The following is a 122,409-nucleotide window of genomic DNA, read 5'->3' as shown; positions in this document are numbered from 1 at the left end:
ATTGCTTGACATAGTGTAAGCCGCCCTGAGTCTTCGGAGAAGGGCGGGGTATAAATGCAAATAAATAAATAAATAAATATTTATAGCTCATGCTGGCTGAGGAATTCTGGGAGTTGAAGTCCACCCCTCTTCAAGGGGCCAGGTTTGGGCACCTCTGAGGTAGGGCAAAAGATGGGCATCACAGTTCAGGTTTGGCCAACTCTTAAGTAACTTAACTGTCCATTCACAAGATAGGGGAATATGGTTTGACAATCAACTTACTTTAGCCTCAGTTTTAATTATTTAATTTACTCTTCATCGATGACTGAGCAGGGATTTTCTGTCAGCATAATACAGATACTCCTCAACTTCCAAGCATTCATTTAGTGACCATTCAGAGTTATGGCACTGAAAGAGAGACTTGCAAATCAACACGGCATCCCCATGGTCATTTGATTCAGGCATGTGTTTATAGTGATCGTTGCGTCCCAGGTCATGTGATCTCCATTTGCGACCTTTTCCAGCCAGCTTCTGACAAGTTAATGGGGGAAGCTGGATTTGCTTAAAAATCTCATGATTCACTTAACTGCAGTACAGATAGACCTCAACTTACAACCATTTGTTTATTGACACTGAAGTTACAACGGCACTAAAGAAAATGACTTCTGACTGTTTTTCACAGTTACAACTGTTGCAGCATCCCCATTATCACATGAGCAATTGACTCATATTTATGATGTGTGACAGTGTCCTGGAGTCGTGTGATCATTTTTTGCAATCTTCCAACAAGCAAGATCAACGGGGAAGCCAGATTCACTTAACAATCGTGTTACTAACTTAACAACTGTAATGATTCGCTTAACTATTGCAAGAAAGTTGTAAAATGGGGCAAAACTCACTTAAGTTTCACATAAATGTTGGGCCCAGTTGTGGTCGTAACTGGAGGACTACCTATAACTGGCAAAAATATTGTAAAATTGGGCATATTTCACTCAACAACCTTGTTGAATTCTGGTCCCGATTTTTATAAAATGAGTATTAACTGTAAATTTTCAAAGCAACTTTACTTTCAAACCACAGCTGTAGTATGTCAAAATTCAGTTCAATATTGCATTCAGTTTTGGTCGCCACAGTGTAAAAAAGATGTTGAAACTCTAGAAAGAGTGCAGAGAAGAGCAACAAAGATGATGAGGGGACTGGAGGCTAAAACATATGAAGAACGGTTGCAGGAATTGGGTATGTCTAGTTTGATGAAAAGAAGGACTAGGGGAGACATGTTAGCAGTGTTCCAATATCTCAGGGGTTGCCACAAAGAAGAGGGAGTCAAACTATTCTCCAAAGCACCTGAGGGTAGAACAAGAAGCAATGCGTGGAAATTAATCAAGGAGAGAAGCAACTTAGAACTAAGGAGAAATTTCCTGACAGTTAGAACAATTAATCAGTGGAACAACTTGCCTCTAGAAGTTGTGAATGCTCCAACACTGGATGTTTTTAAGAAAATGTTGGATAACCATTTGTCTGAAATGGTATAGGGTTTCCTGCCTGGGCAGGGGGTTGGACTAGAAGACCTCCAAGGTCCCTTCCAACTCTGTTGTTGTTGTTGTTGTTGTTGTTATTAAAATTGACTCGCAAAACACACCTTCCTGCTCTCAGCTTGCCAAAAGGAGGGAGGGTATGATGGGAATGTGTGGGAAGCTGGGAGGGAGAGAAGGAATTCAAGTGAATTCCGTTTGCAGCTTGAGAAAATCTTACAGGAGAAAGAAGATTTTTGAAAGGTGCAAATTGTTTTCCCAAAATAAAATGCTTGACCTGGATTGGACGACAATGGACACTGGGGTGGGGGGAGGAAAGTGGGTTTCATTATACTTGCGCTTCGTGCCAAATCCTCAGAACTGGTTTTTCTTCTTCTGTACCTGTATGGATCTCTCAGTAAAAGTTTTACTCTTGGTTAATAAAAATGTTTTGCTGCGCAGACCAAGGGGACGGTTGACATTGTAGCTCTTTTCCCTGAGCTCCCCTGCCCTGCTTCTTTCATTACTTTGGATCGGTTTTGAAGTGATTTCTTAATGCCTTCAGGGGAAAAGAGCCAAGGTCCACTTGCTCCAAATAAAGGTGACTGCCAATGAACGTCACTAAATGCCGGGTTATGCAAGAACAGCCAGCAAAATAGACTTGTCGGGTTGGAATCCATTCCAGCTGGAAGATCAAGAGACAAAATTGATGTCATTGCTCTCAACCCACCTTATGGGATCTGTGCAACCCGAGACTACTGTAGATCGGTTCAATTCAGAGCATTGGCAAATGGGGCTTGCTTGGCATGGAATGCCCCTTGCATCACAGTGAAGAGCCACGGTGTTGACACGTGCTTTGTGTACAAATGAAGGATGTGGCCTTGGCAACGAAGCACAATTATTGTTGAACCCTGGGAGAGAGAATAGGGATACGCTCCTCTTCATTTTACCAGATGGAAGGGAGCATGGCTTGCAAGAGCCAAAACAAACAGTGGGTCTGTTTCCAAACCATCGTCTCTTGTTGATTTAATGGTATAAATGTGCTTAGGACACTTCTCCAGGTCTACAGCACAAGCTACACCTCTGCATCAGCAGGAAGCACCAGAGTGCCAAATGGGGCCTTTACGAAGAGGAAGCTTGATAGGGCAGGTATGTGATTTATTTATATATTTTTTGCCCCAAATACCAAAACGAGAGTAGAATTATCTGTAGCAGGTATAATGCAACAAAGAAAGATGGTACGGTTCTTAGATTTCAGCTACTATCATGTGCATGCTAGCATAAGGATAATCCCCATGGGATTCAGTGGGAGATTTCTGTGCCTAGAATCAGGTTCTAAGAGGTTTGGTTTCACCAGAAATGTTCCAAGCAAAACAGAATTTACAATTGCAAAGGTTTATGAATGGTGTTATTTAAATTCAACTATATAAAAAGATACGACACAATGGAAGTCCATCTTGGATTCAAGTAAGACTTTTAAATCAATGATATAACCTTTTAATCCAATATCAACCTTGACTCCTGATGATTACATGGATACTTCATGTAGTTTTCTTGGCAACATTTCAGTTTTCATTTGAGAGTGTATGGACTGACACCCCACCAAATCAGCCAGCTGTTTTTTGTGCCTAAGGGAGGTCTAAAACTCTTTGTCTTTCCTAGATTAGTGCATTTAACCATAATACCAAACCACAGTTCTGTACAATTTCCCCATTTAGGCACTTTCCATATATGTGAACTTTCAATTCCTAGAGTTCCTTACCAGACAGGTTTAATCCAGTATAGCTGTTTAAGGATCTGCAAATGTGGCTGGGCCGTGTATGTAATTAAACCTCAAATACAGTTATTCAAAACTTAGTTCCCAAGGGTAATGATTACAATATGCTTATGACTGAAACTTCATTTAAGGGGAATAGAAATAGGTAGGCTGAGAAGGTGTTTCCTGGCAAAGGTTCATTTTAAGAGGTGACAGAGGTAGCATAATATATTTAAGAGGGATGATCACCGTCCTATAGGAATACTAGGTGGGCTGGAAGAACAGGTAACAGAGGACACCTGCTTTGCATCGAGGAAATCCCAGGTTTGATGCTGAAGAAACTCCTCCCCCAAATCCTGGAGAGCTGGAGATAATGTAAATACTGGAATTGGCAGTTTCCTCTGTTGGAAGATAAGCAGGCAATTCAATTCATAGTGGCAGAAAAATCCATACCAGTACGGTGCTGTTGTAAAGGAACAGAAATCAGAGCAGAGTAGCTGTCAGGTTGGAGGATAGAAGGTTTCAGCAGAGAGCAAGAAAGGAGTGAACCACACAAAAGTAGAAAGGTTGGGTTAAGGTCTGGAGTAAAAGCACCTTAAGAGCTCCATGAGCGTTTTTTATCCAATGCTTAACCTGGTTCCTAAATTAATCCATTTCCTGGGTCTGCCCCATAAAGAATAGAATAGAATAGAATAGAATAGAATAGAATAGAATAGAATAGAATAGAATAGAATAGAATAGAATTTTTTATTGGTCAAGTGTGATTGGATACACAAGGAATTTGTCTTAGGTGTATATGCTCTCAGTGTACATAAGGAGAATAAAATACATTCATCAAGAATAAAAAAAAAGATACATTTAGTGATAGTCAAGGTTACTAATAAACTATCAAATCGTACTAGGAAACAAACACAATATAGTTGAAAGATACAAGCAACATGGTTATAGTAATAAGTGGGAAGAGCTAGATACTAGTAAGGAAGAGAAGAATAATAGTAATACAGTCTTAGTAAATCATTTGACAGTATTTATTTAATATTCAATAGTAATTATTTAAAGTAGCGCAGGGAGCCGAGTCGGCTCAACAAACTAAGCCATAACAACTCGCGAGATTGCCACTGCTAGATTTGCAACTGCCCGATTAAGGATGCTGCTGCGTCCACACACCACTAACACTTGTTATTCTTGCCAAGTCCTTGAGCGCTTCCAGTTGCTTTCCAGAGCTTGGGGAGAGTTTGTCTTCCTCTCTCTCATCTCCCCCACAAAAAAATAAAAAAATAAATCCCGTTTTCAAACCTGTCCCCTCTCATCTCAGGCTCCGTGGGGCTCCCATAGGTGCGCTTTGCCCACTCTCAGAGGGACACCTGCCTATTGCACATGCTGCAGCTGAACCTGCATCCGCTGCTTGCCATTTCCCTTCTCCTCTTTGTAACAGGCAGGTGTCAGGTAGGTGAAGCTCGCCCGTCTCCATTGCACAGAGGGAAGCCCGGGTGACTTGGCAGCTTTAAGACTTGTGGACTTCAACCCCCAGAATTCCTCACGCTGCTACAGGTAGCCCTTGATGTGTGACCATTCATTTAATGATCGTTTAATGGCCATTTGTGAACTTTCCAGCCAACTTCCAACAAAAAAAAATTGGGGGGAAGCCAGATTCACTTAACAAAGATTCACTTAATGACAAAAATCCTGGTCCCAGTTTTAGTCGTCAGTTGAGGGCTGTCTGTACATAAGTCTTAAAAAAGCCATGACTCTAGAAAGCGCCTGCAGTAATGTCTGGGAAATTCAAATTGTCTTGATTAAATTTTAACAGGAAGACCCTTTAAATCATTAAGTGTTGTATCATTAAGTGTTAAATTTGTACCCCATGACTATCATTAAGTGTTGTGTTGTACCTTGATGAAGGTATCTTTTCTTTTATGTACCCTGAGAGCATATGCACCAAGACAAATTCCTTGTGTGTCCAATCACACTTGGCCAATAAAAAATTCAATTCAATTCTATTCTATTCTATTTTATTTATTTTATTTATTTATTTTATTTTGTCACAACAATATATGTAGGTATCATACAAAAAGATTATATAGTATATAAACACATGTATGAGTAAATATAGGAGGTATAAGCATATATATATAGGAAGAAGAAAAGAAAAACAATAGGACAGGAACGGTAGGCACGTTTGTGCTCTTATGCACGCCCCTTATGGTCCTCTTAGGAATGGGGTGAGGTCAATAGTAGAAAGTTTTTGGTTAAAGCTTTTAGGATTATTATTCTATTCTATTCTATTCTGTGACTATCATTAAGTGTTGTACCTTATGATTCTTGAGGAAGTATCTTTTCTTTTATGTACACTGAGAGCATCTGCACCCAGACAAATTCCTTGTGTGTCCAATCACACTTGGCCAATAAAAAAAAAATTCTACTCTATTCTAAAAGATCAGCCAGGCTCTCAGAACTGAACCGCGGCCACGTGACCCAGGGACGGTCACGTGACGCGGCGAAGGCCTATCACGTGACCCTCTCCTCCTCCTTCCCCGAGGGAGACGGAGCGCGCCGAGATGGTGGCGCTGAAGCGGGGGCTGCCGCGGCTGGTGGCTTCCCTGCGGCCGGTGAGCGAGCAAGGCCAGCGGGCGGCTCTCCCTGGGCCTTCTGCAAGAGTGGCCTCGGGCGCTGCTGTGGCTGGGAAGGCGACGTGGGGTTGGGGTTCCATGCGGGGCTGCTGGACCTTCGGGCGCCTTCCCGCGCGCTTGGGACTACAGCTTCCAGCAACTCTGGCGTAGAGGGTGAATGGCAGAGGATTCTGGGAGTTGCAGTCCCCCCCCCCAAAAAAAATCGAGCTTAGCCAGGGGGCTTTGCAAACCCGTGGCTGCATTCGCTTTAGAGCAGGGGTCTCCAACCTTGGTCCCTTTAAGACTTGTGGACTTCAACTCCCAGAGTTCCTCAGGCAGCTTTGCTTGGCTTTGCTAACTGAGGGACTCTGGGAGTTGAAGTCCACAAGTCTTAAAGGGACCAAGGTTGGAGACCCTTGCTTTAGAGCGGGGGGGGGGGGGTGTCTCCAACCTTGGCAACTTTTAAGACTTGTGGACTTCAACTCCCAGAGTTCCTCAAGCAGCTTTGCTTGGCTTTGCTGGCTGAGGAATTCTGGGAGTTGAAGTCCACAAGTCTTAAAGTTGCCAAGGTTGGACATCCCTGCTCTAGGCATATTGGATGTTGACTCCCTTCATTACTTTGGCTGTGCTGGCTTGGAATGAAGGGAATGGAAGTCCCACAGGTCTAGAAGGCACCAGGTCTTGTATGGGTGGTAGAAATCAGCTCTTGATGAATAGCTGTGCGGCCTTTGGAATAATTGGCAACCCCGTCCAGCTTGCCAAGTTGACTTGGGCATATTCCAGGTAGTTCTCTGTTCCTTTAACTCAGAGGATGGTGAAGGTTCCAGGGAATGTTTAGGGAGATTCTCAGTCATCGAGGTCATGATTGTCCCAAAGATGCTTCCAAAAGGCAACTGGACTTCCTTGGGGGGTTTTTTTCTCCTTGGCTTTGCTTGGCTTTGTTGGCTGAGGAATTCTGGGAGTTGAAGTCCACAAGTCTTAAAAAGTTGCCAAGGTTGGAGACCTCTCCTGCTTTAGATACCGGGCTTGGATTAAGGTTAAGGTAAGGTCGCCTGTTGGTTTGTTGGCTGCGATTTATTTGTGTTGGGAGAACTCCCATCTGCTTGGTTCCTTTGCCAACGCAAAATATTTGAAAAACTCCCAATCATCGTCTGAGCCTGAGGGTGTGTGTGTGTGTGTGTGTGTGTGTGTGTGGTTGTGTTATTTGCACTCTGGGATCAGAACAAGCGGGTCGTGACGTGGGTTCCGCGAGTCCCGAAGTGTTCTGAGATGTTCGTGATAAAGTCGGTCTGCTCAATAACAACATGGGTGGTAGTACGTATGCGCCTCTCCTTAGGACATGGGCGTGCGTGCGCAAGGTAGGTCTGGAGCAGGGAGCCGCCGTTGTGTGTCTTTGAGCCTTCGACTCTGGCTGGGAGCACTGGGGAGAGGTGAATTCCACATGCTCAACTGTGATATGTGGCTGCAACACGGGCGGGATAAGAATACTATCTTTTAACTTTTGCAAGGATTTATGATGCACTCCATGGTGGGATTCAGCTAGTTCGCACCACTTCGGGAGAACCGGTTGTTAACTTTCTGAGCAGTTTGGCGAACTGGTTGTTGGAAGAAATCATTAGGGCAGAGAACCGGTTGTTAAATTATTTGAATCCCACCACTGGATGCACTCCAGTTTGTTTGGTGGCTGGTCTTTTGGGTTGGGGGTGTTCATTCTTATCCTAAGTTAAGCATGGCCCGTTTTTTACTATGTGGAGCTGTGCTTTTGTTTGTTTTTTTTGGAAAGGGCAAGGAAAGAAATAGACCAGAGCAGAGGTCTCCAACCTTGGCAACTTTAAGACTTGTGGACTTCAACTCCCAGAGTTCCTCAACCACCAAAGATCTGGGAGTTGAAGTCCACAAGTCTTAAAGTTGCCAAGGTTGGAGACTCCTGGACCAGACGATGTAGCATATGCATCCTTGACATGACCATAACTGAGCCCAAAACTTCTGTTGCTAAGCAAGACAGCTGAGTTTTGCCCTGCTTTATGACCTTTGCCACAGATGTTCGGTGAATCATTGCAGTTGTTAATAACATATTTGTTAAGTGAATCTGGCTTCCGTACTGACTTTGCTTGCCGGAAGGTTGCCAGAGGTGACCGTATGACCCTGGGATACTGCAACCGCCATAAATATGAGCCAGTTGCCAAGTGTCTGGATTTTCATCACGTGGCCATCGGGATGCTGCAATAATTGTAGGTGTGAAAAATGATTGGAAGTCACTTTTTTTAGTGCTGTTTTAATTTTCAACAGTCACTAAATGAATTGTTGTAAGTCGAGAACTACCTGTATATGCAAGGTTAGGACTTTCTGCTAGGACTTTTATGTGGGTGGAGATGATGATCATTTAAATATTCATGCTTCAGTAGCACTCAAACCTTTGCGCTTCGTTCTCTGAATCACTAATACTGCTTCAAGGGCATTCCCAGGTTGCCTATCCAATGCCTATTTACATTCATGAACAAACAACCTGGGAAAGGCCTTGGAAGCTTTCTGGCAGACATGGCTGCCTCAGTGCTTTGTAGAGGTCTGCACTCATTGTGCCCATATGCTTCATGACGTTTTTTGCATGCTTTGTACAGCCCTAAATCTCATGTCTTTCACATCTGAAAATGTGCAGAAACATACCTAGTTTTTAAGTCGTTTGGGGAAAGGTTCAAAGGCCACTAAAACAAGGCTTAGGAGCCAAAGGTAGCCATGGAGCCTCAGATCACCCGCTCCGATCTTAAATGAAGAAAATATCCTGGAACAGGGGTCTCCAACCTTGGCAACTTTACCACAAGTCTTAAAGTTGCCAAGGTTGGAGACCCCTGTCCTAGAATATATTTATGAACTATCTAAAACTGCACATCAGAAGATGTGAGGTAGCCAGAAAGGACAGCTGATAAAAGTTGACATCTGAGCAGATTGGTTAACTACCAACAATTTTACAGTGAACATTTAACTTTGAGGTTTCCTGCAGCGTAGAGTTAGTTCCCTGGAACACAGTGGTTTTCAAAATCCGATGTTTGAAAACAACACCCATATTCTGCACTGAAGAAGTGTATATAATATCTGCATGCAGGAATGCCTTACGACAGTGGTGAATTTACACCCCAAATGAAGCAATATAAAAGGAGAAACCAAGTCAAATCACAGTACTAGAAAGCAAGGCAGGAGTTTCTTGCTGAGCCATCCTAAGGGCGATAGAAAGCTACCTGATTTGGGATCCTCTAGTTTAGCATTGCCTGAAATCTGGGGCAGGGATGGTCCATGGTTTCTAAAAGGTCTTTCCCAGCCCTGTCTGGATGTGCCCAGACAGCCTCAGGGACCTTGTGCTGCAGAATGGATTCTCTATTGCTGTGCCAAGGCACTTCTTATTTTCTAAAGGTGAGCCTCGAGGCTGGCCAGTGCTACTCATTGAAGCATCTGTAATTGGATGCCAACTCTGTGCAGTTGTTTTGCAAACAAAATTAGTTGGAATGGAAGCAGTATTCCGAAAGGTTAGTCATGAAATAGCTGCTTTGGACTTGGTTGGGAGGGCAAGGTAATTTTTTTTAATACTACAAGAATAAAAGTAAATTGAAAAAAAGAAGTTTGAAATTATAAGTGCCAGCCTTGTGCTAATCAGATCTTCCTGGACCTAAAGACAAACTGCAGTCCTATGATTCTCAAGGAGTTATAACCCGACATATCTGGAGACTGAAAGGTTAAAGAATATTAACGTATCTATCGCTAACAAAATTGTATCTTTTGCAGAATCGCAAAATGATTTTTCTTCTTACATTTGACGCACTCGGGATGCTAGATGGTCTACTGAATTGGCATTCTTTTCTTTCCCTTGTTTTACAGCTCAGTTTATCAGCCCCTGGAACATTTCCCAAGCATGTGAAAATAGTCGAGGTCGGTCCACGGGATGGCTTGCAGAATGAAAAGGCAAGTGACCTCTGCTAAGCTGCATTTGGCTTGTGGCTGAAATCTGAAATAAGTGGCTTTGGTGGTTTCATGCTTGTAAAATGAATGTTTTGACATCAGTGCTGTTTTGATTTTTTCTCCTAGGTAAAATGTTGGCATAGCTTAAAAATTCAATCCTCAATCTATGTTCCCAGAATTCCTATCAGTTTAATTACTTGAAATATGAAATACCGGAATGTACCAGTAATCAGTGTTTACCAAAAATGCCCATTTGGGAGAGTGAGTTTGAACTTATGACCATGTGATTTGCTTAATGACCACCCTAAAAATGGTCAAAAATTATGCCCAGCCACACAGTGACCTGACTTACAACTGCAATGACTGAAATTCCAGCTCCAATTGTGATTGTAAGTTGAACACTAGTTGTAAGCAATGAGGTTGTTAAGGGAGTTTACACATGACTATGCCTGATTTTACAACCGCTTTTGTTGTGTTTGTTAATCAAATCTGGCTTCGCCCATTGCTTTGTTTTTGGAAGCCAACTGGGAAGTGAATGGCGATCACATGATCTGGGACACTGCAGCCTTTGTAAATACATGCCGGTTGCCAAGCACCCAAATTGCAATCATGGGGAGGCTGCAATGGTTATAAATACAAAGACTAGTCATAAGTCCCTAATTTCAGCACTGTTCTAACTTTGCACAGTTGCTAAATGTGTGGTCATGTGTCGAGGACTTACCTGTATGCAGAATCACAAGTAGGGAGTTTGTTTGCAATGGGTAAACATTTGAGTCAGTCTCAGAGTCTGGCTGGCTTTGGCAAACCTGAGAAAAGGAAGTGTTTTCAAATCTGATTGATGTCACAAAGTCAACAAAATTAAATCCGGCAAATGTGTTTCTGTTTATTATAATAGGTATGTTGTTTCTGTGTGTCTGTTCGTTTGTGGGCTCCACTTTAAAACGTTAGGGAACGATATAAAGGAGCAAAAAATGGAAAACGTTATAGAATGTAGTAATTCCACCACCAACTAAATATCAAGACATTTACAATTATAGAATTGCTGTTAAAGGGGAATTCTCTCTCTCTCTCTTTCCAGAATATTGTTCCCACCCAGGTGAAAATCGACTTAATCAACATGCTGTCAGAGACGGGTCTCTCCGTTATAGAAGCCACTAGTTTTGTCTCTCCAAAATGGGTACCACAGGTCAGTATGGAAAAGGACGTAAAGGAGTTGGCTACACAAACTACAGTTTGCTTTTTTGCAAGGTTTAGTTCAACTTATTCAGCATCTCTTAATTAAAGCAAATTTTAGCTTAGTCTTTGGTATAAATGAATGTCTCATCTTGGTTTCTTTCATAACGAGAGGCACAATTTATGTTTTTCCAGCTAATCGCAGTAAATGCTGACTCGAAGGGCTTGGAGGTGTTCTACACCGGGGGTCTCCAACCTTAGCAACTTTAAGACTGGTGGACTTCAACTCCCAGAATTCTGGGAATTGAAATCCATGAGTCTTAAAAGTTGCCAGGGTTGAACATTCCTGTTCTACACTTACAAAAAGGGTGACTAGTCATCTCGATTTAGTACAGCATGTGGCGGGATTATTTCTGAGGGATTTAAACCTGCTTTTTGTTCTTCATTTTGGTACCTAGATGGCCGACCACACAGAAGTTATGCAAGGCATCAGGAAGGTCTCTGGGGTCAGCTATCCTGTTCTGACGCCCAACCTCAAGGGATTTGAAGCAGCGGTAAGAGTCCAAAAGCTCCTTGCCCTAGTAGGGAAGGTACTAATGAGTAGAGCTATAAAATCCATTGCACCATTCTCTCACAGTGCTCTTTGATATGTACAGGAAGTCCTCAAGTAATGACCATAATGGAGCCTGCCCATTACGGTCATAAGTTGTGGCAATCTTGCCATCTTTTTTTCTGGTGGTTGTTAAGCAAATCCACAGTTTGCTACGGGCCAGATTAACTGAAAATCGGAAGTAAAACTGTCTTAAATTGAGATCATGTGATCACAGAGTCCTGCAAATAGCTGTAAATATGGCCTGGTTGCCAAGCAGCCAAAGTGTGGTTATGTGACCATGGGGGACCCCAGTCCCCCACTCCCCACCCCAACTATCAGAACTTTGAATCCAGGTCACAAGTACCTCCCAGTGAGATCCATCAGAAGTTCAAATGGCCAGCAAGCAACCAGTTGTAAGTCGAGGAATACCTATCTAATCTTCTCTGCCTGAATTGAAAAAGCAGATCCGTATCTTAAGCCAGGCAGATCACTACCTATCAGTCCACAAGTCTTAAAAGAACCAAGTTTGCAGACCCCGGCCTAGGCCGAACTGAAGAGCTACAGCTGACTCTCCCATTCGTTGCTTTGGCACTGCCTTCCTGGTTTCTCATCCAGAGTATTTGCCTTGAGGAAGTGGTTGTCTGTTGTGTCTTGAGGAAGTGGTTGTCTGGAAGAGCCTGTGTCCCAGCAAGTTGGCTTGGTGACCTTGGCCAGTTACACTCCCAGCCTCACTCGCTCATAGGGTTGTTGCTTTGGGAAAAACAGGAGGAGGGGAGTATTAGGTGTGTTTGTCATCATGTGGTGGAATCTCCAGCTAGCATGGGGGCGGGAGGAGGAGTGAAGAGGGGGCTGAGCTTAGAATCCTTGCATTGCAGGAAGCGGTGCAGGTCTTACACCTCCGGAATCTCTGAAGCCTTAGCTGACTAAGCCCAAGAGAATCTGGTGAGATTCTTGTAAATAGACATTGCAGCAATAAAGAAGTAACTTCGATCAGGTCACGGAGTCGTTCTGATTCCTTGTGCCCGATACTTGTAAAAACAATAAAGGTGGGATGAAAAAAAAATTAATAAGTACCGTATTTTTCGGAGTATAAGATGCACCTTTTTCCCCCAAAGAAGAGGGTGAAAATCTGGGTGCGTCTTATACTCCGAATATAGCCCCGCCCAGCTTCTCAAACGGAGGTTTCAGAAGCTGAAAAAAGCATCAGAAACGGAGCTTCAGGAAAAAAGCCCCAAACGGAGCTTCAGAAAAGAAGTTCCCAGACAGAACTTCAGAGGCTTTTTTTCCTGAAGTTCTGTTTTGGAGGCTTTCAGAGGCACAAAAAAGTTTTTTCTGAAACTGAGTTTCAGAGGCAGAAAAAAAAAAGGAAAAAAAAGCAAGGCACAGAGCTCACAACCAAGAAACCTGTTGCTAAAATTCACCTCTGATTGGGGGTATTCCGGGAGGCCGATCCACCTGCCAATCAGTTTTTTTCTTATTTTCCTCCCCAAAAACTAAGGTGCATCTTATACTCTGGTGTGTCTTACACTCTGAAAAATACGGTAAATAATAGGTAAACTCATCATGAGGGAAGGAACAAGTGGTCGGCTTTTCTGAGCAGAGAAATGTATAATAGCTAAGCTCTTTTTTATTTTGTGGGTAGGTGGCAGCCGGAGCCAAGGAGGTGTCAATCTTTGGAGCAGCCTCCGAGCTCTTCACAAAAAAGAACATCAACTGTTCCATAGAGGAGAGTCTGCAAAGATTTAGCGATGTTCTTCAGGCATCAAAAGAAGCCAGTATTCCAGTCCGAGGGTAAATATTAGCACCGCATGCTGATTTGGGTGATGAACAAGCATCCTTAGGCGTAGCCCGTGAGGAGGAGGAAGGAAGGCTGAGACGTGGAAGAAAGAGGGATCTAAGCAGGAGACTATCCAGCATCCTTTCCAGAAAACACAAAAATGTTCCTCTTAGCTCGGTCTTCCCCAATCTGGCACTCTTCAAATGTGTTCAGCCTGCAACTCCCAATTGAAAGTTCTGTGTAGCAGCTAGTCCTCATGATAATAAAAAGTCTCCTCCTCATGTCAATTCTGGACCAGGATTGGTGTCCATTAGAATAGTATGTATATTGATTCCTTCCCTGGAATCTCTCCAAATATCCTTTACATTTAGCTCCTCTGCCATTTTAAAAAACCTAGGTAGAATTGTTCTAGGTCCCTTTTTTACTTTGTTGCTTTTGTAATCTAATTTTTTTACCTATTATTGCGTTGAAGTCTCCTAAAATGCAGAGATTATCACACTCTATACCAGTGGTTCTCAATCTTTATAGTGCTGCGACCCCTTTAATGCAATTCCCCACGATGTGATGACCCCAACCATAAAATTATTTTCGTTTTGAATTTATCGCGCCTGAAGCAGTATTGGCTAGCGATCTGAACTGCTTGCGATTGCCTTGAGGACGGAGGCATTAAAGCGGAGACTCCTCCCCTATTAAGTTTATTTGGCCTGAAGCCAGATTAGGCTAGCGTTTGGGAGTGATTGCAGCTGGCTTGAGAGGGAGACATCAGAGCAAAGATTTCTCTCTTTTTTAATTCATCGCGCCTGAAGTCAAATTCGACTAGCGATTTGAAGAGCCTGCAGCTGGCTTGTGGAATCAACCATTGGAGCGCGATTCTTCGACTCACAAGTATACTTCCCATATTTCCGATGGTCTTAGGCAACCCCTGGCAAATCGTCAATCGGCCCCCAACAGGGTCCAGACCCTCAGGTTGAGAACCGCTGCTCTATACCATGGATAACATTATGTAATTTTTTGTAAAAGTGTTCTTGTCTCCCATTTGGAGCATAAATTTCTACTAATAAAACCCATTTTCGATTTAATACTATTTCCACAATCAGAATCCATCCCTCCTCATCCTTATAAACTTGCTATAAATTTGGCTCATGATAATAAAAAGCCTTCTCCTCCTCCTCTGTAGATGTTTTTAAAAACCCTACACAACCTAGTAACTTCCCTTTGTAATACTAATTGTGGGAAAAGGTTGCATTGCATCTGTTTCCCCCTCTCCCCGCCCATCAAAAGATAATTAGGTTATGGATAAATTTCCCTTGAATGAAGCAAAGGGAGGCAGGGGCTGCTAATTTTCATTGACCGATCTCCATGATTTTACGTGACAGCGTTGCATTTCCTTCCCTTCTCCATGCAGCTACGTTTCCTGTGTTCTTGGCTGCCCTTATGAAGGAAAGATTTCTCCTACTAAAGTGGCAGAGGTGAGTTTGTGTCGTAGTCCTGTTTAGAAGAGCTGTTGTTGTTTTTTTGTAAACGAAACCCTACCTTTTACAAAAAACAAAGGCCAGCCTTTGAGAAGAGAGTTAAATCTCGCTACACGTGTATTGTGTGTCACAATACGCCATCGGGCAGAAGACATTGAAGCACAGCCAGCCGAACAAACAGGGTTAAAAATAGTTTCTATCCTTGGGCTGCTAAACCAGTGATGGGTTTCATATTTTTTTACTACCGGTTCTGTGGGTGTGGTTTGGTGGGCGTGGCAGGGAAAGGATACTGTAAAATCTCCATTCCCTTCTGATCAGTTGGGACTTGGGAGGCAGAGAATAGATGGGACAGTCAGAATTTTTACTACTGGTTCTCCGAACTACTCAAAATTTCTGCTACTGGTTCTCCAGAACTGGTCAGAACCTGCTGAAACCCACCTCTGTGTCAGACTCTTAAACGCAACCACAACCACTCCACGCACATACAGAAACGTATGACTAGGTTTTTTTCCTCCTAATTACTTGCATAGGGATTATTCTTTTTATGTTGTTTGTATTTTTTGTCATGGATTGCACCAGTGAGATTAAAACCAATTTCGTTGTATACATGATGTACAATGACAATAAGGGCTAGACTATATTGTCCTACTGACTGAGTAGGATTTGCCTTCTCTTCCGATTTCATTGCAAGGACAGGAGAGACCATAGATTAGAGCAGGGGTCTCCAACCTTGGCAACTTTAAGCCTGGTGAACTTCAACTTAAAGTTGAAGTCCGCCAGGCTTAATGTTGCCAAGGCTGGAGACCCCTGATCTAAGCAGCACTGAATTAGATGTGACTAAACCTTCTGGTTTGGAATGAGGCTCATAAATATCCAGCCCTCTGACCAGCAGCTGTCAGTGAACGAGGAAAAACACACATCACCCACCTTTGCATGGGATGAATTGAGCTCACTCCCTCTTCCACATCCTGTTGCTTTTCAGATAGATTGGAAGATATTTAGCTTAAAGGATGCAAATTCAACCCAGAGAAAAACAGATAAGTCTTGCAAGGAGAGGATAAAGACGGGAGACTTGATTTGGATGGCATAGGTACTACAGCAGCTTTTATGATTTGGAATCTTCATGATCTAAATCGGGGGTAGTCAACCTTTTTATACCTACTGCCCACTTCTGTATCTCTGTTAGTAGTAAAATTTTCTAACTGCCCACCGACTCGACAGTAATGCGCCGTATATCGTCATTTGCGCATGCCTCTTGCGCATCGTGGATTGCGTTTGGGGGGGCACCAGCTACCAGCTCTGCTTGTCTGTTACAGCTGGGTGGTGTGGGGAGAGATGCGCAAGCTATTCTGGGACGAGGTTCTTTTGTTTGCGGTCGCATTATAGCACCATTTAGTTTCACTTACATAACATGAACTAAGCTTATGCAGGGGCGATACAAATAGTATATTTTCAGAAATTTAAATTGTCATGGGGAATTTTATGAAAACCTAATGAAAATGTTTTTAAATGATGCTATGAATTTTTTTTAAAAAGTCAAATTAAAAAAAAAATTAAGTGCTTCAGTATTGGACAAAACCCTTACAGCCCACTATGAAAGCTGGAACACCCACTAGTGGGCGGTAGGGACCAGGTTGGCCACCCCTGATCTAAATCGTAGTTTTGCTATGGATTCCGCAAGCAAGATTTCGCAGATTTTGTTGTCTGCCTCACTTGAAAGGCTCAACCTGGGAGCCTCTATGGAGATTCTCAATCATCCAGGTCATGGTTGTCCCGAAGGTGTTTTTTCCCCAAAAAGGCAACTGGACTTTCTTGGTGTTTTCTTGGAAAACATTTCACTTCTCATCCAAGAACTGAAGAAGCTTTTTGCACGAGCAGCAAAATATTTTCAAAGAAAGCACCAAGGAAGACCAGTTGCCTTTTTGGGGAAAAAACAAACAAACCTTTGGCTCAACCTGAAGTTCTAATATTTACCTGCCGTTTGCAGCTATGGCAAGATAGTGAGATGCTAATGGGATGCTTTGCGAGTTGACAGGCAAACTGGATTGAGCATCCAAAGCAGAGCATTAGCGGCAGGGAAAAATTAACAGAGGACGGGATGCAACAAATTCTGTTGTAGTCCGCCAGCAGCCTGTGGAGCTGGCAACAGAGTCAGACAGTGATGAGGCTGAGGAAGAGCATGGGCCAGTCCTGGAGGCTGGGGAAGGCCCGGATAAGGGCTCTGCGTTAGAGGCAGAGTTGGGGCCAGGGCCATCAGGGAGTGATGTGCGGACTCCGGAGCCTCCAGAGACCGACAGTAGTGAGGCAGAGAAACAGGAGGAGCCTGTTCCTACTAAACGCATGAGAAGAGCTGCCAGAAGCAGCTAAAGCAAAGAGGACAACTCGGGAGTAGGGCCAAGAGATGATTGGCCCCTCCCATAAGGCTTAAAAAGACCAGCAACAGTGTTTGTGCTCTTTGATAGAAAACAACGTTGATAGCTTTGTCTTGTTGCATTTGTTTCGTATCGGCTTCTTCTGAACTTTTGCCAAGAAAGGCCTTTGCCAGTTTGCCTAATTGGACCAAGGTTGGTGATAGGACTGAGGAATTTGTGTTGGGAGGAATTTGCTTTAATCTAGTTGAACTACGCTGAGAATGAGTTAATTCTCAGCTGTTCTAATAAAGTTTGTTTGTTTTTACACTGACTGAGTTTCCTCCTACCTACTTGGACCTGGGTCACAACAGATTCCTTCTACCTTTTCCAGGGAAAGAAAATCCTGGAGATGACTCTGTCTTGACTAATTACTATAATGGTGTGTTGAATTTGCAACAGAAGAAAAACAATTAAGAAGCTACAATTTTTTAAAAAACAACAACAAAAAACTGTTCTTTGTGACAGGTGTCAAAGAAAATGTATGCGATGGGATGCTATGAGATTTCCCTCGGCGACACCATTGGTGTGGGGACCCCAGGTAACATGAAGGAGATGCTGTCTGCAGTCCTGAAAGAGGTACCCGTTGAAGCCCTTGCTGTTCACTGCCACGACACTTACGGACAAGCTCTTGCCAATACGCTAGTAGCACTGCAGGTGAGTTTTTTCTCAGTCTTCGAAGAAACCTTTAGACCACAGCTGTCAAACTTGATTACGTCATGTGACGTATCGCAAGGTTTTTTGCCTTTGTAGAGCCGGGGTGGGCGTGTCCAGTGCGTAACGCATGCGGCCCATGGGCCGCCAGCTTAACGCCCCTGCTTCAGATGTAGTCCTTGACTTATGACTGACACAAAAAAATGACGTCAGGGGTGGAAAACCAGAAGTCCAGGCAGTTCAAGATTTATTGCAAGCTTATGCTCGCTACAAGAATCTGAACTACTAACCGTCAAGGGAAATTAGCGGGAGATAATAGAAAGGAATTCAAGGAGGGCTGGACTTAGATGTCTTGTGGGCATGAAGGGACTCAAAATGATGTCGCATTTGACCCCTCCCTTGGGCTCAGCTGGGTCATCTACAAACGTGGATTCAAAATTCCAGCAGCCCCCTCTGCAATCATGTGCTCGACCTTCAGATGCTCAGCAACGAAGTTCCATTTGCAGCATACCGTAGTCATGAGGCTGCATTTTATGACTGTTAATATCTAAGCATTACAGTCATATGTCAAGGACCATCTAAAATGAAACCGGTTTTCTCACCACCTACCTTCTCTAAATCAAATCTGAGCATTAGGCAGGTCCTGTGAATGAGAATATCGGTGAAGGAGGCATACATACAAAAGAGAATGCAGCACTGTGGGCAAACCTGCCCACAGCCTTGAGTTCGATCCTGACTGGCTCATGGTTGACTCAGCTTTCCATCCTTTTGAGGACAGTAAAATGAGGACCCAGATTGTGGGGGCAACGTGCTGATGTTGTAAACCACCCAGAGAGTGCTTTATAGCCGGGGTCTCCAACCTTGGCAACTTTAAGACTTGTGGACTTCAACTCCCAGAGTTCCTCAGCCAGGAATTCTGGGAGTTGAAGTCCTCAAGTCTTAAAGTTGCCAAGGTTGGAGACCCCTGATATAAAGCACTTTAGGGCGGTATAAAAGTCTATGTACTAAATAATATATATTTTTCAAAAAAAAAGAAAGAAAGAAAGAAAAGAGAAACTTTATTTGGATCTTTAAAGGCTTGCTCGGTTCCTAAGGTGTAATTTCTCGCGATAGATTACAACGATTGCAAACCATTCTTAAAAGGGTTCTCTTTCTGTTTGCAGATGGGTGTGAATGTAGTCGATTCATCGGTTGCTGGTCTTGGAGGCTGTCCTTATGCTCAGGGAGCCTCAGGAAACGTGGCAACAGAAGATATGGTATACATGCTGCACGGCCTGGGGATTCACACAGTAAGTGAGACGCTGCTTTAGTTCTCTCTCCTTTTAACTGGCCATCAGAGGTAGCCGTCAGCAGATAAACTAAATCTATACATTACCAAGCTTTCAATGGATCTTCTTGAAATGCTAAACATGTGAAACATTAATTAGCAGGGTAGTTTAGCGGCCTTTTTCTTTATATCCCACCTTTATCATTTTTTTTATAAGCCACAAAAGATGGTGAGCATAGCCAGTACTTCCTCCTCTTCCTGCCTGCTGCCTTAAATATTTACAGACCCCTCACATCCTGGACTTAAACTGTTTCAACTTCTACCCTCAAAACGATGCTATAGAGGAGGGGTCTCCAACCTTGGCTGTTTTAAGACTTGTGGACTTCAACTCCCAGAGTTCCTCAGCCAGGGTTTGCTGGCTGAGGAACTCTGGGAGTTGAAGTCCACAAGTCTTAAAAGAGTCAAATTTGCAGACCCCTGCTATAGAGCACTGCACACCGGAACAACTAGACACAAGAACAGTTTTTCCCCCAAAGGCCATCACTCTGCTAAACAAATAATTCCCTCAACACTGTCAAATTATTTACTAAGTCTGCACTACTATTACTATTAATCTTCTCATCGTTCCCATCACCCATCTCCTTCCACTTTGACTGTAACTTTGTTGCTTGTATCCTTAACAATTTATGTTGATATTGATTGTTTCCTGATTGCTTATTTGTACCCTATGACTATCATTAAGTGTTGTACCTTATGATTCTTGATGAACGTATCTTTTCTTTTATGTACACTGAGAGCATATGCACCAAAGACAAATTCCTTGTGTGTCCAATCACACTTGGCCAATTAAAAAAAAAATTCTAACTACTACACCAAACTGGCTTTAGCCTAATTTCTCCACTATTGTGCAAAAAGTCAGTTGCTCTTAATTCATACAAGACACAGAACAAAAAATGCTACCCAAAATTAATATTAAGCACGCTTAAGAGGTGTGAATGTAGCTGTAGGTTTATAGCTAAATTTAGGGAAGTAGCCAGTGGCTACTCCTGTTCACTTTTGTTCTGGTTACATCCATTGCATAAGATAAGCATCAATTACTTGTGCAAGAAGATGGTCCATAAGACAAAAATATCTGTCTGCTCCTGCATTTAATAAAGTCGCTGCTCCTTTGTAAAGTAAAAACACAATTTACTATTCCCCTTGTTTGACTTTATTATTATTATTTTTAAAAAATAATATTTATTAAATTTCCAAACATTAAAATACACAGTACTAAAAAAAACCCTGCAACACACAAAGAAAACAAACAAACAAAAACAAATACATCAAAATTTAAACATTAGTAACAGCTTTTCTACATCGGTATCTCTATCCCAATTAACCTTTTTACAAAAACTCTACTTCTATATATCTCTATCTTAACTTACATCCTTATTTAAATTATATTAACTTCTATTCACAATTCAATTTCATAACAAAATATCCCCTAAGTTTTAAACTTACTCTCAAGCCAGGAATACCATCTGTTCCAAATTAAATAGTACTCTGTGTCTTCCCTCTCCTTCATTTCCTATAGATAGTCTGTCCATTTCTGCACATTCGTATGTTTTTTAATTATAATTTATTATTTTTAATTTATTATTAAATTAAAACTTTATTATGTTTAATTCTGTAAGATAAGATTTCTGCGATGTAAAAAAGATGTTGAGACTCTAGAAAGAGTGCAGAGAAGAGCAACAAAGATGATTAGGGGACTGGAGGCTAAAACATATGATGAACGGTTGCAGGAACTGGATATGCCTAGTCTGATGAAAAGAAGGACTGGGGGTGACATGATAGCAAGTGTTCTGATATCTCAGGGGCTGCCACAAAGAAGTGGGAGTCAAGCTATTCTCCAAAGCACCTGAGGGTAGAACAAGAAGTAATGGGTAGAAACTAATCAATGAGAGAAGCAACTTAGAACTAAGGAGAAATTTCCTAACAGTTAGAACAATTAATAAGTGGAACGACTTGCCTGCAGAAGTTGTGAATGCTCCAACACTGGAAATTTTTAGGAAAATGTTGGATAACCATCTGTCTGAGATGGTGTAGGGTTTCCTGCCTGGGCAGGGGGTTGGATTAGAAGACCTCCAAGGTCCCTTCCAACTCTGTTGTTGTTATTATTATAAGATCAGAACTAGAATAATCCATAGAGCAGTGATGTCGAAACCGGAATGCATGTGCATGTGTGCGCACACCGGAGCCCTGGAAACTTGAAGTGCGTGCATGCGCACGGGCTAGCTAGTCTGTGCGCCATAAACGAGAAGAGCACCTGGCGACAGCACATGTGCCCCAAGAGATGGCTCTGTGTGTTACCTTGGACACATGTGCCATTGGTTCTCCATGACGGCCCTAGAGTTTAGAAATTTAATGTTTGTTTAAAATGCTATATAGGATAGAATAGAATAGAATAGAATAGAATAGAATAGAATAGAATAGAATAGAATAGAATAGAATAGAATAGAATAGAATTTTTTATTGGCCAGGTGTGATTGGACACACAAGGAATTTGTCTTTGGTGCATATGCTCTCAGTGTACATAAAAGAAAAGATACGTTCATCAGGAATCATAAGGTACAACACTTAATGACAGTCATAGGGTACAAATAAGCAATCAAATCATATTAGGAGACAGTCAATATAAATCGTAAGGATACAAGCAACAAAGTTAAGTCATAAATGGGAGGAGATGGGTGATGGGAACGATGAGAAGATTAATAATAGTGCAGACTTAGTGAATAGTTTGACAGTGTTGAGGGAATTATTTGTTTAGCAGAGTGATGGCGTTCGGGGAAAAATTGTTCTTGTGTCTAGTTGTTCTGGTGTGCAGTGCTCTGTAGCATTGTTTTGAGGGTAGAAGGTGAAACAGTTTATGTCCAGGATGTGAGGGAACTGTAAATATTTTCACAGCCCTCTTTTTGACTCGTGCAGTATATGTTAGTTAATCAATTACAGCTACACTTAAAAAAAAGTCAGTAAATAAATCTCCCAATTGAAGCTTGCTGCTCTTGTGTTCCCCAGCATATCTTAACCAAGTGTTGTTGTTGTTTCACTTGTGGAAGGCTTCTATTCCACATCTGCTCTTTAAAGAGAATGAAGAGAAATTTTTAGACTACTGTCTTCAAAAGGTTTCTCATTTGAGTCTTTTGGATGCTTCTGTAAATAGTTCTAAACCACACGAAACAGAAGCCAGGCAGAATATTATACAGATAGTCCTTGACTTACAACAGTTCATTTAGTGACTATTGAAAGTGACAGAGGCACTGGAAAAGTGACTTATGACCATTTTTCGCACTTAACAACTGTTGCAGCCTCTCTGTGGTCAGATGATCAAAATTTGGACACTTGGCAAGTGGTTCATATGTATGATGGTTGCAGTGTCCCAGGGTCACGTGATCACCTTTTGTGACATTCTGGCAAAGTGAATGGGGAAGCCAACCAGATTCACTTAACAGCTGCAGAGATTCACTTAACAGCTGTGGCAAGAAAGGTCATAAAATGGGGCTAGAATAGAATAGAATAGAATAGAATAGAATAGAATAGAATAGAATAGAATAGAATAGAATAGAATAGAATAGAATAACAGAGTTGGAAGGTGCCTTAAAGGTCTTCTAGTCCAACCCTCTGCGCAGGCAGGAAACCCTACACCACTTCAGACAAATGGTTATCCAACATATTCTTAAAAACATCCAGTGATGGAGTGCTCACGATTTCTGAAGGCAAAGCTGTTCCTCTGGTTATTTGTCCTCACTGTTAGGAAGTTTGTCCTTAGTTCTAAGTTGCTTCTCTCCTTGATTAGTTTCCACCCATTGCTTCTTGTCCTACCCTCAAGTGCTTTGCAGAATAGCTTGACTCCCTCTTCTTTGTGGCAACCCCTGAGATATTGGAAGACTGCTATCATGTCTCCCCTAGTCCTTCTTTTCATTAAACTAGACATACCAATTCCTGCAACCGTTCTTCATATGTTTTAGCCTCCAGTCCCCTAATTTGTTGCTCTTCTCTGCACTCTTTCTAGAGTCTCAGCATCTTTTCACTTAATTGTCTTGCTTAGCAACATAAATTTTGAGTTCAATAGTGGTTGGAAGTTGAGGACTACCTGTATAGCTTTTGTATGGCTACAAAATAAACAGCTGTCCTTTTTTTTTTCTCTTTTTACCTATAAAGGGAGTGGATCTATCAAAGGTCCTTGAAGCAGGCACTTTCATCTGCAAGATACTGAACCGGAAGACCAGTTCAAAAGTCGCACAGGCCACTTGCAAACTGTGAAGTAGACTGGTGCCTTTCCTGGACTTGCTGGGATCAAAACTGCATGGCAGTCTGGAAACTGACCATGTTAGTATTTGTTCCCTTAACTTTATTTAAGCACTATCCAATGACTCAGAATTAAAAGACAAGAAGATGAAATTGCTGGATTTTACACTAAGAGGAAGAAGACATTAAAAGAATGTAGAACACCGTCTCTCCCTCTCAAACATGTTGGATGTATTTGAAGATGGATGCTGCAATTGTTTTAAGGAGCAAATGTATTGTTCCTGCCCTTATTTCTGACCTAGGCCTCTTGTGTCTGAAATCTTCTTTTGTACCTAGGGCCATCACGCTGCCCAGCACCTCCGCTGTTTCTTCAGTGCTGGGCTTTTCTAAAGGTTTTAATTGTCAGGACAAGCTTCCCTTTTAATAAGCTCTTGGATCATTATGATCCTTTTTAGGTCCCGGGGAATTCTGGGAGTTGAAGTCCACACATCTTAAAAAATGGCCAAAGTTGAGAAACACTGGTCTAGTGGTCTATAGGATTTGCCTTGTCAAAAACTGAAGCAAGAAAACGTACACTGGGATTTCTCTCCAAATAAAAAAAATATATTTTTACTCTGGATTTGAACGTTGTTTGTGCCATTTGATTTTCCTCCCAGGTTCTGCCCAAAGGAATCAAGGAGTCGTCAGAGGCAATCATACAGGTAGTCCTCAACTTAGAACCATTCATTTAATGACCAAAGTTAGAACGGCACTGAAAAAAGTGACTTATGACCGTTTTTCACATTTATGGCCGTTACAGCATCCCCCATGGACATGTGGTCAAAATTCAGACGCTTGGCAACTGGCATGAATTCATGACGATTGCAGTCTCCCAAGGTCATGTGACCACATTTTGCATCCTTCTGACAAACACAGTCAATGGGGAAGCCAGATTCAATTTACAATTAGGTTACTAAATTAACAACTGCAGTGATTCACTTAACAACTGTGGTTCAGAGTTTCTGAGTGACAGGACTGATGTTTGCAAATGTTTCTAGCAATCTTGCAAGTGGTCTGTTCACTTATGACCGACTGACCAAGCGCATCCTGGAATATGCTTGGCACTGATTAACTTGTTGCTGGACTTCCAACCTTGCAGTTTGGAGCTGCTCCTCTTGCTGAGCTTTGCACTTTAGCACTACTTCTTTGTGGATCGGTCTTGAGGCCCAGCCCAGGTCCCACACATGAAAATAAATTAGATCCCAGACTGAAGCTCTATGCGTAGGTGTCTGGGGTGCTTCTGGATGGTTGACCCCCATTTCCTTGTCTGAGCTGGATGTTACTTAGCTCAAGGATGTCCAACCTTGGCCATGCTGGCTGGGGAATTCTGGGAGTTGAAGTCCACAGGTCTTAAAGTGGTCAAGGTTGGATAACCCTGACTTAGCCACTGGTGATACCACCTTTGCCAACAACCTAAGCAAGAATAAAGTGTTTTCCTTTCTTCTTCAATATTTTTCTGCCCCAACTATTCTAAATTCCCTTTTCATTTTATTTGTTGATAGCCAACTGGGAAAGTTACAAATGGTGCTCATATATTACTGGGTCACTGCAACTCAGGGATGAAATCCGACAGGTTCTGGAGAACCAGTAGCGAAAATTTTGAGCAGTTCAGAGAAGCGGAAAATAAAACCTCTGGCTGGCCCCAGAGTGGGGAGGGAATGGAGATTTTGCAGTATCCTTCCCCTGCCACACCCACCAAGCCACGCCCACAGAACCAGTAGTAAAAAAAATTGGATTTCACCACTGTTGCAACTGTCATAAATGCATGCCAATTGCCAAGAACCCAAATTTTGATCACCTGATTATAGGGAAGCTACAACAATCGTAAATCAATCATAAGTAACTTTTTTCAGTGCCTCTGTAACTTCCAATGGTCACTAAACAAACGGTTGTAAGTCAAGAACTACCTGTCAAAAATACAGAGGTGATAATTAAAGACATGGCCACTAGAAGGCAGTATACTCCAAAGGTTCATTGCTGATTCGAATCTATCCAAATGATGGATTAGGCGATTTAAATAGCAAAACATTTAAATTGGGGAATGTTATTTCTAAAAAATAATTATACTTAATTCATTTGTGAAGATAAAATAATTATCATTGTATTGCTCTCAAATACTGGCCATACCTCCATCTTAGGGAAGGTTTGCCTAAAAAGGCTAAGATATTAAAGAAGGGGACAACAGAGAACGAGGTGGTTGGATGGAGTCACTGAAGCAGTAGGTGTGAGCTTAAATGGACTCCAGAGGATGGTAGAGGACAGGAAGGCCTGGAGGAACATTGTCCATGGGGTCGCGATGGGTCGGACACAACTGTGCAACTAACAACAACAATATTAAAAGGTGTGATAAAGAACAACAGTTCTAGAGCAGAAATAAAGGCAGGTTTTGCATCCTGGCTTGTTTTAAACAGCCTTTCAGAGCCCGATTTGTAGACATGTAGGGTTAAGGAGAAAACATGCTTCTACAAATCCGAACAACATAACAGAAACAGCAATTAACTGTAAATAAGACTTCTCTGGAGAAGGAACTTTCCAAGTCAAGCAGTCTAAAGTCAAGTCAAAGATTTGCGATTGATTACAATGTCAAATAAGGGAGTGAAAAGGTTGTGGTTATTAAGAAACCAGGATTGTAAAAAACTAGATTCTAAGTGTCACAATACACAAGCCAAATTCTGGAATTGTTTCTAGCAAGACAGTAACAATAGCAATAGCTTTACAGCCCTCTTAAGTGATTTACAGCAGTGGTTCTCAACCTTTATAGTGCTGCGACCCCTTTAATACAATTCCCCATGATGTGGCGACCCCAACCGTAAAATTATTTTCTTTTTGAATTTATCGCGCCTGAAGCCGTATTGGCTAGCGATCTGAACTGCTTGTGATTGCCTTGAGGACGGAGGCATTAAAGCGGAGACTCCTCCCCTATTAAGTTTATTTGGCCTGAAGCCAGATTAGGCTAGCGTTTGGGAGTGATTGCAGCTGGCTTGAGAGGGAGACATCAGAGCAAAGATTTCTCTCTTTTTAATTCATCACGTCTGAAGCCAAATTCAGCTAGCGATTTGAGGAGCCTGCAGCTGGCTTGTAGAGTCAACCATTGGAGCGCGATTCTTTGACTCACAAGTATACTTCCCATATTTCCGATGTCTTAGGCAACTCCTGGCAAATTGTCATTCAACCCCCAACAGGGTCCCGACCCACAGGTTGAGAACCGCTGGTTTACAGAGTCAACATATTTCCCCCAACAATCTGGGTCCTCATTTTACAGACTTTGGAAGGGAAAATAGAACAGAGCAGAGCAGAGCAGAATAGAATAGAATAGAATAGAATAGAATTTTATTGGCCAAGTGCGATTGGACACACAAGGAATTTGTCTTGGTGCATATGCTCTCAGTGTACATAAAAGAAAAGATACGTTCATCAAGGTACAACATTTACAACACAATTGATGGTCAATATATCAATATAAATCATAAGGATTGCCAGCAACAAGTTATAGTCATACAGTCATAAATGGAAAGAGATTGGTGATGGGAACTATGAGACGATTAATAGTAGTGCAGATTCAGTAAATAGTCTGACAGTGTTGATGGAATTATTTGTTTAGCAGAGTGATGGCCTTCGGGAAAAAACTGTTCTTGTGTCTAGTTGTTCTGATGTGCAGTGCTCTATAGCGTCGTTTTGAGGGTAGGAGTTGAAACAGTTTATGTCCAGGATGCGAGGGGTCTGTAAATATTTTCACGGCCCTCTTCTTGATTCGTGCAGTATACAGGTCCTCAATGGAAGGCAGGTTGGTAGCAATTATTTTTTCTGCAGTTCTAATTATCCTCTGAAGTCTGTGTTTTTCTTGTTGGGTTGCAGAACCGAACCAGACAGTTGTAGAGGTGCAAATGACAGACTCAATAATTCCTCTGTAGAACTGAATCAGCAGCTCCTTGGGCAGTTTGAGCTTACTGAATTGTCGCAGAAAGAACATTCTTTCTTGTATCCTTATGATTTATGTTTACTGTTTCCTAATATGATTTGATTGCTTATTTGTACCCTATGAGCATCATTAAGGGTTGTACCTTATGATTCATGACGAATGGCTCTTGTCTTTTTATGTACTCTGAGAGCATATGCACCAAAGACAAATTCCTTGTGTGTCCAATCACACTTGGCCAAAAAAAAAAAAAAATCTAACTACTACACCAAACTGGCTTTAGCCTAATTTCTCCACTATTGTGCAAAAAGTCAGTTGCTCTTAATTCATACAAGACACAGAACAAAAAATGCTACCCAAAAAAGAATTGTTCTGTTCTATTCTATTTTATTTAATTCTATTCTATTGTTTCTTATTTTATTCTATTCTATTCTATTCTATTCTATTCTATTCTATTCTATTATTTCTAATTCTATTCTATTCTAATTCTATTCTATTCTTTCTAATTCTATTCTATTCTTTCTAATTCTATTCTAATTCTATTCTATTCTTTCTAATTCTAATTCTATTCTATTCTTTCTAATTTTATTTATTTATTTATTTATTAAATTTATTTATTTATTTATTTAATTCTAATTCTTTCTAATTCTATTCCTATTCTATTTATTCTATATTGTATTGTATTGTATTACTCTGTCTTGTGAAGACAGTAATAGATAACTTTCCTCTTTCCCATTCATGCACGGTTTCTCAAGGGTGTTGTTATGGGAACCGGAATGCCTGGAACTATAAAACCACATACAGCAGCTCAGAACTTTTGCTGTTTTTGTTCCAGGCTGAGAATCCCCATTTGCAGCCTCCGGCGGGAAAGACTCCGGTTAAGCTGCTTTCCTAAAACAGGAGACCAAGACGCGAAGGGCAGTTTGCAGCTCATTTCCAATCCGTCCATCCAAAAGGATGCGTGGCATCGGGACACCTTTTTGGCCCTCGCCACGTTCCGTACCAGGAAAGTGGGAGGGGGGGTTTGGAACGAGGGCGGGACAAAAAAAAGTGACACGTTACCATGGGGAAGCGGCGGCGGCGGCGGCGGCGCGCGCAATCCGCGGAGGCGTGGCCTAAAAGTGGGCGGGGGGAGAGAAGGGAGCGGGTCCTGGGAGAAGCCCTTAAAGGGGCGGCGACCTCGCGGCTTCGGAAGGAGTCGGCGGAGCTGCTGCAGGTGAGGATGGAGGCGGCGGGAGCGCGGCTGCACGTGTGAATGGCTGAATGCATGGTGAGAAATGGGAGTGCGATGGGGGGCGGAGGGGGGGACTCCCATATCCCCGGTTGGGGGCGTTACGGTGAGGTTTCGCCGCTCGACTATGAAAGGAGACAGTCGCGGGGAGAGGCGGTGCGGGTCTCCGCCTTGGTGGGTCGGAAAACGGGCAAGAACGCTGCCCCGTTGCCCTTTTAAACCAGGGATCTCCAACCTTGGGAACTTTAAGCCTGGTGGACTTCAACTCCCAGAATTCCCCCAGCCAGCTTAGCTGGCTGGGGGATTCTGGGAGTTGAAGTCCACCAGGCTTAAAGTTCCCAAGGTTGGAGATCCCTGGTCTAGACGGCTCTTCAGCCCCTGGGATGATCTGTCTGGCTCTTCTTTTCTTTTCTTTTTTTTTTGGTAAAGTTTTTATTTGTGTTTCTCATCAACCTATTTAAATGCACAGTCTCTTCTCCATCATTGATCGTACATATTATCCTTTTGACTTTTCATTTTCGGTTGTTCGTCATCTTAAAAAAAAAAATTAAGTATATTAAGATATATTCGGGGTTGCTTTTCAACCATTTCCTCGCCTTTATTTTACCACAACCTTTCCTCCTCGTCTTCTTCTCTTCCTTCTTCTATCCCTTTCTTCTTTCCTCCTCTCCTTCCCCTACTCTTCTCTTCCTCCTCCCTTTCTAACCCTCTCTCAGAGGTGAGATTCAAGTAATTTAACCACCGGTTCTCTGCCCTAGTGATTTCTTCCAACAACCAGTTTGCCAAACTGCTCAGAAAGTTAACAACCGGTTCTCCTGAAGTGGTGCGAACTGGCTGAATCCCACCACTGCCTCTCTCCTACTCTTCTTACCCAGAGCCGCTCCCCACCCCTCAGCACCCACAGCCCTGCCTTGGCTGAGAGGCAGGTATTTTAGCCGGAAGGGCTGAGGGTGGGAGTTCGGGTTTCTTTGGTTTTTGGAAAAACTCTCCTGTATTCCTTAAAACAGTGTTTCTCCATCTTGACAGCTTGAACCTGGATGGACTTCAACTCCCAGAATTACCCAGCGTACCACAGCATAGCAGACGTACTCTAGGGAATTCTGGGAGTTGAAGATCCTTCCCTGTGTTCATCTGCAAAGGTGGAGAAACACTGCTCTAAGAAGGAACGTCAGAAGAAGGAAATGCAGCATTTTTGTTCTGGGAGGCAGGCAGAAACCACTGCGGCTAGGTGATGTTTGAGGATGTGCAAGTTGCCTGTTCAAGCTCATAAAAAGCAAAGTTTAAAAAAACTGTATATATTTTTGAGATCAACTGCTGGGGATTAGGAGGGTCTATGCTTTTCTTGGCAATAATGCCTAAGAGTTTCACTATGGATGCCTTTGGTTTGTTTTTGTTTTTTTTAAAAACTTCCCAGTCCAGGAATGGACCATACCTGAAATAGTTTCAAACACACACAAAAAAACAGTTTCTTGTTGAAAACAGGACTTTCCACATTTCACATGTAGCACTTTGAGATGGGCTGTTTTGCACGCTCTTATAAGTTGGTAACCTATCTATTGGACCTACAATAAAAAGTTCTATTCCCTTTCACACAACTTGGAGTGTCCAAGCAGAAGCCCAGGCAGGGCAGAGCTTATGGTGCGAAGCTGCTTCTGTCATTTTAACCTTCCTATGGACAATCTTGGCAGTTCTATGAATTCAAGCTAATACATGTCTACTACTTGCCTGAAATCTGTTCCAAGTCTGAGCAATCAGGCTATCCGGTGTCCCAAAGGTGTCTTTTTCTTTTTCCCAAAAGGCAACTGGACTTTGTTTTTCCTTGAAGATGTTTCGTTTCTCATCCAAGAAGCTTCTTCAGTTCAGAACTGAAGAAGCTTCTTGGATGAGAAGCAAAACATCTTCAAGGAAAAAGAGAGTCCAGTTGCCTTTTGGAGAGGGAAAAAAACACCTTTGGGACAACTATGACCTGGATCAGGGATCTCCAACCTTGGTCCCTTTAAGACTTGTGGACTTCAACTCCCAGAGTCCCTCAGCCAGCAAAGCTGGCTGAGTAACTCTGGGAGTTGAAGTCCACAACTCTTAAAGGGACCAAGGTTGGAGACCCCTGACTGGATGACTGAGGATCTCCATAGACAGTCTATCCAATATTGGAGGAAGAGGACATATAGTGATCCCAACAGTAATTGGTTTTTCTCTTGGAAGGACTGAATGGAAGCTGTTCTTTTGCATGGGGAAAATGTAAAGAAGTTGATTGTCTTTCGAGCAAATGTCTTGAATAGCCCCCATTGATCACTTGGCTGTTTCAGTATGAGGACAGCTGAGCAGGTTGACTTTAGGAGAGTACCACCAAAATGTCTGCATATCTTGGCACTCTGTTTGAGGGGACGTAATAAGATACAATTTAGTATGGTTTACTTTTCTTAGTAGCAGAGCACGGCACAGAAAAAAAGAACAATATAACAATCTTTTCATTGGCCAAAGGCCGTAATAAAAATTCAATTCAGCATAACTGTCTGCAATAAAAACAGTCTACTGAAAAAAGACTCGCTATACAGCATAAAAAGAAAATAAGGCCTCTGGTGGCTCAACAGACTAATCAACAGGCTCAACAGACTAATGCAGTCTGTTATTAACACAGCTGCTTGCAATTACTGCAAGTTCAAGTCCCACCAGGCCCAAGGTTGACTCAGTCTTCCATTCTTTATAAGGTAGGTAAAATGAGGACCCAGATTGGGGGCAATAAAAGTTGACTTTGTATATAATATACAAATGGATGAAGACTATTGCTTGACATAGTGTAAGCCGCCCTGAGTCTTCGGAGAAGGGCGGGATATAAATTCAAATTAAAAAAAAACAAAAACAAAAGAAAGAGCAATATTTGACTGGGTGCAATTAATTTGAAAAGCAGTATGGCCCTGCAGTTGTTTTGAATGAATTGGCTTGCCATTAGTTATCATTTTTCAATAGACTGGGAGGAGGGAATAACACAGCTGTGCACAGTTGGCAGAAAGTTCAATATCCAGCTGCTCAAATTTCAGTTGCATATTTTTTTCAGTAAATGTTGTAGTCCAACAAACGTCATATATTGTAAATTGCTTTTGGTTGATATGATTATCATTATCTTAAATGGACCATAATTTGTAAAGCTCACCTAATGTGTTAAAACAGGAAAAGGCAGTCTGCAGCACACAGGGTGATCATCCTCCCCTTACTAAAGTGAAGGACTAATGCTTAGTACAATTTATTTTTGTTCCAATAAAGATAAATATCGGAGTGGGAGGCCCTGGAGGGAAATTACTCCAATTCCACTATTAATCCCCTCCCAAAAGTCCCCCGCCCCAAAAGATGCAGCCAGAAATCAACCAGTTTCTCAGCAAATTTATTTGAGGGTGTGGGGAGGTTGTTCCCATTCCCACTCGTAAAACCCTAAAAGAAAAGTGGGGTGGGGGAGAGAGAGAGAAAGAGCCCTCCCTGGTTAATAATTTCACCTGCAAATCTCGAGCCACTTGTGGGAGACAGTTGTAGCTTAGGTGTGCGGAAGTTGCCCATCCCTGTGTTAATTGAAAACCAAGTGGTCGGCTGAGCCAAGCAATGCACCCCATAGGTCCAATAGAAATCTTACCGACTTGTAAAGAGTGTGCAAATGCCCCATCTCAAACTCTTGCATGTGAAATGTGGAAAGTCCTGTTTTCAGCAAGAAACTTGTGTGTGTGTGTGTGTGTGTGTGTGTGTGTATGAAATTATTTCAGCTTATGAAATGGTGTGTTTTGCATACTTATTTATGTGGATGGACTGGGCGATCCCTAGATAAAGGGGACAAACTTTTGTCACATACAATCGTTTCAAAAGAGCCGCAGCAAAACGGCAATCGTAGTTGATGTGCACAAAGCTAAAAATTGTAAGGAAGGAAGGTTTGGCAAGTGGGAGATTTCTTCATCTTCCAAACCAATTCCTGGTTACTAATTTCTTGCAGTTGGATTCGTGCATTACCCTAAGTAGAAGTGTTAGGATTGCTTTGGCTCTAAAATCCCTCATGGATTCCCCAGGGCAGGGGTCCCCAAGCTTGGCAACTTTAAGCCTGGTGGACTTCAGCTGGCTGGGGTATTCTGGGAGTTGAAGTCCTCCAGGTTTAAAGTTGCCAAGGTTGGGGACCCCTGCCCCAGGGTTGTTACATTTGTTGTTGTTGTTAGTTGCAAAGTCGTGTCTGACCCATTGCGACCCCATGGACAATGTTCCTCCAGGCCTTCCTGTCCTCTACCATCCTCTGGAGTCCATTTAAACTCATTCCTACTGCTTCAGTGACTCCATCCAGCCACCTCGTTCTCTGTTGTCCCGTTCTTCTTTTGCCCTCAATCTTTCCCAGCATTAGGCTCTTCTCCAATGAGTCCTTCCTTCTCATTAGGTGGCCAAAGTATTTGAGTTTCATCTTCAGGATCTGGCCTTCTAAAGAGCAGTCAGTGTTGATCTCCTCTAGAAGAGGAGATATAATTATATATATAATAATATAATATTTATATATATATATATATATATATATATATATATATATATATATATATATATATATATTTTCTGAGGTTTTCACGGTGTTTGTATATAGGTCTTTGGTTGTTGTTTTCTCCCGTGTAAAATTGGAAGTGTCTTGGCGACGTTTCGAAGTCTCATTCGTCATCTTCAGGCTTCAGCCGTGCTTCTGGGAGCAATGTCAGAATTCTGGGAGCAATTGCTCCCAGAAGCACGAAGCTGAAGCCTGAAGATGACGAATGAGACTTCGTCGAAACGTCGCCAAGACACTTCCAATTTTACACGGGAGAAAACCCGAACAACCAAAGACCTATATATATATATATATATATATATGATATAATTGTTTCATTATAGTGTGACAAACTGAGAAATGTTTTTAAACTGATGAAATAGTAATGTATCCTCTATTTAACTTTACTATCAATGAAATGCAATTCATTTTGGACCTATCTGACTACTTTCTGGAGAACAGTTCTCAGCAGTGTTCTAACGGATACTACAAATTTGTTCCAAAACAAATTCTGAATCCCTGTGCTGAATGATAGTTGTTTTAGCTATGGTTTGGGGAACAAACCACTGTCGGCTAGATTCACTACCAAGCTTGCTTTAAAACTCGCTTTAAAAATCGACTAACTTGGTTCACCCGATACTATTTACTAAGTCTGCACTACTATTAATCTTCTCATCTTCTCATCCTTCCCATCACCCATCTCCTTCCACTTATGACTGTATGACTATAACTTTGTTGCTTGTATTCTTACGGTTTATATTGATATTGTTTCCCGATTGCTTATTTGTACCCTATGACTATCATTAATTAGAATTCTTGATGATGTTTTCTTTTATGTACACTGAGAGCGTATGCACCAAGACAAATTCCTTGTGTGTCCAATCACACTTGGCCAATAAAAAATTCTATTCTATTCTATTCTACATTGGACTGCAGGTGAGCAAATCCTATTATGAAGTGTTCTTTGTGTGTGAATGAATTTTTTTGCACCAGGCCCTGGTTGGGCAGGTCTCAGCTTTGACGGATGAAACAAAGAAGCAACGTCACGCTGCCCCTTTGCTAAGTTTACCCTGCGTTCTGATTCCAGCAAACAGCCCAGGTGTGAACAAGGTGTTGCCAACTTGGCTGTGCAATTGCATGCCCAATTGTGGGCTGGCCTGTTCTGTCCACGTGGAACTAGCTGTGGGAAGTGCAACCCAGCTCAGGTCTCTTCTTCCAGTGAGTGGACGTTCTGTCATCCCATTGCACCCGTCATACTGAGTGTTCCGTTTCCTGGTTTTTAATATCTCTGAGTAAATAGTGAGTAATCACTACATCCTGAACCAGGTTGGCTTTTAGCCAAGTAAAAGGTTGGCAATGGAGGAAGAAAGTGAACTGCTGAAGATCCTCTTCTAATCTCTTCTGTATCTTGCTAGCAACATAGGAGCCAAATAGCCAGGATTTTATATTGCTCTAATGATCTATGATATTTCATAAATACCTGACAAGCAGGAACAAAACATTGGACATTAGACTCCCCCACCTCCCCCGCTAGCAAAATGACACCTCCACTTGCTAAATATCTGCTGGGGAGACCAGTATAAAAGGGCACAGAAACCAAACCAGGAAATTAAAGCCTTTTAAAAATGACAACGAGGAGGACACAGCCGTTCCCAGGAGGATTCGAGCTCTCTGCTTTCTCCTGGAAAAGGCAGGTTTAATTGCCCTTCAGCAGAGGCAGCAGATGTGTAAAGCAAGCAAAATTGGAGCGGCAGCGGGATTTTGGCCCAGCCCGAGTGTCGATGGGTGGAGGAGCAAGTGAGAGCCAGAAAGACGGCTTGTTCCTCTTGAGAAAAGGCAGGAAAGGAAAGCATTGCAACTGCTAGTAGTGCTCCGAGCTTCTGTTTTGGCCAAGGCCAGGGGTCTGCAACCTTAAAAACACTCAAAGAGCCATTTGGACCCGTTTCCCACAGAAAACACCAGGAGGTCCAAAACCTGGGTGGGAGTGGCCAACTCGATGTCACTCACTTCCACCAGTCACATGACTCCCTAGCCACGCCTACCCAGCCGGTCATTAGGGCAGAGAACCGGTTGTTAAAAAATATCGGGAACCGCAAAACTCTTTTGGCGTCTCTCTCTCCCACACTCCGTCCCTCCCCCCTCTCTTTGTATCTCTTTGTTTCTCTCTCTCTCTCTCTCCCCCCCTCTCTCTGTATCTCTCTGTCTCTGCCCCGGCCGCTTCTCCATCCCCCGTCATCACCCTTACCTTCTTAGACCAGGTGATGAGTGACTGGGAGGGGAGGGGGAGGGGCGGGGCCAACCAGTGGTGGGATCACCCGACAGGGAGCCACAGCAGAGGGCCCAAAAAACTGCATGCGGCTCCGGAGCCACAGGTTGCTGACATCCAGCCAAGGCGGTGGGACTCAAACTTGGCCACTTTAAAAAATGCCTGGACTCCCAAGTGCTGCATGCTGGCTGGGGAATTATGGGAATCCATATGTCTTAAAAGTGACCAAGGCTGAGAAACACTGTTCTAGAGGAAGGAAATGGTACCCTACCCTCCACTCCTGAAGTCTACTTCAGGGGTTGTCAACCCCTAGTCCGTGGACCAGCAGTGGGCTGTGACATGACAGGAACCGGTCCACACAAACAAGCGAAGCCCCATCCATGGGATGTAGGCAGCACACGAAACCACACCCTCTCCAGTCCACAGAAAAACCTCTCTCCATGGAACCGGTCCCTGGTGCCCAAAAGATTGGGGGCCACTGGTCTACCTGATTGAGTAGTTAAAAGTGAGCAAAGGAAGCACTGGAGGGATGAGGCTTCAGTCTGGTTCTACAGAGAGACAGTTGTGCTCGGTACCACTTTTGTACTGGAGATTGTGCCAACCTTTGAGCTGGAGGAAGAGAGGAGCTTTGACACACAGCTTCGGATCGTTCTTTGCTGCACGAGGGAAAGGGTTGCGTTCTCGTTGATGGCTTTTGGACAGCTAAGTAGAGTTGAAGGAGCAAGGGTCGGAGGGAGAGCATTAATGAGAAATTAGGAGTTAAGAGAGAAGGAGTGGGAAAGCTAAGGAAGATCTTGAAAGCAAGAATGAGAAACTAAGACTGGATCCCATAAACCTGTACATTTTACAGATACGCAAACTAAGGTGCTAGGAAAAGTGAACCAGCCACACGTCTGGGTGGTCAGATATACCGTTGAAATTAAATCGGAGTCTGAGCCCAGGAGGATCAAGCCTAAAACTTTGACCGGCATGCAAACTGTGGTTGTGTGTTTCAAGATGAATATCTTCCTTGTGGCTGTGTGCGCACAGACTCTCTTTTCATGGCCCTTTTCGGGTGGGGGATTCTGTCCAGGTGGCCCTCTCCCGCTTCTCAGCAGCTCTTCTGAGTCTAGTTCTTCTCTTCCCGGCAAAGCCTCAACCTTGTCATTTTCAGACTGAAGTGCGTCTGTTCTCACAAAATATTATTTCTGGGGACTGGAAAATAAATAGTAATAGGCTTCTGGAACAGAAAGACAGGAACGTTTCTGTGTAAAGAAGGTGGCTTTGTCCACAGTTGAGCATGGAAGGGAGGAGAAACCGGCAAAGACGTGGTTTTAGGGGAAGAACGACAACATTCCTGGGTTAAGTGTGATTTTGGCGAACAGATCTAAGAAGTTTCAGCTTTCTTCTGCTGCCCTAGAGACTTAGATAAGCTGGAGCTGAGTTCTCAGTCTAAATTCTGGAGCACAGGCAAGTCTTCACCTGCTAAATATCTGCTAGGGAGATCAGTGTGAAAGATCAGAAACCAGACCAGGAAATTAAAACTTTTAAAAATATGACAACAGGAAGGACAGTGGTGTTTCCAGATGGAAGGATCTCTCTGGTTTCTCCTGAAAATATTTTTTTACAGAATAACAGAGTTGGAATGGTCTCGGAAGGTCTTGTAATCCGACCCCCTGCTCAAGCAGGAGACCCTATACCAGTGGTCCCCAACCTTTTGGGTTCCATGGAGAAAGGTTTTTCTGTAGACCGGAGGAAGTATGGTTTTGTGTGCTGCCTGCATCCCACTGATGGGGCTTGATTAGATGGTTGTCCAATCTCTTCTTTAAAACCCCCAATGTTGGAGCACCTACAACCTCTGGAGGCAAGTCGTTCCACTGATTACTGTATTTTTCGCACTATAAGACGCACTGGACCGTAAGACGCACATTAGCTTTAGAGGAGGAAAACAAGAGGAAAAAAAATCTGCCCCTGCCTCCCAGCATCCATCCAGCATCCATCTGGCCAGCGTCCTTACAGCAAACAGCCTGGTCAGCTTCACATTATCGCAGCACCAGCATGTGGCTTGTCAGGGCTCCTCTCCGTTGTGCCCACCATCGGTCAACTGAGCTGAGCTGCTGCCGCCGCTGGGATACACTGGAGCCTTCACTGCCAAGCAGCTGATTGGCGGTTGGATCAGCCTCCCAGAATACTGCCGATCAGCTGTTTTAGGCGGCGGGGATCACCACCGGCGTTTTCCGCCACTGCTCACCGATCGCCACCACTAGGGCGATCGGCAGTGGCAAACAGCTGTGGCAATCCCTGCTGCTTAGAACAGCTGAGTGGTGGTATTCCAGGAGGCCATCCAACCGCCAATCAGCTGCTTGGCAGCAAAGGCTCCAGCATTCCCTGGCGGCGGTGAGCAGCAGCAGCAATGACAGCCAGTGACGGCAAACACCACCGCATCAACTTCCCTCCCCCACCACAGTATTTGCTTTATAAGACGCACAGACATTTCCACCCACTTTTTTTTTCGGCAGGGGGGGGAGTGTGTCTTATACTGCAAAAAATACGATAAATATTCTAACTGTCAGGAAATTTCTAGCCCTGAACACTTAAACGATCTGATGTCTGAATCATGGGCTGTGGTGATTTCCTTCCCTGGCAATAAGGATACCAAATGAAAAAATGGAAAGGAGATAAGAGGAGGAAGAGTTGTCTGTTTCTGTTCTGTTTCTTTTTTTCTTATTTATCACAATCCCGTAACAAAACATAACCTGGTTACTGAATTAATCCATTTTCTGGGTCTGTAATCAAATGGGCTAGGCTCACAGAAACTCAAAAAAGGCTAACCAAGATTAATACAAATCTTGTAAAATGTAGCCAGTAACTGGTTACGTGGGATTGTGCAAATGCAAACACTACCGGTTTGTTAGATGAGTTTTATAAAGGCTCGTTAACATCTGGCAAGCAGGACTTTTATGGAGACTGAGATTAATTAGACAGGAGTGGGGAATTCCATTCATGCTCAGAGGTTGGCTTACTTTTTGCCAGGAACTCCAGCGCAAGGCTGGGGAAAGGAAATACTTATTAGTGGCAGATCAATGACCAAGAGGGAAGGATTCTATTATAGAAAGCTTATTCTTGGGCAGGTTGCATTACTTGCGTAAACCACATTTTTCTTTCTTTTTCCAGCCAAGATCAATATCGATTCTGCAAACATTGAGGGTGAAAATGATTATAGTGATAGACTTATATACAGCTTCCTAATGCTTTACATTCTCTAAGTGGTTTACTGAGTCAGCTCCAACCATCTGGGTCTTCATTTTACCGACCTCAGAAGGATGGAAGGCTGAGTCAACCATGAGTCCGTCAGGATCAAATTCCTGGAGTGAGCAGTGAGTTAGCCTGCAATTCTGCATTCTAGCCACTGTGCCACCACGGCTCTTATAAGTAACAGTAACAGTAAGAGAGTTGGAAGGGACCTTGGAAGTGATCTAGTCCAATCCCCTGCCCATGCAGGAGACCTATACTAGGGATTCGAACCGCCGAACTGCCAACCTTTCTGATCGACAAGCTCAGCGTCTTAGCCAGTGAGCCACCTAGCCAGGCTAGATACAGAGTCATGTCATTTCGTTTTGGAGGGCATATAAAGGGGGTTCCCTGTGCTGTTAAAAGCTTTCAGGAATATCAATTTATCAGACTGATGGAAAATGCTTCAAATCTGATTTAGTAATTTCACAACAGCTTTGCAAGGTGGAAGAATATATATCTGACAGAGGGTTAGTAAACATGCAATTCTCACTTCTGCAGAGCTATGGTCCTTGCTATCTCTTTGGTATCTGTGCTACTCAGCCTGCCCATCCTTTTGCTTCTATGTAAATCCACCTTGCTCACCGCTTAGCTGTCTCCAGGCACCACCCCCATTTTCCAGACTGCCTTGGTCCAGATTTTTACCTGCCTTCCCCCCCACCCCCAGTCCTTTAGCATAAACAGGAATTAATTCTAGCCTAGGACCAACGTTTGTAAATTCTGACAGAATGTTTATTAGCCTTTTAGTTTTCAGTGCCTTTTATCAGGAAAGTTTCTATTGGCACCAAATTGGACCAAGAAAATCTATGCTGGAAACAGGCATTGCTGCTTCTACCTATTTTGGTGTCCTCTGGACCTGTTGAAATCACAACCTCCAGAATTCCGATCTAGAGATTTGGAACGTTCAGTCTGCAGTCCCAAAATATCTGGTGTGTTCCAGGTTGGCCTAATTGGACCTAGGCATTTTATGGGCCCTGGGCCATGTTTAGCACTTTGGCTGTCCCTATCCGGCCTGCATAGATTGCTTTTATTTTGAAGGTGACTGTTGTTTTTCCCCCAATTTATATATTTTATTGAGTCTGTCATCTGCATCTCTATAACTGTCTGGTTTGGTTCTGCAACCCAACAAAATAGACACAGACTTCAGAGGATAATTAGAACTGCAGAAAAAAACCATGGCTACCAACCTGCCTTCCATTGAGGACCTGTATACTGCACGAGTCAAAAAGAGGGCTGTGAAAATATTTACAGACCCCTTGCATCCTGGACATAAGGACATCCTGTTTCAACTCCTACCCTTAAAACGATGCTACAGAGCACTGCACACCAGAACAACTAGACACAAGAACAGTTTTTTCCTGAACACCATCACTCTGCTAAACAAATAATTCCCTCAACACTGTCAAACTATTGACTAAATCGGCATTACTATTTCTATTAATTTTCTCATCATTCCCATCACTCATTTCCTTCCACTTATGACTGTATGACTGTAACTTTGTTGCTTGTATACTTACGATTTATATTGATATTGTTTCCTGATTGCTTATTTGTACCCTATGACTATCATTAAGTTTTGTACCTTATGATTCTTGATGAACGTATCTTTCCTTTTATGTACACTGAGAGCATATGCACCAAGACCAATTCCTTGTGTGTCCAATCACACTTGGCCAATAAAGAATCCTATTCTATTCTATTCTATTCTATTCTATTCTATTCTATTCTATTCTATTCTATTCTATTCTATTCTATTCTATTCTATTGTTGCATGCATGCTTGCCTATGTACTGTCATAGTCCTATCGGTTCAGCTCGAAAAATTAATTCCTTACTCTAGCCTTGGTCCTCCATAATGCACTTGTTGCTCCCAGGAAGAAATCACTTCTCTTCCTCCAAAGACTTTCTTGTTTCTTTTCAGAAGACCATGTCGGAAAAGATCCTTGTGACAGGTGGAGCTGGCTATATAGGGAGCCACTGTGTTCTGGAACTGGTTGAGGCTGGCTATACCCCGGTAGTTATAGATAACTTCCACAATGCCATCCGAGGTAAGGGCGGTATCTAGGAGCTGATCAACAGCAAGGTTGGCATCCAAGGCTATTGTTTTCCACTTAAATTGACGGTGAAGTGCCTGGTTTGTAGGCAGACTGTTCAGACAACTGTTTGTTTGAACCAGTGAGTGAATTCAGGCCTTATTCTAAGCCATGTTTATCATCACGGGTTACTTTACAAATAATATAAGGGCCGGGATAGCTCAGGCAATAGAGAAGCCTGTTATTAGAACACAAAGCCTGCAATTACTGCAGGTTCGAGCCCGGCCCAAGGTTGACTCAGCCTTCCACCCTTTATAAGGTAGGTAAAATGAGGACCCAGATTGTTGGGGGGGCAATAAGTTGACTTTGTAAAAAATATACAAATAGAATGAGACTATTGCCTTATACATTGTAAGCCGCCCTGAGTCTTCGGAGAAGGGCGGGGTATAAATGTAAACAAAAAATAAATAAATATGTTAGTTATAAACCATGGTTTGTAAACAAGTGATTTTAAAAAAAACACTAAACCAGAATCAGACAAGTCCCAGTGTGTAAGTTACATCCATGATTATGGCTGGGTCTATCAACTAAACTGTAACTTAGTTGGAGTGGGGAGCCAACAGTATTGCCTTCCCCACTGACTCCCATAGGCAAAATACTATTTCACTTTCGCCTCAAGGTGGCACTGAAACATTGGCCAAACCCTTATCTTAATGTCCTTTAAGGTAAAGGTTCCCTTGCACATATGTGCTGGTCATTCCTGACTCTAGGGGGTGGTGCTCATCTCCGTTTCAAAGCCAAAGAGTCAGCGCTGTCCGAAGACGTCTCCATGGTCATGTGGCCGGCATGACTTAATGCCAAAGGTGCATGGAACGCTGTTCCCTTCCCACCAAAGGTGATCCCTATTTTTCTACTTGCAGTTTTTACGTGCTTTCAAACTGCTAGGTTGGCAGAAGCTGGGACATGGAATGGGAGCTCACTCCATTAGGCGGCACTAGGGATTTGAACTGCTGAACTGCCGACCTTTCAATTGACAAACTCAGCGTCTTAGCCACTGAGCCACCGTGTCCTTTACTGATCCCTTAAAACACTGACAGAAAGGCCAGATTCTAGTCATGCTCTTATTTCCTACTCAAATAGCCACTGGGATGGAGCAGAGGTCTCCAACCTTGACAATTTTAAGAATTGTGGACTTCAACTCCCAGAATTCTTCCCAGCTTTGTTGGCTGAGGAATTCTAGGAGTTGACCTCCACAAGTCTTAAAGTTGCCAAGGTTGGAGACCCCTGAGTTAGAGGGAGCACTTATGATGGAATGACTAACAGTCCTGGGAACAGGGAGAAGAGTGAAAGATACTACAGGAAGGCAGGAGGACCATTACAGGAAAGTCAAGTTCAAGGGAGGAAAGTGAATGTAAGGAAGGAGACTCCACCTTAATTATGCTAGTTATAATTTGAGCTGGATCATTGCTGTGGCAGGCTTTCAAGATTCTCTTCCAATGACCTGTGAGCACTGAAGATTCTTCAGAAAAACAGAGGATTGTTTCTTGAATTTGCTTTACTCAAAGTCCTTGCCAGTAAGGAGCATTTCTGAACAAAAGGGCAGAGAGGAAGAGCATCTCTGACTGTTCACAAGAGGGAGAGATGTTTAGCCTGGGATGGGAAGCAGGAATGTGGAAATCAGAATGTTCTCCGTCAAAAGCCAGGACATCCCTAAGGTCCAAAGCAGCCTCCAGACCAGGGGTCTCCAACCTTGGCAACTTTAAGCCTGGTGGACTTCAACTCCCAGAATTCCCCAGCCAGCTTTGCTGGCTGGGGGATTCTGGGAGTTGAAGTCCACCAGGCTTAAAGTTGCCAAAGTTGGAGACCCCTGCTACAGACTAAGGGCATGGGAGGCAGGGGTGAAATCCAGCAGGTTTTGGGGAACCGGTAGCGGAAATTTTTAGTAGTTCGCAGAACTGGCAAATGCCACCTCTGGCTGGGGTGGGAATGGAGATTTTGCAGTATCGTTCCCCCAGGAGTGGGGAGGGAATGGAAATTTTGCAATAGCCTTCCCCTGCCACGCCCACCAAGCCACGCCCATAGAACCGGTAGTAAAAAAAAATGAATTTCACCACCGATGGGAGGGTAGGTTTTCTGACCCTCTTCTCCCTACGGGGGGGCAGCAGCAGACTGGCATGAGGCCGAGTCCATCCAGCATTGCATCAAAACACTAATTGTCTCCACAGGAGAAAATATGGTCCCAGAGAGTATTCAGCGTGTGATGGAGATTGTAGGGAAGAAGATCCCATTCCAAGAACTGGATGTTCTTGACGAGAGAGCCCTTCAGGAGCTCTTCAAAAAGGTAAGATGATATCGCTAACCTGATGGTTTAACTTTCCTTTTTCATTGTACCAATTATGAAACTGGCTCAGCTCCTGCAAGTAAGCTGAGTTTTTGCCTGCCGCATAGCACCACTAACTTTGCCTAGGGAAAAGGCTCGTCTCTTTTCCTATGTGATTGCGGGGGGGGGGGGAATTGTCCCCTTTTGCTTCCTCACCCCATCAATCTTGAGACAGATTTTGTACTGCCCACCCAAGGACATTCTGCAAACTTGCTCCAAAAGTTTGACGCTGCATCCGTTTTAGCGTGGCTGCACTGACTTCTAGTGCCTGGTTGTGCTGAAAAACTGCACGGAAAAACTCTGAAGTGACTCCATCCATTCTTGTTGGAGGAAATCTCTCCTCTCAAGCCATGGATCTTAAAGCTTTGGCAAATAACCAGCCTATTAAGGACTTTTTTTAATAAAGTGATTTTTGTATCGTCAGCATAGTTGAAAGTCATCTGAATTGGCCTTTTTCCAAAAAAAAAAAAAAAATGGGGAGAGACTCCAGTGTGTTTTTGTACTGTGGATCAGGGGTCTCCAACCTTGGTCCCTTTAAGACCTATGGACTTCAACTCCCAGAGTTCCTCAGCCAGCTTTGCTGGCTGAGGGACTCTGGGAGTTGAAGTCCACAAGTCTTAAAGGGACCAAGGTTGGAGATCCCTGATCTGGATAGATGTCAGTGGAATGTGCAGTTTGTGAGTCACATAGACTCCCAAGCATAATGTACTCCCAAGCGTAATGACCTTGGAGTCCAGAATTGTACTTCTGAAATTCAGCAGGAAAACGAACATCTCTCATTTGTGGAATGTTTTTTTTCCCTTTGTGAGACTTTTAAAGATGGGCATAGGAGCAGGAAAACCAAGGAGACACAAATACGTCCAAACTCTTGAAAAATGTAGCCTCAGAGAATGTTGTGGGGTTATTCTGATGAGTCTTTGGAGATGGAATGTAGTCACTATATAGGCCACCTATTGAATAGTCATTCTGATTCAGGCTTCATATTTTTGCTTTCTCGGTTTAGAACATCATCTTAAACTAATTTAATGGAAAGTGGGTTTAAAAGTTAAATATCCTTTGACTTAATGGGGGGAAAAAACCCCACAATGAAGGTGAATTTTATTCTGAGTAACAACGACGACATTATTTTGGCCCTTTCATTTCCAGCATCGCTTTTCTGCAGTGATACATTTTGCGGGTCTTAAAGCCGTTGGAGAGTCAGTCCAGATGCCACTGGAATATTACAAGGTGAATCTGACAGGGACCATCCGATTGCTAGAGGTGAGCTTCCGTTATGCAAGATTATGTTTAGCTTTAGTGAGTCAATAGAAGATGGCTGTGGTGAAGGAGCTCTTACTCAGTCACCAGCAAATGTATCTGAGAAGAGCAAAAAAAATAAAAAAATAAAAATCAGATGATGGCCGTTTTCACTGATCTGCAGACCAGAACTTGTAGGTCTCAAATGTTGACAAGCCAGAATCACTTGGCCAAAAGTTGAAATCCTGAAATTGTTAGTGTGTTATACAGCAGCATCCTGCAAGTGTTTAGCAGAGCCTTCCCAAATTCTCCAAATTTGTTGGACTTCAGCTTCTGTAGCCCCCACAAGTAGTACATGGCTGAAGAATATGGAGATGGCTTCCAAGATATCTAGAACAGTGGTCTCCAACCTTGGCAACTTTAAGACTTGTGGACTTCAACTTTGCTGAACAAAGTTTGTGGACAAAGCTTTGCTGTCTGGGGAATTCTGGGAATTGAAGTCCACAAGTCTTAAAGTTGCCAAGGTTGGAGACCACTGATCTAGAAGGTGTCCAGTTGGGGTGAGCTGATTTATGATCTTTTGAGACCATCTTGAATGCTAACACAAAACCCTGTACCAAGAAGCCACAGCATAGAGTATCGTCTCTTTAAGCACTGGGATGGGCTTTAGTCGGTTACACCAGTCTTCATCCAGAGCCATGCTGGCTTGGAGAAAACAAGGGTTCCTGTGCAAGGCATATTGTCCCCGTTGTCAGATTTATCTGCTGCCTCTGACCCCGATTCAGAATCTAGCTCATCTGTCTTTTTTTTTGCCTCTCTCAGACCATGAAAGCCCACGGAGTCAGGAACATTGTCTTCAGCAGTTCAGCCACAGTCTATGGAGACCCCGTTTACCTCCCTCTTGACGAGAAGCACCCGGTCGGCAGCTGCACCAACCCCTATGGCAAATCCAAGTACTTCATTGAAGAGATGATCCAAGATTTGTGCAAGGCGGAACCAGTAAGAGAGCAACATTGCCCCTTAATTCCCACTTGGTCTGCTGTGTCCACCAGATTTACTTTGTGGTGTTTTTTTGTTTTGTTTTTATCCTAGGAGTGGAACGCTGTTCTCTTGCGATATTTTAACCCTATTGGAGCTCATAAGTCTGGAAAAATTGGAGAAGATCCCCAGGGCATCCCAAACAATTTGATGCCTTATGTTGCCCAGGTATACAGATCTTGTGCTACTCGATCAGCTGCGCTAAGATTTTCTGAGTTTACTTTTTCATATATATTTTTTCATCCTCTGCCTGTTCCAGGTGGCTGTGGGGCGTAGAGAGCATCTGAACATCTTTGGGAATGATTATGACACAGTGGATGGGACAGGTGCGTGGGACTCAGTATCATCCAAACTTTAAAATTAAGACTCCCCCCTTCCAAAAAAAGCCAAAACAAAAAAAAAAGCTGAGTGGAGAAGCTCAATGAAGAAAAACATAGAGAGAGTCGCAATTTGGAACTTTCCCCCAAGGAAGATGTGAATATTAAGGGCCGTGGTGGCTCAGGCTGTAAGAAGCCTGTTATTAAAACACAGCTGCCTGCAATTACTGCAGGTTCTAGTCCCACCAGGTCCAAGGTTGACTCAGCCTTCCATCCTTTATAAGGTAGGTAAAATGAGGACCCAGATTGTTGGGGGGGCAATAAGTTGACTTTGTAAATATACAAATAGAATGAGACTATTGCCTTACACACTGTAAGCCGCCCTGAGTCTTCGGAGAAGGGCGGGATATAAATGTAAACAAACAAACAATATATTTTCCAATTCTTCTGGGACCAGGACTTACTTTTTTGCCATCTTAAACCAGGATTAAGCAACTTTAGGAAGACAGGCACCTTTGCTTCATGTACATTTTTTTTTTTAAAAAAATCTTAAATTAATAGCCCAAAACTCAAGATTCTGTTATCACCTTCTCAAACATTCCAGGATTTAATACCAGAAGATTTTAGGGTTCCATAAAATTTCAAGTGCTTTATAAAAGTAAATTTATTTGGGGTTAGATGGTTGTGAGTGTCATTTATGGCAACATTTTACTAACTTAAGTCCTAAAATCATTTCCTAGTAGAATGACTTGACGCTAAACTACTAGTTAAAGGGGCAATGAAGTGTACTTGGGCTGGATTAAAATGGAACTACTAGATATATTCACCTCCTGGGTCTTAAATACCAATTTTCTTTTCTGTGCACGGAGACATGCTGGAGAGCCCCTTCAGGCTTGAAGAAATAGACAAGCAGTTCTGGTTGAGCAGGATTCCTAAATATCTTGGGAAAGAGACACTATTAACGCCATCGCTGGCCTAATGTACAAAATTTCTTGTGATATATTGTGTGTATTTGCCCAAGAGAATGCACCTCTCCTAAAGTTGTGGAAATACATGGGCACCAGCTGGGTGAACAGAACGTTGACAGACTGTCCTTTGATAGGCATTCGGGATTATATCCATGTAACTGATCTGGCGAAGGGCCATATTGCAGCCTTGCAGAAGCTCAAGGAGAACTGCGGATGCAAGGTAAGGATGTTCTTTATGAAAGTGTCCACGTTTTGAGAAGGAAAATGCTTTGCTTAGGTCAAAGGGTGTCTTCATAATCCTTAATTTTCTTATTTTATTTCTGAATGATCTTACAGTGCAGGAGACCAAAATAAATAGCTTTAAATCAGATGCCCCCTCTGCATCTACCTGCTAGACCCACATTGGAAACAAATAGGTGTAACCAGCCCCTCCAATCTTCTTGTATTTAAGCTCTCCTTTGCTTCCCTCTCCCCTCCTACAAAGGAGGAGCATAGAAGAATATAACTATGAGCAAAAAAATATATGCATTCTTACAGATTTACAACCTTGGGACTGGTGTTGGCTACTCGGTCTTGCAGATGGTCAAAGCCATGGAGAAGGCATCTGGAAGACAGGTAGGATGTGGTGCGGGGACTGACAGCCAACATGGGGGTCTCCAACACCAAGACTTAAAAGTGCCTGGGATCTATACCTTGAGAACTTATTGTGAAGCTGCCCACTTTCTGGCACTTTCAGCAGAAATCCACCATCTGCTCTGTTAGGTTTTATGATCAGCCTGGGACCTAACCTCAGTCTGTCTCTCACTTGGCATCTTAGCAACTGTATCCAACTCATTTCCCAGAAATGTAAAGACAGGCTATTTATTTCTTTTAGATAAACTACAAGATTGTTGAACGCCGAGAAGGGGACGTAGCCTCCTGTTATGCAAACCCTGGCTTAGCTGACCGGGAGCTGGGTTGGAAAGCTATCTTTGGCCTGGACAAAATGTGTAAGTAGAAACTTTCCGCTTGCTGCTCCTTTTTTCAAGGAACATTTTGCTTCCCTCTCCTCCTGGAGAAAGAAGTGGCCATACCCTTCCCGGTACATTTTGATACCTTCCTAAAGGCAAGCTGCTGGACCCTCATTGTTCTCCTTCCTCTCCCTCTTGTTTTCAGGTGAGGACTTATGGCGGTGGCAGTCACAGAATCCCACCGGTTTCAGCAAGAACTAGGAGACGGAAGATGTTGGCTGTTCTTCCCACGTACAACCACTAGCACATGGGTGCAGACCCAAGGGCTAACTAGTTTTGAAAAAGGAAGATGGCCCATGCTCATTTCTTCTTTCCTTTTTGGAGCCGACTGATCACACCAAGAGGATGTCCTTGCCTTCTTAAGTGACCTGTTCTCTTCTCCTCACCAGAAACTCAAGAGTCTTTTTATTGGCTGAGGCGATGTGGTTTTTTTTTTTACTGAATGAGCAGCAGGACAACTAGCTGGATATCACCGGAAGACAAAATCCAAATGTTTCCCTAGAGCCGGGTTGGCTCTGAGGGAATTTAATCCACAACCCTTTGGGGTTTTTTGGCTTCAAGAGGGTTAAGAGAGCAAGATTTCAGCGACCGGATTCTTTCATTTGAGCGGAAGAGCCAGGATACCTAAGTGGTCAAAAAACTAAGCCTTCTGAAGGTGGTGAAGTGGGTTTTGTCATTATCTCCATTTCTTTTTCTAAATTATAAACTCTACACTTTTTGGGGGAGGGAACAAAATAATAGTAATGGAAGCATCTCTTTAAGCTGCATAAAGCTGTAATTTTTAACGTTCCTCAGTCTATAGTCCAAAGCCTGTTGGGCTGCTTGATCTCTAAAACAAGACATCACGGATTCTTAGTGAAGCTTTTAGTTCTTCTGGATAGTGATATAACTAAAGGTTCTACAATGCAGTGATGTTTCTAACATCTTGAAAAGAGATGCTCCCACTAATAGCTTTCTTTTAAGATTGTAAATTGAGAAAAAGCAGAAGAGCGTAATCGTCTGCCAGCAATGTAGGTAAACAGTATAGTCATCGAGTTATGACCATAATGGAGCCTCTCATCAGTTATAATTTTTGACAGTCATAAAGCATCAATTTTACTACCTTTTTTGTGGTGGTGGTGAAGTAAACATTGTGGTCCTTAGGTGGACCAATAGTTCAGTACGGGCACAGTTTTGCTGAAAGCCATCATGAAATGCGGTCATGTGATGGACATTGCACGTGGCTATAAATGAGGCCCAGGACATTGCAGGTGCCCATAAATGTGGCCTGGTTGCTGAGCACTTGAAGTACAGTCACATGACTGGGGGAGGGATAAATCATAACTTCAAGTCCAGGTCGGAAGTACAAGATAATTCCAGTGCTCATTGCTGTGAAAGTATCTGGTATCTAAATATAAGACTAGACAGGTGTGCTCTTTAAAATATTTGCAGTAGAATTGCTTTTGCCCACTTCCGTTTTTTGAATTAAGGACCATCAATGTCCTTCTAAGGCAGGGCCGTCAAGCTCCCGGCCCATGGGCCAGACTGGACACATGCTGGCCATGCCCATGCCCGGTTTAGCGAAAGGGGAAAAAATCCCGATAAGTCACGGGACGTAGCCATGACGATGTGAGTTTGACACCCCTGTTCTAACGCAAATCACTACCTCTTTTCTTGGCTGTATAAATGACCATTAGGCAGGTTGAAGCCTAATACAGGTTAGTTTTGATACACTGAAAATAATCTAAACCCACCTCCCATCTCGTTTCCAATGGAAGCCACTATTTTAGGCTCTGGATCAATGACCATCTGTTTACAAACAGCATTTCATGCAGCATAAGGAATCTTGCTCCATCTGGTTAGCATTTTTGTTTAGCTTCTTATGCCAATTTGAGTTTACAGCTTAAGAGCAAATTTTATTTTAATTTTTATACTGCAAACAACTTGGTCAAAATCCTGGTATGGTGATCATGATTATCCACTAGGGAAATGATTAGATTGCCTTCAGGGTTCCTTCCAACCCAAACATTCTTGAATATCCAGTGAAATTTCAGCCTTTGTGTTAATCCAGAAGAGCAAATGACAGACACTTGTGGAATCTGCAAGGGGCAAGATGGAACAGCTCTATCTGCTTGGCCATAAATTATCTTCTTTTGCATTCCTGTTCCATTCCTCCATTAGAAGCTACTTTGATTTTTTATTATTATTAGCAAGCATGGACTGGTTCTTTCTTCTTCTTAACCTTTATGGTTATGTTTTCTGTCTTCCAGACAGGTAATCTAGGATTTCTGCCCACTCCCTGGCCAGTAATTCACAAGTGATTTTTGAAATCTCTGTTTTTCCCCTAATGTTAGCCTTGTGAGTATAGGCATTTGGAGAACAACTCTTGAAAGAGATTTAAATGGTTTTCAAGGGTCAGGACATCAATGTTATATAATTAATATTAATGGGCACATAGATTAAAAAACCCTTTCTGGATGCTTCAAGAGTAGGGGTGGGCAACCTTTTTAGAGCCATGAGAGTTTCCCTTCAAAAATTTAAAAAATGGTTTCAGGGGCCATCTTTATTTTTGAAGATGGCGATGTAGTGATATTCCTGGAAAAGGAGGAAAACAACGAGCTTTTTTACTATGTTTTACTAAAGCAGGGGTCTCCAACCTTGGCAACTTTAAGACTTGTGGACTTCAACTCCCAGAATTGAGTTGAAATCTACAAGTCTTAAAGTTGCCAAGGTTGGAGATCCCTGTACTAAAGCATGCGCATTATTTATTCAATAGCCTCTGCCACCCTCCACCATCTCTTTTGCTGGAACAACTCTTAGAATTGCTATTTCGCAGGCCACAGAGGATGGACTTTGGTGAACTGTGCACCAAGCTATGTTCTGTCTCTGTTAGGAAGCAAACAGCAAGAATAAAAAAATGCCATGAACAACTCCCCCACGCTAAAGGTACGCTTACAGATTTGCACTAAAATGCTTTTAAGGAAATCTTTATCACAAAAATGCCTAGCCACTCAACCTACTACAGTACAACCAACACAAGCTATGAAAAGGATAGGCCTGTGAAATATCAAAAACATCTCAGGAACAGCCAACAGACTATTACAACCACAAGGCACACAAATCAATCAAGCTCTCCAAAACCTCTTAAGTAAACTAAAAGACCCAGCTACAACTTGTCTGAGACAGAGAAGTATAAGAATAGGAGAGCAATGCCAACTAGTAATCAGATGACACAATGGAAACCCCTTAATCTCACAACACATGGACAGATCTATCAGTTTCAACTAAGAAACAATGAGCATTCCAGATCAAGTCAAATCTAAAAATGCTAGAGAATTCCTGGAAGCTTAGCATTCAGATAAATCAGCCATCAATAGACACATAGAGACAAACCACATTTACACCCCATTCAAAAGATACAATAAAAAAGCTAAGAAGGAAACAAAATATCAGAACACATCCTCTCTAGCAGGCTACACCCAGGTAAACAGGGATCAGCATCAGACAAACTATCAAGCAGAAAACTATACATTAATCAAGGGACAACCGAGGAGAAAAACTACACATCCACCAACAGTGGCAGGCTAAGCTGTTGTATATAAATAGGGAGCTGACCTCATACTCACTAGAACTGATGGAGTTAGTCAGGTAATTAAACATTTGCAAGCAAACAACCAAGCCTGGAGAGGGATCAAGAACTCTACAGTTCAACTGTGAGCTATTCTTTTAAGACTTTTCAGATACTCTCAAGTGGTAAAAGAAGCATTTCAGTACAGATTTTAAGAGATCCCTACAAAAGTAAATATGCTATGAAAAATCTCGTAACAAAAAAGGTAGCAACACATTCAGTTGCTCTAAGTTACCCATTATCCCTCTTGAAAGGAAGCCAAAACTGCACTAACGTTGCCTGCTCCCTAAAATCAAATGTCCTGAAAATCTGAACCGGATATAAGAAACAGGAAAAATGCTAATAAGCAATTTGGTAATACCCCAGGAATACCTAGGAGGAAAAAGTGACATCAAGAATAAATGCCTTGGGTAAATTATATTATTGCTGTAATAAATCATTTACTTTTGAGGTGTAATGCGAATTGGTTGTTGGTTGCAGTGGCATCTAAATAAGTAATGAATTTGCAGTATTCACTGGCTGCCCTCATGCAAGATGTTTTGTTATGGTTTGAATAAACTACAATTGGTGAAAGTGGTTTATAAAGGGCTCTGGCTGGATTCCCACGATGCCTTTTACTGTACACATTTAAAATTATTATGTTAAGTGATCGGGCTCAAATTATGCTTCTTTGGACATGATTTGAAACCCATCTCTCTGGAGAAGCCTCTGATATTGGGAAAGAGTAGAAGGGGGACAACCAGCAACAACCAGATTAGTCTTTCTAGTTAATCTTTAGTCTTTAAAGACCTGAAGGACCACCTTAAGGACCGATCATGAACATCTATCTATGTGGTTGCTAAGAGATGACAGCAATTTGACAGCATGTAATCCATCAAAATCACTATTAAGTGATCTAGAGCTCTCTTAAAAAAATAAACAGGAGGGGAAGAAATGAAAGCCTGTTCAAAACTACTTTAGAGCCATCTTTGTCAGTGACAAGCCTCAAGGTCTTGTTTTGAAGGGAGGCCTGGCTCAGTTGCTATGCAAACAGGCACATTCATGTGGTGAAGCAACTCTTCTGACTGGTGGGTGGGATGGCCTTGATTCTGCCTGGCAGGATTTGCAGAACCTGAAGAGATGCTCTCAGAGGACTCCGAGACAATTTCCCATGGGGGAGGGGAAGAGTGTTTCAGATAAAATGTAACCACAGTGAAATTTCTGATTTTTGCTTGGAGTTACAGGAGGAAAGAGAGACTGGTTGTTCAGAGGGAAAGCTCCTGCTTGCATTCAGAATGTCCTAAATCTGAAACAATGGTCAAATAACAATGCTCAGAGAAACATTTGAAAAAACCCCTGTGAAGCAGAACGGAGAACAGACCAAGCAAGAAAAATAAAATCAACCCTCCGTGAGATGACTCCTCCCTTCCAGTCACCAAGAGTGCTATCTTGCATGCAGGCGTTCCTACCCTTTGTATAGAATTCCAGACCAATCCTTGGGTGCACACACTTCACAAAGGTAGATCACCTCACCCACGGTTGACTTCACTCAACATACCAGGCCAGTGTGGCAAAAGCTGCTATAAGCATATTCAAATAGAGAGGCAGAGCTCAGAGGTAGTAAAAAGCTCGTTCTCTGTCTATGGAGATTCTCAATCATCCAGGTCATGATCGTCCCAAAGGTGCTTTTCAAAAGGAAAAGGGACATTCTTGATTTTTTTTTCATGAAAACATTTCATTTCTCATCCAAGAAGCTTCTTCAGCTTCTGAAGAAACTCCTTGGATGAGAAGCGAAATGTTTTCAAGAAAAAAACCAAGAATGTCCTGTTGCCTTTTGAAAAGCACCTTTGGGATAGCTGGTAATCCAGGTGTATTATCACAGGCAGTCAAGTCCAGACCACCTCAAGTTTCAAATGCTGGTAAGAGCTGTCAAACACTTCAAGCCCTCCCTGCAAGAGAAAGTGACGCCTCACAACTAGGCTTTATTTAACAAACCAAAAGATGAGGCACCAATGGTGGTTTCTCTTTAATCTTGAAGGAACACAAAAATTAAAATGACATACAAGGGAGACGAAGGGAAAGGGAGAAGAGATTGTTGAATTCCCCTTGCAGGAACAGAGAGAAACCATCATCTTCCTTGGGCTTCTGCGTTTGTTCCCGTCCCTTCTATACCATGCAGGCCACGTTGACAACTGGGGAAACTGAGGAAACTGGGCCAGCACAAACCAGAGCAGAGATCTCTCCGCTTGTTCTGCAGGGGCCACATTGCTTGTTCTCTGGGGCCACATTGCAACTCAGTGGCCCCAGAGGAGCTGAGCGGTGGTGGCAAGAGGCAACTGACCTGTCCCCACATAGCCCCTTGTGTTATTTGGTGCAGAAGGAAGCCGAAATGCAGTAGAACATGGAGATGGTGAAGGAGGCTGCAACCCTTCTGACTGCAAATGTGTGCAGAACCTAATTTAGCAAAACAAACCACATTCTTAAAAAAAGATAAGCAGAAAGGAGTGGAAAGGATGAGCCAGGATTCCCTTTATGTGTTATGTCTTACTTGCAAAGTTTTTTTTTTAAAATGGAAACATTAGGAATGATATATGCACACACTTGTAGACCGTTAGGGTGGTACAGCTCATTTTACCATCTCAGAATTTGACCCCTACTTTCTGGTGATATTCAGTGGCAAGACTGGACATGAGCATTTTCTCTATCCATTAGCACCTTCAAGTGCAGGTCAGACAGCTGCAGAAGCCATTCCTTTGAAACAGGAGAAACACAAATGAGCTGGAGAGGAATATTTTGTTTTCCTGGCAAGGATAGGAGGCTCAAGACATTCTCCTTTTCCATCACCACTTATTACCTGTGTGAATAGGAGTTGCCCTCAGCTCACAAATCAGGTTCCGATTGAGATGCCCCTGCAAACTGGAGATCCTTTGCTGGGGGGGGAGGGTGCACAAAGAGGCCAGGCCTCTTCCTCTGCCCAAACCGTGTATCCTTTTCACTGGACGATCCTGCTTTGCCAAACAGCCACGCTCATGCCATCTCCACAAGTCCATCTTCCGAGAAGAGGAGCCAATTTTGCGGAAGGCATTGGCAATGCTGGCTGGATTACCAAGCATGGGGCATCCGAGGGAGCTGCAGTTCACACATATCTCAATTTAGCTGCCCCCAAAATGCAGTGGAACCTCAGTGGCTTGTTGGGTAAGCCTGTCTCTATCCCACTCACAAAAGCCATGAGGGGAAAGGGGAGATTGGTCCTAGTCCCGGGTCTTCTTATTGCTGTTGCCCAGTGAAAAGAACTGCATAGAACAGGGAGAAGGAAGGGCTCAAAGTCTGCACACAGAACTGGTGGCGGGGTTGACACACAAGACAAGACTAGCCCTTCACCAAAACAAAAGAAAGTGGGGGAGGGGGAGGAGTTCCTTTTGAAGTTGCATCTTCTCCCTGGCTGCCAGTCCTATGAGGCGCCCACAGGGAGGACTCACTGGAGCAAGGGAGAGAAGGAAAAGATACATTGCTGCTGTTCAACAGCACACTGCTCTGAGGCACAAGCCTGATCTCAAGGAGGAAACAAGGGACAATGGACTCAGGGAACCAAACAAGAAATTGGTGGGTGGGGGGAGAAGGGGCAGCAGGAGCACAATTCTGGCAATGTGGCACACACCAAAATCCAGCTTGCACTTGCTTGGTGTGACTGGGCAGGAACATAGCAGGCTAGAACAGCCATTGTCTGAGTACTGCCCAAGCTGTAAGTGGAATTGTCAGAGACTGTTCTCTAGAGAGGCCTACTGGCCGGAGCCATCTTGAGTCCACTCCCCTGAATCGCCATTTTCTCTTGATCCCAACAAAACAAAAAGGACCCCATGGGTCAGGATAAAGGCAGCGTGGATGATAGAACACAACAAAACAGTCCATAACACACAACGTGGAGTGATTCCTGGCGCAGTGGGTCCTCTCCACCACTTTTATCACTCCAGTCAGGGCAGGGATTGGCGGAGCAGCTGCCACGGTTACAAGCTGCATCTGGGGGACCGACCAGCCATGGCCCTTCAACACAACGCAACTCTTCCTCTTTTTGCTGATGGAAGCTTGGAGGAGAAGGTGTGGCACAGAGGGTGGCAAGCCGATAGCCTGAGCAGAGCAGAAACAGATTTTCTGCCTTGCCAGGCCTGAGAAAGCTGAGCCTGCCTGCACCACTAAAATAGTTCCAGTGAAATATGAAGTGGGATGGGCTGAGCATCGTGAGGGGAAGGATGCTTGATGGACAGTTCAGAAAACTGAACTATAAAACTTCTTTGAAAGTACTGTAATAGCCAGAACACCGGCTCTAAATACCTTTTGCTTTAAGCCTCTGGCTACCACGCAGTTCTTTGCCACAGCAGGCAGTTTATGTTTAGATTTTTTGTTTTGGGGTTGGGGGGGAAGCAGGGATAGACAGAACAGGAGAGAGGAGAGAATAGGGAAATACTGAAAGGTGACTGAAATAATAATCTGCAAGATTAGGATCTCAGCTGTACCTTAAAACCACTTGGTAACTTCACCCGCCATGTGGGAGAGAAGGGCCCTCTCCCCTCCCTTTGCACAGGAGGGGGGATAGCGCAGGCAGGAGGGGAAGGCTCGAGAAAGGAGACGAGTGACTGGTGAGGAGGTGGATTGCCATGGCTTCCAATTGCAGCCAACAGGTCAAGGGTTCAAGATCAAAGCTGGTGACCTCTGTCTCCTCTCCCTGCAACAGTCTTGACTAGCTCGGCTTAAATCCTGGGCAACAGCTTCTCGATGAAGTCTTTCACGGCCATCATCTCCTGCACAGATGGAAGAGGAGGGAAAATACTATTTTACTTCTTGAGGCCATGCTAGAGAGACAGACCCACCCAACCAACCAGCACCGATGCCTCCCTTCTTTGTCCCCAAGTCTTGGCATACCCCAAATATTAGCAGTTCAGAAACTAAATACACACATACCCATGATTCTAAATTTCTGCAGACATGTGCAGCAACCCAACACGGAGTTCAAGTTCAGCCTACAGGACACTGGAGATGTGGCTTTCTTAGAAAGCTGTAGTGTGTATTACATAAGAAAGGCTTCCCTCTTTCTGCCACAAAAAAGGATCCATTCCCAGCTGCTGCCAGCTGAAACTCTGAAGATCCAGGATCTAGGGACAGAGCTTGCCAGGGAGCATAAAGTACCTTAACCCCATTATCTCAGCATAAACCTTTTTGCTATCAGGCCCCAGCTATGAGAAGCGGAGCGCCTACCAACCAACCTGAGGGCAAGAGTTGTGCATCATTCTTGGGTAGGTTCTGAACTGGATTCTACTAGGATTCACAACCCCCTTCAGCTTCTCTGCAGTGAGAGCTCCGAAGCGCACTGGGATCATCGGGTCCATCTCACCATGGCACTGCAGAATGGCGATATCTTTGTTCACACCACTACTTGCTGCCTGCAGTCATCATGAGAAAAAAAAACAGCAGCAGCATGTAAGCTGTGAATCACCCACAAACAGACATTGGTATCTTGCCATGGTCATTGTAAAGGACTGGTTCCATCCAACAGACCTTGGCCCGTCTCCCCCCTGCCCGCCCCAGTTCCAAAAGAGAGGTTAGGCCACCTACCTGAGGGAAGGTCCTGTGCAGGGGGAGCCAACAGCTGAGGGCCACAATGCCAGCCAACTGGTGAGAGCAAGTGAGCGCTGTGTAGAGGGAGAGGGCGCCGCCCTGAAGCACAACAATATCAGAAAACTGCTCAGAGCTGATTCCAGTAAGGGTCTTCTCCCAAAACATCCTTCCTCCTCTAGTGCTGTCCACCCCACTCCACCCCACCCCCGCCATTTCAAATCAAACAATGCTGTCCCCAATATGGGCCTAAAGAAACCCTTCCCTTCCAATTAATTGCTTAACAGAATCTCATAAATGAAAAAATCATTAGCTGTCTGCAAGTTGAACCTTTCTACAGGGAAGTTGACTGAGAGTATTTGACAACAGAGTGTTTGCCCAAAAAGGAAAATAAACAGAGTGCTAAAAATCTAACTCTAAATGTCCAACTCTATCCCTAACTTAGAGGGCAGATGCTTTTACAAAGTGTAAATGCATGTCTTCCAGGAGCTTAAGAATTAGAAGCTTCTTTTATCTTTTTTTCTGAGATCCATGGATTAATCAGGAGATTTAAATACAGCTTCCGATTTCCTTCCAACCTCTTTGATTCTGATACCAGATTTTTCATTATTTCCATATTGCTCCCATGATTACTATTTTTCCTCTCTCTGGGAACAAAAAGAAATGCAAGGAGAGGGATAGTGGGTATATGAAAAAAGAATTTGTGGGAGAGGAGGAAGTTCTCAATTTAATTTTGAACTAAAGTATGAACTATGAAGTGCTGCGCTTGTATTAGAATTCCCTTTTTATGGCCCTGTAATCAAACAATTCAATTCTTTAATTAAGGTAAAGGAAGGTACAGGAGTCCTGGAGATTTTACTCTGCCAGTCATTGCCGGCAATAGGGTGCTCATCTCCGTTTCAAGGCCATAGAGCCAGCGCTTTCCGAAGACATTTTTGCAGTCATGTGGCCTGCATGATGTCATGGAGCGCTGTTACCTTCCCACCAAAGTGGCACCTATTTATCTACTTGCATTTATATGCTTTCCAACTGCTCGGTTGGCGGGAGGTGGGGCGAGGACAGGATCTCACCCTGTAGCCTGGAGCTCAGGTCTCGAAACAGGGTCTTAACCGCTGAGCCACTGTGCCACTCCAATTCTTTAATTAATGTGACTATTACATCACTATAATTTAATTTTTTATCTGTTCTCTTTTTTTCCTTTTTCATGTGACTCTACCTCTTTTTGCACTATTGTTGACACTTGGTCTAACAAAGCTGCACGTGTTTTTTTCTTCCAATAAAGCAGCAGGACTCAAAATAAGGATTTGGGGAGCAACTTTGGGCTCTCAAATTTTTTTTAAAAAAATCTTGCTTTCTTCCATTTTTGGTGCAGCTATGTGATCAAGATGAACATCCTAAAGCAGAGTTTCTTAAGCTTGGCAACTTTATGTAGACTTCAACTCCCAGAATTCACCAGCCAGCCTGAGAAATACTTTCCTAAAGGAAATGGGTCATCTCCATTCCCTGTCAAGGGGGCTTCCCGGGCGCCTAGAAACCAGACCTGAGGTGTCTACTCTTAGTCAGCATAGAAACCTGCCTCCTCCACACCCCATCAGTTCCCACCTGTGAAAAGCCTCCCAAGATGATCCGGTTGGCTGGGATCCCATTTTTTACTTCATGGTCAATTACAGCTTTAACTGGAATGCAGACAGAGAAAAGAGACACATTCAGTTTGGCTGCAAGTTAACACAGAATTGGAAGTGCTTGTGAAGCAAACAGGCCTGTTAAATGGATTCATTTGTTAGAAATGCCCCTTCAAAAAAAAATCAAGCCAAAGGATCTACAGAATCGGCGCTCAAAGAACAGCGGTGCAAGTAAACGGGGAGTATGCTGTGAGAGACCATGGGAGATGGTGAGGGTGGGTGCCAAAGTCCACAGCAGCATTACAACCGCTTTGGCTTTGCAAAACAGCTCTGGAATTTGCCTTAGGAAGGAAGCGGTTTCAAATGACCCCACAGGGTAGAACTGTGACTCTCTTCTTCAGCCAGCCTTGAAGAAAGGAACTACTCTCTGGCCACACTGAATCTTAGAACTCCCTGGGAGGCTGCGTTATTTCCTCAGACAGCAACTTGCCAGCTGGAGAAGCCCTTGTTTAGGAAGGCATGTCTTTCATGGAGTACATACATTTCATTTGATGCTTTTACTTTAGCTCCTCTTACCTGCCTATTGGATAACTCTTCTCTTCCTTAGTTGTTACCATGCAGCATATTAATTCTGGTTTGTTGCAGTGAGCAACGTAAGTAGAGGGATGGGGGGAAGCGCTGCTTTATATGAATACATGAAATAAGCAGAGATTGAGAAAGTTCCAGGTGTGCAAATCGAGACTTCTTGATTCTCCCTTTCCTGCCACCATTAGCCTTTACATTTATCAAAGAAGGGCTGTAGCTCAGGGGGAAATGACATGGTCTCGTGGAGAATAGCCCAGATTCTGTCTTCTCATCTCTGTCTTAGATCTGGGAAGGTTTCCAGTTAGGAGAAGCCTTTCTCCAACCTGGGGCCCTCCAGGTGTGTGCAATTCCCAGAAAGTATGGTCCACAGACAAGAGCCAGGGTAGAGACCGACTGCTTTAAAGAGCCACAGATACCATGCGGTAGGCAATGTTTTTGGCAGTCAGGGATTGCACCGTTTACAATTTATTTTTTTCCTGGGCTCCAAGAATAGTGGAAGGTACTGTATTACCATTCTGAATATTATTGCCACAGTGTTGGCTTTTTCCTTAGGAAGGAGCTCTAATGGCATTCATCTTTTCTTTTTAGTCAGCTCATTAAGTGCATTAAAATCTTAATGCAGTTATTTTTGCATAATTCCATATGCACATCCCAAAACAAAAACAATTGCAACATTGAATTTAGTCAGAATAATCCGCAAGTGATGCAGGACCCACAAAAAGGAGACTCTGGATAATCACTAGGATCATCTGAACTGCCCAACCTGGGTGTAAATTATTTGAGATATGGGCCTGACATAATTAAAGGGATTTTTTTTTTCCTAAAAGCAAGGTTATACATGCACCAAGGCAAATTGGATGCCCTCAAGCCCCTAAGATTTATTTTGTTTTTCTATTCAGATTTATGATCTGCATGTCTGCACATTCCCAAGGACTGCTTATGTTCTTCAAAAAGTAGCCTGCAGAGGAGGCCGAGTGTTCACCCAGCTAGAGAATTCTCCACATCTGGCTTCTGCAATGTACAAGGAATTAAATTTTCCAGGCCATTTTGCTGGCTTTACTTTTTGAGTGAATTAGGCAGTAACTGCAAAAGCAGAAAGGGTTCTGAGTTCTTTTTTAGCCTTGGGAAACGACCCCAACCGCCTTTCTTGGTTTCCTACCACTGGAAATTATGATTAAGAGAAATGTGGGCCGACTCGGAAGATGCCCAAGGAAACGCCTCTCTTACTATTCTCAGCAGCTTTTTTAATTCCATTTTCATCTTCTGGTGCATCTGGACTTAGCCCCATTAAATCAAACCTGAAATGGGGAGAAAAAAAGGAAAGACTATCATTGTCATGATCTTCTAAGACATTCATCTGGGGGCAAGTAAAGGCCCTGGGGCTTAGCATTATGGTGCAGTGGTAACTTGGCTCTATGGAACTCCAGCAGCAGCATTTGGAAACAGGGGCAAAATTCTGTCTACCTCTCAGCGTCGTTCATCTGACTTCCATTCCACCAGGTCTTAAAAAAAGCATAAAATGACCAACTCCATTCTACGTTTGGGTGAAGCCATGCCAGATTACAGGACTGTAATCAGGATTGATCTGATATGGCGTGTGAGAATAGGGTCCGTGTCACTGCCCAGAATTGAAGCTAACAGCTACAACAACTTCTAATCCAAAACGTTAGGATTGCAGTTCCCCCCAGCTGGCCATGTCATGATATTTCTGTCATATCAGGAAGGTAGCAGTTTGGAGAAAGCTTAATTGGAAGCTTTGTAGCAGGCAGTAATTTGAAAAAAGGCCAAAAAGAACAAGTGAAAATAAATACAACTCTACTAAGATTATAATAAGGCTGTGTAAGAAGGCCATATTTACACCACACGCTTAACCCTAAGTGAATATTTCCATGAGTAAAGTCCATGTATTATCTCCAAATTTGCACCAACCCATGAGTCTACTGCCTTCACCTTTTCCCTAACCACTTCTCCAGGGTCTTTTCCCGCTGCTCCTAAGGGCAGGAGAAGAGCTTGGCTGCTAATAATGCAAGGAATATTGTTTCATACTAACCAGGAAGGCATAACCATCTTCATGTTGAGAGTGACAGGGATCCTGGGTCTGCAAAGAGAGACGGAAGATGGGGCATAATTCTAATAGGACCACAGGTAAGAAGGGTAAGGAATTAAAAATGATAAAGAAATATCAAAAGATCATACTTTTAAAAAAGTAACACCAACGTTCTTGGAATTCTTCAAAGCTATGCACTAAGTCAACAAGAGCAGTTTAGATCAATGCTACAGCCTAGACCTAGACCTTCCCCCTAAAAGTTGGGAATACATTTTGTGGTCAGATCAGGGTTGTAAAAGCAAAAGAAAGCAAAGCTACTCTCCTTCTCTCCTATTTCATTTAGAGTCCCTGCTCAATCAAGCAGTGTTTGGTGTGGTTGCCTAGTAAACTACCTTGGGATCTGACCATTAGGGGACTGACTTGATCCTGAGCTTGGCGCTTTTGCTAGGAAGCAGCTAAGAAACACATCACCATTTCTTTCTACTGATTCTGCCCTCAACCACACTGACTTTGGAACTGGGGAGTATCTGCCTACTGCCCATCACCGAAGCTCAAGCAACAGGATGGGCAGCAAGACGGCCCAAGATGTGCTGCAAGAACCACCAGGACAATGTTCTAAGGTAAGAGATGTGCATCGAGAAAGGCAAGAGGGTTGGTGGTAGGTTCAGGCACAGTTCTGCATACTTTCCTAGAGCATCTCCCATATTTACTGTGTGTGTGTGAGGATGAAGCAGCCTGTGCAGTCCCTTTGAAGGCCCTAACTTATTCTGGCCTTGAAGTTTGGCTGTTCAGGGTCTGGAGATATTCAGGTGGGAAATGCCTTCCTGCTCATTATTGGGTACGTCGACTTCCTGTCCATTTCAGTGGATGAATCTCAATCTCACTTGCTAACAAGGTCTCACGTTTGGAATTCTGTACGTGGCCAAAGATAGAGCTGGGGCTCAGCTCGGGCTTTGTGACGGTTTGAATTCTGGATCCCTAGTAGCTGTTAATAGGGAGAATACAATGTCTAAGCATACATAATCAGGATAAATTATTAATGAAACTTCTTGGCGCAAATTATGTCACCCCTTGCACATACTTCCAGCCAGTGAACTCAAGCCTAAAAGAGGTCAGAATAGGTCTTTTTTCTCTCTCACTCTATTAAGGAAGTTAGGAGTGAAAAAAAATGGAAGGTTCAGGAACAGGCAATAGGGTCAAAGGGAAAATAGCTATAGCTCAGTATTTTAAACATTACTTTGCAGACTTCTACGAACTACACAGTAGTAAGCAGCAGGGAAGCATGGGAAAGCCTAACAGATCAGAGTGGTGCAATAAAGCAGATATCAGAAGTATATGCCAATTTCTAAGCAACGTAATACCTCGGCTTGTTATTACTTTGCTTGCAACCTGCAGTTCTCTCACTCGCCGATACTATTCTCTCCAGATTTTGCAACCCTCTTTTCAAACAGCAACATCTAGCTCTGCCCACTATCAAACTTTCTATCTTTGGATTAAGATAAAGTTCTAGTATACCACAAGATTATGGTGAATGAGTCTCTTGGTGGTCTTTTATTGTTTTTTAGGTAGTGGTGGCTACAAGCATCTATTATTACTGTTATGGTTGGTTGCACAGTCAGCCAGATGTTTAGACTGGATTTGGCATTTTTATCCACCTACTGGTGGATAAAAGGACCTGGGATAGGCAGATGTTGTGGTTTGAAGGTATTAATATCACTATATAACAATGCATTGTACATAACAATGCATCTACCAGATCTTCAGCTGGTGCTGGCCTTCATTTGCATCAAGTTCTTCCCAGGAACCTAGGATGCCCTAAGGTTTTCTTCTACTTCTTGTGCCATATCCATCATCAGATGTTGGCGATCATGTTGGCAATCCTGTTTTTATCAACAGCCACATTAAAAAGTGCTGCTGAGTTTTGTCCAAACCAGTCCCTCAGGTTTTGAAGCCATGATGTTGTTCTTCTGCCTGGACCACGTTTGCATTCAATTTTTCCCTGGAGGGTTAAGTGAAGGATGCCGTATTTTTCTGGGTGTTGCATCACATGTCCAAAATATTCTAACTTTCACTTTTTAATGGCTTTGATGATTTCAATTGGCTTTTCCAGGCAGCTTATCACCTCATTTCTGATTTTGTCAACCCAGCTTATACATAACAGCTGTTTGTAAATCCACATTTCAAATACTTCTAGTCTCTTCAAGTGGTTTTCTGTCAGAGACCAACTCTCTACTCCGTAGAGCAGGATAGAAAAGATGTAACATCTGACAAGCCTGATTTTCAGTTTTAGGCTTATGTTGTGACTGCAGAAGACCTTTTTCATTTTGAAGAATGAAAAAAACCTAATGTATTAGGGAGAATATTTCAGAATCCAGTATTTGAGAATCCAAGCATGTTACTGTTTTATAGTCACTCTCTGTGGGCAACATTAGGTTACTGCATTTTTTGTAATGATGGTTATGTTGATTGTACACTGCCCTGAAAGCCATTGAATGAAGGGCAGAAATATTTTACTGAAAAGCAATGGTAGGAAGCTCTTTTCAGCGCAGTAGCCACATTTCATCCCTCTGCCAAAAGATACAAGAGGTGTGCCAGTGATAGCATTCAAATCATAGAACAGGTGCTTTAATGTTTTCATCCCTGAGAGAAAATCAGCAAATTGGGGGTGAAGTTCAGTGCTTTACAACCTGCATTTTAAAGGCAGAATAACAGTGATACTTACGCATGAGGGCAGATGTATTTCACGTAAGGGAGCCTGATGGAAGACAGAGCATCAGCCCAGCTGTGCCTGAAAGGGGAAGGGCAGAAGAAAGCAGGTCAAGTCACCATCCAATATAAACATGAAAAGGCAAATATTTTTCACTGCCCCATCCCAGAGGCTCTTTCTGCTAAAAAAAAAAAAAGCAGTTGGGAATATGCTTATATCTGCCAACTGTGATAAGGATCTGTGCCTGATTTTTCCAAAGACTCAATATAATTCCCAAACACTGCATCAGTGAGGACAGCTTGGTACAGGAGTTCATATCCCCATATCAGTGCAACATTCAGATATACAAATAGTCCTTGACTTCTGACCATTTGTTCAGACACTTCAAAGTTACATTGGTACTGAATAAATGGTGGCTACTACTGGTACTCAAGAGTTCCAGCCATCTCAGCAACCCATCACATGACTGTGATATGGGTGCTTGGCAAAACATTTGCACAACCAGCTGCTTGCCAAATGCCCTGTGATCACATGACCACCATTAGCAACCCTCTATGCCAGCATCTCCAGAAAGTCAAAGGGGAAGCCGGCAGGAAAGATCTCAAATCGCTGGGTTATGTCTCCACCACCAGTGCACTCTCCCGTAGCCCTTGTCTGCTTGCTCCAGCCACTCATACCCCCACACCAACTCAAGCAGTACCTCTCTTCCAGAACCACATGGCACCTCATGAACTCTCTTTTACCTTTACCTCTTTTACATTTGTATAGTCTCAACCCTCCTTGACCCATGCAGCACCTCTTTTGCACCCTCCCAACCCACACCTCTCACACTCCCCATGTACCCTGCCAATCTGTACAGTTCTTCTCACCAATGTTTTGCAGTTAAAGATAAAGGTAAAAGTTTCCCCTGTCCACTTGTATCTGACTCTAGGGAGCAATGCTCACCTCAAGTTTCTTAACCAAGGGAGCCAGGATTGTCTGAAGACCCTTTCAGTGGTTATGCGGCCAGTATGACTATATGCCAAGGCGCAGGGAATGTAATTATCTTTCCACCAAAGTGGTACCTATTTATCTGCTCACGCTTGCATGCTTTCAAACTGCTATGTGGACAGGAGACTGCTAAGTGGGCAGAAGTTTTATAGTTAAACTGATGTAAATGAGGAAATGGAAATAGTCTGTCTCCCATAAGACTCCTGTTCTTCATCCTTAATTTTTAAACAAGCCAACAAACAAAAATGCCACAAAATTTGTCCATTTTAAAATCAAATTGGATTGTTGGGGAGCTCCATTGGCCCATAGTTGCTAATTCCTGCACTAGATGGACCAACAGCTTCCAAGGTTCTTTTCAATGCAAAAACTAGGTTCTAAACCAGGGGTGCTATTCAGCAGGTTCTGACTGAATTTTGAATAGTTTGGAGAACCAGCAAATACCACCTCTGGCTGGCCCCAGAGTGGGGTGGGAATGGCGATTTTGCAGTATCCTTCCTTTGGAGTGGGATGGGAATGGAGATTTTGCAGTATCCTTCCCCTGCCATGCCCACCAAGCCACACCCATCAAGCCATGCCACGCCCACCAAGCCATACCCACAGAACCAGATAGTAAAAAAAAAATTGAATTCCACCACTGTTCTAAACTCTAAAGTCATCAACTCCATCTCAGTATCTTCTCATTCCAATCCTTTAATATTCTGCTCCCTATGTTGGCTACAATACAGACATTTCACATTTACCTCTAGTTCCTGATTTACCCAATCCAAGTTTATGAAATGCAGAGGGGTTTTGCCTCCCCAACTCCCATTACCCACTCCCATTACCAGCATAGCCCAGATACAGCCCAGATTTCCCCAATACTCACCCTGTGTCACCAAGCCCGTGCAAAAAAATGACCTGCAAAGTCAAATAGAAAATAAGTACATTAGCCGGCTCAGCAAGTGAGAAAGTGCTAGCAAAGCTACTGTAATCAGGAAGCGTTCTGTGAGGTCAATTAGTTGCAAAACAAAAAAAACAGATTACACAGAAGGGAAGGAGGAGTCAACCTAAGGAAGTTAGAAGAAGATGAAAATGAAGATGTGTGTGTCCATTTGTGACCAAGGTACTATCCTATCATGATGCCTTTTCCCCAACAAGACAATTAACTGGGAAAAAATATGCAAATATATCTGTCAATATTTATTACATTTCACTAAATGAGCAAAGTTCCTTCATCAGGAATTTTCCACCAAAGTAAGATATAAAATGACTCTACCAGAGCAATAGAGAACAAGTTCCCTAAAGACCGTGGAAGTGGAGGTAGAAGCAGCAGGCAGTGCCTGATGAAATCCCAGAAGGCAAAGGAGCCATTTCCAGGAACTCTCAGAGGGTTACCAAGCTTTATTCACAGCACAGATCTTGGCATTTAGTTTGGTTCAAGTCACTTTTGAGTGTGATCAATGGTTTTTTTAATGGAAAAACTAATTTTGTGGATTCTATTATTGTGGTAGAAGAGAAGAAACGTTTGTATCTTTATGGGATCTCCCTCCCTTTTCTTGGTCACAAATCTCTGGGTTAGAAAATCATCTACCGCCTGAGTTTCATTCTTCGTATAATCCACTCCTTCTTCTTATCACTGTTGTTTGCCAAAGATATTTCAAATTCTCTAATCACTTTCCCTCCTATCTTTGAACCTCATCTTATCGATCAATACATATTTGAAGAAAGCATTTCAATATTTTAACATTTCTCGATGGAATTTCAGAGTAGCTGGAAGCTGACACTTTGATCATTCAAAATCCCATGAGTTCCAATAGCTGCAGAACACTCCAAAAATTCATACCCATTTCCTCAATATACAAAAGTTATAACTCAATTTTAAGTGTGTTATGTATTTAAATAATATTCTAGAAAAAAGGATACGGTCCCACTGCTGGAATTGTACTGCTGAATTTGATCAAAATCAGGACTCACAAATTTGTGGTATCTGCGCAATAGCCATACAAGAGCAGAATACAGTACAGTGTACATGGTTTACTATATGTACATCTCAGACTGTTTTGGAGAGGCCAATTTTTAAGATCCTGAAAAAGGAAGAGAAGGAATCTGCAGATTGGATAGCACTAACCATAGTCAGGAAGACACAATTTTAGTGCCAAGAGTGGCTATGTTCCTATCCACACACTCCTCAGGTTATATTGTGGAAGCAGAATTGTATAAAATAAGCCAATTTTGGCAAACATATTGGACCTTCAGTACTGTTCCAGCTGATTTTTAGACCTTAGATCTTGGGAAAGAGGAAAGCAAAATTCTCTCTTCCGCATTGCAAGCAATATATTTTCGGTGAGTTTGGATGGCACGAAGTGCCAGCAAGGCCAGCAATGGGACTGAAAATTAAAGAAGATTAAAACTCTTTGGAGTTTTGTAGCATTGGTTCAGTGCCACAGCACGGTGTTACCTACTACAATAATTCACCACACCAGCCCCACAAATGGAGCGGGGGAGGGGAAGAAGCAAGTTTTAGTCGATTATTACCTAATTAGTGCAAGAGAACAGCACTGAGGGCAACACAGTAGGATACAGCTGGACTAATTACCTGCCAGAGGCAACGGGGTGGATTTTGCACAGGTCCTACAAACAACATTTTACAGTTTATTGAAAAGGAAGGAAACCAATCTGATCTCCTTCTGTCGTCCCCCAACCTCCAGAAAAGCTGATACCAAATTCTTACCACCACCAGCATATCTTTCTCGGAAATCTCCATTATGGGGAGAACAATCCCTTTCCCTTCAGTATCAGCAGAGAGGATGGGCTAAAGGAGAAAAACCCATTAATTCCCTAAGCTTTCTGGATGCCAACAGATGGTAAGCCCAAAACAGCATGCCCTTACCGCTGCAGTCTCCCGCTCTGTCCCTGAAACGGTCACAGCATCAGCAAGGAGGGGGACAGACATGTTGTTACCGCACATACAACTATACAATTCACACCTGCAGAGGATGAGAAACACACAACCCATTAATTTATTTAAATCAGCCTCCTAGAGCTGGATGACTTCAGATACTGGTTGGGAATTTTGAGAGTGAAATGTCTATTCTAAACACTTCATTTACTTCTAAGTTTCAATGTAAGAAATACTCCGCAGCTTTTACCTTTTAGGAACTGAGAGCTGAACTGTAAATAAGTAAACCACTTTAGGAGCCAGAAGATTTGCAGCTTCCCATCAAATCCCTGCAAGTTCACTCTCAAACTCCTTCAGTTTTCTCTTGGTCCATAAACAAATGAAGAATAAGGCTTTGCTTTTTTAAAGTTGTTTTTATTTTTTCATTTTTAATGAAATCAGCATTTCCTGAGTAACAACTGTAACCCAGTATATTCATATTTTAAAAATGTCTTTGGCTATTAGACCAGAAAAAAATAAACTGCACTCAATTATTCTGAAAACAGTGCTTGTCTAGAAAATGTGCTTCACAAAGTCTTAACATAGTTCATACCAAAACCCAACTCAGTTTTGAAAATATTTTATAGTTCTCATACTAGCACGTTTTAATAATTTCACAAGGATACTGCTAAAACTCTTTTTAACTTAAAAGTTGTTTCAAATGCTAAAACAGAATTGCGCTACCTAAACCAAAAGAAAAATTTGCACCTGATGCCCAAAAACAGTAAATGTTTTAAAGCCCCATCCAAATGGGGCATTAAGGGCTTTTCTTTGTACAGGAATGTTAAAAATAACAGGAAAAGCACTCCAAGGTGTCTTAGTTTTCTCTGCAACTGGACAATGACCTACATGCTGGGATTAAGATAAGTCATAGGTATTAAACATTGCATGTTCTGCATATTTAGATTAGCTTTCCCATATTAGTACACTTGCTAGCATGTTGGTTGAGAATTATGTGTTGAAAGCCAACTGGCAGCTTCAGATTGGGAAACATTTTTCTAGACAGGCAATTCATTTGATGAATTAATTTTTTTAAGTATTTTAAATTAAAGGTTATTTTCCCACTTCTTGTATATAACTATAAATTGTAAATTAGGTATACATAGAAAGAACAATGAATGGTAATACTGTTGCAAAAGAAAAACATAGCTACACTAAGAAATATGTTTAGAATATACACACAGAGAGAGACTGTGTGTGTGTGTGTGTGTGTGTGTGTGTGTGTGTGTGTGTGTGTGTGTGCATGAGAATATACTAAGAATTGGTTGCCAAATGTTAGCTCTTGCTTCCCCTCTTTCCAGATTTATCTTAGAAACTCAAACTACTTCCAAATGTTTTCAACTGTTCTTTAGCTTATTTCAGCTGTGGCTGTAAAAACCTCAGAGTATACTACAAACAGGAAGAACAGCCTTTTATTTTAATGGAAAATAAACAGGAAGAGAACAGTATGCTAGGAGGTAAAAAACCCACTGAAGTCTAAACTGACTAATTTCATTTCATTTTCTTCATTATCTCAGACCAATAAAACACAAAAACGCAAAATGAAAAATAGAGGGGGGGAGGGAAGAAACCCTGAGTCAATAACAATAAGAAGGTATCACCCAAGTTCTGCAAGCCACAGTTTTTGCTAAAATAAGCAGTAAATGTACCTAATACTTCTGCCTTTGGTTTTCCCCACAATAACAATCCTGTGAAGTGGGTTGGGCTGAAAGAGAGGGATTGATCCAAAATCAGCCAGCAAGCTTTCATGCCTGTGGCAGGACTAACACACACATTTCATTCCTTATGTAAAATATAATCTGCAAAGAGCCAGCCTGCTGGCAGCAATTACCTCTAATGCTCCCCAAAGTATCAGGAATTACAATGAAAAAATCACTATGTGCCATTTCCAGATTTTTAGCTTGAATTACCCATTACAAAAGGTAAGTGAACAATCCGTTGGCTTCTGAAAGTCTAACAAATGTAGTGTGACTTCCTGACAAAAAATAGCAATCAAAGTGGCCCATATTCCAAAGCCGAAGCATTCTACCCCTAAACTAAGCACTGACCACCTTTTAAAGAAAGCCAACATGCAGTAATTTATTTTTCACCAATTTTATGAACGTGAGCTAGCAATAAGAATCAGAATAAAGTCCAGTTGATGAACAAGCTAAGGGAGCCATTATACATGTTTTTAGCATATGTCCTTCTATCCACACAGAGACACACCTATGGCACAGGACGCCTAAAACACTAACTTTTCTCCAGTTTGGAAATATTTTCCTTCCTGATTCTTATTTAGCTATTCACCTAGTTGACTACGACTAGGTGACCGGTTCCACGAAGAAAGGTTTTTCCATGGACTGAGGGGGCATGGTTTCATGTGCTGCCTCTCTCCCATGGATGGGGCTTTGCTTGTTTGTGTGGCCTGGTTGTGGCATGCTGTGACTTGGTGCCAGTCCACCAAGGGGGGTGCCAATCCACCAAGGGGGGACCCCTGGATTATGAGATACAATTACAATTCTATTTAGTAATCCCATTTACATATTTTTGGGGGTTTTTTGTGGGAGGTTTTGCCCATATGTTTTAAGAAAGCCTTCCCCAACTTGACACACTTCAGTTGCATTGGGATTGACACTCCCAGGGAATAAGGTGCTAGCTAGGAATTTGGGAGCTGTAGTCTCAACATTTCAGCATGTACGATAGATAGGATAGAGATAGACAGACAGACTCAGATAGGAGAGACAGATAGGAAGGATAGATAGACTAATAGACATACAAGTGTCTATTGTGTGTTACACAGTACCACATTAAAGAATGCTACCTTAGCATTTCAACAGACTTGGAAAGAAATGGGGTAAAGTCCATGAAATTACAAAATGCCATAAATTTGGCAGGAATGGACAATCTGGTGCCTTCAATATATTTTGGAGTATTACAGCCATTGACCCAGTGAGTAAACTCAACAGTAGACTTTGACTGGAGCTGGAGAATGTTACACTTGTACACAGCTAAAATAATAATGAAGACAAAACTCAAATACTTTGGCTACCTAATGAGAAAGAAGGACTCACTGGAGAAGAGCCTAATGCTGGGAAAGATTGAGGGCAAAAGAAGAATAGGACGACAGAGAACGAAGTGGCTGGATGGAATCACTAAAGCAATTGGCATGAGCTTAAATGGACTCCAGAGGATGATAGAGGACAGGAAGGCCTGGAGGGATATTGTCCATGGGGTCATGATGGGTCGGACACGACTTCACAACTAACAACAAAAATAATAATTTTAAACAGGCAAACTAATAAAAATATAAACTTCTCTCAATCTATTGGCCTCTTCGGATAATAATGACCAGAGTCCCAGCAACATTTTGCCTCCGATATGAACTCTCTTCCTCATGTAATACTTAAGTAATAAATGATTATTAGTCAACTGGACTGAGCAGCAATTTTATACATACAATATGAAAGTAAATAAATTAGCACCTTCCTCAACAGCCTCAGCTTCTCTCAGATCAATAGGATATTGCTAAGAAGCTTCTATTTGCAAAACATGAATGTACAATTCTCTATAATACTTTCACTTTTGAGGTACTGCATCTCAATGACTTTGCCATCATTGTGAAAAGCTTTTCTCACTTTGAAACCAGTACCAAACTAGGCACTACTCTACTCACGTGTCACTTCCAAGCTTAGGTTTTACCCACTTTGAAGAGAAGCTCTTATCAACCTCTCCTACAGAACCCTGAGAATCATCACAAGAGGAAGTCATTTACTTAACTTAGCTTAAAGACTGTTCATTTAAATATGGTTACATACACCCCAATGACCAAAAGATTAAAACAAACTTTTCTCCCATGCCCACCAAGTAAAGAGCACAGCTGTTTATATAATTGTACCCTATGACCATCATTTGTGTTGTAAATGTTCTACCTTGATGAAGGTATCTTTTCTTTTATGTACACCGTGTGCATATGCACCAAGACAAATTCCTTGTGTGCCCAATCACACTTGGCCAATAAAATTCTATTCTATTCTATTCTATTCTATTCTATTCTATTCTATTCTATTCTATTCTATTCTATTCTATTCTATTCTATTCGTGCTAATAACAATCCAGGCACACATGAAGAACTGAATGTCCTTATCATCACAGCACTACTACTGATGTAGCTGATAATAAGGAAAAAACAGTAACTACCCCAGATATTATCTAAAGCATATGGCTTGATCAGAAAGGCCATTTTCTTCCTGCCATCAAAAAGTCTTCTGTGATTTGTCTCTTGCAGTGCAGTCATATTATATTCTGGTTCTATTGCTGCTGGCACAGTCAGAAGAAGAGAAAAATATCACAGCCCGGAAAACAATACTGGAAAGGAAAACTCAGAAACTGGACAATCTATCTGAAAATCACTTTTTCCAGGATAGATAAAAGTTCTAGTCCCAGTGTGAGTTTTCTCTACAATGCAAAGCACTGGTGACATTCTTCACTTGGATCATCGACCAGCCAGCTCCCCCTTCCAATGTTCTTTACCTTTATTATAACCCCAAATCCTTCTCTTAATACAGCATAGATCAGACCTGGGCATTTTACAGTCCACAGGTCACATTGGGCCCTATCTGACCCATGTGGATTGCTTTTATTTTGAAGGCGAGTTCTTTTTAAAAAAAATTTACATACATGTGTATATGCACCTTCATAGCGCTATTGGTTCAGTCTTCCACAACAATCCCAGTTTCTGATATGCCCCTTGGAAAAATTAATTGCCCGTCATTGGTATAGACCCACAAGAAACTTAAACTAAAACATTTTTAAGACACAAGTCACTTCTTAGGGAACTTATCCATATATACAATTTCCACCCAACTCCAACACAATACAATAAGATGCTCTTCTAGATGTAATATGAATGGCATGATGAAAGGGATTGTGAGAGATTCACTAAGTGGTCCCTTGGCTAGGTCTATTCTGATTTGAAGTGTTAATTACTAATCTCAAAGTACATATCAAAAATATGTGTGCCAAGCAATGCACATACCGTTGAATATCCTTTGGAAGAAGGTAAGCTTTCATAAGCAACTTGTAATAATGGCAGAAATGGTGGAAAATCTTTGGATCTTAAAATTCAATCTCAGTGGAGGAAATGCCATCATCACAATTAACACCTGGGCAATTTTACTCATTAGATACACAACTGGAATAGGAGATTGCCTCAAGATGAACTAGAAACACTGGACAGAAGGATCAGAAAAATAATGACAATGAATCATGCCCTTCATCTGTGCAGCAATGTTGACTGTACTTTCCAAGGAGCACAGGTAGGCGTGTAATGTTGCAAATACACCAGACAGTTGAAAAAAAAAGGGCACTGAAATAGCTGAAGGACAGTGAAGAAGATGCACTGAAATCTAGTACAACATGAGGCTTTACTGAATACAAAGAAACAAAACTGATCCATAAGATCCACCACATGAAGAACCGAAAAGAGATATGTGGCAAGACAAAATATTCTATGACCAGTACATTAAAAAGAGCAGGCAGATAACAGCAAGACCTGGCAATGGCTGAAAGCAGGGAAGTTGAAGAAAGAGACAAGAGAAACTAATTCTGGTTGCACAAGACCAAGCCTTAAAAATAAATGCATAAATCCAGCACTGAGAAGATACCAGGCAAATGTCATGTCTGCAAAGAAGCTGAAGAAACAGTGAACCACCCAGTTAGCTGATACAAGAAGATCCTACAAACTGATTACAAACAAGAGAATAACAACGTAACAATAATAATCCATTGGAATATCTGCAAAAAAAAAAAAAAAACTTCTTGTCCCCAAGGAAAAAACTATTGGGACAAAGACAAAAAAGTTTGGATACTGAACATTACATCTGGAGATAGTAGAATAGAAAAGAAAGAATGGGAGAAAATAGAAGCAAAACTATTTGTGGCAAAAGAAAGCAAAGGTAGTACCAATAATAATAGGCCCCTTGGATACAATTGATGGACCTGATGGACCCTGGAAGGTTCCAGACGGAGCTTGAGCTATTCCCTCAGGATTTAGCCCACGACTCGGCTGGAGCTCTGGTCGCCGCCTGGGATCGGGCGGCGGCTAGTGCTCTAGATCGAGTCGTGCCTTTGCGGCCTCTGACCCGATGCCGATCTCGTTTAGCCCCTTGGTACTCCGAGGGGCTGAGGGAGATGAAGCGCCGGAAAAGACGCCTAGAGAGTATCTGGAGGGCCAGCCGCTCCGAATCTGACCGGACACTAGTTAGGTCTCAAATTCGGACCTATCTAGTGGCGATGAGGCTGGCAAAACGGGAGTATTTTTCCAACCTCATTGCATCAGCAGATAACCACCCAGCCGACCTGTTTAGGGTGACCCGTTCGCTCCTCCATCAGGGAGTGGTAGAGGATCCCTTAAAGGGTCGAGCTGAGGAATTTGGACAATATCTGTTTGATAATCTCGCTCAGATTCGGGAAGGGTTGGAAACAGATTGGGTAGATCCGGACGGGGTGGGGGAGGCAGGTCTTGATGTTATTATCTGGGATGAGTTTGATCCTGTGGCTCCTGAGGACATGGACAGGTTAATGGGGGGATTGAATGTGACCACATGTTTATTGGACCCGTGTCCCTCCTGGTTGGTACTGGCCACTCGGGAAGTGACACAAGGCTGGCTCCAGAAAATTGTGAACGCTTCTTTGATGGAGGGTGTTTTCCCTGCCGCCTTGAAAGAGGCTGTGGTGAGTCCCCTCCTCAAGAAGCCTTCCCTGGACCCAGCTATTTTAGCAAATTATCGTCCGGTCTCCAACCTTCGCTTTGTGGCAAAGGTTGTTGAGAGTGTGGTTGCACGACAGTTGCCCCAGTACCTGGATGAAACTCTCTATCTTGATCCATTCCAGTCCGGTTTCCGGCCTGGTCACAGCACGGAAACAGCCTTGGTCGCGCTGGTTGATGATCTCTTGAGGGCTCGGGACAGAGGTTGTTCCTCTGTCCTGGTCCTATTAGATCTCTCAGCGGCTTTTGATACCATCGATCATGGTATCCTGCTGCGCCGACTCAGGAGACTTGGAGTGGGGGGCACTGTTCATTGGTGGTTCTCCTCCTACCTCTCCGACCGGTCGCAGACGGTGTTGACAGGGGGACAGAGATCGACCCCGAGACGCCTCTTATGTGGGGTGCCGCAAGGGTCGGTTCTCTCGCCTCTTCTGTTCAACATCTATATGAAGCCGCTGGGTGAGATCATCCATGGTCTTGGGGTGAGTTGTCATCTATACGCTGATGATACTCAGCTCTATAGTTCCACCCCTAACCACCCCAACGAGGCTGTTGAAGTGATGTCCCAGTGCCTGGAGGCCGTACAGGTCTGGATGGGGAGGAACAGACTCAGACTCAATCCCACCAAGACCGAGTGGCTGTGGATGCCGGCGGCCCGGTACAGTCAGCTAATTCCATCACTGACCATTGGGGGCGAGCTATTGGCCCCCACGGAAAGGGCTCACAATCTGGGCGTCCTCCTGGATGCACAGCTGTCTTTAGAAGATCATATGACGGCCGTCGCCAAGGGAGCTTTTCGGGAGAAGGGCGGTATACAAATTAAAATATTATTATTATTATTATTATTATTATCAGGTTCGCCTGATACACCAGTTACGCCCCTTTCTGGATCGGGCTTCCTTATGCATGGTCACTCATGCCCTTATTACATCCCGCCTGGACTACTGTAATGCTCTCTACATGGGGCTCCCCTTGAAGGGTACCCGGAAACTCCAACTGGTCCAGAATGCGGCTGCGCGGGTGATAGAGGGAGCACCTTGTGGCTCTCGTGTAACACCCCTCCTGCGTAATCTGCACTGGCTCCCGGTGGTCTTCCGGGTTCACTTCAAGGTACTTGTTATCACCTTTAAAGCGCTCCATGGCTTAGGGCTGGGATATTTACGGGACTGCCTACTGCCACCATTAGCCTCTCACCGACCAGTGCGCTCTCACAGAGAGGGCCTCCTCCGGATACCGTCAGCTAAACATGTCGGCTGGCGACCTCCAGGGGGAGGGCCTTCTCTGTGGGGGCTCCTGCCCTCTGGAACGAGCTCCCTCTGGGGCTTCGTCAACTCCCCGACCTCAGGTCCTTCCACCGCGAGCTGAAGACGTTGCTGTTTCGAAGAGCAGGACTAGCGTGAACGTAGTTTTAAATTGGGGTTTTAAATCAGGGGTTTTAAACGGGGTTTTAAATTTGTATTTAAAAGTTTTAGGCCATCAATTGAATTAATTTTCTATTCTTTTTTGCTGTTTTATATGTATTATATGTTTTCTGTTGTTTTATTGGCTGTGAACCGCCCTGAGTCCTTCGGGAGATGGGCGGTATACAAATATAATAATTAATAATAATAATTAATTAATTAATAATAATAATAATAATAATAATAATAATAATAATAATAATAATCCCAAAACATCTGGAGCACCACTAGAACACCATCAGTATTGATAAAATCACCATCAGGCAATTGAAAAAGGCAGTGTTACTTGGAATAGCTTACATCCTGCAAAGATCTTAATATTATTAAACAGTAATATCTATCTATCCCATGCCCTTGGGAAGGCTTTCATAGCTGGCTAAAAATGCCTAATCTGGTCTAAACATCTCACTGACTGTGTGACCAACGATAGTATTTCTGAAGCCTAGTTGCAAATTAAAAAGGAAGTTACGATGAACTCAATCAAGGAAAAACCTTACATGATAGGTAGACTTAATTCTTCTGTGAAACAATGAATTTAATTATGCCTGATTTTATAATGGGTAACTAGCCTAGTATGTCAAATAGTAGGTGACAAGAAGCTGAGAAGCCTGAGGTACAAAATTGCAGGTATGTCCACAATCTCACAGACAAAGAACCGTGTTTTTCTCACTATTTCATGCCATTGTCTGATTAACAAAAGGAAGTCCAGGAGGCAACAAGTTTAATAATTACCCTTTTGACAAGTCAGGAAAAAACCTCCAGGTTCCAGAACACCTATATATCAAGAATCAAAGTTATGAGAACTCCAAATATTTGCTGCAATTTCTACGTACCAGATTGAATTACTACCATTCTCTTTTCCTTCTAGTCCTTGACTGTAAATTCAAGTCAATCAATTCCTGATCAGAATCACTAGATACTTATATTTAAGTCAACAAACAAGATAAGCCAAAAAAGGTTAAGACCATTTACTAAAAGTATAGGAAAAGATGTGAGAAATGTTTATAAAATATTGAAGAGTGGGGAATGTAGACATCTCTTTGGGAACACAAGAAAGTTTATCGGCAGTAAGCTTAACACACAGTAGAAAGAGAACTTGACAAAACATTTTTAATAAGCTTCTGAAATTGGTTACCACAGACTGAAGCATCAGTCACTAATTGGCGTGGCTTTTTAAAGAGATCAGATAAATTCATGTTCAAAGGCGGTAAAGAATTTCTGTCACAGTCAGTTTGTGAGATTCTGCAGCAATTTGGTTAGCCATACAATTGTTAAAAACAAAAAACTTGGAAAAGGAACTTGGCATGAACACTGCATGGCTCTTACATACCACCTTCATTAGAATGAGAATTAAATGAGTTAAAAAAGAATTATAGTTCTTTACCCAACTTTGCATGAAGAGGGAAGCAGTTCACAATTGTGAACAGAATTTCAATTGCATGGCCTGTTAACAAAAGGAGGCTACGCAATATTAATAATGCTTGCTTAGAAATGACAGTTCTCAGAGATGAGTTTGCTACAAGGCCCCAATGAACTCTTAATCCAAGGAATTCTAAAACAACAATTAGCTTCTTCATTAGATCTTAGATCTAGCTATCACAAAGTAAGTGAGCAAACTTCCAAAGAACTGAAAGCCAGCTCATTAGTTTATATTTTTCATGGCCTTAACAAAGGTACGATGATATTTACCCCGCAACAATTAAAACAATGTTTTAATGGGGATTTTATTATTTTTATTATCATCATTTTAATTATTCGGCCAATTATAATAAGTTTTTTAATGGATGTTTTTATTTGTATTTATATGTATATTTTTATCTGGTTGTTAACCGCCCTGAGTCCCTAGGGAGATAGGGCGGTATAAAAATACGATAAATAAATAAATAAATAAATAAATAAACAAGCTATTGTATTTTTAGGCTGCAAATATATAATATTTTTTATTCATCCAAAGGTGACATCAGAGAAGACTTCCTTGAAATTATGGTAAGAAAAAACCCCTTTTGAAAATAAGCTGATGCTGATATTTTAAGTATAACTATAATCAAAAGTAAATAATTTTAATATGGACTTCCCTTCCTCTGGTCCTTTTAATCAGTAAAAAATCATTGTAATACAGAAGTCAACAAATTTAAATTGTTTCATATAAAATGAATGGGTACCAGAAATCAATCGATACCATAAATGGCTTGGTTCACTTGTTATTGGGAAATGGAAAGAGGAACAAATGGTTCCTCTTAAACTTTCTCCACATGTTACCATATCGCTTCAATCTTTTGCCTGTTCAACATTAAATATATATAAAATATTTCTTAATAGAGAGCTATTATCCTTAGGTGGGAATAAATACTTCAAGAAAGGCTAATGCCCAAATTACAAATTTTGAAAAAGAACTGCTCAAAGTCATGAAAGACAAAACCAATAACCATTATCAGCCACAGAAACTCCAGTGGGACAGAGCCCCATGTTTAGATGCAGGATTAGATATTTATGAAGTTATATAATCCAGGCTTTATGTAATCAAATTTCTGCTGAAGCTGAAATTCAGCCACCTGCCCCTAAAACATGGAGTAGAAGTTTACATGTGCTTGTTATTTTTCCTTGGGGGGGGGGGGAGATATTGAAACATTTTTGTAAAATTGAGTTCAAATTAGATTCAGTGTTACACAAGATGGGGAACATCTATAATCAAATAGATGATAGCAACAGACAAAAGCGTACACATCCTGTATATATGTTTTAGAGGCATATGACTGCTATGAAAGATACAGTGCCAATCTAAAGAGAATTTGGTCCCATGCCCTAAGCATATTTCTATTCAACCTTTATGAAAGAACGTGGTGTCAGTTATGTACGAGCAAAATCATAAAGTAATTATATTATAAATATGATTTTCATTAAGCTATATTACAACTACAAAATACTGGTCTCACGTATAACCATGACAAAAGCACCAAAATAGGAAGTTCAGAAAGTTTTAAATTGACACATTCAATTATTTAAACATCTAGATTTATAAATAACTTACAACCAAAACTACTATTACTATCTTTATGACAAGAACATTAGATTATTTAAGTAAGCATTCAAATGCTTAACCTATACATACCCACACATTACTTTATTATGTTAGTTGTAAGCATTTGCTGGGCATTCAAACAGGTTAAATGTGTTTGTTAAATATAAACTTATTTTCTTAAGAAAAAGGTAAACATTATTACACGGACTGGTTATTATGTTTACACAAAATCTATGACTAGTCTTTATTTTTATAACCTTGCCTCCTCATGAGATTTGGAGATATCAAATATTCTCATATCTTTTGTGCTGGCCTAGTAAAGATACACTGCAAACCTGGTTTCTGTTTCTGCTTACACACTCACAACAATACACACCAGATATACACGTATCTCCTGGAAATCTGCTCTGTTTTTCTTAGAAGCCCTTTCTACAGTCCCCATCACTTTAAAAATGCTTCTGTGATGAAATCTGTTTTCTTTTATAGCATCAGATAATAACACCTTCCTTCATTGCCCATTAGGCATCACAATCGCTTTGTCCAAGGAAAGGCATACATACCAACCACTCAGGGCCACCAATGATGCTCCCCTGTGAACTCAGAAAACCACTTGGGTTTCAAGCTGAAATGTTCTGGTTCCTTGCCAGCCCCCCCCAAACTCTTTTCACACCTCCCCATCCCCTTAGAGAGCGACCAGCTGCAAGAAGGAAGCCACAGAGCTGCCTTCTTCAGACCTGCTTTGTGACCTGTAAAGTTTTAACAGGGCAAGTGAAAGTTTGGAGAAAAAACTTCTCGCCAATTCCAGAGGTCCTCTTCCTATCCAACCTGATGTGTGGCCTGCCTTGCCTCTCCAGTGCCCAGCTCCCCCAATACCCATCTTTTGCCCACTCGGATACTCTTTAGACCAGGGGTCACCAACCTTTCGGACCTCAGGGACCACTAAATTCATAATTTTAAATCCTGCGGACCACTAATATGAATTTTTAAAACGATAAATAGTATTTAGTGCAATATAAAAATGCAAATAATTTTTCTACGGACCACCAAAATTTTCTCGCGGACCATCAGTGGTCCACGGATCACTGGTTGGTGACCACTGCTTTAGACCAGAGGTCTTCAAACTTGGCAGCTTTAAGATTTGTGGACTTCAACTCCCAGTATTCTCCAGCCAGCTATGCTCCAGCTATAGAGCATAGCTGGCTGGAGGATTCTGGGAGTTGAAGTCCACAAGTCTTAAAGCTGCCAAGTTTGAAGACCTCTGCTTTAGACCTTGCTCATCCATCTACACGCTTTTCTCCTCGTTGAAGAGCAAACCAACCCCGCTTTCCCCGGTTTTGCGCTAAATAAAATCCTCCTTCTCCCTCCTTAAAAAAAAAGCCAAGCCGAAAAGATAGGGCAAGCCGGTGCGAGTTTAATAAATTTAAATAATAAATAAATAATAAGGCAACCTGGTTACGGCCTCTCCTCAGGATATCCCAAAGAAGAAAAAAAACCCTACCTTCCCCCCCACACCACCGCCGCCGCTCCTTCCTCAGTTTCCCCAACCCCTTCAGACACGCTTTCTCCCCTTTTTCCCCTCAGCTTCTCCGGCGTCTCACCTGATTTAAGAGAGAAAATCGGGGAGCTCGAAAGCTTTTCACACCCTTTTTTTTTTTAACCTGTCCCGGTTCGGTCGGCTCTAATAAAGGCATCGCCCGGCCCATCCCCACATCTCCTCCCACCCCGGGAGCATCAAGGACCCGGTGGGGGCCGCTCTGCCGTTTCCGCGCCGGGCCTCCTCGGGGCCCTTCCCTGGATCCGGGGACGCCTTTTTTCCCCTCATCGCCCCCACCCCTCAGGTCGCTCCTCCCTTCCCTTCCCCCACCCACTAACCGCCTCACACGGCCCTTGGGGGCAGCCTGCCCCGCCCCCTTCCCAATATTTCCCTCCCTTTTTTTTTTCCTCCTCAGTTTCGGACCGGAGGGAGGCGCGGACCCGTCCCGAACCTCCCGCCTTGACCTTCCTTCCCCGCCCTCACCTCTTTTCTTCCCGGCTCCGACTCTTCCGACCCGGCTTTCTGACTGAGGAGTCAGTCAGGCTCGAGCTCCCGCGCGCGCGCCCTCCTTTCTCTCTTCTTTCCCCTCCCCTCCCCCTCTCCTCCCTCCCTCCCTCCCTCCGTCCGGAACTTCCGCCACCACCAGAGCCCGCGCTAGACAAGTGGGCGGGGACCACTTTTTAAAGCTTTCAGCCCGGCCGGAAAGGGATTGTGACGCTCTGCCTAGGCTTGTACGGAAAGCGGAAAAAGGTGGTGGTGGTGGGGCGACAGAGCCGCTAAGGGCGCAGCCATCTTGCGGCGACTTTGCCGTGGCCGTACACTTTCCCAGTCCACCTGCCCCTTCGTTTTGGGGATGCCTTCGTTCTTTTCAGTGTTTGTCCCGCTGCCATCAGGAAAGACGGAGTTTGGGATTCTCTCACCACCCGCCTCAAGTGGGTAATGGATCGTGGAGTTTAATCACCCGCGATCTGGTGGAGATCGCGGGTGATAGAGGGAGCCCCTCATGGCTCCCATGTGACACCTCTCCTGCGCAGACTGCACTGGCTACCTGTGGTCTTTCGGGTGCGCTTCAAGGTTTTGGTAACTATCTTCAAAGCGCTCCATGGCATAGGGCCGGGCTATCTACGTGACCGTCCGCTGCCACCGATTGCCTCCCACTGACCCGTGCGCTCTCACAGGGAGGGGGACTCCTTAGGGTGCTGTCAGCCAGGCAGTGCCGACTGGCGACACCCAGGAGAGCCTTTTCTGTGGGGCTCCCACCCTCTGGAAAGGACTCTCCCAATGCTTCGTCAACTTTCCGACCTTTGAACCTTTCGCCGCGAGCTTAAGACACATCTATTTATTTGCGCAGGACTGGACTAGAATTTTAAATTTTAATGGGGTTTTAATGGGGTTTTATTATCTTTATTGTAATTTTTAATATTCGGCCTTATTTAATAAGTTTTTTAAATTGGTGTTTTATTTTGTATTCATATGTATGTTTTTATCAGGCTGTAAACCGCCCTGAGTCCCTCGGGAGATAGGGCGGTATACAAATGTGATTAAATAAATAAATAAAATAACTGGTTTTGATGGTGTGTTCATCCACTGGATGGTAAACAGCGTGGTTGGCGTGGCCGCTGGTTATTTTTGCAATTCAACTGGAAACGCCGCTGGCTACGTTTGTCAGACTTCAATCACAACATCCACATAACTGGTGCACTGCGGGGAGAACAGGATGTCCTGTTTTGTAATCCCTGCTGGTGGCATTTGTCTAATACCTGATGAAGGTGGCAGGTAGGGTTCAGCCTTTGGTTCTGAAGCTCTACGCCAAACTTGGCAGCTTTAAGACTTGTGGACTTCAACTCCCAGAATTCTGGGAGTCTGAAGTCCACAAATCTTAAAGCTGCCAAGTTTAAAGACCCTCTGGTCTATACTATTGGCATTTTTTCAACTTTGGCGACTTTTAAGATGGGTGGACTTTTAGTTCCTTAAAATCTTAAAAGTTGCCAAGGTTGAAAAACCCTGCTCTACATGGACAGCTCAAAGAAATGAGTGTAGCAGGAAATTTCCATCTCTCTTGGCTAAATTTCATGGAAGATTTTTTTCATCTTTGTTTAAAATGAAAACAATTCAGTATATATTCATAAACCACTTCCAATATTAGCTGAAGAAGACTGCAGCAAATTATTTCTTTTAAAAATACAAAGTGTGAGAGTTAATATTTTGGGAACTTTGGAAATCAGCTCTAGGGTATCAAAAGTGTTACAACTCTAACATAAGAGATAAGGCAAGAACAGAAATACTAATACCCAGTAATTGAGAGGTTATCAACTAGTTTGTTGAAAATCTTTGAACTAGATTCATACAACATGATAGGCAGAAATTAAAACAAATCACATTATGGTTAAGCAATATGCAAGGCGATCCATTTGAGTAGATTTACCTAATAGTTTACAGCAGGGGTCTCCAACCTTGGCAACTTTAAGACTTGTGGACTTCAACTCCCAGAATTCTGGGAGTTGAAGTCCACAAGTCTTAAAGTTGCCAAGTTTGGAGACCCCTGGTTTAGGAGTTGGTCTTAAAAGGACAGCTCCTGATACGCTACAAATCTGATTTTTTAAAAAGAAAATTAGACTACAGATCAAAATCTGTAGATCATTGCTGCTGAGAGCATTCCACAATAATTTATTTTTTAGACTATTTTCACTTTACCGCAGACAATGATGTATCTCAATATTAAAACAAAGTTCAACTCATATAAATATATATACATATATTTTTTAAAAAGTAATCAAGGAATTCTTTGCCATGTTTATTTACAAAAAGTTGCATTTTAGACAAGATAAATTCATAGATCTTTTTATTCTCTAGGTTTTAAACTGACAACTAGCATTGTTATACATCAGCAAAATAGCTACTGAATTATGCTTATGGCAATGCCTATAGCACTTTGGTGCACAGCCCAGTCACTATTATGCTGGAGAAATCACATACTCTGGAAATTAGCCAAGATCCCACCAGGAACATTTCATTTTCGTATATCAAAACTATATTCAAAAGCCAGAAGGAAGTCCTAGATATTGTGCCACCACCCAATAGTCTCACCCCTTATTCATGCCAGCAAGAAAAGTAGCAGCAACTAAACAAAAAAATCACCATCTTAAAACACATTCTGGGCCAAGAAGATATTGCCAAGACAGTCATGGTGAAGTCCAGGAAGAGTTAATGATTTTAAGGTCAACTTTTACAATTGATCTTATCAACAGTGTAATTCTGTACCTATCTGCCAAGCATTTGATACCAACTGCTTCCAAAACCACATGCATACATTCCAAAAAGAGTAACAGACACCATCCTTTTTAGTTTCAACTGTTCATCATCTTCGTAAGTCTAGCCCGTGTTCTGTCGTTGCACAAGCCTTCCCAGTTAGGAAATGAAGTGTGTCTGTGGCGTGATCTGATCGAGTTTGTGATCTGCCGGGTTTGCTGCTGCTTCATAGTTACAGATGGTAACTTCGTGTCGATGAGGCTGCAGAGAGACAATTTGAACATTTCTTCAGAGGTCTCTTTGTATATATTGGACAGCTAGAGCAATCATTTGATTTTCCCTCTCTATTTAGACCAGCCACCATTACATCTACTCTTACAAACTACAGTACATGTACATTCTGAATAACTTGTACTTCTTTTGAGGAATTGGCAACTTGTCTCTTTTTAACCTTCTTACCTAAATCCGTAACACGTCATTCCTTCACACCGCGTTGTCTGCACAAGTTAAATTAATTAAAATAAATTAAATTAATTAAATTAGGGGTGTGGAATCCCCAAAGATCACATTTTGAACATACTCTGGGCCTCAATGTGCTATTGTGACCTTGGTCTTCCCAGGAGAAAAATCCCTTTCAAGAACAGAACACTTCTGATGAGTCAGAACAAATCATTCTGACCTTGGAACATTTCCAGTGAAATCAGAACAGCCGTTCCAAGGACAGAATGGGACCTTCCTTGGTAAAAATGTTTTGACTGAAATGTTTTTCACACATTTACTCAACATGCCAGAATTTGCGTCAACACTTGCCAATGGTTGCTTAGCTTGAAAGGCACTGGGCTAGAAAACAGCAAAAGGGACAAAGCTGGGAAAAAAAGACAAGACTCCAACAATTACTTCAAACTCTTCGCTTTAGCTCCTGGCTCAACAGCTCAACGTAAGAAAAATAAAGCCTGGTTTATCAAAAAACAGGAAACCTTGGGGCACCTTCATGCCAATCCATTTGTAAGTGCATCAAAGTGGCAGTTGGAAGGAGATATTCAGGCTTAAAATAACACTCATTCAGTTACCTCTTGAGGCATAGTAATAACCAGCCAATGAGGTGGCAGGAAAGTTTATTAGAAAACAGGTCTTTTATGATGTGCTATATTTGACTAATAGTGATTCAGGCAGGCAAAAACGTGGGAGGGGGGATACTAAGTAATATTCAAAGAGGTTTCCTTCAGACTCCTCCTCATCCAACCCAAACAGAAACAGGAAGTTTAAGGGTGGAATATGGGTTTAGCTGACATGGTCTGAATTTGTTAAGACAACCTCTCCCAGAACTCCCAGCCAACACAAATTGTAAAGGCTTATGCAGTCCAAGATAACTGAAGGATGCCATGATGAGCAAGGTTAGCCCGGGAAGACATTATAAAACAAGTTACATCCTCTTAAGTATGAGCATGGGAAGACATTATAAAACAAGTTACATCCTCTTAAGTATGAGCATTAAGCTAGAGTCTCACAGATTCCTGTTTGTGAATCTAACTTAATAAGCACATTTTGAGGTGCACCTTCAATCCCAAAAGCTTCTGCACCCTGCATCTATTTATTTAGTGTTTTCATCTGTCATCTCCATTCACATACTTACTTCTGTCCATTCTCCCCTTAGGCCTATGTAAAAGATTTTTGTTGTCTCAGCACCAAAGTTCTTGGAGAAGTGGATGGAGAGATGATAAACATTTGAGAAGCGAGCAATTCTGGAAAAGGGGGGAAAAATTCCGCATTTACAATTGTAACATATAGGACACTTTTGTAAGTTTTGACTTCTAAAACTAAACTGCATGAAAGTCAAGTTTTTCCCCCCACATAAATTATAACTCTGCAATAAAAATACTGTAGCATTCAGCTTGAGCAAGTATGCACACTGATATGTCTTCCTAGATTGCTCTTTTTGGATCTTCCTGCCAGCCACATCAATTCAACAAACCACAAAGCCTGTCTGTATCTTTGTTTGATTTCATGTCTAAACCAAGATACCTAGGTTGCTTCATTCTTTAAAAAACGTTTAAAGCTCCTGGCCAATAGTTTTGGCATGTAACAGACAGAACAGGCCAAGTTGGCTAACCAACCTGTACAGGTTGGTTGGTTAGAAAGACAGAGGTTTCCATCACCATTTAGAACTCCCCAATAACAAAAGGAACCAAGCAGGGGCATTTTGTGCCAGAACATACATTTACATACACACACACACACACCTTTCCAATCACACTGTTCTCTTTCAAGATAAGCAATACTGGTAAAACTTTTCACTATAGTTCACCAGGACCAGAATTTCTACCTGCCTAAATCAAGAAGCATTCTCAGCAGCTAAGAAAGCAGCTAAAAGAAAAAGCCATCTCAGCTCTACATTGCAATAACTGTTGGAATTAGTTTGGGCTGTCTCAGCAAAAAGAGTGAGGTACACAAGTCCTTGTTCCCAATGCTGGAAAAGTCCCATGATAAACCAATCTAAATATGCATTTCTAAGGGTTCTTCTCTCAGATGTTTCCTTTTAAGAGTGACTCTTAAAAAAAGAGTCATTTTGCAGTTACCCTAATATTTTTCAGACCTCTTTATCGCAACTTTCATTTCATTTATTTCTGATAGCCCTTTCTGAAATCCTGACTGGATAACAAAATGTAATACACTCTGTATTTTCCCCATCTTCTGGGAAGGGCAGGGGAGGGGACATAAGAAATTAGCTTACTTCAATGCAGATTTACTCAAAGTCTAAGACTTTAAATTCCCCTAACTACACACAGTTCTTCAATCTTCCACTCCATGAGGACATCACTACCTTTTTGCCCCCCAGACGTAATGGCAACGTTTCACCATATAATTCATTCACTAAGAAATAAAGTCATTTTTTATTTTTAGCTGTGCCATTCCTGTTCATTGTCCCTGAGCGCTGTTGCTAGAGGGCAGCCAGTTGCCGTAGGCAAATATGCTGGGGTTGGAATTTCAGTTCCAACACTACTGAAGGGAATTATATTGCAGAAAGGCTATCATATGGCAGCTAACTAATTTTAGAAAGAAGTTAACATTTTAAAATACACAGATTATGAAATGGTTTAGCAACACTTGTTCTTCTCTTTGGAGTCCCGCCCACACCTGAAGCAGAGCCACAGTTTTTACTGCTATGGTTTCCTCTACAGTCTGTTACAACCTCCACAAAAAGGCACTGGGGGAGAAAAACTTCTCCATCTTGGTACCCTCAATTATTAGAGCCCAAGGCTCATGTTCTTGAACTTTGGGCTCAAATACCGGAACCTTGAATAAAGACTGAGTAAGTCATGACATACTTTGTAGGGTATTCCAGTTCTCCTAAAACGTCACGATTCAGGCTGAAGATCTGATCTGGTTCTCGGGCAGCATCATCAAAGGACATATGGGGAATATTCTTAAACCTAGAAAAAGGCAAGGGTCAGCTCATACAAATGTTACCCAATATTTTCAACAGCTAGCCACTGTAGTCATCTGGACTGGAAAATGGAGAAATACTCAAACTGGTTTTTAGGAAAATGCAAAAGTGATGATCAAAAAAGCTATATGGAAAAAGTTCAGTTTCAGTTGTTTAGAACCCTGGATAAAAAGACTATTCCCCCAAATAATAATAAAGTTATAATTCACAGGTCCGTAAATAACTAAGAATATAAGTCAACAATTATATATAAATTATTAATTTTATAGTTGAGAACTTCAGTCATACACCTACTCTACAAATTTCCCTTTTTGTAAAAAAATTTCTGCATCTTCAAATATCAGAATAGTATAGCACCCAAAATTAATAACCAAGAGCAAAGCTCTGCACTAGTTGCCACTGAGCTTCTAGGTTCAGTTGAAGTTATTATTTTTAACCTAGGAAATCCTATATGGCTCAACACAAGTAAACATATATAGGACAATTTCTCCTGATAGATTTAGTCCATCTTGTGCACTCAGCTCATTGGGGAACAAGTAACAAGGCTCCAGATAAATACCTACTAGCAGCAACTCTGATGTTCCTTGAGGTACAGGGAAACCCCCACCACTTTACTTACTTTTTGTAGGGCAAGTACCAAATATTTTTCCAAGGATTCTTTGGCACAGAAGGTGGAACTGGAATGCTACTGTAACTCTTTGTTTTTGGAGCTATTTTTTATTGAAACTTTTTAGTGAAGATTTTTTATGCTGCCTTTATTGTTTTTATAGATAACTCAAGGTAGCAAATACCACACTGTACTACTGTAGTCCTTCCTCCTCCTATTTTCCCCCACAACAACCCTCTGAGGTAGGATGTGCTGAGTGTAACCAGCCAAAAGTTACCTGGCTGGCTTTCATGCCTAAACTCACAGCTTCTTCATTTCTAGCCTGATGATTAATCAGTAGACCAGTGATGGCTAACCTTTTCTGGACTGAGTGCCCAAAGTGCACTCAAACCCCCAAAATGCAATGCCCTTGCAGCCCCCGTGCATGCGCCCCGTCCCTGCACATGCGCCCCGCACATGCGCCTGCATGCACGCGCAGGGCCCCCGCAAGCCCTCCCGCATGCATGTGCGCCCACAGCACATGCCCCACCCCCATGCATGTGCATGTGCCCCCCGTATGTACCCTGCCCATGCGCATGTCCCTGCACACACACCCCACATATGCGCACACACCCCTGTGCACGCCCAGGCCTCCCGGGCACACCCTACCCCCTGAGCATGCGCAGCAGAGACCTAAAGACCAGATGGCCGGTGGGAGGCAGAGCTGAACTGGGCGACTGCTTGTGTGCCCACAGATGGGGCGCTGCATGTCACCTCTGGCACGCGTGCCATACGTTCGCCATCACAGCACTAGACCAAACTGGCTCTCCTTTTACTGTTATTGTAAATCACTCTGAGTCCTTGGAGGTAGTGAGGCATATAAAGTTTCATAATAAATGTATAAATAAACCACCCACTAAGAATAGCAAATGACAAATGGAAATGTGGTTGTCAGGCAAAGCCATCAACAATATCATACTGCAGTTCTAAAAGTGCAGTTATTTCAGCACGTGTATTAAAATTTACAATGTGGAAAGAAATTAAAATTTTAAAAAGCGGTGATAATACAAGGACACTCCAAACAGATTCTTTTAGTAGCTGTTTGGCTCTCAGGACTTTAAAATTGTAGCCATTTAAAGACATCTACACTTTCAAGCAAAGGCTGGTAAACAGATCAATAAGAATTCCTTGAGATCAAGAAAGAATCACTATTATAATTCCAGAAATTATTTTCCCAGTCTTTTATTTATTCATGGACTGAAATAAATAGCAAGTTCAGGAAATCAGAACTACTACAAAAACAGCTAAAGAAAAGTCGGAATTCAATACAGAGCACAGAGCATCTTGCTGAAGAGAACACAATTTGTAAGTGACTGAAAGGATGTAGGGAAACTGAATCCTGAATAAACATGTTCTGGCAACTGTGTTAATATAGGCAGAAGTTCTGAAAACTTCAAAGAAACCAGAAAGCTTCACATATATTTGTGCATGTTGGATCCTGCATTTCACTAAGCCAGCCATTTTTTTCCCCATAGAATTTCAGTGTGGATCAAAATCAACAAAAAGACATTTCATTATTTTACCACAAACCAGCCCAGTAATTATTACTAATTCAGACTATTAAAGCAAAAATTAAGGCTAAACCCATTCATATATTCATTGCAGTAAATAAAACCCTATCATCTTAATTAGCAGCTTCTGCAACACGAATGATCTGTTCATTGTTTCAACTTACAGTCTCATTTCTGAGGGGTGTGTATTGTCATCCTCTCCCATCACAATTACTCCTTTTAATTTCACATTGCCTGTAAATCTGCAAAAAAAAAAATGCCACTGAGCCTTCATTTTTTTTTTGTTCAGTTGATTGTACCTAGGGAGTTCAGCCTGAAATGAATCTTATTGTTTTGACTATCTGTCACTAGAGTCCCATTAACTTAATGTAAGATTCTGGAACTAAACTACATCATCATCAATTAAGACTGAAACAAAATAACCACATATCCTTAACATAACCCTACTAACACTAAATTGTCTTAGTAACCAATATTGGCTGAATCTAGTTAAAATAAGACCACACAATTATTTTAAAAATAGTCTATTATTATTAGATTTTTATCCTACCTTTTTATAGCTCTTATATAATATATAGCTCAAGTTAGCAAACATACCCAATATTCTTTTCCTCACAACTGTGTGAGATTGAGCTGAGACAGAATTGTCTGAAGTCACACAGCTAGTTTTTATGCCTAAGGATGACCTAGAACTCACAATCTCCTGGCTTCTAGGACATCACCTTAATCACTACAACAAACTGGCTCTCTCTGTATTTGATTGATATCAGCCCACTTCTGAAAACCGTTATAAAATCTCCAAATGAAAATCAAAAGCCAGCAATATTTTTTTTTTAAAAAACCGACTACTTACGGAATATTAAATAAGAGTTCTTCATCATCATCACTTTCTACAAACTAGGAAAAAATGAATAGGATTTAATGTAAGAGTTTTACATTCAATCTGAATTATATATTGCAAGGACAATTGTTCCACAAAAACCAGTATGTTCAAAATGATTGCTTGAGGACCTCGCAGGGGACTTTCAACTCAGGTTTTTGGAAAAAGTGTTTAAACACCAATTATACACAGAAAAGACTGGAGCTATGCAAAATAGTATCAAAATAGAATATATATTCCAGTCAGAAGGTGCATGAAAGCTGGGACCCTTTTTTTTTGTTCAGTCAAAAAACTATTAAATTATAGACAGTATTCAGCACTGCTTTCTTTGGATATGGTTTGTTAAAAATGCCACATGTACCTAGGTAATATGTGCTCATGCTTTTCAAATGCAAGCATTATACTACAAACAGCAATAGTGGCATTCACATTCTAACATATCCTAATGCTTCATTCCATTTATTAATCCCTGTCATTAAAAATATCAATAACCTTTGACCAATGACTCCCTACCAGCAAAATTACAGGTGCCAATATCCAAACATGCTTATCAAAACCATGTCATTTGTGCTTTAGGATTTGCATCAAGCTAACTATACTCTGCATTTCTATACTCCTCTTCCCTGTCCTGCTTTATTATCCATATTTCAGATGATTTGGGGGGATGGCAGGAAATCTTCTAATATGCTTAGTTTTCCTCATTAACCTGAGCAGCACAACACACACCTCCTGGGTAAGGGTATTTCAAAAGTCATGCTAAGCTATGGCTTGATTTAATCATAGCTTCCCAAACAAGCCCTAGCGGCTGACTTTACAGGTCATTGGCACACTCACATCCTTGAGCAGCTAGTCCAAATCTTTTCCAGAGCTGCAATTTTCCTTTGTTGTACTCAGGATTTGAAGTTAATCTTAATTAACATAATTCATGTGTATAGATCAAGGTTTCCCAAACTTAGCCACTTCAGATGGGTGGACTTCGATTTCAAGAATTCCCTAGTCAATGTCGTTTAAAATCAGTGGGCTTCAACTTCCAGAAATCCCCAGCCAGCATACCTGCAGAGGAATTCTGGGAGTTGAAGTCCACCCATCTTAAAGTGGCCAAGGTTGAGACTCTGGAAAAAGTGCAGAGGAGAGACATGAGGATGATGAGGGGACTAGAGGCTAAAACATATGAAGAACAATTACAGGAACTGGGCATGGCTAGTCTAGTGAAGAGAAGGACCAGGGGAGACATGAGGGGCCAAGCTATTTTCCAAAGCACCTGAAGGCCAGACAAGGAATAATGGATGGAAACTGACCAAGGAGAGATTCAACCTGGAAATAAGGAGAAATTTTCTGACAGTGAGAGCAATCAACCCATGGAACAGAAAGTTGCCTTCGGAAATTGTGGGCGCTTCATCCCTGAAAGCTTTCAAGAAGAGACTGGACTGCCATCGGTCAGAAATGGTGCAGGGTCTCCTGCTTGGGCACGGGGTGGGGTTGGACCAGATGACCTCTCAGGTCCCTTCCAACTCTGTTAATCCGTTAAAACCCTCATCTAGCCTAATATTCATTCTGTGGCTGCGTTCACCCCTCAGCTATGAGGAGGAGGAGGAGGAGGAGGTCCTATTATGCGACTCCAGCCAGGGTTACGAGGCTGTGTGTGAAAGGCGCCTCCTTGGAACCCCTAAACCGTGAATAGCCACGGCCCGCCTGCCCTGCCCTGCCCGCTCCAGGGGGAAGAGACCGACCTTCTGCTTATCGCCACGGTCTTCCCAGGCGCGGAACACGAGCGCCCCGCTGCCTTCCCTTCGCTCGTTGAGGCACTCCAGGCGTTCGCGGTCGATGCGCAGGTAAAGGCCCCAGGCCTGGCCTCGCCGCTCAGGAGGCTCCTCGTGGTCGTCACCATGGCAACAGCTGCCCCCGCCGTGGCTGTGCCCATGAGACATGGCCAAGCGCGAGGGGACCCCCCCACGCCCAGAGTCGCCGGCAGCACGCGCGCACGTCAACAAAAGTGAGCGCAGGCGCAGTACCGTCCTTCCGGACTATTCCCCTCACGTGGTGGAGGGGGCGGTACCTTCTCGCTGCCCTGGCAACCGAGCAGCTGTTTTTGCTGTCGTACCGCGCGCGAAGCCGTTGTTTTTTAAACCATGGTCCTCGAATCCCTGGGGGGTCCCCCAAGACTAGGGGTCACCAAACTTGGCAGCTTTAAGACTTGTGGACTTCAACTCCCAGAATTCTCCAGCCAGCTATGCTATGCTGGCTGGAGAATTCTGGGAGTTGAAGTCCAAAAGTCTTAAAACTGCAAAGTTTGAAGGCCTCTGCCCAAGACCTCCTCAGGGGTCCTCAAAAGCCAACGTTGAAAAACAATTCAATATTAAAATCCCATCAGACCCTCGTGAGAAGTGATAATGGTAGTGCGTGGGTCAATTTTAATTTTTAATAGGGGTAATAACTGTTGATCAATATACCGTAATCCGTGGAAACAAGGTTTTTTTTTGGGGGGGGTGTCCTCATAAGGAAGGGACCCTGAGGGAAAAAACTGTTTCAGGAACACCACACTTGATGTACCTTGATGAACGTATCTTTTCTTTTATGTACACTGAGAGCATATGCACCAAGACAAATTCCTTGTGTGTCCAATCACACTTGGCCAATAAAATTCTATTCTATTCTATTCTATTCTATTCTATTCTAAGCTGCCAATTGTAATGACTTGCTTTGCCCAATAGCTAAGCCATGATTTGTGGTTTGTATCCTCAAAAGACTATTTCACACGGTGCACCGAGACCGAACCACAGGCAATGTTTGCACAGCACATATTCTGGGCACCTGAATGAATCATGGGGCTTGCGCAATCCACTGACCTACAAATTAACTTCACAGGCTGGCAATGTGCTGAGCCAAAGGAAGGAAAACTAAAACTAACCAAGTTGAGCATGTCGTGCCAGTGCAGCCCATAGATTTGCAAGCAACCCTGTTCAGTAGACTGGCTCAGCTCAGCTAGTGACAGTTGAATGCATGAAACCAAGTCTTAAGAGCCGCCTTCTTTTTTTTTTTTTTAAATCCTCTGCATTGCTACTATTATTTCCACTGTAAACTGAGTAAATGCCTGCCTTTTTTCTTTCACAAATTTTGGACTTTTAATTGTGGATCCTGAATTATCTTTTTTTTTTAAAAAAATATTCCCCAGATGGCAGAGATACAAGACTTGCAGTCCTTCAAAACCCAGAATATAGTCTTCAGAGTTCATTGCAAAGAATTTTATTATCCCATATTTATTTAACTATATTGGAGTTACATCTGTGAAATACAAATAATTTATTTTTAATATTTCTCCTAGCCATCCCAAAATTTTAAATTTAAAGTGAACTCCCCCATGGATTTTGCCATGGTCCCTCAACACAGTGCCTTCCGGATATATTAGGATTATAAAACTCAGAACTTTCAGTCACTGTGAGGTAGGACCAGGTAGAGAAGGCTGGACTTTTCCACACATGATGGAAAGACTGTCTCCTTCAAGATAAATAATACTCTCCAGACAGATCTTTTGTACAATTAATGCATGATAAACAAACAAACAAAAAAACCCACCATCTTCTACAAATAAGTTGCTGAAAGGGAGAATTATAAAACCTTCTGTCAGACCTAGAAGCCATCTTTCTATCTTTGTGCCTTCAGGCCTGCCACAAGCCTACCGTGGCAGGCTTGGGAACGGGAAGTTGGGAGTGGGGACAGTATAGAGTGAAGAAGATATGGTTTGAATACCAAATCTTAGACTTAGGACAAAATCCAGAACATTAAAGCCCCCTCCAGTACTTTTTCTGGATTCTGAGTTTTCCATTGAGTTTTAGCCATCCCAATTTTTCAGCCAAAAGATCCAGAAGCAACTCTGGTTATAAACTGTATGAACAAGATGCCTGCGGTACAGTGGAAAGTCTCTGGCCTGGGTCCAAGTGAAATTTTGTCCCTGTTGCTCTTAAGCAGGTCTTCAAACTTGGCAGCTTTAAGACTTGTGGATTTCAACTCCCAGAATTCTCCAGCCAGCTATGCTGCCAGGTTTGGGGACCCCTGCTCTTAAGGCTCTCATGGAACCCCATTAAGTTCTCACAGACCTCTTTTAGCTAAAACTACCAATTACTCCATTCCTCATTTTCTTGGCATAGCACAGCCTGGGGGACAATCTAGGAATTGTTACTATTATTTTTGGGGTCCAGGGAGTAGAGTCCCATTGAGGTGAGTAGAAAAAAAAATTCACTGACACACAAATTCCAGTGTTTGGCTTTTATTGATACACAATGTAATTCATTTCTTATAAGTTATCTAATTAAAATATTTATCTCGATAGTTACCACCAAAAAAGTAAAATAGAAAATTATTTACAAGGGGGTAATCAACAGACAAATGTATTACCTTTTGTTTGTAGTATACACAGGGAGGGGGAGCAGCAGCAGGGGGCCACATTTTCCTATGGCTCTTTTGCATGTAGTGTGCAACCGAAAATCGCACCCACTTTAAAATATGTGGGATCCCCAACGAGAATCAGAAGCCTAGCTGTCATAATTCAGCAACTGAGTCTTTTGTGTATTCCCACCCATTAAAAAGGTTCCAAAATGAAGTTAAAAGCCAATTCATGTAACGTTTGCCTAAATTTAAAACAACATTAAAACAACATTAAATAAAATTAAAACACTTTCCACATTAGAGTGGGACAAATGAACTGGCGGTTCCTACAATTCTTTCCATGGAAATGATTACTAACCTCACTTGAGGTATCATCACTTTAATTCCCAGAATCTCCCTTAGAGAGCCCTGGGAAAGAATGCGGGAATTGATTAAAAAATCTGGAATATGCCTGCTTGGGTAAGCTTGCAGTACATAATTTGAACTCTGATGTTAGTCAGATACGGTAATCAATTAGTCCCAAGTATTATAGTGGAATTTAGCCAATGGTTTCACCCATTACCAGTACCAACAGCGCAGTGGTTAATCTACAAGTGTTCTTCTTGGACATTAAGGCTACAAAATCTACATTTAAAGGGAATTGCCCATCACTGAGGAGCCCATAATACCTATAGTTGACACAAGCTCTTGACTACTGCTATCAGCCCCTCTGGTGACAGGTTTGTGCTACGAAGAGGTGTCACAATGGCATTAGCCAACCTTTCCTACCATCTGCCTCCTCCAGATATATCGGATAGGAAACCCCATAACCTGTAGTCAGCAGGAGTAATGGGGATTCAAATCCTGCACAACTGGGAAGTACCGTCTCAGGTTGCGAATGGTGTCCCATAGTAATCCGATTGCAAAACAAAAGTGTGATAGTGCCAAGAAAGGGGCTCCAGACAGCCAGTTGATTATTTCAAGTTCTCCAGATATCTCCTTGAATGGGGAAAAAAGCATTTGGGGAAAACCATCCATCAATTTGTATAGCTAACGGTTGGACCAACAAGACTCTTGTAAATTTCCTTTCCCCTTCTGTGGTTGAGAATTTTCCGGGGCTCTCCTCTTACCACCACATCCAACAACAAAAAGGAGAAAATACACCACATACAACAACCAGCAGAAGAATATATCAGTAAGCCAAATACCACAAAAGGTATTTGAGCACTTGGGAAAGGAAACAGAGCATTTGTTAAAAATTCAACATCATTAAATCCAATCCGCCTTTACGTTAGAATGCTACACAAAGTTGCTGGGGATTTAAAATCAGCTCCAAAGTTGCATGAGGGAGGCAGTGCCTTTTTAAAAAACCATCATATATTTAAATTTTATATGCCTTTTATATGCATGTGGTGTTTGTGTGTGTGTGTACATACATACATCAAGGTGTATATATGCATACACAAAATGTGGATGTAATTAAAATCTTAGATTTTATAGACATTTTGTGTATGTGTGTGTATATATGCACAAACACACATATTTTGTGTACGTATGTATGTGTATACCTATGTACACATATATTTATGTATGCGTGTATATGTGTGTGTGTATATATACCTATCTATAGCTATCTATATCTATCTATATCTATCTATACCTATCTATATCTATCTATATCTATCTATACCTATCTATATCTATCTAAATCTATCTAAATCTATCACTATATCTATCTTATACATATATATATACAGACACACACACACACGCATACATAAATATGATATGTGTACACAGATATACAGATACATACATACACAAACTGCATATACCATAATTAAAATTTATATGCATTTTGTGTATGTGTACATATACACGTATTTTGTATATGTGTATATATACAAAAATACACAAAATACATATAAATGCATATAAAATTTTAATTATACGATGGTTTTTTAAAAAGGCGCTGTCTTTTTCTTGGGTGTTGGAACTTCAGGGGATATTGCTTGTTTGGCCGGACAGAGAACATCAAGAGATGTTCTTATCCTATCCCACATGGCACACCCTGCATACCCCCTCCAGCTTTACATTGATGGAGGAATTGCTGGTTTTTAAAGTTAACAGGGCTTTTGTGACTGCTACCCTCATGACAACCTGGGCATCAGCAGAAAACTGAAAGGCCAGAGTTCAGAATGGTGGCACTAGGAGGCCATTGGGAGAAGGTCTTTTTCCTCCATCCCTATCATCGGGAAAAGGCCAGATTCCTTCATAAAACACGTGGACATCGATATTCATCCAACCGTGGCACTAAGGCAACACACCATCAAGCCTTTCAAAACCAGGTCTGTCTTTCCCCTCCACAACACACACCTATCAACATGAGCATAGATAAGATCCTCAGCTCAGTGTCTCCTCCAGGACTAAAACAATAGCAGCCAAGAAGCATCGAGACAGATGGACCACTCTCAAAACTGGTTTTCCCCCTGGCTTGTTCTGGGCATGACATGTTCTTCTAGATTATTCCATAACGGATGCTGTCACTCCAGACCAGGGGTCTCCAACCTTGGCAACTTTAAGACTTGTGGACTTCTACTCTCAGAATACCTCAACCAGCAAAGCTGGCTGAGGAATTCTGGGAGTTGAAGTCCACAAGTCTTAAAGTTGTCAAGGTTGGAGACTCTGCTCCAGACCAAAACCTGCCCCCTTGGCTTGGCCTCTCTTTTTTGTTCCGGGACATAACAAAACTCCTAGATGGGTGAAGTTTTCTCAATGGAGCTCTTTAAAGGGTAACAGTGAATTAAAGTGCCTGCTCTGTTGGTAAAACCAGAGGGATGGAGGAGTTGCCATAATTCAGCAATTGAGTCTTTTGTATATTCCCACCCATTAAAAAGGTTCCAAAATGAAGTTAAAAGACAATTCATGTAATGTTTGCCTAGATTTAAAACATTAAATAAAATAAAAACACCTTCCACATTAGAGCGGGACAAATGAACTGGCGGTTCCTATAATTCTTTCCATGGAAATGATTTCTAACCTCACTTGAGGTATCATCACTTTAATTCCCAGAATCCACCTGGGAAAGAATGTGGGAATTGATTAAAAAATTTGGAATATGCCTGTTTGGGTAAGCTTGCAGTACATAATTTGAACTCTGATGTTAGTCAGATACGGTAATCTGTCCCAAGTATCATAGTGGAATTAGTCCCAAGTATCATAGTGGAATTTAGCCAATGGTTTCACCTATTACCAGTACCAACAGCGCAGTGGTTAATCTACAAGTGTTCTTCTTGGCCATTAAGGCTACAAAAAATACATTTAAAGGGAATTGCCCATCACTGATGAGCCCATAATACCTATAGTTGACACAGGCTCTTGACTACTTCTATCAGTCCCTCTGGTGACAGGTTTGTGCTACGAAAAGGTGTCACAATGGCATTAGCCAACCTTCTGCCTCCTCCAGATACATCAGATAGGAAACCCCATAACCTGTAGTCAGCAGGGGTTAACGGGGATTCAAATCCTGCACAACTGGGAAGTACCGTCTCAGGTTGCGAATGGTGTCCCATAGTAATCCGATTGCAAAACAAAAGTGTGATAGTGCCAAGAAAGGGGCTCCAGACAGCCAGTTGATTATTTCAAGTTCTCCAGATATCTCCTTGAATGGGGAAAAAAGCGTTTGGGGAAAACCATCCATCAATTTGTATAGCTAACGGTTGGACCAACAAGACTCTTGTAAATTTCCTTTCCCCTTCTGTGGTTGAGAATTTTCCGGGGCTCTCCTCTTACCACCACATCCAACAACAAAAAGGAGAAAATACACCACATACAACAACCAGCAGAAGAATATATCAGTAAGCCAAATACCACAAAAGGTATTTGAGCACTTGGGAAAGGAAACAGAGCATTTGTTAAAAATTCAACATCATTAAATCCAATCCGCCTTTACGTTAGAATGCTACACAAAGTTGCTGGGGATTTAAAATCAGCTCCAAAGTTGCATGAGGGAGGCAGTGCCTTTTTAAAAAACCATCATATATTTAAATTTTATATGCCTTTTATATGCATGTGGTGTTTGTGTGTGTGTGTACATACATACATCAAGGTGTATACATGCATACACAAAATGTGGATGTAATTAAAATCTTAGATTTTATAGACATTTTGTGTATGTGTGTGTATATATGCACAAACACACATATTTTGTGTACGTATGTATGTGTATACCTATGTACACATATATTTATGTATGCGTGTATATGTGTGTGTGTATATATATACCTATCTATAGCTATCTATATCTATCTATAACTATCTATACCTATCTATATCTATCTATACCTATCTATATCTATCTAAATCTATCACTATATCTATCTTATACATATATATATATATACAGACACACACACACACGCATACATAAATATGATATGTGTACACAGATATACAGATACATACATACACAAACTGCATATACCATAATTAAAATTTATATGCATTTTGTGTGTGTGTACATATACACATATTTTGTATATGTGTATATATACAAAAATACACAAAATACATATAAATGCATATAAAATTTTAATTATACGATGGTTTTTTAAAAAGGCGCTGTCTTTTTCTTGGGTATTGGAACTTCAGGGGATATTGCTTGTTTGGCCGGACAGAGAACATCAAGAGATGTTCTTATCCTATCCCACATGGCACACCCTGCATATCCCCTCCAGCTTTACATTGATGGAGGAATTGCTGGTTTTTAAAGTTAACAGGGCTTTTGTGACTGCTACCCTCATGACAACCTGGGCATCAGCAGAAAACTGAAAGGCCAGAGTTCAGAATGGTGGCACTAGGAGGCCATTGGGAGAAGGTCTTTTTCCTCCATCCCTATCATCGGGAAAAGGCCAGATTCCTTCATAAAACACGTGGACATCGATATTTATCCAACCGTGGCACTAAGGCAACACACCATCAAGCCTTTCAAAACCAGGTCTGTCTTTCCCCTCCACAACACACACCTATCAACATGAGCATAGATAAGATCCTCAGCTCAGTGTCTCCTCCAGGACTAAAACAATAGCAGCCAAGAAGCATCGAGACAGATGGACCACTCTCAAAACTGGTTTTCCCCCTGGCTTGTTCTGGGCATGACATGTTCTTCTAGATTATTCCATAACGGATGCTGTCACTCCAGACCAGGGGTCTCCAACCTTGGCAACTTTAAGACTTGTGGACTTCTACTCTCAGAATACCTCAACCAGCAAAGCTGGCTGAGGAATTCTGGGAGTTGAAGTCCACAAGTCTTGAAGTTGTCAAGGTTGGAGACCCCTGCTCCAGACCAAAACCTGCCCCCTTGGCTTGGCCTCTCTTTTTTGTTCCGGGACATAACAAAACTCCTAGATGGGTGAAGTTTTCTCAATGGAGCTCTTTAAAGGGTAACAGTGAATTAAAGTGCCTGCTCTGTTGGTAAAACCAGAGGGATGGAAGAGTTGCCATAATTCAGCAACTGAGTCTTTTGTATATTCCCACCCGTTTAAAAGGTTCCAAAATGAATTCATGTAATGTTTGCCTAGATTTAAAACATTAAATAAAATAAAGACACCTTCCACATTAGAGAGGGACAAATGAACTGGAGGTTCCTATAATTCTTTCCATGGAAATGATTTCTAACCTCACTTGAGGTGTCATTACTTTAATTCCCAGAATCTCCCTTAGAGAGCCCTGGGAAAGAATGCGGGAATTGATTAAAAAATCTGGAATATGCCTGCTTGGGTAAGCTTGCAGTACATAATTTGAACTCTGACGTTAGTCAGATACGGTAATCAATTAGTCCCAAGTATTATAGTGGAATTTAGCCAATGGTTTCATCCGTTAACAGTACCAACAGCGCAGTGGTTAATCTACAAGTGTTCTTCTTGGCCATTAAGGCTACAAAAACTACATTTAAAGGGAATTGCTCATCACTGAGGAGCCCATAATACCTATAGTTGACACAAGCTCTTGACTACTGCTATCAGTCCCTCTGGTGACAGGTTTGTGCTACGAAAAGGTGTCACAATGGCATTAGCCAACCTTCTGCTTCCTCCAGATATATCGGATAGGAAATCCCATAACCTGTAGTCAGCAGGATAATGGAGATTCAAATCCTGCACAACTGGGAAGTACTGTTTCAGGTTGCGAATGGTGTCCCATAGTAATCCGATTGCAAAACAAAAGTGTGATAGTGCCAAGAAAGGGGCTCCAGACAGCCAGTTGATTATTTCAAGTTCTCCAGATATCTCCTTGAATGGGGAAAAAAGCGTTTGGGGAAAACCATCCATCAATTTGTATAGCTAACGGTTGGACCAACAAGACTCTTGTAAATTTCCTTTCCCCTTCTGTGGTTGAGAATTTTCCGGGGCTCTCCTCTTACCACCACATCCAACAACAAAAAGGAGAAAATACACCACATACAACAACCAGCAGAAGAATATATCAGTAAGCCAAATACCACAAAAGGTATTTGAGCACTTGGGAAAGGAAACAGAGCATTTGTTAAAAATTCAACATCATTAAATCCAATCCGCCTTTACGTTAGAATGCTACACAAAGTTGCTGGGGATTTAAAATCAGCTCCAAAGTTGCATGAGGGAGGCAGTGCCTTTTTAAAAAACCATCATATATTTAAATTTTATATGCCTTTTATATGCATGTGGTGTTTGTGTGTGTGTGTACATACATACATCAAGGTGTATACATGCATACACAAAATGTGGATGTAATTAAAATCTTAGATTTTATAGACATTTTGTGTATGTGTGTGTATATATGCACAAACACACATATTTTGTGTACGTATGTATGTGTATACCTATGTACACATATATTTATGTATGCGTGTATATGTGTGTGTGTATATATACCTATCTATATCTATCTATATCTATCTATATCTATCTATACCTATCTATATCTATCTAAATCTATCTAAATCTATCACTATATCTATCTTATACATATATATATATACAGACACACACACACACGCATACATAAATATATGTGTACACAGATATACAGATACATACATACACAAACTGCATATACCATAATTAAAATTTATATGCATTTTGTGTATGTGTACATATACACGTATTTTGTATATGTGTATATATACATAAATACACAAAATACATATAAATGCATATAAAATTTTAATTATACGATGGTTTTTTAAAAAGGCGCTGTCTTTTTCTTGGGTGTTGGAACTTCAGGGGATATTGCTTGTTTGGCCGGACAGAGAACATCAAGAGATGTTCTTATCCTATCCCACATGGTACACCCTGCATACCCCCTCCAGCTTTACATTGATGGAGGAATTGCTGGTTTTTAAAGTTAACAGGGCTTTTGTGACTGCTACCCTCATGACAACCTGGGCATCAGCAGAAAACTGAAAGGCCAGAGTTCAGAATGGTGGCACTAGGAGGCCATTGGGAGAAGGTCTTTTTCCTCCATCCCTATCATCGGGAAAAGGCCAGATTCCTTCATAAAACACGTGGACATCGATATTCATCCAACCGTGGCACTAAGGCAACACACCATCAAGCCTTTCAAAACCAGGTCTGTCTTTCCCCTCCACAACACACACCTATCAACATGAGCATAGATAAGATCCTCAGCTCAGTGTCTCCTCCAGGACTAAAACAATAGCAGCCAAGAAGCATCGAGACAGATGGACCACTCTCAAAACTGGTTTTCCCCCTGGCTTGTTCTGGGCATGACATGTTCTTCTAGATTATTCCATAACGGATGCTGTCACTCCAGACCAGGGGTCTCCAACCTTGGCAACTTTAAGACTTGTGGACTTGTACTCTCAGAATATCTCAACCAGTAAAGCTGGCTGAGGAATTCTGGGAGTTGAAGTCCACAAGTCTTAACGTTGTCAAGGTTGGAGACCTCTGCTCCAGACCAAAACCTGCCCCCTTTGCTTGGCCTCTCTTTTTTGTTCCGGGACATAACAAAACTCCTAGATGGGTGAAGTTTTGTCAATGGAGCTCTTTAAAGGGTAACAGTGAATTAAAATGCCTGCTCTGTTGGTAAAACCAGAGGGATCAAGAGTTGTGATAATTCAGCAACTGAGTCTTTTGTGTATTCGCACCCATTAAAAAGCTTCCGAAATGAAGTTAAAAGCCAATTCATGTAACGTTTGCCTACATTTAAAACAACATTAAATAAAATAAGGACACCTTCCACATTAGAGAGGGACAAATGAACTGGAGGTTCCTACAATCCTTCCCATGGAAATGATTTCTAATCTGACTTGAGGTGTTTTCCTTTCAATTCCCAGAATCCCCTATAGAGAGCACCTAGATGAGTGATGTTTTGTCAATGGAGCTCTTTAAAGGGTAAAAGTGAATTAAAGTGCCTGCTCTGTTGGTAAAACCAGAGGGATGGAAGAGTTGCCATAATTCAGCAACTGAGTCTTTTGTATATTCCTACCCGTTAAAAAGGTTCCAAAATGAAGTTAAAAGCCAATTCATGTAACATTTGCCTAAATTTAAAACAACATTAAATAAAATAAGGATACCTTCCACATTAGAGAGGGACAAATGAACTGGAGGTTCCTACAATCCTTCCCATGGAAATGATTTCTAATCTGACTTGAGATGTTTTCCTTTCAATTCCCAGAATCCCCTATAGAGAGCACCTAGATGAGTGATGTTTTGTCAATGGAGCTCTTTAAAGGGTAAAAGTGAATTAAAGTGCCTGCTCTGTTGGTAAAACCAGAGGGATGGAAGAGTTGCCATAATTCAGCAACTGAGTCTTTTGTATATTCCTACCCGTTAAAAAGGTTCCAAAATGAAGTTAAAAGCCAATTCATGTAACATTTGCCTAAATTTAAAACAACATTAAATAAAATAAGGATACCTTCCACATTAGAGAGGGACAAATGAACTGGAGGTTCCTACAATCCTTCCCATGGAAATGATTTCTAATCTGACTTGAGATGTTTTCCTTTCAATTCCCAGAATCCCCTATAGAGAGCACCTAGATGAGTGATGTTTTGTCAATGGAGCTCTTTAAAGGGTAAAAGTGAATTAAAGTGCCTGCTCTGTTGGTAAAACCAGAGGGATGGAAGAGTTGCCATAATTCAGCAACTGAGTCTTTTGTATATTCCTACCCGTTAAAAAGGTTCCAAAATGAAGTTAAAAGCCAATTCATGTAACATTTGCCTAAATTTAAAACAACATTAAAACATTAAATAAAATTAAAACACTTTCTACATTAGAGAGTGACAAATGAACTGGAGGTTTCTACAATCCTTCCCATGGAAATGATTTCTAATCTGACTTGAGGTGTTGTCCCTTCAATTCCCAGAATCCCCTGTAGAGAGCACTTAGATGAGTAAAGTTTTGTCAATGGAGCTCTTTAAAGGGTAACAGTGAATTAAAGTGCCTGCTCTGTTGTTAAAACCAGAGGGATCAAAGAGGAAAACCTAATTTAAGTCCTTGTTTTCAATTTAAAATGGGGAAAACTTATCCCCCTTATCGTCACTATACATTTTTAAAATAAAGAAACCTCACATGAATGCTTGAAATCCAGATTTGTGCAAAGTGACTTATTCTTCGCTTCCTGAGTTGTGCTGCTTTTTTTTCCCTACGAGTTTAAAATAACGTGTACCCATTTCTTACTTTATTATTTTTTTTCCTTTGCCAAGTGAACAGATGTCCCCGTATAGAAAGGCCAATCAGCTTGTATCTGGCACAAAGGGTTTTAGGCATGAGATGAACACTTAAGAGCTGCGACTGAAAAACAGAAAGGAGAAGAAAATGATGTTTGGGGAAATCACTTGCCGGAAGGTTGACCAAGATTGTAAAAGTCCCAAGAGGTCCTTTAGCAGCAGTTGCTAATCATGAACAGTATCTGCAAAATAGATGGGTCTTTCACAGTGGAGACTAGAAGAGCAGATCTGAAGTCTTACAATTGGTCGAGGGAGACAAAACAAACAAACAAACAAACACTGCAGATGGTGGAAGGCTGTTCTCTTTCCATTCTGGAATCCAGAAAAAAAAAGAGACCGAAGAAAGCGCTATAGTTTGTGGACCTTCGTGTCTCAGCCAAGTGCCAAGACTTCACATTTGCAAAACGCTTGGCAAATAAAACAAAAATTATGGGGACAAAGGGAGGAAACTGGAAGGTGGTTTTGAACAATACTGTGCAGTTGGTCTTAAACAGGGCTTTGGGGGACTCCCCAAAAACTCCCCAATTTCCTGTAAGCACATAAAAAAAAATCCTTCGCATTCACTGGAGCCTGACAGTTCCTTTATCGTCGAGAAAACCTGTTTTTGAAAGCTTTGATAGTCTTGGCCATCATAGGTGCAATTTCTGCAAATCAAGCAGAGAAAAGAAAGAGAGGTTATTGCATATAAGCAGTTGCATTAAGATACACAGATATATACAGAATACAAATCTGGATTTGCATTTGAAGGAAAAGGTTTCCAGTCTTCAGTTAGAAACATAATGAAGGAAGCCAATTCTATTTTACAGGCAGAAAAAAAATCTTTGCAGGCAGGGCTTCTATTTAGTGGCTAGTGATCTCTTTCGCTATGGACCTAAGGACTTACATATTTATACATCACATTAATTTACACATCATTCTCATTCTCATGCAATTGTACAGAACCAGACATTTCCCCCACCAAACCATGCTTCTGAATAAGCCTTTTATAGCAGAGGGGGAAGACTGCCTGATAGGATTCTGCATGGTCAAGAACAGCGTTTCTTAAGCTTTTTGCCCTCAGGACTGCTTCCCATTTTAAAAATTATGGAGAACACCTCCACCAAAAAAACTTTTGTTTGGATATTTTATCAATATTTGCTCTATCAAAGGTTAAAATGGATACATTCATAAAATGTCTATGCATGGAACCATGTAAAAATAATTTAATCCCATTTGAGATTAATATAAAGCATTTTTCATGAAAACCCTCAATCTTTTTGCAGGATGGAGGCGTCAGCTCACTTACTCTTCACCTGGGGCTTCCTTGGGTCATAGGCCGCTGATGAAGTGCTGGCCAGGGATGAGCCTGAGGGGCCGCTACTGGTACTGGGCCTGTCGTAATCCTGTTCCTCTTCCGTGTGAACGGTGCTACTTTTAGTTGCAGTGAAGCATACAGGTTTGATTCTGAGGAAAGAGAAAATGGTGAGCGGTAAAGAATAGTCCACTGCCGATTCAACAAACGTGCCCGCTGAGGCAATTTCTGTAGGAAAGCCTGGACTGTAATAGTGTCACCCAGGAACAACCAGAGTTGCTGGAAATCACTTCACTTCACTCCCACTTCATTCAAGCATCAGGAATTTAGATCTGGAAAAATAAATTTTACTTTTGTCCCCACTGTTTAGGGCCAGGTTACACTTTCTGAGTCGTCTGCTCATCACCTTTTTTTAAAAAAAAGATTAACAATTCCTTTTCTCAAAGAGAGTAATTTAATTACAATCTTAAGAAGGACGACACTGCTGTATTAAAACACTGCTGGAAGCACAGGAGATGCCCAAGTTGGGTACATAGGTATCTAAGACTAGCCATAGCATAATCACGCACAATGTTGCATCTCCTCCCAAAATGGATGCTGACAGGCAGGATAGACACAGCTTCCCATATTTCTTTTCCCCGCAGCTCATACCTGTTCCCCCACCCTCTCAAGAAGTTAAAGTGAAAGCCTTCATAGAAAACCTACTTCATCTTCTCTGGGACAGCTGCTCCTCCAGTCCCAAATTTTTCTTGTCTTCTCCTCACTTCCCGGGGTGGCTTGACTGTTGAGTTGACAAATGCCATCTTAGCTACTCGGGCTAAAAGAGAAGAGCAAAACCAAGAAAGAGAGGTCAGCCCAGAAAGTCTGGAAAGACAATCCCTCTGATAACCGGTAGGGGAGGATGGCTAACAAGGAACATGTCTCTTCTTTGGTGGGAATCATCTTCTTCCCCACCTAAGACATGATGATTCCTATGATCACTCTTGTTTCCATCATGAAGGCTTTTATAGCAGGGGTCTCCAACCTTGATCCCTTTAAGACTTGTGGACTTCAACTCCCAGAGTTTCTCAGCCAGCTTTGCTGGCTGAGGTACTCCGGGAGTTGAAGTCCACAAGTCTTAAAGGTACCAAGGTTGGAGACCCCTGTTTTATAGGATAGTTTCAGCACAAGAGCACATCAAGTCAGATTTGCGATCTCATAAACGGGCATCAGCATTCACTGGAGCTCCCAAAGGTGCTTGCTTTGTGGACTTTCTTGCTTTTTTTCCCTTGGGGAAAAAAACCCTTGTTTCGCTTCTCAACCAAGAAGCTCCTTCAGTTCTAACTTAAGGGGGGAAAAAAATCCATCCAGTTGTCTTTTAGAAGCACCTTTGGGACAATCATGACCTCGATGACTGAGAATCTCCCTAAACATTCCCTGGAACCTTCACCATCCTCTGAGTTAAAGGAACAGAGAACTACCTGGAATATGCCCAAGTCAACTTGGCAAGCTGGACGGGGTTGCCAATTATTCCAAAGGCCTCACCAAGAGCCGATTTCTACCACCCATCCAAGACCTGGTGCCTTCTAGACCTGTGGGACTTCCATTCCCTTCATTCCAAGCCAGCACAGCCGAAGTAATGAAGGGAGTCAATATCCAATATGCCTAGAGCAGGGATGTCCAACCTTGGCAAATTTAAGACTTGTGGACTTCAACTCCCAGAATCCCTCAGCCAGCTTTGCTTGTTGAAGTCCACAAGTCTTAAAGATGCCAAGTTTGGACCCCTCTGGCCTAGAGGATACTAGAATGTGAAAGGGTGCCATGTACACAGATGTGCAGGCAATGATTCAGTTTATGCCATGGAAATCATCTGGTTTTAAACCCTCCAGAACAGGCCAGAACAGTAACCAGTAACGTTAAAGGCCATCATTTAAAGAGTCTTTCTGTTAAAATTTAATCAAGACAATTTGAATTTCCCAGACATTACTGCAGACGCTTTCTAGAGTCATGGCTTTTTTAAGACTTATGTACAGACAGCCCTCAACTGACGACCAAAACTGGGACCAGGATTTTTGTCATTAAGTGAATAATTGTTAAATGAATCTGGCTTCCCCCCATTCAACTTGCTTGTTGGAAGATGGCTGTAAAGTTCCCAAATGGCTATTAAATGACCATTAAATGAATGGTCACAGGTCGAGGGCTACCTGTAGCAGCATGCAGAAGTAGCAATTTTGCATTGTTTATCCTGTCCTTGTGCCAGGACACTCAAATTTCACAGGGAAAACTCTTCCCTTCTTTTTTTTTTCATGTGTGTCGCTAAATTCCCACCTGCCAAATAATTGCAAGGACTTACAAAAGAAAAAAAACCCCACTTTTTTGTGTGGCCACAATCCTTTCAGATTAAAAAATAATTTGCTAGCCTTTTTTAATTTGCTAGCCTTTTTTCCACCCTGCCCTTTCTTATCTCCATGCCCACTCAATCGCTCAGTCCAGCCTTCTACCTTTGGGTTTATTGGCATGAGCTGAACGGATGTTTTCTGTTAGCATCAGAAGTCGCTGCTCTCGAGCATCGTGCAGCCTTAGGTACATTTCCCTCCAGCTCTCAAACTCATCTGGCTTCTCCTTCTTGAAATCACGCTGGCAATGATTGTGCCACAATTGATCTGTGTCTTCTGTTAAAACCTGGAGGCCAAGAGCAAAGGAAGATTGAGCCTAGGGTTGGAGTATCTCCGAAAGAATAAATTAAGAGAATTATTCTGAAGGTGTAAAAGTTCAAAACCTTTATGAACCAAGATCTAGTTGTCTGAGATGCAAATTTGTCTGCTAGAAGATATACTTTCAGGTTTCAAAAAAAGCCCAGGGAAATATTATAAAACCCCAAGTTGTAAAATCAAGTCCAGTCACGTGAATGCCTCACAATTTACGACTAAAATTCTGGTCCCAACTGCAGTCTTAAACAGAGGTGAAATCCAAATTTTTTTGCTACTGGTTCTGTGAGTGTGGCTTGGTCGGTGTGGCAGAGGAAGGATACTGCAAAATCTCCATTCCCACCCCTCTCTGGGGCCAGCCAGAGGTGGTATTTGCCGGTTCTCCAAATTACTCAAAATTTCCGCTACCGGTCCTCCAGAACATGTCAGAACCTGCTGGATTTCACCCCTGGTCTTAAGTTGAGAACTACCTGTAAAAATCTTTTCCTTTAGGGAAGAGGTCTTCAAACTTGGCCGCTTTAAGACTTGTGGACTTCAACTCCCAGAATTCTCCAGCCAGCTATGCTGGGAGTTGAAGTCCACAAGTCTTATAGTGGCCAAGTTTGAAGACCTCTGCTTTAGGGTTATTTGCTGGAGAGAAATGGAATCACTTTTGTCAACAAGGACAACCTTGGAAAATTCTGTCCTCTCTGTTATTTGGACTGGTGATAAAAGAAGCAATGCCAAGGCTTACGTAATGGCCTTCTGGGTGCATAGAGCCTCTTTGGCTCTTCTTAAGAGACTTCTTTTATCACCTGCCCCTTAGTCATTTTGCTGCCGTTCATCCTCGCGGGGTTTGAGAAAATTAAGGGGTAGAGGTGCTTCCCATCTTTAAAGTCTCTCTGTCTCGCTTGATTTTCATTTGTTCCTTAGAGGAATACTTAAGGAGAACAGCAGCTGGTGACAAACACGTGGCAACTTCACCAAGATCCAATTGAATTCCCTCTGCCAAATATGCTTGGAAAGCACACAGGATAATTAAGACCAGGTTTTTGACTTACCTATTGCTATATCCTTTATGTGAGAGGCTGCCACAGAAGGAAACTTGTCCATTAGTTAATAGCCAAGTCCCAAAATTCATTGGGGGTGGGGGATTTACAATGCAATCCCAGTATCTTCATCACCACCACCCCATTCCAAATGCTAATTTGATGGTACTGGTTATTATGTAGCGTGTAAAATTTCTGCCAAGGACTTCAGAGACATCCATTCGCCTTGCAGAGCAGGTCAAAATTAGTTTACCTGCACAGTCGTGTTTCTCAACCTGAAAGCTTTCAGGTGTGTGGATTTCAACCACCCCCTGGGGATGGCTGGGGGCTGGGGAACTCTGGGAGTTGAATTCTACATATCTTAAAGTTGCCAAGGTTGAGAAATACCGCTCTACAGAAAGAAACAGTTTCTCAAAAACTTCATTTTGTTAGGCCGAGGATCTTCTCTATTATCTAATCGCATTGCTATTATTTTACTAACTCTTAAGATACCATTGTCAGAGATTGTATGATTATATAATGAACTTTATTATTATTATATTTAATTGATGTCCTTCAATTAGCTTCCTCCTATATATATTGTGGTCTTGCATATTTATGTCACCTGAATAAAAATAGAGTGTTTTTCTTAAACACAGCATTCCCTATACTGATGTTATACCAGCTGTTTTTGAGTTACATCAATAGGTAGAAGCCACTATTTAGTAAAAAAAAATAGCCACTGTCCTTCACAGAGGCGCTACAAACTGGAGCAATATCTAATTTTAAGTCTTGAAGCAAGCAGAATCCTTGAAGATTAAATCACCCCGTATCTGAACCATCAATTGGTCTTACAACAAATGGTAAAGAATCATCATTGATCAACACACACCATTCCCTCTTATCTAGTAACACTCACGTGATTGTACTCCTCAATGCGATACAACTGCTCTGGAGTACAGCGTTCCAAAACAGGTTCAAGTACAGAAAATGGGACACCACCCACTTCGTAGATGGCTAGGAGAAAAAAACAGACAGATCTTCCTTCATTTTCAGGGCACATTTTCCGAGTGGGAAACAGGTATTTGGTTTTATATGCATTGCAGGACATGGGAGCATCTTCTGAAATCCAGGAGACATAAAATCAGCCATGTATGGATAGAAAGACCAGATTTTTTTCTACGTCACACAAGGGAACCATGGTCTCCCAATAATGTCACAGGTGCAAAATATAAAACCTAGATGTAGTCCAAATCAAGTTTCCCTAAACAACTAAGAAAGAAAGGCAAGGAACAACAGAATGGCTGATTGCTTTAGGACTAAACAAAATTAAATAAGCCGCACCACTGTCAATGTAGCCTATTTGCTTAACCATGAACTATTCTTTCATGGATCATTTCATGCCAATCCCGGCTCCACCCCAAATCAGAAATCAACATCACTGTAAGGGAAAAGGAGCTTTGAAAGAGAACTGGTCAGCTGGATGGAGGAACAATGAATTAAGCAGTCCTCTAATGCCAATGTTTGCGTGACAGATATGCAAGTGGTCCTTGATCCCAATCGGCCACAATTGGGATCAAAATTTCCACGGCTAATCAAGACACTCTAGTGAGTTATGCCTGATTTTAAGACCTTTTTGGCCAGGATTGCTAAGTGAATCATGCAGTCCTTAAGCAAATCCAGCTTCTCCCACTGACTCAGCTTCCTGGGAAGGTTACAAATGGCAAATGGCATGTGACCTCAGGATGCCGCACCTGTTATAAATACATGCTGGTTGCCAAGTGCCCGAATTCTGATCACATGGCTGTGGAGATGCTGTTGGCGGTCGTTAAGTGTGAGGACCAGCTGTAAGTCACTATTTTCAACTCCAAACAGTCCTTAACCGAATGGTCATAAGTCAAGGACTCCCTGTATTCAATATTACAGGGAGTTGGGCAGCCATATAAACCTACTTAATATCCCGATCCAGTTCACTGTCAAACTCCTTCCCCTTCTCCTTCTCAGGCCCACAACCTATCGACTCACAATCAATATTATTGCTGAGCACCCGGATGCACTGCTCATGGAGAGTCATCATCTTTGGAAGATAGGCGGTCTTGTTACCCGAGTACACCTGCATCTTGGAATTCAGCCGACGTCCTGTGAAACCAGCCTCATCCTCTTGAGTTGGGGAGGAGAGGGCTACAAGGCCAGAGGAAGGTAAAAAACTCATTAGAGTCCAGGGTATCCAGCATGGAGGTCACAGAAGTCAAAAAACATACTTCAAACCCCACCAATGATGCTGGAAATTTCTCAGTGGTTGCAAGGACACGTCTTTTATATAGCAAGTTTACATACTGTACATGCACACTTGTAGCTTAGCTTGTGAAGGCTTTTCCGTTATTTATTTATTGGTTAAATTTATTTGCTGCCTATCTCGCTTTGGGGCTACTCTAGGCAGTTTGCATGGAAAATCACCGCTTCCAATTCAAGGGAATAAATCCAACTTGGGGACAGTGAATGCAAGTTATTTTGTGCTTTGAAAAGAAGATTTGTTTGCGCTTTTAATGTGATGCAGATGATTCCTCACTGCACAAAGAAAAACTTCATGATCAGCTAAGATGCAGTCTGCTTGGAAGCAAAGCCACAATCACATTCCTTTCCTTATCAACTACCAATTGAGCTATTCAACTATTTCCCTTGAATCCAAATTGGCATCTATTCTCATTATATTTACATAGCAATCTTCCTCCTCTTTCACAGAAGGAAGGTGGCCTAGGCAAGTGAATAAAAGACAAAGAAAAATTCCGAACTTCTACGTGCTTTTTTTTTTCCTGTATCACCCAACCTGTCTTCAACCACAACATTGAGAAACAGTAAATGAAAAGAAGATTCCACTCCGATTTTACCTTTCCTCTTTGGTTGGGTGAATGCAGTCGTATCAAGTGAAGGAAGAGGGCGATAAGTTGCCTGGATTGGAGGCAATGGAATGTCAGGAAGCATTGGCACCACATTAATGAGTATCTGGAGGGGAGAAAGCCCATGTTTGGTTAAGCTAGCTTTGCAGAAGTCTGTACTTGCTGTGTGTAGAAGAAGAAGAAAAATCATCCTTGGAACCAAACAGACTCATGACAAAACTGTTCACTCAACATTTTGAGAAGGCTGTAATTCAAACGGAGGTAAACTCAAAATACCTGTTGAGTATTTTGTCATTAGGAACGATGGGGAGTTCAAAGAGCAAACTTTCTCCCATCTTCTACTTTTTTCAGTGCTGAGTGCTGTCTACCTACCAACCTATAGAAAATTGGCCTAGGGCAGGGGTCTCAAACTCGATTTCATTGAGGGCCACATCAGAGTTGTGATTCACCTTGGGGGGCCAGGGTGGGTGTACCACTATGGTGGCCCAAGCACTCTGCCAGTGAAAACGGGCTCCTGAGCTCTGTTTTCACTGGCAGAGGGTTGCAGGAGGATATGGCAGCCAAAAACAGAGCTCAGGAACCCGTTTTCACTGGCAGAAGCACCGCAGGCTGATCCTTCGCTGTTTCCAGGGCGGCCCCGCAGGCCAGATCTAAGTACCCTGTGGGCCAGATCTGGCCCCTGGGCCTTGAGTTTGATGCCCCTGGTCTGGGGAGTAATGTAACATTATTTTAAATATTTATATATTCCGTTACAAACAATGGAAATGATGTAGCTAAATATTTCTTTGGCAGGTAATATTATATTAGCAGAGGGCAAATTCCACTCACCTGCACTTATGTTACTTAATTGGGTAATGAAACATCTGCAAGCGAACAACCAAGCACAGTGAGCACCAAGGACTCTTTTATTTCCATTGGAGAGAAAATTGCACCTACCCCAAGCTAGCTTACTCAGCAAGAGTTTTTGGAAAGGGCCGAGTTCCATGTTTTATCCCTGGGTATGTTAATAGATGAGCACATTCCACTGCATTTATGATGTATTATACACCTTCAACATCAGGGGAGACACTTTGGGAATAGGCAGCATACATACGAAGCTAGTAAAATACTAAATTTTATCCATAGCACTTTTTTAAAAAAAAGCATGCTAAACATGCCTGTGTGCTATTAATGCTTTTATCACGCTGTTGAGAAATATTATTGGGGGACAGCCCAATACTTTTAATACGTGAACATAACCTCCTAATACAGTTACAGAAAAATATTGGGCGCATCAGTCCCACTGAGAAATAAATTAAAAAGGCAAAGATGCCTGTAAAAAATGAACAATGTTAAAGAGGGGTGCGTTTCATAAAGAAAGAGGGGAGGAGAATGGAAACATTCTCAGTAAATTTCGATGCTCAGCCTGGACAATTCAAAAAGGACTCATTTCCTACTAAACGCAACCTTTTCCAATCTGGCCTCTTCCAAAAAGACGGGACTACAACTGCTATCATCCTCAACCAGCATGGGTATGATGGATATTGGATTATAGCACATCTGAAAAGCCGCCAGGCAGAACTAGTTATTAATGGGCCCAAATTCTTAGAAGCACAAGCTGCCTTTGAAATCTGCAGAACTTTTGTCTGGCATTCACTTCCGTGTGAATAAAATATCCTGGGTTGCACTCAAGCCCTGATTTGCTTAGCCAATTTGCTGAAGGAACCATCATTGGCTGAGTTTAGACGTCGGGCCTAATGATAAGCAATGACTTACAAATCAGGATGGCTAGGTGCATGTGACAACATCCCCAAATAAGCCATATTGTCACAGTGCTGTGTGAACCCAATTACTGAAGTGCTATAAACCCCTTCAGTTTGCCTTCAGCCTCAATTTGGCCGAGAAAAGTAACAGTGAAGCAACAATTCCCCCATGAAAAACCCTTACTTTTTTTGCTTTAATTGCAGATGCCTCCACTGGCTTCTTCTGACTCGATAGCTTGGGTATTTTCCAGTTTGGGTCCAAGCCCTTGGCACTTGACTTGGAACCGTTCTGCTTGCTACTAGGTCCTTTCTCTGGAACTGAAACTGTAGCAGGCTTAGCCAGCTTCCTTTTCTTCTTCTGAGGCTGGTCATAACTCAGGTACGACTCAAAGGACATGGTGGGCTTTTCATATTCATCCTCCACCTCTCTTTCTCCGGGAGGTGAGAAACCTGCAGGTCTTTTGCTTGCTTCAAGGACTTTGGGTTTGCCCTCAGAAATTTTACAGCTGCTGGAACTCTTCTTCTCTTTGTTCTTATTAGGCAAATCTCCTTCAGATTTCGGTTTCACCTGAACAGGTACGGTTTCCATGATAAATTTCACTTTTTCTAGTTTGGCCTTGTCCGAGTCATGGGTTTTTTGCTTCTTCCTGTGTTCATTCAAGCTATCCTCCAAGTCAAAGTAGGCCTTCTGTTTCTTGGCGCTGCTGCCATCTTTTTTCTTGTCTCGTTTGAGGCTGTCCGGAGCCTTCAGCTTCTCCTTGCTGCTGCCTGATACAGAAGCTTCATGGGACGTAGAAGCCTTTGGCAGTTTCTCTGAGCTAACTACAGTGGCCTTCTCGTCCCCCTTGGCTTCCGGCCGCTGCCTCTCTTTGTGAGAAGATTTAGGCTCTTTGCCCCGACTTGTACTGGGTTTCTCTTGAGAGTCACTGAAATTACTATGATGAGTAGCTTCTAGTCTGTCCTGAAACTGGTGGCTTTTAATCCCCTTTCGGGAAAGGGATTTTTGTTCCCTCTCTTGTTCTTCAGTATGATAGGGGTCCATACATAGTTCCTGAGGACTTTGGCTGGGCTCAGATGAGATTGCATGTCCATAGTCAGAACATTCCTGGTCAGAGGACCCTCTCCTCCATGACCTGTCTTCTGGAATACCATAGCTTACATCGTGATGGGATTTTTCTGGGTCTGAATACTTCTTGGCCTTTTTAGCTCCACAATCCGTCTCACATGACCGGCTACAAGAAGGTTGACATGTCTCTGAGTAGGCTGTTTTGTCTTCTTTGGGCAACAGGTGTCGTTTCCTTGAGATGCTTCGGTCATGGCCCTGTTCTTTAGGTTCAAGATTATGCCTTAAAAAAAGAAAAACAGAGAAAGAATTGGATTATTGAATCTAATCAAAGATTACTGAAAATCTAAATGAAAACGATGATTGCTTAGTCCAGGGGTCCGCAAACTTGGCTCTTTTAAGACTTAAAACTCAGCAAAGCTGGCTGAGGAACTCTGGGAGTTGAAGTTTACAAGTCTTAAAAGAGCCAAGTTTGCAGACCCCTGGACTAGTCCTATCTTCTTAACACCGAAACAGAATGCAGCCAACGTCTACCTTTCTAGACTAGAATTTAGAATAAATAGAGCTGAAAAGGACCTTGGAGGTCTTCTAATCCAACCCTTTGCTCAATCCGGAGACCCAATACTATTTCAGAGAAGTGGCTGCCCAGTCTCTTCTTAAAAACCTCCAGTAATGAAGCATCCTCAACTTTTGAAGGCAAGTTGTTCCACTGATTGATTGTTCTCACTTTTAGGAAGTTTCTCCTTAATTCCAGGTTGCTTCTCTCCTTGATTAATTTCCATCCCTTGTTTCTTGTCTCACCTTCTGATGCTTTGGAAAATAAGTTGACCCCCTCTTCTTTGTGGCAGGCCTCAAACACTGAAATACTGCTATCATGTCACCCCTAGTCCTTCTTTTCTCCAGACTAGCCATACCCAAATCCTGCAACCGTTCTTCGTATTTTATCTATAACGTTTGCACATTTTTTTTCTTTCACATTATTTTGCGAAACTATCTTGATCTTTCATTGTTTATGTTCTCTCTGGCTATTAATGCTTTAAGGGGACATTAGGCACATTCCACCAGGCAGTGGAGCTGTATTAGGAAACAGAGCTTCAAATTGTTTTTGAGGGCAGATGAACTGTACAAGGACATTGTCCGTTAAGAAGAGATATTATAAAAGCTCAACTCACCGCTGTGTTTCCTGTGAAACTGGCACAAGCTTCTTCCATTTTGCCACCAAGTTCTTGGCAAATTCTCCAACCTGTGCAAGTTTTCGTAAACTGTTCACAGTCTTTCCGACTCCAGTCTCCTGCGGAAAGGATGTAGAAAAACAGCATTGACAATGACAGCTAGTTAACAGCTGAGTTCATACAACGTGCTAAGCCTAAAACAAATAAATTAATTATGGCTGAATGCAAGCCCAACTGTGACTTATTCAAAGCACAGTTCTGGCTCAGTAGGATATATGTGGCACAATAAAACATTTTTCTTTGTGTATTTTGCAGGGTCTGTCTGAGCCTTCCCGTTTGTAATTGGGATACAGCCATCACAACAGGACAGATTTAGACCCATCTTGATTTAGATGACTCAAAGCAGGAGTCTCCAACCTTGGCAACTTTAAGACTTGTGGACTTCAACTCCCAGAATACCTCAGCCAGCTGAGGAATTGTGGGAGTTGAAGTCCACAAGTCTTAAAGTTGCCAACGTTGGAGACCCCTGACTCAAAAGATACTGTGACAGAGTAGAAGGAATTGCCAAGCTGTAGTGACCCTCTATTGCTCCCCAGTAAACAGTCACGGCCTCATCCGCAAAATTAGTTCTTTGCCTCATCAGAACAGGACTAAGTTTCCAAGCACAAGAAATAGTACTACAAATTAACTTACCTGAAGAATGTATACGGTGATTGGCAGTTCAGAAAGTCTCTTCAAACTCTTCATCAGCTGCAGAGGGGAACAGAAAAGGGTTGATTTGAGAACTCAGCTCCCTAACGCAGAGCTTTTTCTTCCACAGTAGTCAAGAAATTCAAAAAACAAACCCACAGAGCAGATATGATGCCACAGGAGGAACAGGCCTAATATTCTGCAGACAAATGAAGCAGATCAAAATCTTATGGTTGCAGCAATTACACCCAAACAAGGGTTTTAGGCTTGCACAGAGGGATCTAGAGCTGCTAGCCCCAAATCTGTTCGGAGACCCACCCTCGTGTGAATCAAAAGTAAGAGAAAATCCAGTTGGATTAGAATCAGGTTTCTCCCAGGGAAAATATTTCTGGACACCTTCAGTAGTTTGAAGAATTTGGGAAAAGGATCCCACATATCTGCCTCATCCACCTTCTTCCCATTAAGCCTCAGTGTAACATTGCTGATCAACAGAAATGTTCAATAATAAGGGGGAACCCACTCTCATCTTCCATCATAGGATAGGATAGGATAGGATAGGATAGGATAGGATAGAATAGAATTGACTTGAATAGAATTGAATTGAATTTTTTATTGGTCAAGTGTGATTAGACACAAAAGGAATTGGTCTTGGTGCATATATGATAGGCCATTTCATAAAAACATCCAATAGCTTAACACAGAGGTCTCCAACCTTGGCAATTTTAAGACTTGTTGACTTCAACTCCCAGAATTCCTCAGCTAGCTGGCTGAAGAATTCTGGGAGTTGAAGTCCACAAGTCTTAAAGTTGCCAAGATTGGAGACCCCTGGCTTAACAAATGGACTACAACATCCATCAAATGGCAACCTTCCAAACTGTAATAAATTTTCTTTTAAAGGCAATCTTCCCCAACCTGGAGCCATGAAGCAGGTTGAGAAGACCACTTCTAGTGTCTTCAACCAACATGACCAACAGTTGGAAGTCCCAACTGTAAAATCTCTGGACAATGACAAGTGGGTATCAAAAGTAGTTTTTTATTTTTGAAAAGGCGACTGGACTGATTTTTTTAAGGAAAAAAAGGTTTCATTTCTTATTCTGGAATCTTGATCAGTTGTACAGGATGGTGTGGGAGATGGAACTACAGTTATTGACAGTTAACTGTCATTCCATCTCCCACACCATCCAATGCAACTGATCAAGATTCCAGAATAGGAAGAGAAACCTCTTCTTTTTTTTAAAAAAATCAGTCCAGTTATCTTTTCAAAAATAAAAACCACTTTTGATACAACTATGACCTGGATGACCGAGAATTTAGAAGAATTAAAGCTAACTGTGGGCTGCTCACCCTGGAAAAAAGGGCTGACCAGCATTTTAACTAGGGTTATTACCACTAAAAATGTATTTCTGCCCCCGCGAAATAGCTGACCATAAAAACAGACACAGAGTTAAGCCATGATTTCTGTAATTCTAGTTGATAAACCACTCTATCTGCATTCAGACATCCCAAAGCAAGCGAAGTGTTCACTTTACAGCTCAGTTTATTACACAAAGCAGATCCTAAATAGTCAAGTATCTCTCGCAAAGCTTGGCTACCATCTCCCTTGGCAAGAAGACATGTCATTCATGTCAGAAGTTTGGGGTAATCCATTGCAAAATCTGACTCTTTTCCTCCTGATCAGGATCCAGAACAGCAAAGCGTTTTAGCAATGATCAGGGAGATCTAGTGAATCAGCACCAAGAAACCCTCCCTGCAGATTCCCTCTGTAATAGATTTCAACTTTTTCACACTTTGCTTTTAGATTTAAAACAATGACATGGGGATTTTTTCTTTTAGAAAAAAACCCACGCCAATTTATGTGCTTTTTAAAAAAAGACGCTCAAGAGAAGAAATTTTGTGTCTAGACATAGCTTGCTTTTTTAGAAAAGCAAGGAGAGAAAGAGATATTTTCTCTCTTCCCATCACTTTTTACATCTACTTAAAATACATCAATTTATTTTCTATTTTCTAAAGAAAGGTTTAAGTCCATTAATAAAAGGAGAAGAGACTTCAGACAGATGGATCAAGAGATTATTTGCTTGGGGCAAAAATATTTCATCAAGATACTTGAGTAATCTAATTTCTAAAGCCATACATTTATAACTGGTGAAACAAGTGCTTTAATTTGCAGAATTTTAAAAGCCAATGTTTCTGAAAATTTGCTTCTAACAATTTTCATCATTTGTCCTAAACTCAGAATCAAGATTTATTTTATTGTACTTTGGTATTTGGGTTATCAACATACCAAGCTCCCTGGTGTTTGAGTTGCCTGTTGAACTCAAATCATTCTTTCTCAGCCCAGCCCACCTAACAAAGTAGTTGTTGTGGAGAAATTAGGAGAAGGAAGGACTATTAGGTATGCTGGCTGTCTTGAGTTATTTATAAAAATAATAAAGGTGGGATAAAATGAAATAGATGTAAAACAAAAGGTGGCAGAACCAAAATTAGAAAAGAGGAGTTCTGGAGCACAAGAGCACCATCTACTGATCATAGACTCAACCCACTGAGAGTGCATAAAGGTGTAGATGAGGTGGGGATAGAATTAGAGGGGGACCAAATCTTTCTGAGTTGCTTTCATTACATAGTCTGGCACATACATGTAGCCCAATATCCTTTGTTGCTGTAGGTTCTTCCACCAGAAAATTTATGAATCAAGAGGGGTTACAGTTGCAAAATAAAATTTCTCCTTCCTCTTTTCCTCAACACAAATGAAAATGGGTGGTAGAGACGTGCTGTGCAAAATCAGGACAGGGAGGGGAAGGAGGGATTATTGAAGGCCACAATAAAATTTACACACAGAATTTGGAAACTCTTCCTGGGTAAATTACCGGAGAAAGTTTAGAAACCAGCCAGGGAAACAACTCTTCACAATTCTTCCGAAATAGAGAGGAATACAGAGAGCCCTTTAACCAACTGGCATAGTTAAACCACAGCAACAAGTTTGCCAAGCATCTGCACTTACCCCATAAGTCAGGAAAACAAAGAGAAAACTGTCTCTTCTCTAAATTCCAATACATTACAGATTATCCCTAACATCTCCAAAAATCACACTTTCTTTATAATAAATTCCCCCAATGGGTTAAAAAAAATCTGCATTCATCTCAATAATGGGCTAGAAGTTCGGTTCACACTTTAAGGAAAAGCTGAGATTTTGCAGAGTAAATAAGTCTCTCCCAAATACACATAACAAATGATGTGAAAGCATACTTGTGGACAGGCACTAATGAAAAGGCAAAGGTAGCAGACAAGCTGTACTTTTCCTTTCTTTCATAATTGATTTTTGCCCTTCAATAAACAGCAGCTAAGTACTAGCAACATTTTCAAATGATATATTCCTAAGTGACCCCCCTCAAATGTGTACTTTAAAATGATTCAAAGCATGTCTGAAGTATTTTTAAGTACACTTCTCAATAGTTCTTAGCTCCCAGACAACAGGGACCATTTGAATTTGTTTTTTTCAAGTGAAGAAGTAACTCAGATTGCTCCTGACAAAACACAAAATGTTCAGGCCACCATTTCCATGAAATGCTTTTAGAAGTAACATCTCTTTGCTTGATGATTTAAAATGCAAGAATATGCTCCAGAATTAGTTTTGCCCAATGCTTAGTTTATCATAGCCCTCCCTTCTTTTCTACCCTTGTATTAGGTCCTTCCAATGAAAAAAAACAATTTATAAACTATTCAGCAGATGCTGATCTGCAAGGTGGAAGACAAATCCATTGAACCAGAAGAAAAGGAAACCCCAGTCCTTCATCCTTTCCATTGTTATTCAAAGAGCCCATCTCAGTATCAGCTTCTTACATCTTTAGAGCACAAAGGAAATCATTTAGCAGTTACTCCTTTGCAGATTTCTAACTTTTGATTGTTTTCTTTGCAGGGTACTAGCGTAATTAAAGATATTCAGGATTGCAAGAGAGATTTCTTTCAGCAGTCCTCTATGTAAAGTTGATGCAAGCAGCCGATATCCTGCACTAGTGATTTTTTTTATAAAAAAAAAAACACACACACACACAGAGGTGATTATAATAGTATTGCCAGCATCATCTTCTGACCCTCCCTGGATGTTTGGAATAAGAGGTGGGCAAGGTGCACAATCCCCTTCCCAGGAATCTGCACAAGGCTCCTCTTCTTTCCACAGCCGGCACTTTTGAGACTCGCGCATTTCTACAAGCCTTTTCGAGACTACCATACAGCCCACTTGACAATAAAGATATGGCTACAGTACTATTTTTAAATTTATTTTATTTTTTTAATTAAAAACACACAGAGCAATAAAATGCCCCAGGAGCCTTTTTTTTTTTTTTGGGCTAAGCCCTCACCCCCACCCCCACCCATCCCTCTAGGGACACAACAAGCCCTCTGGAATCCATGCCCCCCACCCTCCCACCCCAAAATTTTGCCTAGTCCATCTTCAACACATAACCCCCGCCCCCCGCCGCCCCCCCCCCGCACAGACAACGGACATGGGGATGGATGGATCTCTCGCGTTCAAAGTTCAGCCGTTAAACGGCCGTTCTCTCTCCGGCCTCGAGCTTCTCCCGTTAAACGTACCCACCTATATAGAGAGATAGATCTCTATCGGAGGCTTGGCCCTTCAATATCGATCTCTCTATACGTGTGTTTTTTCCCGTCCGTATCTCGTACACGTCCCCAGCCCAAGTCTCGCCCATCCTCAGACTTAAAAAGAGTAACTTTGTCACTCTGAACGCAGACCAATGGGGCGCATACGTTACAATGAAATTTCCTTGCCTCGCCGCTCTCAAAGGGGGCTCCGCCTCCAATATACAATACAATATATCCTCAATGAGGGGGGGGAGGGAGAGAGGGAGGGGAAAGGGGGGGGTTTCTTTTGGTCAGCCTAAAAAACTCGCTGGAATTCCGCTTTGCCCAGCAACGGCCGAAGGGGCGCCCCACTTGCACCTTCGCTCGCCCCTTTTCTTTTGACCGCCCCCAAAACACAGTCCCTCTTGCCTTCCCCCTCACCCCACCCGCTGCCCAATTCACCCCTTGGCCCCCAGCTAGCGCCCCTCTTCTCACTCGGGGACCCCTCATTTCTCCCACCTCTCGCCGTGGCCCTCCACAGGGGACCCCTGCTGGTCCCCCTCGCGGGGTCACCCCAGCCGCCCGCCGGCCACCCCCCAGAGCCACTCTCCGCCCAATTCGCCTTTCCCCTTCAGGCTGCCCCCCTTTTCTTTTACCTTCTTCGGTTCCGAAGAGCTAGTCAGCCGAGTCTGCAGCTTTCGGACATCTTCCAGCACCGACTCCGCCATTTTTAGTCCTGGCGAGGTCGCTGCTCGGCGGAAGTGGCCGTTGCTTCAACGGCTTCCCAGGAGAACGCGGGGCTTCCGAACTCCGGAGGGGTTCTCGAATCCCGTTTCGTGGCACCATGTTTATTCCGGGCAAAAAAGGAAGGGGAGGGGAAAGTGGGCGGGGCTGAAAAAGAAACCAATCGGCTGTCCCCTTCGCCAGCCGGCGCCGCCATTCCGTAATCTGGCAAAGGCTTCAC

General features: G+C 42.2%; 5 protein-coding genes across 13 annotated transcripts; 2 read left to right on the top strand and 3 right to left on the bottom strand.

Moving 5' to 3' along the window:
- Positions 1 to 2,455: 2,455 nt before the first annotated feature.
- On the top strand, positions 2,456 to 24,055 carry HMGCL (3-hydroxy-3-methylglutaryl-CoA lyase). 2 transcript variants are annotated; one of them, XM_058195504.1, is made up of 9 exons: positions 2,456 to 2,639; positions 9,723 to 9,806; positions 10,882 to 10,989; positions 11,435 to 11,530; positions 13,211 to 13,359; positions 14,751 to 14,814; positions 17,694 to 17,882; positions 19,043 to 19,168; positions 23,350 to 24,055. In XM_058195504.1, the coding sequence occupies exons 1-9, from the start codon at positions 2,529 to 2,531 to the stop codon at positions 23,449 to 23,451; spliced, it is 1,029 nt and encodes a 342-aa protein (XP_058051487.1). In that variant the 5' UTR covers positions 2,456 to 2,528; the 3' UTR covers positions 23,452 to 24,055. The 2 variants fall into 2 exon arrangements, with proteins under 2 accessions (XP_058051487.1, XP_058051488.1); XM_058195505.1 differs by lacking the exon at positions 2,456 to 2,639 and adding an exon at positions 5,728 to 5,855.
- A 4,493-nt stretch (positions 24,056 to 28,548) lies between these two features.
- GALE (UDP-galactose-4-epimerase) lies at positions 28,549 to 51,194 on the top strand. 3 transcript variants are annotated; one of them, XM_058195455.1, is made up of 12 exons: positions 28,639 to 28,661; positions 34,006 to 34,095; positions 40,616 to 40,742; positions 42,953 to 43,068; positions 44,254 to 44,367; positions 45,166 to 45,342; positions 45,436 to 45,549; positions 45,641 to 45,707; positions 46,801 to 46,886; positions 47,204 to 47,281; positions 47,541 to 47,655; positions 47,822 to 51,194. In XM_058195455.1, exons 1-12 carry the CDS (start codon positions 28,647 to 28,649, stop codon positions 47,875 to 47,877), a joined length of 1,155 nt encoding a protein of 384 aa, XP_058051438.1. In that variant the 5' UTR covers positions 28,639 to 28,646; the 3' UTR covers positions 47,878 to 51,194. The 3 variants fall into 3 exon arrangements, with proteins under 3 accessions (XP_058051439.1, XP_058051440.1, XP_058051438.1); XM_058195456.1 differs by lacking the exon at positions 34,006 to 34,095 and having other exon boundaries at positions 28,549 to 28,661; XM_058195457.1 differs by lacking the exons at positions 28,639 to 28,661; positions 34,006 to 34,095 and adding an exon at positions 28,560 to 28,607.
- Positions 51,195 to 53,275: 2,081 nt separating this feature from the next.
- On the bottom strand, positions 53,276 to 81,108 carry LYPLA2 (lysophospholipase 2). Of its 5 annotated transcripts, none has more exons than XM_058195458.1 (11): positions 80,982 to 81,108; positions 67,690 to 67,786; positions 67,396 to 67,611; positions 65,686 to 65,717; positions 63,846 to 63,911; positions 61,127 to 61,174; positions 60,304 to 60,374; positions 58,472 to 58,545; positions 56,870 to 56,971; positions 56,521 to 56,697; positions 53,276 to 56,058 (listed from the first exon to the last, which is right to left on the bottom strand). In XM_058195458.1, the coding sequence occupies exons 2-11, from the start codon at positions 67,765 to 67,767 to the stop codon at positions 56,008 to 56,010; spliced, it is 915 nt and encodes a 304-aa protein (XP_058051441.1). In that variant the 5' UTR covers positions 67,768 to 67,786; positions 80,982 to 81,108; the 3' UTR covers positions 53,276 to 56,007. The 5 variants fall into 5 exon arrangements, with proteins under 5 accessions (XP_058051441.1, XP_058051442.1, XP_058051445.1 ...); XM_058195459.1 differs by lacking the exon at positions 80,982 to 81,108 and adding an exon at positions 80,563 to 80,780; XM_058195462.1 differs by lacking the exon at positions 80,982 to 81,108 and having other exon boundaries at positions 67,396 to 67,430; positions 67,531 to 67,611; positions 67,690 to 67,708.
- A 2,130-nt stretch (positions 81,109 to 83,238) lies between these two features.
- On the bottom strand, positions 83,239 to 92,245 carry PITHD1 (PITH domain containing 1). Its single transcript, XM_058196255.1, has 6 exons — positions 91,960 to 92,245; positions 90,203 to 90,246; positions 89,514 to 89,591; positions 87,074 to 87,178; positions 85,381 to 85,489; positions 83,239 to 84,008 (listed from the first exon to the last, which is right to left on the bottom strand). Exons 1-6 carry the CDS (start codon positions 92,155 to 92,157, stop codon positions 83,907 to 83,909), a joined length of 636 nt encoding a protein of 211 aa, XP_058052238.1. The 5' UTR covers positions 92,158 to 92,245; the 3' UTR covers positions 83,239 to 83,906.
- Positions 92,246 to 94,483: 2,238 nt separating this feature from the next.
- Positions 94,484 to 122,197, bottom strand: ELOA (elongin A). 2 transcript variants are annotated; one of them, XR_009156604.1, is made up of 12 exons: positions 122,102 to 122,197; positions 116,871 to 116,927; positions 116,178 to 116,296; positions 114,127 to 115,288; positions 112,192 to 112,306; positions 111,329 to 111,484; positions 110,223 to 110,320; positions 108,090 to 108,270; positions 106,315 to 106,426; positions 105,604 to 105,761; positions 96,282 to 104,962; positions 94,484 to 96,251 (listed from the first exon to the last, which is right to left on the bottom strand). XR_009156604.1 is itself a non-coding variant. In XM_058195746.1 (11 exons), exons 1-11 carry the CDS (start codon positions 122,171 to 122,173, stop codon positions 104,901 to 104,903), a joined length of 2,292 nt encoding a protein of 763 aa, XP_058051729.1. In that variant the 5' UTR covers positions 122,174 to 122,197; the 3' UTR covers positions 94,484 to 104,900. The 2 variants fall into 2 exon arrangements, 1 of the variants encoding a protein (XP_058051729.1); XM_058195746.1 differs by having other exon boundaries at positions 94,484 to 104,962.
- Between the last annotated feature and the right edge of the window lie 212 nt (positions 122,198 to 122,409).

This window comes from Ahaetulla prasina, chromosome 10 (genome assembly GCF_028640845.1).
Source record: "Ahaetulla prasina isolate Xishuangbanna chromosome 10, ASM2864084v1, whole genome shotgun sequence".
Lineage (NCBI taxonomy): Eukaryota > Metazoa > Chordata > Lepidosauria > Squamata > Colubridae > Ahaetulla > Ahaetulla prasina.
The sequence above is the reverse complement of the archived record's forward strand: the minus strand, read 5'-3'. Positions and strand labels throughout refer to the sequence as shown.

Coding starts and splice junctions, on each gene's coding strand:
- HMGCL (XM_058195504.1), top strand. CDS start 2,529: ATGTGCTTAGGACACTTCTCCAGGTCTACAGCACAAGCTACACCTCTG. Junction 2,640..9,722: donor GAGGAAGCTTGATAGGGCAG/GTATGTGATTTA, acceptor CTTGTTTTACAG/CTCAGTTTATCAGCCCCTGG. Junction 10,990..11,434: donor CTCCAAAATGGGTACCACAG/GTCAGTATGGAA, acceptor TTTGGTACCTAG/ATGGCCGACCACACAGAAGT.
- ELOA (XM_058195746.1), bottom strand. CDS start 122,173: ATGGCGGAGTCGGTGCTGGAAGATGTCCGAAAGCTGCAGACTCGGCTG. Junction 116,297..116,870: donor TCACCGTATACATTCTTCAG/GTAAGTTAATTT, acceptor TCCTTTCCGCAG/GAGACTGGAGTCGGAAAGAC. Junction 115,289..116,177: donor GTTTCACAGGAAACACAGCG/GTGAGTTGAGCT, acceptor TCTTTTTTTAAG/GCATAATCTTGAACCTAAAG.
- PITHD1 (XM_058196255.1), bottom strand. CDS start 92,157: ATGTCTCATGGGCACAGCCACGGCGGGGGCAGCTGTTGCCATGGTGAC. Junction 89,592..90,202: donor GAACTCTTATTTAATATTCC/GTAAGTAGTCGG, acceptor TTTTTTTTGCAG/ATTTACAGGCAATGTGAAAT. Junction 85,490..87,073: donor GAACTGGAATACCCTACAAA/GTATGTCATGAC, acceptor CCCCTTTTCCAG/AATTGCTCGCTTCTCAAATG.
- LYPLA2 (XM_058195458.1), bottom strand. CDS start 67,767: ATGTGCGGTAACAACATGTCTGTCCCCCTCCTTGCTGATGCTGTGACC. Junction 67,612..67,689: donor CAGAGCGGGAGACTGCAGCG/GTAAGGGCATGC, acceptor TTTCTCCTTTAG/CCCATCCTCTCTGCTGATAC. Junction 56,698..56,869: donor TGCACAGGACCTTCCCTCAG/GTAGGTGGCCTA, acceptor TGATGACTGCAG/GCAGCAAGTAGTGGTGTGAA.
- GALE (XM_058195455.1), top strand. Junction 34,096..40,615: donor TATTCTACATTGGACTGCAG/GTGAGCAAATCC, acceptor GTTTCTTTTCAG/AAGACCATGTCGGAAAAGAT. Junction 45,550..45,640: donor TGATGCCTTATGTTGCCCAG/GTATACAGATCT, acceptor TGCCTGTTCCAG/GTGGCTGTGGGGCGTAGAGA.